The sequence below is a fragment of the Vicugna pacos genome, chromosome 29, assembly GCF_048564905.1.
Source record: "Vicugna pacos chromosome 29, VicPac4, whole genome shotgun sequence".
Taxonomy (NCBI): Eukaryota; Metazoa; Chordata; class Mammalia; order Artiodactyla; family Camelidae; genus Vicugna; species Vicugna pacos.
In genome coordinates, this window is record NC_133015.1 from 662,918 (window position 1) to 807,096 (window position 144,179).

Below are 144,179 nucleotides of genomic sequence, written 5' to 3' on the forward strand. Positions count from 1 at the left end.
AGAAAACCAATCAAAATTTTTAAAAAATCTTGTCACTTTACATGGATGCACTCATGTAATGTGAATATATGGCTATGTAACATTCAGAGAACCCAAAGTTGCAAATGGCTTGGGGAGAAGAATCAAAGATGCCCTTGTATTACTGGAGGTATCAAGAACAAAAGCAACCCCAATTTAGACACAATTAGATTAGTCTTGGGTTACTATTTAAAACAGTAACATTAGTGGAAGTAGGGAAAAGTGATAGAATATAGTCTTACTCTTTTTGCCTTTTATTGTGAGGGAAAACCTTTATCTTCTTTTTTTGTGGTGTTGGATCCAGGGCTAGATATTTTATCTACTTCATGTTTCTTTGTTTTTCATTCTCTGCATGTCATCTTTTAAACTTAATGCTACCAACTGCTCCCTTTTCTGCTCCTTGGCATTCTTTTCTTTGACTTCCTTTGTGTGAAAAATACAGTTACCAATTCTGAATTGATCATACTTGGCATTCGTATGATAGAAACTAAGCAATGTCCTAGGTGCTTATTTAAGGGGAATATGAGTCAGTTCAACATATAAGGGGAAAAAAATTGCTTACCAACCTCATACAGTTTATGACATTAAATAATTGCATATAAAATCCCTAGCACATGGTACAGGACAATATGAAGGTACCGCACATTCAGCACATGTTAACTTAGTGGGATGTAGTCATTTGATTATAATTTAGATGTTGTGTATTAATAAATATGAGAGTAGGTAGGTTTTTCTCCTTTTTGAATCAAGGCACAAATTAGAATTTCTTCCTTTGTTGTTAGTATTGGAATTTGTATTTTAGTATTTGATTTTTTTTGTTACAACTTACAGTATGCTTTATTTGTATTGATGGAAATGACTGTGACTGATACTATTCCCTGTTTGAATGCCTACATCTATTAGCCCTTACCGTAAAAAGAGTTACTATGGATGCTTTAAGTACTGTGTACTCCAGAGCTGCCCATGAAAATTCATGTTATACATGTTTGTTAAAATCAAATTCTAAGCAGTTTGCTTACCCCTCTTGAAAAATAATAGAAAGACATAGTGGTAGGTATGTGATATTATATAATGTAATAAATATTTGTTATATTTTAATAAACTTTATTTCAAAGATTTTCAAAATTCCTTTGTTTTGTTACAGTACAACACTTGTAATTATTATTTGAAGTATTACTAAGTTTGTAGGGAGCTAAGATTTTCTTCATTTAAATTAATAAGGATTCCTAAGCATTATTGACTTTTACCTCTGTAAGACTAAATCAAATTTCACAGTTGAAGAAGGGAAAAAATAGCTGATTTTACATACAAAATTTAAGTTCTCCTTCTGTTATAAATATACCGCTTGGTAGGTATAGGTAGTATTTATACTTACTATATATAGCATCACAGAGCAATAAGAAAAAGCTTTTTGAGAATGATAAAAAATCAGATCTTAGATTAAGGGTTTTCCGTTGCATAATTCATACCTTCTAGGATTTTTTCTAGGATTTTATTGAAACTAGAGATTTTAGTAAAACTGTTCTAATTATTTATCTAGAACTGAGATCCAAAGAGACTGTGATGTATGTTTGTTTCTAAACTTAGACAAAATGACCAGAAAAGGAATTTGGCTGTTAATACTCTGTGAAAGGCCATTGGTACTTTTAACTGCTTCAGAAATTTAGGGAAATTACTGTTCCTATAAACCAAGGAATTTGCTTTTATATATATCTTAAAAGCTGGGCTATCATTTGGTGAATTTACAAGTAAATTGTTTTTCCTACTAAATGTTAAGTATGTTTTAATAGTTCCACACTATTGTACTCATGGCTAATAGGCAATTAAAAATACATTTACAGCTCTATCTTAAAGGAACCAACCACAGAAAGCCTTCAAACCCTGTGTGCTTTAGGATTGGCAATGCAGGATGCTACACTGTCCAAAGCTGCACTTAATGAGTTACTGAAGCACGTCAAACAGAAAGACAATGATTATCAGAGGTGCCTTCTTACTTCAGCATTTTATGCACTGCAAGGCCGCAGTGTGGCAGTGCAGAGACAGGCATCGAAGGCTGTTCACAGGTAAATTCTGTACTTGTGCACTCAGGGTCTGATTATGCTTAACGAGTTTGTCTTTGAGATTTGGACCTTATTAAGACTATACAGTGAGGTAGGTGTATATATTTGGAAACCACATTTTGGTTTTATGAAATTGTACATAGGACCAGGTAACCGTACACAGTTATTTCACCTATAATGATTTAAATTAAAAATTCGGTTCATGAAGACAAGAGAACAGAAATTTTTCCTTTATTCAGATTAAGGCCCAAACCTTGTTTTAGTATGAAAGCCCTTACAAATTCTCAAGTGTGTGATATTGTCAGCTTCTTATCTGATACTTTCCAAGTTTGATGGTTTTAGGAATTTTTTGGTCACTCAAACATCCATTAATATATGCAAAATTTAGAAAGCTGTCATCATTAGCAGTAGTGGTTATTTATTTGTTTTATTTTCAGCAGCAAAGTGTTATGTCTGCAGTTGATTTTCCTTCCACCATTCTCATCTCTGTGTGTTTTCTTTGAATATAACATATTAAATTTCCTTAACCTTTCTTGATTAGATATCATGGCTTTGTAATCATCACATTGCCGATTTTTCTTTCTTATTTTAATAAAGACTATAGGTGTATATATGAGATAAAAGTATGTTTTCTAAAAATTCAGACAGTTTCAACCACACATGGACTAATTGTGTCCATACAGTTACATTGCATTACATGTGAACTTGTTTTACATTATGAATTAAGATTATCTAAAAGATTTTAAAGTTAGGTATTAAATAAAATGTTGATTTTTTGATTTTTTGTTATTAAAGTAACATCTCTAAGCCCTCTATTTTTTTTTATCATCTTTATAGTAACCCAGCTGACCCTGCTCTTTGGTCTCTGTTGTCCCGAGTGGTTGCCCAGCATGCTCAACGAAATGCAAAAGTGAGTATCTTTCTGTCCTGAATTCTGACAGAAAGATAAAATAACTTGTGATGGGGTAAATAATATAATTTTAAAGTATTAGCATTAGCATTCTGGAAAATAATTAACTAATATAGCAAGGGAATTCTATTCCTTAACGAAGTTTTCTATCACTGAGTTTCTTCCATGTGCTATCGTACTGCTCTGGGTGTTACAGAAAATGGAGAGAAGGAGGTGGACTTTTTTGAACATGTTAATGGCTATGTGATAATATTATGCTTGTAATGTTGCCATTTAGTAAGCATTAGCTGTTGTGTCTCTGAATCCCAAAAGATAATTTTACTTAAAAGCTTCTTGAAGGTAAGAAAATAAGCACTGGAACACTGCGAATTATCTGAAAATGTGAGTCTAAACATGAAGTCACTGATGTTCTATAAAAGGGATTTTCACTGTATTTTAGTTCATAACAGCCAGATATTTTCAGGAGTCTATAAAGTATTTTGTTAACCTCTTTCTGTGTGTAATATGTCCATTCGTAGTTTACATAAGTAGTCGGTAAACATTATGGTCGTAGCTAATATGTTTTGAACACTTATTACGTCTAATAATTCCAGTGCCTTAAGTCTGTGTGCATCTTTTTTTGTTTATTATTTCTACTGGTTTTCATACTAGCTTTGTTTCTTGGTTTGCCTGACTGGGTGAGCTTGTAGATTTTTTTTTGTGGTAATAATTTGAGGCCTAGAATTGAGGTATATTTCTACAGAAAGAAATTGTACTTTTTTCTACCAGGTGTTTGTGAGCTTCACCAATCAGGAACCACCTTAAAAAAGATATATAGCTTGAGGTTTCTGGACCAAGCAGGTTGCTGTGTGCCTGGGTTTCAAGGTCATTTGAATCCTGGTTTACTTTTGATTCACTTTTAATCTGAGTGTATAGCGCCTTGATTGGGGGGTCAAGTATCTTAGCTTATTTTGATATGAATTTCCTATATACTCCTTCCTTGTGTGAGCCCTGCCTGGGCTCTGATTTCTGTCCCACTAGCCCGCAAGTCCTTCAGCCTGAAAATTAAAATTTGTTAGGATCTGCAAATGCAGAACTGCCTCCCTTCACTTACCTCTGTGAATTCCAGTTTTCCTTTTTAGTTTTGGCTCCTTAATATCTTGTCAGCTTTCTAGTGCTTTTAAGAATACATGCTTTTTATATTTTATCCCAGTGCTTAAACTTAAATGTGCAAATGAAATCACCTGATAATTTTGTTAAAATGCAGATTCTAATTCAGGTCAGGGGTGGGGCCTGATATTCTGCATTGCTAACAACCTCCTGGAGAATGTCAGTTGTGCTGGTGTACAGGTCACACTTTGAGTAGCATAGTTTTTTCCTACATTTTTAGTTCTTTTCAGTGAATGAGTTTGTTCACAGAAAAGACCATGATTATCAGACACTGGAATAAAGTACTTATTATGTATTATGTTAGGTATTTTTATATATTTTGTCATTTAATATGAAGTAGATGCAATTCATGTCCATAGAGGAGGACACTTGAGACACAGAGATTAAATAACTTGAGCAAAATCACAGTTAGTAGATGTGGTGATGGTTTATCTCAGATCTAACTCTTGAATCCTCCTGCTCTGCTGTGTTGTCTTTCTTCTTTTTAATCCATCTTCTATTCGCTTTATATTGACATTTAAAAATTTTTTATTTTTAGCATTCTTTATATGCTAAATATGGTTTTGAAAACATTTCTGATACACTTATGAGATAAAGAATATAGGATACTTCTAATTTACAATGAAATAATTCTTATAATTCACTTTTCTAGGTAAAATGTCTAGTGGAATTTTTAAAAATTAAGGATTTCAAATCAAATTTATGAAAACCACAATGCTGTATATATTTTCCTTATTTTTAATATTGAGTTGATTATTAAAGCAGTGACAAGCTTCATGATGCTCTGAACTTTAGTTATTCATTTTACTAGGGACTGTGGACATTTTAAAAATACTGTTTTTCATGGATTGAAGCCATATTTTTCTTACAATAAGTTTTGTGGTTTCTGTTTTTTTTTTTATTCAGTCTTTGTTTCACACTCTTGTATATTGTTAGAAAATTATATATTTGTTACCACTGTAAAATCATGTAACTTTTGGATCTTTAATGAATAATTTAAAAGAACAGAGTTGAAATGATCATAGTAGAAAATGGTTTTTCTTTTTTAAAAATATTAACCTTTTTTTTAAAGCAGTAATAAGTTGGTACTTAAGAAGTTAGGGATTATGAATGTGATAAAAGCAAACCTTTCAAATGATTTAATGTAAAGATTTATCAGTCTGTTTTCACTTTCTGTGAAAGTTTATGCATTTATCTAAATAATCATTTGTTTACTATTATAGGGAGGTGCAGTAGCAGGAATCGTGGCTCATATCCTGGACTCAAATCATGGAAAGTTTAGTTTGCCCCTGTTCAAACGAAGTGTTCTTCTCGTTAAATAGTATTATTGATGAAAGAGTAATTTTTCTTCCTAGGCTTAGGGTCACATCATATCCAATATAGTCCTACTTTTAAAGTCACTTTGAAAGTCAGGAAACTATAGAGAGAATTGGTTAACATCCTTCCTTTCTCTTATGTAGAAGGCGTTACTGTACACTACAGGCAATCAGTTAGCTATGGGAAACAATTCAGCAGAAAATGAAAAAAATACTGCACTAAAGACCATTCAAAAGGCAGCTCTCCTTTCTCCAGGTGAATATAATATAATCTATTTCATTATTTAGGACTCTGTCAATCTTGCATTTGTGACTTATAGAGGCAAAGTTTGTATTTTTATGAAATAAAGGGATTTTAAAATATTTTAAGATTTTGCATATGATTTGATTATCTCCATTCAGATAATTTTTATTTTACATCTAGTATCTAATATCAGATAGTAATTCTCATAATTAAGAGATAATAAGCTATTGAAGTAGGCTCAAAGGGTTATCTGTTTAGAAATACTTTATTACCCATTATTGAAAATCTGAATTATACATTTTCAAGAAGTAGTTTTATTTGTTTTCTTTCAGTCTTGTTTAATGAGATTTATCTATAGCTACTAAGTTATTTAATAAACATAATTTAGTTATTTTTACGTGTGATTAGCTCCTTGAAGAGTGAAGCAATGTCTTCTGTGGTAACTGCTAGAACTGCCGAGGTGCTGGTCTCACTGGACTAGCCTGTCTTTAATTGCAACCAGATGAGTCGCTTGTATACCATTGGTCACAAAAGGTACCGAGGAACTTCATTTGGACTGCATCAGCGTGCTTCCATCACCACCACTGGAGGAGTACTTTAGAAGACTGGAATATTTAGCAAAGTAGGATTACGGGATGTATTTTTACATAATTTTGTTTTTAATGTGATATATAACTATAAACAATATATTCCACCAGAGCACTTCAGACTTTAGTTAAATCAGAATATTATTGCTTTTGGCCACCGACTGGGGAAACACATTGTACAAAGAACAGGTAAATGCTACCTTTACAATAAATGGTAAAGATCTGAACTACACTTCAGAGATTATTCTATAAAACAAGTAAACAGACCATTGTCTTGCTGTTTATTCTCTCTTTCATTTTTGAAATAGAACAAAAAGAAACCCTAAACATTTGGTTTTGTCTGTGCTATATATTGGGTGGATTTCTGATTTTTAAAGGTGTTCTTAAGCAAGTATTAGGTATAGAATCACTCTTAAGAATTTTTACTGTGGATCTAGAATGACAGAAGATCTGTTAACTTTTGATTGTGTAAGTGGCATATACTTTAGAGAGGTGAGATTGCCCAGATGAGATCTTCTTTAATCATCTTCTCTGATTTTCCCATATTTGGAAAAATTCATACACAAAGAAACAGAGTCATCATATAAGAAACTTAAAGCAGGAACTGATTAATGAAGATGAGTGCTTGTTTGAGACTTGTTTTTGGAATCCAGTGAAAGAGAATGTAATTGTAGTTATGTGTAGTAGCTGTACACCTAGCCTTTGTAGACCTTTAGTTAAACAAAGTACAGTTGTTTCAGAAGTTTAAATATAATTCCAATAATTTAAAACTGATGGAAAGAAATCCAGTTTCTGTTAGATTAGTGCTTCTGTTTTATTAAAAGGTATTTTTTAAGAAACTATATTAAAAATTTGGGGTTTCTACTTTATGCATGTGTATATGTATATGTGTGTGTATATATATATATATAAATAATATTTACATTATCACTTTCTTTCATAGAGAATTTGAGTTACTAATCATCTATAGGAGAGTTAACGAAAATAGAAATTCTTTTGAATTATAGCAAGAAATTGCTGCAGCTAATGTCAGTCCCCTCTCCCAAAATCTAAGCTATAGAATACCCTAAGATCCTTAAATGAATTGTTCACTTAATCTTAGAAATAGGTCAATATTCAGAAGTTGAGTCTAATTCAGTTGCAATTATAGGATTTTAGACCTGGGGGCACCTGAGCCATCATTTAATTCAGATGCCTTATTTTATAGAAATATGAGTCCCAATGGAAAAGCTACTGCACAGTTTTTTAGTGGCATTGTTAGACCTAAAACCCTAATCTAAGACTCAGTCATATGCCTTTCATGATATAGTAATCAGATCTCATCATAAATTCTAGGAAATGGTCCTTTTTCTGGATTTGATTATATCTTACGTTATTTAAACTAAGGTAGTCATCATCTGGGCAGAAATTCTTTTGTAATATGAAGGTATATATTTAATTTTTTATAAAATTTTTCATCTGCATAAGATTTCTAATGATTTTTGTACAATTAGCAGTAATACTGACCATCTATAAATGAAACAGATATATATTTTAAACATCTGATAGGAGATATATATTGGATGGGACAGTTAGATAAGAAAAAAAAATAAAACTAGAGCAAAAACCTATGTTTAAGTGACTGTATTGTTAATCAGCACCCCTTGTGGGATTTAAAAATTACCCATTTTTTAAGGAAGCAGCACTAAAATATTAACCACGTAAATATTAACCTGCAAAATATGATTTATGAAATAAAAGATCAAACAAATAAGAAAAAGCACCTAAGTTCCAAATCCCAATCCCCTTCTTCTTTTCACAACTAACTTTGATGAAAGGAGGAGTCTATACTCATGATCTCTGTTATTACCTCCTCAACCCACTGATACCAGGCTTTCCCTTTTCTCCTGAAGCTACTATCAAGATGTGAAGGAAGGAGGAAAAGAGCAAATGAATGAAGAGATATATACTCATTTAATTGCTTCACTTGCAATGATAAAGTGACTTTCATGCTTGACTCTTAGAACATAAGTAAAATGGAGTTGTCTTGAGCTTTTCCTTTGACTCAAACTTTTCTTAAGAACTGAGAAATTGTGTTACCTTGCTTTTCCTATGACTGAGCCTTTTAATACAGGGACTAAATGATGAACGCAGATGTCTCTTTGAGAGTAGCCCTTAGTGTTCAGTGAAAGTGAATATAATTGACCTTCTCACAGTAGCACACTAGTCAAGGCAAGTGAGGTAACCAGTGATGGAAGAAGAGCTTAATAGGGTATTTCTCATTTTCTGATGTGTTTGGAAAAAAATGACAAATCTTGAAGGGTGAATATAGTAATGTGGCTTCTGGGAAAAGTATGAATTAGTTTTTCTTTAGAAAATGAAATTTTTCTGGAGGGACTCTTTAATTTAATTAATTAATTAATTTGATATTTATAAAGTCTTACTTTCATTTTTGGTAGTTTTATAGCAAGGTATTGATATTAACAAGCCTTCAAACTATATTTCCTGTGTTTAGGTGATCCTGCTGTTTGGGCCGGGCTAATGGCAGCCTGTTATGCTGATAATAAACTGGCTCTAGTGAGCAACACTCAGCCAAAGAGGATGGACTTATACTTAGCACTGTTTTCTGCTATTTCTGCCTCCAGTAAGTTTAAAAGAGCATTTAATACATGGTAAATTGAGGGTAGAGTACTCAGAAGGATATTGCCAAAAGGTAGCAGGCATAATTAGCCCTATGCTAAAAGCTGTTACATGCTCTTCTAACAAAGCTTAAGAACAAGCCTTGAAAAGATCAAATCATTTTGAAAAAGCTTACCTGCATACCAAATAAAGTTCAAGAACATTATAGGAATACAGAAATATCCAGCATTCAACAAGGTGACATTCACGATGTCCAGTATCCAGCTAAAACTTAATATACATACAGACAAGCAGAAAAATAACACCCACAATGAAGAGAAGAATCAACCAATAGAAACAGAACCATAAATGACACATGATAGAAATCTCTTTAAAAAGTAATTGACTTGGGGGAAGGTACAGCTCAGTGGCAGGGTTTGTGCTTAGCATGCACAAGTTCCTGGGTTCGATCCCTAGTACCATTACATAAATAAATAGATAAAAATAAACTTAATATCACCCCCCCAAGAAAATGTAATTGACTATTTAAAGCACATATGACAGTAATAGCATAAAGACCGAGAGGGGGAAATGGAAGTATTTTGTTGTAAAGTTTTTATACTATAAGTGAAGTGGTTTAATATTATAGTCATTCCTTGTTATCTGTGGGGGATGGGTTCCATGACCCCCTCAGATGCCAAAATCTGCAGATGTGCAAGTCCCTTAAATAAAATGATATAATACAGTTGGCTCTCAGTATCCACGGGTTTCACATACGTATATACAGAGGGCTGAGTATACTTAAAAGTAGACTGTGACAGGGTAAAGATGAATACTCTAAACTTTAAAGCAGACACTAAAAAAAGTTATCACTTAATAAGTCACCAAAATAGAAAAAAAATGGGATATAAAAAATAATCCCAAAAAGGAGGAAAAGGGAACAAAGAATATATAAAGAGAAAACAAAACAGTAGAGTTAATTAAACCCAACCATATCAATAATCAAGTTAAATACATAGAATACAGGGATCAAGTTAAATAAACAGATACAGAAATTTATAACCAAATTTTAGCAATTCAAATCTAATAACATGTCAAAAAAGATAATATATCATAATCAAGTGGGGATTATCCTAGGAATGCAAGTTTGCTTTAATATTTGAAAATGAATGTAACTTACCATATTAACTGCTATGAAAGATACCAATGAGTTTATACTTTATAATTCCATTTATATGAAATTTTAGAATGTAAACTGATCTATTGTGACTGAAAACAATTAGTAGATTCCTGGGGACAGAGGGAAAGAGGAGAGGTGGGATGGGGGACAGAAGTGATTATAAAGGGATTGGAGGAAACTTTTCATGATGATGAGTATGTTCATTATCTTGATAGTAGTGATGGTTCATGAATGTATACTTATGTCAGAAGTCATCAGATTTACTGTTTGAATATGTGTGAATGTGCGTTTTATCATATATCCATTATATTGCAATGACTCTTTAATTTTTTTCAATGAATTGTTTTCAGTTTTACTGAAGATCGCAGTGATACTTTATGTTAGTCACAAGTGTATAAAGTCTTAAGTTATTCAGCCACAAATATCCATACTATGAAACTTTTCAGAAACCTGTCTCATGTCAGGATAGTCTATGGTATTCCCGTGATATGTGTAGGTTTTAAGAACTATATATGTATGATAAGTTTAATTATAATACCCCTTAGTAACTAATTACTCCTCTCAGAACACGTTATAAATTGCAGAAGAAAGTAACATTGACATTTCTTGTTTACAGTTAAAGATAAAGAATTCCTTGAAAATTACAACCAATCTCTTGAAAAGTGGTCTCTCTCCCAAGCTGTCACTGGCCTAATAGACACAGGAAGAATATCTGAAGCCGAAGCCCTCTGCACAAAGGTCTTGTTATGAAATTGAGATTCATGGATTCCTACCCTACTTGGAAAATAACTTCAAAAATAGAGTACACCTTATTTAAAAAGCTTTTGGTGGTGGTGGTAGTGGTGATGATGATGGTGTACCCAGTATTTACTGAGTGCTTACGTATAAGCCAGTCGATACAGCTAACAGTTTGTATTTGAACTTCACAATCCTATGACATAGGTGTTTATCCCCATTTTTCCAAATAAGAAAACTAAGGCTTAAAGAGGGTAGGTGATTTGTACAAGAGTTCACAGGTAGAAATTGATAAGAGTTGCTGTTTGAGCTCTCATTTGTCTGACTTTTAAGACTTAAGGTTTTAACTTTTTTGGTTTTTTTGTACCATGTAGAAGCAGTATTTTCTTTTGATTTCTGGTTACTTTCTTCAGAATGTAATGGTTTCCAGCATCCTTGCATTTTTCGAAAATTCTGAACCACATAGAATGATTATGTTGATTGTTAACTGGGTGAATGGAATTATTGAGCAGTTAATTTTACCTACCTGGATTGTAGGCTCTGTGAGTAAATTCTTATACCTTGCCTAACACATAGTATTTACTATATTTATTGAATAAGCAAATCAGCCTCATAAATCTACTCAAAAATAATTTCATGGATAAAGAGTTTTAAATACCACTTTTCCTGAAATCATCTTTTCTCATAAATGCTTACCAGGGAGATTGCATTGTCTTTCTAGAATTTTTTTTTTCTGGAAAAATCAATATAAATTTTACAGAGAAAGAAGAATGGATCTTTGAAGATCTCTTTGGTCCTTGAATTCTCTGAAAAGCAGAGTAATACATTTTCTCTTTTATTTATTTAAGAAATTCCATCTAAGTTCAGGATAGGTTAGTATAATACAGGGAGTGTTTAGTAAGCTTAAATTGACAATTGCTTCATGCTCTCTCTAACAGAATAAGGGATAATTTTATGAACCTTTCCTCATTACTTTAATGTTCCAGTCTCTTACTTAAAAGAAAGCAATCACAAACATTTCAGAAATATATACATTTAGGACTATGACCTAATAATAGAAAGTAGCTAAGTGTGTTATTGAGAGACAAGCAATAACTAAAGAATTGTTTAAAACAATAGTGGAAGGACTTCACCTTCTTCTTGTATGTGTATTTGTATGTATATATACACATATACACACACACACATATACACGTGTACAACATACATACATAATATATTTCTACACATATAATACATTTATGTGTGTGTATATTTATGTTTTAAAGTATAAATAAATGGCTTAGGGAAATGTACAAATGGATCAATTGTCTTACTCGCAGTATGTAAGAAGTCTGCGCCTGGAGGAAGGACATATAATGAGTCTCTTTGTTAAAAAGGTTGAGAAAGGAAAAGATTTATAGCTCTTTCCTTCTTACATATTATACTTTCTTCCAATATAGAATAATATTAGCCTTCACTGTTAATTTTGTATTTTCTTAGTTCAGCTGTTTACATTTGGAATCTAATTTTTTTAGGATGTCACCTAAGAATAAACCAAGTCAAAGGGACGTGCTAAATCTAAGATTAATGACTCATACACTACAGTAATAGCATTATTCATTTTAGAGTTTATTTAAATGTAGAGTTTGATATTCCCAAGATGTTCTATTTGTTTTACATTGGCTGTTGTTTATGTTTTTAATAAGGAAAGGTTAAATTCAGGTGTTTTTGTTTTTAGTATAGAGAATAGCTTAATTGCCTTTTACATTTAACATTTAAGAACCTATCTGATGTATTTCTGTTTGGTATTTAATTTTTAGAATTTAAAAAGTAACCCTGATCAGCCAGCTGTTATCTTACTTTTGAGACAAGTTCAATGTAAACCACTCCTGGAGTCACAAAAACCTCTCCCAGATGCTGTCCTTGAAGAGCTGCAGAAAACAGTCATGTCCAACTCAACCTCTGTTCCAGCTTGGCAGGTAAATTCCCTCTTTTTTAATGTAATTCCTTAATTAAAATGCTTCTTGGTATCAAATGAGGTCAGGGTATGCTCCATTTTCTTTGTCTTGCCCTTATACTCACCATATATTTCTCATTTTCAAGATTTAAAGGGTATTGTGATTAGAGAAACTAAAGAAGTTGAATACTTATTTAGGACCTACTGCTACACTGCTTCAAAGATTTTAAAATGGTTGATTATAAATTTCCTCCATTTAAAACAGTGTTGAAAATACTGTCTTTTACAGGAGGTTTAATGTAAGAGAGCTAAGTGTTAAGATTTTATAATAAGGTTACCATAATGGTGTTTAACTCTACCTTTAGGTGCAGTGTGTGTAGTTTTTTTTAAGTCACTTTATAGGTAACGTATATCCAAGATTTTAATGGGTTTTTAATGCCTTTAGAAATATTTTCAGGATTGATTCCTGAGTCAATAGACTGTCTGCCCTTTCAGCTGACTCTGGTTATCCACAATGACAAATACATAATGATCACTGTGTACTTTATTCTTACTGATACTAAAATACAAAAAGTATGTAATTATTTTATTCAATTAGTCATAGTTCTTTCTGTCTTCCAGAGACAGTATGAAAGGGGCTTTTTGATATAGATTTTACAGAAGCTTATTTTACAACACTTTTTTCTTCATTTACCTCTTTTGTTATTTCAACATTTTGATTGCTGCTAAAAAAGGTTATGTAATGGTATAAAATAGTTGGATTATGCAAGCTAAGCCTCCTTTTTACTTTAATTCTTGAAGAAAGATGTTGCTTTTTTCCCTCAGAATAAATCTGCCATATGAGGGTTAAGATACTTTAATTCTGAGGTCAACTGGATATTGATGATCTCGTATTCTTTATCAAGAGGAGAAACATCTTGTCAAACTAAAAGGGAAAATTGAAAGGATAAATTATACAGTGAGTAAAGTCTTAAGAGATAGGGTGTAAGTTTTCTTTTATACTATGATATAATTCACAATGAATAGAGTGTAAAAATCTTAAAAGTACCACTCATTACATATGTATGTACCTTTTTAACCACTACCTTTATATCAGAATATTTCCCACAGCTTAGCTGTCTCCTCTGTGCCACTGCCTTTGTAATCTCTCCCACCTCAAAAAAATAAAAAAAAAGGGAACCACTATTCTGACTTCTATCACTTCTATCTAATTTTGCCTGTTTTTGAACTTGATATAAATGGAGTATCCTGTTGTATCTGATTAGTTTCATTCAGCATCACCTCTGTGAAATTCATTTAGTTGTTTTATATAGCCATAGGTTTTTTCATTTATTTTTATGACTATACTGTAAAATATCTCTTTTACTGTTGATGGACATTTGGATTCCACTTGGCCCTTGAACGTCACACGTTTGAACTGCACAGGTCCACCTGCACATGGATATTTTTCGACAGTAAATACTGTAGTACTGTACGGTCTATGATTGGTTGAAGCCTTGGAACTATAGATACAGTATCTGTGTTGTTCAAGAGTTCACTGTGTTTCCAGGTTTTGGCTATTATGATTAATGCTGCTGAGTCCATCCTGGAATATGTCTTCTGGTGGGAGATAGAGTATGTGTACATTTACTTTTATTGGTCCCGTCGCATGGTTTTTTAAAGTGATTGTCCAACTGAAGTTCCCACCAGCAAATTATGAGCAGCTGAATTGCTGGTATTCCTAGATGGTGGTTATTGTTCTCCCTTTTCAGTGAATGTGTGGGTAGCAGTATCTCGTGGTGGTTTTAACTTGAATTTACCTGATGACAAATGCTGTTGAGCCTCTATTCGTATACTTCTTGAACCTTTGGATATCCTCTTTTTAGAGTACTTTTTCCTTAGTGCAGTTTTTCATGGGTTGTTTTCTTACTGAATTGTTGGAATTTGTTATATTTTCTGGGTACAGCACAGTTTTGGATGTCTCTGTTGCAGGCATTTTCTCACATCTGTGCCTTGGCTTAACACTTTCTTAATACTACTTTTTGATAAGTAGTTCTTAATGAAATCTAGTTTATCATTTTTACATGGATAATGCTTTCTTGAGGCATTCTATTTAAGAACCCTGCTTAACTTCAAGTTCATGAAGATACTGTTCTGTTTTTCTTTAGAAACAATAGTTTTACCTTTCACATGTAAATCTATAGTTCATCCTGGATTAATTTTTGTGAATGTTACAGGGTCAGGGTTCATTTTTTTTTTCGTGTGAACATGTAATTGTCCTAGCACCATCCTTTGAAAAGAGCGTTATGTCTCCACTGGATTGTAGTGATGCTTTTGTCATACAAATCAGGTGATTGTGTATGTGTGGGTCACTTAGGGCTCCCTGTTCTTTTACTTCTTTTTCACGGATCTGTTTGTTTATTCTTGCTAACAGCTTTATAATTAGTTTCGATGTGTGGAGGTAATATTAAGAGCTCCAGGTTTTTGGTTTCCTTCAAGTTTGTCTCAGTCATTTCAGGTCTTGCATTTACATATAAATTGTCAATTACCCTCCCCTCTCCAACAAAGCAAAAGCCCTATTGGGATCTTGATTGGAATTGCATGAATCTATAGTTTAATTTGGAGAGAATTGACAAAGTATTGCTATTGAGTTTCTCTATCCAGAAATGTTTTATAGTCCTCATTATTTAAGTTTTAAGTTTCTCTAAGCAGTGTTTTACAGTTTTTCATATAGAGGTCTTTTACATTTTTGTGTTACATTTATTTCTAACTCGATTTTTTTTGCTCTATTACAAGTAGTATTTTTTTCTGTATGTTAGTGTCAAACATGTAGAAATACAGTTGGTTTTTATATATTAACCTTCCAGGAACCTTGCTAAATAAATTCACTTATTCTTTTGAAATGGTTTTGTGTTTTCTATATACACAATTATGTGCTTTGGGATAATGAAGTTTCGCTTTTTCTTTCCAAAATTTTTATGCTAATTTTTTCTTGCCATATTGCACTGTATAAAGCCTTGAATACAATATTGAGCAGAAGTACTGATAAGGGAGCATTCTTCTTTTATTCTCTACCTCAGGTAGAAAGCATTTACAATTTCATGATTAAGTATAAAATTTGCTTTAGGTTTTTGTAGATTTGTCTATCAGATTTTTACATGGCTTTCCAGTTTGTATTTCAGATTAAGGAAGTTCTTTTCTATTCTGAGTTTATCGAGAAAGATTTGTTTTTCATTATGAATGAGTGGGTTTTGCAGGAAGCATCTATGAAAATGGTTCCTTTTCTTTATTCTGTTAATGTGGTAGATTGCATTGATTTTCAAACGTTAAATCAACATTTCATTCTTAGAAGAAACCCTACTTGGTCATGACATATTATATATTGCTAGAGTCAATTTGTTAATTTCTTTGTTTAGAATTTTTGTACCTATTTTCATGAGAGAGATTGGGCTGTAATTTTTCTTTCTCTTGAGGTTCTTGTTAGGTTTTGGTATCTGTGTTATTCCTTTTTTCTCTATTTTCTGAAAGAGTTTGTATAAGAGTAACATTTATTTCTTTGATGTTTGGAAGAATTAATAATTGAAGCCATTCAGGCCAAGAATTTCCTTTATAGAAAAGTTTGTGTCTTTTTAAATTTGAGATTAAATTTTTTAAATAGACATAGAACTCTGAAGATTTCCTGTTTCTTTAACATTAGTGACTTGCAAAGAATTTATTCAGCACAACTCTATTTCAAATTTATTAGCATAAAGTTGTTCAACATACCCTCCTTTTTTTGTAAAATCTGTAATAATTATCCCTTCTGCATTCTTATACTGGTAATTTTGTGTTGTCTTGATAACAAGCAATTTTATTAACGTTTCAAAGAACCAGCTTTTCGTTTTGATTTTATTATACTTTCTTTACATGTTATTTATTTCTTTGTTACTTATTTAACTTTCTTTGGATTTAGTCCCCCCAACCCCCAGCTTCTTGACATAGAAACTTACAAATTTTTCATCTTTCTGCAATATATGCACCGCTTAAGATTTTATGTAAAGCTTTCATTATCATTCATTTGAAATGTTTTCTCATTTCTAGTTTAATTCCACTTAATCAGAATGCACTTTGTGTGATTTTAATTATTTGAAATGTGTTCAGACTTGTTTTATGACCCATTGTAAGGTCAGATTTGATAAATGCTGCATACACATTTGCAAAGAATGTATTTTGCAGTTATTGAGTGTAGTCTTCTAAATATGTCATTTAAGGCAAGCTGATTATGTTTAAATCTTCTGTATCTTTACTCTTTTGTCTGTTTCTTTCATCATTGCTGAGTTAGGCATGTTAAAATCTCTAACTTTGTTTCTGGATCTGTCTCCTTCATTTCTATCAACCTTTGTTTCATAAATCCCCCAGGTTCGCCGGATTTAAGGCTTTGAAGTCAACGTGCTCCTAGGAGCGGGCGTGCTGAGGTCATTGGAAGAGGTCAGCAGCAAAGGCGGAGGCGGCACAGCAGCAAACGGGGATGCCATGGCGAGTTGGTCATTTTCCTCCCATCTCCCCCTCTCCTGGCCTCGGGGCGGCCTCTGCTACCCCAGGTTTGCGGGATTTAATTCTCCTTGTCTGCAAGGTCCTGGGATGGTGGTGAGGTGTGTTCAGGTGACAGGGATGTCGCTTGGAGCGGACTGCCTTTGGTGATCCTATCAGTTTGCTCCCATCTCCACAAGGGCATTGTCTGGGGGCGGCCTCTCCTGCCCTGGTTTCATAGTATGCATGTTTCTAGGTTAGGCTGTGCCCCTGAGGCGGGTGCAGTGCGGTCAGGTGCTGCAATGACGAGGCATGGCTGATCCATAGAGCAGGTGTATTTGCTCCAACCTCCTCTTTGGCTGGTACTGGGGTCGGTCTCTGCTATCCTAGGTACACCAAGTGTACATCTGTGTGTTTTCTGGCTCCAGGGAGGCGGGCGCGGGTTGGTCAGGGGGCGGTGCGAGGGCGCGGAGGGGGGCGGGGGACCCCTCTGCAGCAGGTAGAATGCAAGACAGGCATCACCAGCACTCCTCCCTTCGGGCTGAGGTCGCCATGGCCGCGCTGATGCACGGGCTGCCGCCGCGACTTTCCCGTGGGCACATCGCGGGAAAGGATGGGGTCAGGTGCGAGTGGACTGGGCGGCGGGAGAGGCGCTCATCCGCGCGCTAGAAGCCCGGTTAGTGACACCGGCCAGTGAGCCCCTTCGGACCGGACCCACTCGGCGGCGCGGACTGAGAAGGTCAGTTGGTGTCCGGTGTCATAATTTCTATCTAGAAAGGCGCGTGGCAGGCCGGGCCGCCGCGGGGAGGGCCGCGGCTGGAGGAGGGCGGCCCGGCGCGGGGCGCCCGTCGCGGAGGGGCGGACCTGAGGCAGGGCGGCCGCCGCCGCAATGGGCTGGAGCCGCGCTGCGGAAGGCGGGCGGTGGTGCATGGCCCCGACGGGAGGTGCGCGGCCCGCACCCGGAGCCCCGCGCGCCGCCTGAGCGCGGCGGCCGGACCGCCTCGGCGCTGCGCGTCCTTGGAGGTCTGGCCGCCGCCCGTGGACAGGACCGCGTAGCCTCCTCTTGGGCTGGGACTTGCTTGAAGGTCTTCTTCCTGGAAGCGATATCCCCCCCAACAGGAGACGCTGGAGGTGGGGTGGGCAGCCGGGGCGCTCCTCTTCCCTGACAGGAGTGTCTCGGATCGCGGGCGGCCCCAGCACGAAGGTGAGGACGCCTAGCGGGACCCCGCGGCCGCCGCCGCCGCCGCCGCCGCCGCCGCGGCCCCATGGCCGGCGCGCGCCTTCTGCGTCCGCCGCTGCCGTCGCAGGGTTTAACGTTCGAAGCTCGCGTTCGGAGCCGTTTGTTCCAGACCATTCCCGCCTTATCAGCCTTCACGCCTGCGGCGCCCCCAGCACCTGCTGGTCTCACTCGCTCCACAGAGGACCCCGCGGCAGCCCATCCGCCGCGGCCCTCGCCCCCGCCTCCGGCGGGGGCGAGGGCCGAGAGCTGGGCAATGCCTTTCCCCGTCCCCTCCTGGTGCCGGCTCTTGGCGCCCCGCCCGAAGTCCCCCGGACCCTCACCGCTTCTCGACCGGGTCAGCTCCGAGGTCGTCCAGGCCGGCGGCGTGTTCCCGGGCGCGGCTATCGCGCCGAGTAAGGTAGGCGGCCGCGCTGCGGCGCCCGCGGGGCTCAACCTCTCACCTGGACCCCGCGGCGCGGCCGCTCCGCGCGATTTGCGGGGGTCAGGGAGGGGGTGCGCGCCCCGCACTGCGCTCCCGGAAGGACTCCGCGTCTCCCAGGCGGTGAGCAGCCTCGTAGGTGTGCTGGGGATGCTAAGGGTCAGCGCCACGGAAGGGCCTGGGAACGGGCTGGGTGGGGCCGGTGGGCTGCAGCGGGGGGTCGTGAGGGCTGTGGTGGAGGGCCTTGGCCCTGCGCTTGGTCCCGGCCCGCGGGGTTCGGCGGGGCTGGAGAGGGCCAGGTGTCAGTGTGGGCGTGCGGACGGCGCGCTTGACCTCTGTCAAAGCTGGGAGGGACGCGGGCCACAACTTGTAGCGTACCATGCCGATAAACACAGCCGCCGTGCGGGGTGCCCATTCGGATCGGGTCGGGTTTCCTTGGAACCCTTCCCTCCGCAAGTGCACGTGGCCGCAAGCGGCTGGTCTCTGCCGCTTGGGTGTCTCTCCGATTGATTGATTTGAGTGTTTCTAGCTTTGCCTGCTCTCGCTCCTCCCCTCCCCCAAGACCTTCTGATATTTGGCCATTTTTGCTCTGTGTCCTGTTGGTGCCCTTCCAGCTTCTGTGGAACCAAATTGGGATTCGAGGGATAACCTAACTCTTTCTTAAGAAATGTCTTGAGGCATTGTATTTATATCGTTGGGGCCCTAAGGGATCGCGGAGGCTCCCTGATGTCAGAATCTTACAGCCTTTCATGACTCCTCCGACCAGGATCCGGGTGGGCTCCAGGTCAGTGGAAGAGCGGCGAGATCCATGCGTCCGTGCGCCGAGTTCAGAAGTGTATGAGCTCCCAAGGACCATGACCATGTCACCAAGCCATCTAGGTGTTGGTGAACTCGATGTATCGCTGTAGTGCCGGCTCAGCCTTTGATGTATTGAGGCTGAGGTTTGTCCTTGTTGCTTGTCCCCTTCAGAGATGCAGGGATGGGGGGAGAGGGACTCACTAGGTTAGAGCTATATTTGGGAAGGTAATTGAATGTTCAGTAATTAGCATTTTTAGAGCATTTTTATTCCTGTAAACTTAAGAAATTGGGAAAAATGAAATTATTCGTGAACAGATCTCTTCCTTTTTTACTAACGGTAGTTAGGCATACTGGTGAAGGGAGAGCGCGTTAGAGGAGCTTGCTCATGTATCAAGTAGTACTTGTCCAATAAATGATGGGTTGCTTTATATCTTAAGCCATTGTCCTAAAATGCTGTCCTTCATTATAAAACATAATGGGTTGTCTCGTTACCAATCCAATCTATTCCTTTTCCTTTTTAAAAAAAGTAAATGGATGTTGCCAGTCTGGTCTTTTGACAGCATTTTACTGCCTATAGAGCAGGAGCAAAGTTGAAGAACTGTTTCATTTTGCTTTTAACATTTTTTTTCCAAAAATACAGTCTCAAGTGTGAGTCCACTAGATGAGGTAGGCATACTCCACATTGGACTCCTCACACATCTAACAATTTTGTAACTAAGAAAACCGTCTAATCCCTATGTATATATGCACAAATGGTCCTCTGCACTAGGTCTCCATGGAAGCTCCTATCTTAAAAGCACCTTTACAGAAGAAAATTTGTCACCCTTTGATTTATCCATTCTCATGCTTAACAACCATCACTCTCAGAAAGTTTTCCTTATAGCAGAAGGTTTCAATTTGGGGATCCACGGATCCCTGAAGAATCCATGTTAGGGGTTTCTGAGGCCCTTGAAGTTAACGTGCATAATTTAGTTCACAGTTTGTGTGAACTTCTCTGAGAACCACTACCGAAGGTCAACCTGGATTCTCAGTCTACAGTTTGGCCACATTTCTTTTTGCCTTATTTTCTTTGAAAGATACTTTCTATCCTCTGTATTATAACTCTGCATTAATTTGTATATTATTACTGTTTCTAAATGAACAATTTCAGACCATTTTAACTTCTCTCATTTGAAATCATTTTGATGGTAATCTTTTGAACCTTTTCCAAATTCTTTATAAACCTGAAAGTCAAGGAGCTCAGAATTAGAGATCATGTATTAATGAAGACCTAGTTTAGGAGCTTGGATCTGCTGACAGTGTCAGAGGGTTAGAGCAGCAGAAGTAAGACTACTGAGATAGGCCTGGGATTGTGGCCTGTGCTCAGGTAGCTAGGCAGACCCTCATGATCAGAACAGACAGAGGGCAGGGGACCCAGGGCAAGCTTAAAGGATCGGGCGCATTTCAAAGTTCAAAGCATGATAAATAGATCCTGAATAAAGGGAGTCAGGATAAGGAGCAGGAATCAAACCCAGACCTGAAGGTGGAACAGAATCCTGCAGAAAAATCTGCATATGAATGAACTGCCACCTGTTTTAGTAAAATCAAAACTGATCTTCCTAAGTTGAGACTCTTTATGTGGAGACAGGCTGCTGGACCTTGCAGTACAAATACTAGTCTCCCATATTTCCCTAGATCCTGCAGCCTCTGCACCCAGAGTGGCCACAGAGTATTAGATCCCTGAGAGGTACATTCCCTAGAGATGTGACTAATGGAAGTAGTGCAGTGGGGCTTATAGGCTTATAAGCTGTAACATATAAAACAGTCTATCAGAATCACTGGGCTTGAGAGGGATTACAGATTCTTCTGGGAATCTGATGAAAACTTCAGGCTTTCCCTTCAGAAGGGAGGCACCAAATATGTATCATGTGAAAAAAAAATTTATGCAATCTAACCTGCCCTGAAACGAATTCATGGTTAATAAATCCTGATTGAGTATGGTGTTCTGCCTTTCTCACCCATTTGTTTCCTGCCCATTATTAATGTTTTATATAATTGTTTCAGTTGCTATCTGAGCTGTATGAAGAAGGTTTGGGCATTTAGTTTCTACACATGAGCCAAAAGATGAAATGGGGAAAGAGTAACACTGAGGCCATGGCACTGGTGACAACAGTAACTTGTGTGAGATCCCCGGGGCACGGTAAATCTGGAGGCAATGAAATGGGCCAAGGAAGTCCAGTATCCCCTTCTCACCGGATGGTTCTTCCTCTCTTCCTTAGGATCTAGGTTTTATTTTACTAGCTAGGAAGCAGTTCCCTTATAAATTACATAAGGAGATACTGCTACTGAGCTAGTTGGTCTTGTGTGTGTGTGTGTTTTAAGAGCAGTATCCAGTCCCAGGCATGGCTGGCCTAGGCCCTCAGGTGGTGGGTGGGTGAGACCTCTGGCCAGGATAAGGAGAGAGGGTGGAGCAGGAAGAATGCTTCCATGACCCAGCCTGAACTTCACTCATGGCTGTTTGTGACTATATTGTAAGTTTTACACATCCAACTCCAGTGGCAGGCCCTCAGACTCTGTCTAGAGGTGTCAGATATGTAACATTGAAAATTTTGGGAGTAATTATCTGGATAATTCAAGTTGAATAAAACCCCATTTATCACAAATTTTAGGTCCTCTGAAGCACAGAGTATCTGAATTATCCAATTAATCCTGTACTTATATACCACTTAGAAAAGAAAGAAAAAGTTACTTTTTTAAAGTTACAGGTAAATATCTATTTGGAAGAATAAATTCCCAAATGTGTAAACATTTAAATTTAAAAGTCTTTGAAGTGTATACAGACCTAGTCTCCATCTTTTGCTTTAAGTACATTCTTTCTCCCTTTCCTTGATCTCTTCAAATTCTGTTTTCCCTTGAAGCCCACTTTGGGGCCCACCCTGCCTGTGAAACAGAGCTAGCAGAATCACTCTGATAAGATTTCGGAGAGGAAATGAGACAGTCCGGTCCTGTCCTCAGCGTAGGGCCATGAGCAGTGAAGCCGCAGTTGACCCTAATGGTCGGGATGCTCTTTCCCAAATTCACTGGTCAACATTTAAGCTTCTTATTCTCTGACCATGAAAAAGACTTACTGCTTGTACCACTTTTTGACACTTAGCTGTCCTGGTTTAGATGTTATTATTTTATGTCCGTGATAAGATTGCGAACTGGTATTGAAAACTGGCATTTACTTGCTTTATAGCCTCGTGGTCTTCACTGTGATTTTTTCCCCCTCAACAGAAAATGAAAACACTAGCAGAAAGGAGGAGGAGTGCCCCGTCCCTCGTCCTGGATAAAGCCCTGCAGAAACGGCCGAGGACCAAGTAAGTGCAGAGCTCTGTGCTACACATTTGGCATGTGCTGCATTGTTTTTTTAAATGTGTGAGGTTTGTTTTTAATCAAGACCAGAATTCTCTGTTAACCTACAGAAAATAGGACTTTTGTTCTGAGGTTATTTAATAAGGCCTATTCTTTATGTGAAACATAAACATAATGAAATACATAATTACTTTCATTTTCCTTTATTAACTATTAGGATTTTTTTTCTATTTTTTATAATTGAGGTATAGTCAGTTTACAATGTTGTGTCAGTTTCTGGTGTACAGCACAATGCTTCAGTCATCCATGAATATACAAATATTTATACACTTTTGAAATTCTGTTAAATAGCTGTGAATTTTGTCTCAGGATAGAAAAGGAGGAATTGGAATGAATGGATAAGCATAGACGTGTATATAACAAAGGGACATTGGGTCTAATAGGGTTGAAAATGACTGAGAGAGGTGAAGTGCCAGGTTAGGGAAAAAGCCAACACGTGACTTACTGGGGTGGTTTTGAGTTAAGAGAACCAATATGACAATATTGCAACTATGACCCTCTGCCTTCCGGCCTCCCCATCACCTCTGCAATAATCGGTGCTCACATTGGAGCCGGTTCCCCAAATTCCTGCCTCACAAATAGTGAAATATGATGGGTTTTGTGTCAAAATAACCACAGGAAATAAAGTTTATGTTGAAATTGTGTATGTTTTAATCTTCAGCTTGTTTCCTATGAGTGTCTCTAGGTCAGTAAGATGAGTACTTAGTGCCAGAGAACAGGACTTTCACTTACAGGAATAACGCCTTTACTGTGTGCAGTATCGGGTGGTTAATACGTGTCCAAAAAAAAAAAAGCTATTTTGGGTGTTAAAGGTGCACAAAATATTTGCAAGTAGCATAATCTGGTAGGATTGGTGAAGACCTTAAAGGTCATCTAGTCTGGAGGTTTCCAGACCTTTCTAAGTCCGTACTCTGCAGTGAGACCCAGACACCTGCATATTTGTTTAAAAACCCTTCACAGTGAATTGTAATACACTCTGGGCAGAGAACCACTCCCACAAGCTACAGAAGAATCCTTTCTTTAAAGAATGCTCTCAAAAAAAACTCAAACAGAATTTTAAGAAAATATAGAATTATAATATTTATTTCTTGTAAAACAAACTGTGTGGATGTTATAAAACAAAAAAGTAAAAGTCTATACTCTCTGTCCCCAGGGGTGACCAATATTAATCATTTGTATGTCCTTCTTACACCTTTGTTTATGCAAATGTGATTAGGATTTTTATAAGGTGTTATTTAGTAATTAAAGGCTTGTAGGTACCTGGTATTCAGTTATTATTTGTCGGATGAATTAGTGAATGAGCATGTGACTCCATTTCCAAATCAAAATAGGAATTTAGTAAGTTAGCACAGTAGTTTCTGACTTTTCTGCCCTCCTTTGAGTAGCCAGTACATAAGAGACTTTCCTTGTTTGTTGGTATTATTTGTGCAATTCTGGCTAGGGAAAAATGCAGATCCGTTTTAGCAAAATGATTCTGAGTTATTGTTAGGAAGTTATTTCATGCAGCAAAATACCACAGGAACGCATGTATGTGGTCTAGGAATGACACACATATTGGCATTCTTGTCGTACTTCACTGTGTACTTAGGAACAAACTCATGTCACACAAACTTTTCTTTCAGAAAGTCACCTGTTTTGATATTTCAGCCCACCTTGTAAAAGTTACACCAAAATGTACCCGGTTTGGTTTTACGTTACAGTCTGTTTGCACTTTGATGTTGGCATTCGCCTATCTCCATCCTCACCATCCAAATTAATTTACTGTGTGTGTGTTGTTTGCAAGACTTCATAATAAGTACTTTATATACATTACCTTTCACCTCTGCTTTCTGCTGCTGCGAGGAGAGAAAGGCAGTGCCAAGGAAGCACTGTGGTGCAGTAGAAAGGGCTTGGGCTTCGGCTGCATCCAAATGCTGGCTCTCCATCCTGATTTTCTGTGTCACTTTGGGTAAATTACCTAATCTCTGAGTCTCAATGTTTTCCTCTGTAAAATATGAATCTGATGCTTGTGTCATAGAATATGAAATGAGAAAATAAGTGAAAATGCTTAGAAGATTTACATAGTTATTATTAGTTGCCGCTTTCCTTCCCTTGGGTATATTTCATTTGTAAGGTTTAAATCTCTTGAATTCTCCAGCAAAGTCAAGTTTGTTAAGGAAAAGCCACTACTTTATCATCACAGTATCGTATGACTAGAAACAAATCGAGCCTGGCTCAGGATGTAGTGGAAGCTGAGTTGTGTCTTGAGGATGACTTGCCCTGGGTCACACAGTTGGTTATAGCATTAGAGACGGGAATGAAAACCCAGATCTCTGATTTTGATGGAATATTCTTTGCATTGGATAAAGACAAGGAGAATGATACAATGTCTAAGAGAATGGATTCTGGAGCCAAATGGCCAGGTTTTGAATCCCAGTACTGTCCCTTACCAGTTGTGTGATCTTGGGCACATTTTTAAACCAGGGGTAATAAACCTACTTCATAAGGTTGTAAGAAAGACTGAATGGCTCTTCTGTATGTAAAGCTTTTAACTTAGCTTCTAGCACGTAATCAGTGCTGGAATGAAGTGCCAGTCTGAAGGTTGTTAGTGGTAGTAGTCATAGTAGCAGCAGCACTGAAGCACACATTATCCTGGAATAGAGACACTTTCAGGACCATGGTAGATGCAAAATTTAAAAAGATGAAATATGCAGTCTGGAAGCCAGCTTTACTCTAACATTAAATTCATTTTAGCAAGGCAGTTATATTTCTAAGGTCATACCTGAAGTGCGATTAGTTCAGAATATTTGAAATTTATTCTCGGTAGACCCTAACAATTCTTAAGGTCTCCCTAGGCAGAAGTTGAAAGTGTGCCTGGAATAATTCTGGGAAATTAGGGCTTGAGACATGGAGGATTGACCTGGTTTGCTTGGCCACTTGAGATGAGCAGACACCAGGGCACTCATATGTGCCAGAGCTGTGAGTCAGGGCTATCAGACTGGCTGGTTTGGAGTAAGGATGCTTGGATGAGAGGACCACAGCAGAAGGCATTGAGGAAGGAGGAAAGCAGCCGTTTGCTAACTGACTTCTTCCTCCTGGTCAGTTCACTCCTCTTGTGCGTGACTACACACACTGGCTAACGTTGTCCTACTCAGGCTGTCCCACATTGTGTTCTGCAAATTCTTCCTTAGTCCATTTCCTGTTTCTCTGTCTAGCATCTAACATCTAATTAGTCTCAAGTGGATGATGACTTAACCATACTTTCAAATGCTAGAAGTACACTTATACTCTCAAATAGTCTACTGAGGATTGTGGTCAGACCTGCTTTCACAGCAGAGTGAAACACTGTTTCTACCTGCAATAGATTAAGTGTGAACCTGGCAGATACCACCCCTGAAATGAGCTGAATGACCTCACAAAGGCCCCTTTCATGATGAGTCTCTGGAGCCATTCTTTCTGGGTTTGAATCTGGCCCTGCTTCTTACCAGGCGTGAGAATTTTGGCAAGTTTCATAACCTCACAGGGTATTAAAGATTTAGAATTATAATATATCTGGCACATAGTAAATATTATATAAGTTTTTTTATTGTGTAAAGGTATTAAAAATATGTAAATTCCTGTGTGCCCTCTCACGTGATGTAATTTTCTTAGTGTTCCAGGTGTAGGTTTTCTTCAGCTTGAATATCTGCTTTTGGAATGAAGGAACTGTGTTTTCTGCTCTTTAAATGCACATGTTCAGTGCTAGGTGTAATACAGATATTCTGTAAATACTAGCTGAGCTGAGTGAGAGATTGCTTCCTTCCCCTGGCTAAGAAGGTCAGCTGTCTGTTGGAGCAGAAAGAGGGGTAAGAGTCCACTGCTACCTAAGAAAGTAACACAGCAAGTGTCAAAAGCCACATAAAGAAATGCCCATTCCAGAGTGACCAGCAGTTTAATGTTTGCTGATTTAATGCTCACATGTTTACCGTGTCTGTATTATGAGTCACGGCCACTGAGGCTCTGATGTGTAGCTCCTGGTGCGATGGATTCTAAATCCTGCTCTGTCACTAATGGTCCTGGTAGAGTCACCTTGCCTTTCTTCAGCTAGGACTCTCCCTACCTGTCAATGGTGGGAGGAAGGGGAGAGTGAAGTTGACTAAATCTTTCGTGTCCTTTGTCCACCAGCCCCTAACTCTATGATTTTGTGTTTCTTTATCCTAACCATAACTCAGGTGCAAGAAGAATGGAAAATGGTTGAGTGGTTCTTGAAAAGACTTGTTTTTTAAGTGTGGGTTTTTTTCTTATTATGTGTAACATAGACAAAATTTTTGTCAATAAATTTTTAAGGAGTTTCTGTTCTGCTGTTCTGATGATTCCTTCCACTGCCCATCACCTTAGTTCTCCAGTGTGTGAGTCCTGATCTCTAAGATAGCCTTTCAAAAAGAACTTCTGCTTAATCCACAGTTGTCGTGTTAGTCAGGCCACAGTTCTTGTAGTTGGGCTTCTTTGCTCTCCAGTGGACCATGGACACACTTCCCAAATTCCCCACCTGTAATCTTTGAGATCCAATTTCCTCAAGCACTTTACTTTAGGACCATATTTAGGGTCAGAGGAGATTGATCTGCCTGGTTCTGAATTTTAAATACCCTTTAAATATGCATTAAGTTCAAATCTTACTCACTTCTGAGCTGTCACACCCAGCTAACGGCACTGATCATTGGGACATGCCAATACCCGAAATAAAAACGTCTGACTGCTAGGCTTTTCACAGTTTATTTAGCAGCTCTGTCTTGTAGTTCTTTTCTGCAGATCTGACATGTAGTTCCGCGGGGAAAGGAAATCTATGGAAAGGAAAGTTACTCTCTGAAGCGTTTCCAACACTGTAGGTCTACAGAAAAAGCCCCACTGGGATAGACCTCAATCTTGCAAAACCCTTTTATCACAGCTCTTAAAACTCTCCAAGGGTGCTTCTGTCACAGAACTGAGGATTGTGTATCCCCCTTACCCACTTGGAGTGTAAAGGTCAAGCATTTGCTCCTATGGGATCTTTGGTCTGTTTATTGTCATAATGTTGTTTTAGTAGCCAGTCTCTGCAGTAGCCCCAATGATTCTCAATGCTTGGAATTCACACTCCTGTCCAGTCCCCTCCAACAATGTATCAGAACTGATCCATGTAACCAATACCATGTGGCAAAAATGACAATGTGTCACTTCCAAGGTCAGGTTATAGAAGCCTGAGCCTCTGTCTCAATTGCCCTCATGCTCTCTCCAACTCACTTATCACTTGCTCTCGGGGAAGACATGTCCTGAGCAGCCCTATGAAGAGGACTGCTGTGGGAGGAACTGAAGCCTCCAACCAGCAGGCATGTGAAGGAGCTTGCAAGTGAATTTTCCAACAGCCAGATCTTCAGAGACCGTAGCCCTTGTTTTTTAAGTGTAGGGTATTTTTATTTTATTATTGCTTCACTGCAACCTCACAAGAGACCTGAACCAGCCCCACCCAGCTAAGCTGCTCCCTGGTTCCTGACCCTTAGAAACTGTATGAGATGATAAATGTGTGTTGTTTTAACTGCTGTGTTTTGGGGTAATTTGTTATGCAGCAATGGGTAACTAGTACAGGCATCTTCAAGTTATGAAACTAGCTTTCTAGAATGCTCTCCTATGTACCTTTTATGTATTCTTATAGCTAGAGGTAGAAAGATGGAAACATACTGTTCCCATTTATAAATGAAAATGCTCACTCCCCGGATAATGTCATTAAAGGGGCCAGATAACATTCTTTCTTTCTTTAAACAGCCTTATTGAGATACAGTTTATGCCATCTTATTCACTCATTTAAAGTGTACAGTTCAGTGGTTGTTAGGATATTCGCAAAGTTGTGAAGCCATCACCACAACCTTAGAGCATTTTCATCCCTCCTAAAGGAAACCTCGTAGCCATTAGCTGTCATTCCTCATTCTCTCCTGTGTCCCTTCTTCCCCTGTCTCTACCTCTAAGCAGCCATTGATTTCTTTCCTGCCTCTGTGGCTTTGCCTTTTCTGGACATCTCATATAAATGCAGTCCTGCACTATGTAGTCTCTTGTCACTGGCTTCTTTCAGTTTTCATAATGTTTCCAGGGTTCATCCATTGATATGAGTTCATCAAGCTTGTATCGATTACTTTTCATTGTCAGATACTATTTCATTATATGGGTAAATATAGCAGTTTTGTTTATTTGCTCCTCAGTGGATGGACATTTGGGTTATTTTCACCTTTTGGCCGTTATGAATAATGCTGCTGTGAGCATTCATGTACCAGCTTTTATGTGGACATAGATTTCATTTCTCTTGCATATATCTAGGAGTGGAATTGTTGGGTCATATGGGAATTCTGTTTGGCTTTCTGAGGAAGTGCCAAATTCTTCCCAAGGCACCTGCACCATTCTGCATTCCCATCAGCAATATATGAGGGTTCTAACTTCCCCACGTCCTTACCAACCCTTGTTATTTTCTACATTAGTGGGTGTAAAGAGGTATGTCTCGTGTGTGTCTATGTTTTTATTTGCCTTTCCCTTATGATGTTGAGCATCTATTCATGACACAATGTACTCGGTTCAGCTTGGTTCAGCTTGTGTATTCCTTTCCTCAGATCTGGATTCAGGTCTAATCTAGGCACTGCTATTAGGTTGGTTATCATTTCTAGGTCACTGAAAGTCATAAGGAGAATTTATCTTATTTAGAGACAAAATATGTCATAAATGCATGTAAATTTATTTCTAATTCAGATTCAGGACTATAGATGTGTTCATCACCCTAGCCTATGTTGGTATCTGTGTTTTCTGTCTTTCATGCTGAGAATACTACATTCAGTGACTCTGGGAATGTGTGAATTGAAATAATTACGTTATTTTACAATATACAGTTTCAGAATAACATCATCAACACTACTACCATCTATATGATTACTGAAAATAGCTTGATTTTTTTAAGCAACTATTTGTATCTTTATGGCATGTCCCATTAGTGATAAACAGGAATACTGTTTTTTTTAAAGTCACTTGGATTAGTTTTTCTCTTTGTGGTTATTTTGGCTAATTTGTTTTAATTTTACTTTTATACTTTTATAGTTTACAAGTTTTATAGTTTGTGCTTTATAATTTTATAGTTTTTACTTTTGTATAAAACTAAAAATTTCTATGGTTTCATAAAATTTTATAATTAAGTAAATATTTACATAGTACCAGTTGAATCTCTTAAAACAAGGTATATTCAAAGATGTTTAGTTTCTGTCTCCTCAACCTTGTTTTTTTCCCTCCTTTGTCATTGCCAACTTTCAAAACATTCAGTTTTTTATATAAGTAGATGTGAATTCTCTTTCTTAAATAATGATATATACTTTCCACCCCGTTTTTTTTTTTTTTTAACATAACACTATCTCTACGGCCACTTCATACTAGTATATAGAGATACTTTTCTTCCCTTTCTACAGCTTACTGGTAATCCATAGCTCACATATGCAGTGGTTCTTTCATTCAGTCTGATGAAAGTATGATCACTTTTTTCCACTCTTCTGCTATAAGTGATACTCTAGTGATAAGCTTGAACTTATCAGAAGTGGAATTGCTGTCTATCATTTTGCTAGATATTGACACATTTTCCATTTTTAAAGGTTGTGCCATTTACATTCTCACCACTGATGTAGAAAGAGGTCCTGTCTCTGCCACAGCCTCACTTGCAGATTATGTTGATATGATGTATCCAGGGTGGTTTTCATTTAAATTTCTATTAGTATGAAGTAAAATATATTTTAAATTATATTTATGTAAACAAATGTAAAGTAAATTTTAAAATATTTACTCTGCTATGAAAACATAATCAGAAATGCAGGGCAAAAAAACAAACTCATCAGAGCAATGTAGAAATATAAACTGTTCTTTACATAAAAATAAATGCTGAATTATTATTTCTGCTGTCATTTTTTACATATAATTTGGAGTGTTAATTATGAGAAGGTCACTGGATTTTTCTTAAACTGAGAACTTATATCCAGATAATATTTCCATATCAGTACTACAGTAAGAAGTAAAATTTTACTAAACTTGTAAGTTGACTCACTGGATTTAAAGGACTTTTTTTCAACTAACTTCTGGATGTGAATTCCTTGTCCTCCTGCTGTTCTTTTCTCCCCCGGTGTGTCTCTCCCCCATGTTCTGGATAAACACGTAAGTTCTTAGTTACACAAAAATGAGCTTATGGTTATGTTTGTGCACCTGGATAACAAAGTGGACTAATTCCTCTTGGACTTAGTAATTGTCTGCTTTTTATGAAAAAAGAAAATAAGATGAAAACAGGAAAAACAGACAAAGGAATCAGTATCAACTTTTTATTTTTTAACCTCCCACAAGCATTGAATAAGTAGGATAACTTGTCAGTGGAACTACTGGTCTAACAATGGTCTCTGACACGTTTGTTTTGGAACTGTACAAGCTTCTGAACTGAGTACCAGCAATCTGTAGTGTAGAAATTTTGGACTCAGTTTTCATTGGGCTGAAATTTTTTTTTAATCTAATGACAGTCAGAGATAGCTCTAATCTGGTGGAGGCAACATTAAACTGTTTCCTTACCTTTTAATTAGGAAAAAATTTTAACATGAAATTTACAGAACAGCACTCATATACTCAGTACCTGTATTTTCTGTATAATTGTTGACATTTGCCCTATTCATTTCCTCTGTATTTATCTGGGTATCTCCATATCTATACTTTCTCCTGAGCCATTTGAAATTAAATTATACACGTAGTACTTTCACCAAAATACTTTAGCATAGTCCTCAATCTAGCCTCAATTTTTCTCTCATATCCGACCTTTAAGGTAAGAGAGTGGGTGAAAAATGGGCCAACATAATCAAACACTGGACATTCGTAAAGAGAGTAGCAGGCATGCTGCTGGTTTTCCAAGGCACTGAAAATAAGTGCCTTGAAATGTGGGTGACCGCTTTTTTAGTTCTGAGGGGGAAAGACCAGGGTATTGTCCTTGGAGACTGTGTTCCTGAAAGTATCTGCTCTCCGTTGGTGGAGGACGTGGAGGGGAGCTACTGTGGATGGGTGTGGGTAGCTGGCCCTCTACTCCCAGGATCTAGTAAAAAAAAAAAAAAAGGCTGACTTGCCAGCACTCTCCACTTGCCCCCAAGTTAAGCCTTGGGACTCCACCCCTTTTAAAAACTGATGGAAGAACAATTCATCACTCTGTCTCTTCATCTATTCCCATGCCCTGTCATTATTTATTCACTTTTCTTTCTCACAGTTCTTTCTATAAGCCAGTGACAGCCGTCTCTTCTAACACACACCTCAGATACCTAGAAGATGTACCAGTCTATGCAAACAAAATCTTCTGAGGTCAGTGGTCCAGAGTGTGGTCCTGAGAATCACCTGGGAAAATGTTAGAAATACTGATTATAGCACCCTACCCCATGCTGAATCAAAGCCTGCAGGACTAGAGCCCAGCATTCTGTGTATGTTTTAATCAGCCCTACACATGACTCAGATATAGGTCAAATCTGAGGCCATTCGCTGGGTGAAGTCTCATTCTCAGAAGTGATTAAGCCATAGTCAGGTAGCATAGTATAGGCCAAGGAGTGAAAGTCAGGTAATAAGGCTAATCCTTTGCAACACCAGAGGGCAATTTCCAGGCCTCTTCAGGATTTCTGAATGTCTGCAGATGGCTGATGCAGGCTCTGGTAGCACAAGACAAAAGCGAACGATGAATAGCAGCAGCCCGAGTCCAGGATGTTATAGATGTGGGCCAACCCCAAGTCCTCTGTGCACTGGTGTCACTGGCGTCACTAGTGAACGGTGTACCGTTTTTCACTCTATTTGCATTTTGTAAACCCGAGTTTAACTTTGCCCTGTAAATAAGAGTGTTTTTTCAGCACACTTTTTTTTTTTAAAAAAATCTGCTTTCCCTCCCATGTAGGCACAGTGAATGAGATAAAACGAGTCGTCTTCCTCCTTGCCAGGCATAAATTGTTACTGTTTGCCGTAGGGGGGACTCTCTCCTTGAGCTACTTTTAAATCTGTGTTGTAGTCTTTGTGCCAAGGAGGAGATGGGAACTGTGATATCTTAAGGAAGAAGAGGATTATACAAAGGCTACAGGAAGGCATTTTTTTTTCCTAAGGCAAGTGACCCTTTAGGCTTCTTAAGGTTTCTAGGAAAGTCCCGAATGGGTTTCTCCTTCGCCTGTAGGGCACAGGCCAGTATCCACAGCTTCTGGACCATTTACCCATGTGGGAAAGGCAGAAAAACCTCTTGGTCTCAGGATTCTGCACCAATACAAACCAGAGGTCTGCCGCCATTGAAGGTGAAGCTAGAAACTTTTTTTGTGTGTGTGTGCCACAGAGCTATCACAAATTCAAGGCAGAATTAGACTGCCATGGGGATTGAGGAAGGGCAGGACTATGAGAAGACCCTACCTTAGAGGCCCAGGTGTGTAGACTCTGCCTAAAATTGAGACAGGTCAGGAGGACTGAGAACCCCACTTGTTCCCACAAAAAGCCTAATGCTGAGTAGCATGCAGTAGGAACCTCCTGCTAGGACAAGAGCAAGAACCACCCTTCCATGAAGCACAGGTGTTCAGGGGCTGGCAAAAGATGAAAGTGGAGCAGGAACACTGAGAAGAACTCTGTAGCGTTCCAGGCCTCACACTAAGCACAGGCGGTAGTGGTCCATCATGGGGAGAATCCAAAGCCTGTGGCTCACTGATGTTAAAGACAGCAACAACAAAACCCAAACCCAGCTCAGCGACTGACTAAAGCGACTCAGCCTCCCGTGCTAATGATAATGACCTGACAGAAGAGGCGTGCCCATTTCCATGAGTAAATAGCAGCCTCTATTGTTCTTCTATCACAATGTCTAGTATTCAGTCAAAAGTTTTGTGACATAATAAATGGCTAGAAAAAGACCTATGGTTGAAACCTAAAGCAGCCAGCCAGACTTAGAGATGATCTGGATGTTGGAACTATCACACGGGGATGTTAAAACAACTATGATTGTTATGTTAAGGCTCTAGTGGAAAAGGTGGGCAGCAACCATGAACAGATGGGGAATTTTAGCAGGGAGATGGAAACTCAAAAAGAGCCAAATGGAAACGTAGGAGATAAACATGTGCTATCAAAGGTGAGGAATTCTTCAGTAGTTTTATCTGCAGACTTGACGTAGCTGAAGAAAGAATCAGTAAACCTGAAGATGGGTTAATAAGAAGTTTTCCAACACTGAACACAAATTAAAAACATGTGACATATCCAGGAGCTGTGGAATAATGTCAGACGGCCTGCCATACATGTAAGTGGTCCCAGAAGAACAGAGAGGAAAATGGGGCAGAAAAAAATATTTGAAGATACAAATGGCCAAGAATTTTACAAAATTAAGGAAGAAGCTCAGAAGCTCTCAAGCTGAATAAATAAACCAAATTTTGTGTATTGGTAATGGAGGGAGGACATCCTGGCAGGGAGGGATGGCTGGAACCCTAAGCTCATTGTCTTGTCCCTTTACGTCCATGTACCACTGAGGATCTTGCTCTACTTATCACTGCTGTCATCACACTGATAATTTAAGACTTTAACCCTAGTGTACATATAGCGCCAGTGTCCCAGCAAGGGCAGACTGTGTGGGATTACCTAAGCGAGACACAGGAGTGCATTTCTCCATGTGTGTTCAGTGTGAACGGGCAGCATTGCTGCTGTCAGATGTTCAGTTGAGGGGACGGAGGGTTCTCCACCAGCTTTCACTGTATGTATAGCAGAGTAAAGGCTGTGGGAAATAGGGAAGTAAAGAAACCTCTTCAATCTCATGTTCCCCTCAGGTTCCTTTTCCCTGATCTTCACAAAAGATAAACTCTAGAAGGAACAGGCATTTTGTTTGTCTCATTCACCTCTTAGAACAGTGCCTGGCAATTGTTAATTTATTCAGTAAGTATTTAAATGCCAACTATTTGTCAGGCACTTTTCTAGGCATTTGGGTATACTATTATGTGGTCCTTGCTTTCATGGAGTTTACATTCCAGTGGGGGGATGTGGATAGGAAAATACAAAACAAATGAGAGTATTAAAAAGTAGCACCTTGTATGAGAGAACAAAACAGGGCCATAGGAGAGAGAGTGGCTAGTCTAGGTAGGATGGCAAGGCAGGTGCCCCTGAGCTGGACGCCTTTCTCGTGGTCCTCTGAGTGCCAGTCCCAAGGAGCTCCACATTCTTATGTGACACCAAGTCCAAAAGTGAGAAGCCAGAGTCGGGCACTCTTACCCACTTCAGAGACCTGCCTCTTCCCGTGTCACTAGCCCTGACAGTATCTGCCAGCTTCAGAGCAGACCCACGACTGCCTGTGAGGAGCTTTATAAGATGATAGCAAGATAGACGTCATCATCGTAATTCATTCAGCAAACCTTCACTGACTTTCCGGTGGCCAGACACGGCTAGGAGCACAGCAGTGAATACAACGGACAAAGCCCCTTGCCCTCATGGGGGGGCGGGGACCCTGATTTTGTCCTGCTGATACTTTGGCCACATGAAGCTCTGGCTCTAAAGAGAAGATGACTTGCTTCCCACCTCCCCATTTGTTTCCTTCTCTTTCCAAAGTCTGTCTGCTTAGCTCCCTGGTTTGGAAAAGGAGACTGGGGTACAGACAGTGGAAAGGTGGTTAATGTGGCTGTATTTCTGTGGATTACTCGTACTCCCCATAGGTCTCTAGAGTGAGGTCGCTGGAGAAGCTTTTTCTGAAGAATGAGAAACATGAAACTTGCATTGCAATTTGTATTCTGCTTAGCCTTCTCCAAACCCCTGCGTTCAGAAACCTCTGGAATTTATTTCCAATGTAATTTTATTGGGAATGATAGAAACAGTAGAGCATTTTCCCACTAACCTCCCTTTCCAGGGAGGCCTCTAAGATGGAGGATATTGCTTTAGCCCTTTGCTGAATGGTCAGAGAGCGCCGTTAGCAGCACACTAATGTCTTCACAGTCTGGGAATAAATCAGGCCACATGTGTGTTTGTTCAGCTCCCAACACAGATGCAGTGCGTGCTTTCTGCTCTGTTAAGGCAATGATGTCATTCTAGCTGTGTGAAAAATGACTTTAAAAGGTGGTTGGGTTTTAGTGGTGCTGTCAATTTTTACTTTGGCCTTTAATATGTACATTTCACACTTGAACATGCGCTGGCAGTGATTTTTAAGTATTCCATTTATTGCTAACAATTTTAAGGACTTTCAATAAAATAGAAATTAATACACTTGTTAATTAGCATTTGTTTATGATAATTGTGATTAATCTCTTGATGATTTGAACATGAGAAAAAAAATTTTGAGAATGATGAAAGGATTTTTTAATATGATGATTTTAATATGATGGTTCCTCGTGATGAATGTCCAGTTGGTGAGAACTTCATGTTTCTCATTTTTTATTTTTTTTTAGTTTGGTTCTGATTTCAGTTCAGCACACATTTGTTGAATATATGCTAGGCTTTGTGTTTTATAAGGAGCAAAATTTAAAGATCTGCCCTTGTATGGGAGGTTAGAATTCCAAAATCACACTGGGCAACTTAGCACATGCTTTTGGAAATGTGCACACAGCCTAAGTCTTTGAGAGGGGTGAGTCTGAGCTAGAGTCTGTTAACTTAAGCAAGAGAAACAGTTTTTTGAGTTTTTTTTCCCCCTAATATCTTTTAGCTTTTTCTCAGTTTTGGAATGTTTTGATCACTTGAAGCCACTATGAATGAAATTGTGTGAAGTCAGATACTCATCTTTCTGGAATTCTCCCGTCCTCTTTTATTTTTATTTAGCAGCATTGATGGAAAGGAATTCCAGAAATAGAGTGACGTGGATGTATAAGTGGGACTACAATCATGAAGTAGACGGGGAGCTGGAGCAAATAAGCAAATGCATCTGCCTCCTCCAGAGAGTTACTTCTTTACACTGTGTTCTACTGGGTTACCATGATAATCATGTCAAACGAGAGAACTGCTCTTTCTCACTCCTCTCCTAGTCCAGCCAAAGAGTATTAATACCAACATTAGATTCAGAGCAAAGTGGCTTTGAGGTTTGGTTTTGGTTTCTGAATGATCCAGGTAAATTGAGTGATTTCCCTAGTTTACTTTTGTAGGTGGAGAAGACACTGTTTTGTTTAGTTATTAATCCTGCAAACATTTTAGTCCTCTGTGCCAGGCACAGTTCTAGAAACAGAGGATCAGAAATAAGACATGGACTCTACCTTACTGCACAGTGTAAAGTGCTCACTGGGAGCTCCATTCAGTTGGGGAAGCAAGGCTCACAGATACAAGACACATAAAAAACATGAAAGAGAATATGCAATTAAGTGCTACATAGCACATTTGCAGTACATTCAGTCCACAAGTAACACCTGTTATGAGTCAGATAAAGCTACTCTATCAAAATACAGACTTTAAAGAAATGTATTTATATAGTTTCTGTTTAGAGAAGAGAAAGATTGCTAAGCAATGTAGGTAATTGAGACATACAGTGAAAATATTCCTGTTCTCCGAGTCTTTGTAGCAACAGTGTTTGTATTGTGACCAATTTCAACCAGAAAAATGGGAAAATAGCCAAAGATCATTTACTGTGAGGAAAAACTAGGTGAAAAGGACTGCCAAAGCTGCTGCTTCTGCCCCAAATTGAACGCATAATCCAAAGCCTGCTTGCTTCCAGTCACCAGAAAACCATTGCTCTAGGTCTGACTTTGCAATAAGCAGTCTGGTGACTTTCACAAATCACTTGATCTTTTTGTGCTAAAGTTTTTCTTTTGTCCAAAACCTAACTCTCTTGAGAGACTCAGATCCAATGCTGACTCCTCTGTGAAGCTTTTTCTGATCTCCTGTCTTCCTCCATGCCCCCCCGCTTCATCCCCTTTCACCACCTAATTGTCTCAAAGGATGCTTTCTGACTCCTAAATTCCCTTCATCTTTGAGTTGTACCTCTTTTCTATGGTACTTACCACTTTGACCTTATATCGTATCATTTTTTACATCAAGTTACACTATTTTCTATACGTCTAGATGCCAATCAATGGTCCTGGTCAATTTAAAGGATTTTTTGTGTGTGTTTGGTTTTGCATCTTGCTTTGGTGACAGATGCCGAAGTTTTACAGGGTAAAAAGAGTGATTTAAAATGCCAGGCCTTTTAAGTACTATGTCATATCATATTTCACTCATACTTGCACAAGTGGTGACAGCCCCAGGTGAAAAGGATTCATAACTGGAGTTTTTTATACAGTAGTAAATATAAAAATTGCTTCTCTTAGCAACTTAAAAATCTTTTAGCTCAACATTTGTTGACAGTATACATTGTATATATTCCATAGAAAGCTTTTATTTTAAGGATTAGACTCACTTTTGTTTGAAATTGGAAAGTGTACTAGATTTTAATGCTTTCAGGAATTAATGTCAAGATTAGAATTCCCAACATAGGCTCGCTTGAAGCACTTGAAATAATATTAAGTTAGCCCTGTCTGAAATTACAGCATCTTTTTAGTATGTTATTTCTGTTTACCTACAATAAGTGAGTTTTAGTACAGTAAAATAAACAACTTTTTGGTTCTGTTTACTGACAGCCAACTCATTCTGCTTTACTAGTTTTCCCTTCTTCCTCAGCTTGTAAGTGTCGGGGCACCCAGGGCTCAGTACTTGACCCTGTTCTCCATCTATGCTAACTTGCTCCATGACCCAATCTCTGCCGTAGCTTTATCTCCCTTTTTCTAATTGTTATTTCAAATTTACATGCCTAGGACCAAATTCCTTATCCCCATCCCTACCCAAGTTCCCCCCCAAATCAATCTGTCATCAAATCCTATTAAGTTCTACCTTGAAATGTATCTAGAATAGAACTCTTTCTTACCACCTCCACAGCTACCAAACCACCATCATTTCTATACTGAGTTACTGCATTTCAAAAAGCCTCTAATGAGCTTTTACTAAGGAACTTTAACTCATTCTTTCATAATGAAGTAGAGCTGTCCTTTCTGAAGAGATGTCATTTGCACCAGAGTATGTGAAGTTCTAAAACTTGGGTTTTTCTCAACTTGGGTTACATCATTGATATAATTTGCATGTATTTTTTTAAGTTCTCAGAGACAATGCTCATAAGATCCTGCTCTCTCCCGTAATGCCTTGACCTTATAATTCTTCCTATCATGCCCTGATGAGTGCTTTGTACTAAGTGAGTTCCCAGCAGATACTGTTGAGCAACTTCTGTGTCTGGGCTGTGAATAAGTCATATGGTTTACTCCACTCTTAGGAGATAATATCTCTTTGTGTATGTATCTTGCTCTGTTAGGGTGACTGTTTATTAGTGTCCTTCTCTGTCCTTTAGTCTCTCTCCTCCCATATTGCTTCTGCCTTTACTTATTTAATGTTTGTGTTTTCCTTGCTCTTTAAATATTAGCGTCACTAATAAGATTGTTGTTCTCATTCTGTCACTTATAATGCCGGTTGCAATCAGTATTTTGATGATAATTTCAAAGTTGTCCTTTGTATACTTGCTCACTCTGTTTATCTAACCATTTGTGCATGTATCCTTCAAGCCCTTATCCTACCTTAGTACATTTTGAACCTGTATTATCATTATCACTAGGCTCTGTTCTGTAATATCAAGTCAGAATTCAGACTATGTAGTATGAGCTATGTGATGCATCAGTTAATCATCAATGTTAATTTGGAAATGAAAATAATGGTACATATTGCATACAACCACGTTATGGTATAATCTCTACATACACTTTTCTTTGGTGATTTGAATGGGATTTGAATGTGATTTTTATCTAGATGATGCCTATTGAAATGTAACAGTAACTTTTTATATTTTATACCATTAATAAGACAGATAATTCCTTTAGACTAGATTTCCTAAAAATGTGCTTTTTTTTAAATGTTTGAAATGTTTGAGATAGTCATGAATATCTAAGGGACAGATTTGTATTGTTGAATAAGATAGAATTTTGATTTGATAATAGTTTTTGTGGCTTCATTTCAGTAGTCATCTCTTTGTTCTAAATTATTTCTGGGCTAATTTATTCCCTAAGATTTACTAGGGTTAGCTTTGCTCAGGCAATATAGAGATTTGTAACATGACATATCATCGTAACCAGGTAGGGTAAAATAGATGCCAAAATTTGAATGCAAGGTTAAATGAGTTGGGCATACTCTTTAGACAGTGTACATGCCATGCATTGACAATATACGTCAAGAAGACTAATATGATAGAAGCAAGAAGTGAATAGTATGGATTGAAAAAGTAAGAGCAAGGAAGTAGAGAGTCCAATTAGGAGTTTATTACAAATCTAGACTCAGGAGATTTTATTTTTTAATTAGAATGTCATTAAACATAAGATGTGATTACATATGGGGGACAAAAGAGAGAAGAATAAAAAGTAGAAGAAGGGCCCTCATTCATTGCTCGTGGGATTGTACAATGGTTACAACCACTGTGAAAAGCAGTTTGGTGGTTCCTCAGTGACTTAAACATAGAATTACCATATTATACAGCAGTTCCACTCCTGGGTCTACTCAGAAGATAAAAGCAGGTGTTCAAACAAGTGTGCACACATTTTTTATAGCAGCACTATTCACAATAGCCATGAAACAGCCCAAATGTCCATCACCTAATGAATGGATATCCATACAATGGAATATTATTCACTAATAAAAAGGAATGAAGTACTGATTCATGCTACAATATGGATGAACCCTGAAAGCATTATGCAAAATGAAAGAAACCAGACATATAAGGCCACATATTTTATGGGCTGAAATATCCAGAGTAGGCAAATTCATAGAGACAGAAAGAGGTTAGTAGTTGCCAGAGACTGGGCAGAGTGGGGAGTGGGGAGTGATTGTTTAATAGGTTCAGGTTTTCCTTTGGGGATGATGAAAATATTAAGGAACTCTGGGTAGCAGTGATAGTTGCACAACATTGTGAACATACTGAGTGCCACTGAATTTTAAAATGGTTAAAATGATAAATTTTATTTCATGTATGTTTTGCCATAATTTTTAAAAATAACTTAAAATTAAGCTAGTTTTTTTTTTTAAGTGATGCCAGAGTAAGAATCATGGACTTAAATGCTTTCAGGTCCCTGGGAGTTGTAGGATACAGAGGTTGCAAGTGAGGGAATGTGGCGAACCAGGCAATCAGAATGCAGGCCAAATAAAACATGACTGTGGGCTGTGGTTCTCAACCTCTGTTACAGAGTGAACTGAGCAGCAATGATGTGATGTCAAGTAGATTCTTTATGGTAGAATCAGACTCAGCTGTTGTGTAAGAGTAGAGGGTAATTCTAACTTGTTTACCCCATGTGTTCACCATTCAGCATGGTGCCTAGCCAACACACACAAATGCTCAGAAGGCATTTGTTGGATGAAAAATAAATTAAAAATAAGTAAATAAATAAAGACTGGGCAGTAAGTCTATTGTATTCCTTTTCTCAGCCAAGTCGATCTCCATTTACCCTACCCCCAATTAATCAGTTTGCAAATTTTAATGATCTGTATTTTTAATATCTCTTGAATATGTTTTTTCTCCTATATCCTCTATCCTTTTCTCACTGCCAACTCAGGCCCATGACATTTCTTGCCTGAGATTACTGCAACAAATTCCTAAAGGTCTCCCTTCCTCTAAGCTTGCCCTCATTTATTCTCTTCAACATATGGTAAACCACAGCGTCCTGCTTAAAATCCTGCAGTGCTTTCAGATGGAGTCTGAAGGTGGTGGGGAAAACACCTGTAATGTATTGCCCCTTCCTCGTCTGCTGCTCCTCATCTCAGACCTCTGTCATGCCAGCCGCTGGGAACTTCCCAGGGTTACTGATGCATGCCCTCCTGTCTTTGACACGCTCTTCTTTTTCCATAGAATGCCCTTCAGCCTTTGTTGTCCTTCCATCCTTTAAGACTCTGATTCCTCCAAGAAACTTTCCTAACCAGTTCAGTCTCAGAGAGGGCCTCCTATTTTGGCTTTTATCTGTGCCCACAGCACCCTGCATTTCTTTTATGTCACTTACCTCACTGGTGTATCGTGATGTTTACTTGTCTGATTCCCTTGTCACATTGCTAACTCCCTGAGGCTAGAAACCACATCTATCTCCAGTGCCTGGCACATGGCAGCCACCCAGCAAAGGCAACCCTGATCACTATTACAAACAACTAACTTATTATATGGTGATCACATACTCAGTGTATTTTAAATGAGAATGCTTTAAGAGGTTCAAGGTAGGATATAAGTGTTAGATATGTAAGAAATGCCAATCAAGAATTCAAATGAGAGAAATTTTTCATGAAAGAGATGGCGTTTGGCATGAGCAGGGACCACGTGTTAGGCTTTGAGGCCATCAGGACCCTACCTAGTACTGGGGACTGGTACTACCCAGCCATCAGTAGCCGTTAGTTGATTCCCCCTTATAAACAGGCATTTCCAAGAAGTATTCTGAATTTTAGTCTATTTTCTTTTGTGATTTAAGATGAAGCAACACTACCTCTAAAACTGTACCTGACAGTGGACTCACTGTTACAGTGAGCTTCAGAAATAAATATCGAGGCACTAGTGTGGCCCAGCTTCGTGAAAGCTGTCATCTAGTTTTAGTGAAAAATGATTAAGGTCCTAAAACTGCTTTTTGCCTTTCAGAAATGGCTTCACACATGTATTTGAAAATGGAATGTTAATACATAAGAAGCAGGCAGCAGGTTGACTCTTAGACTCCCCTTGTACTTGTTAGTTCATTTTAGGGCGCTCTTAAGTATAAGTTGTAAATCGTAATCAGGCTATATTAAGAGGCTAAATAGAAGGTTATAATCTTACCCTCCTCCCCATTTCCATACTCCAAGAGACTAAAATAAAACACATCTATCTGCATTGCACTCAATAAAAATGCACACTTTAGAGTCACATAATTGAGAAATACATTCTTAAGTAGGAAATGCTGATTAAGATTGTCATTTTAGAAAACACAAAGGTTATTTGTGTTTTTGTTTCCTTCTGTAAAAGACGTTTTTCTTTTTAAATTATGTGAGAGCTGAGATGTTTATTTTTACTGTGGACTGCTAAGTGTTGGGGTTTTTTTTTAATCAATACTTAGATTGCTAAAATCGTGAGGCATCTCTTGCCATGCTTATTACACATAGATCTTTAAAAATGACAGACTGTAAGACATGTACATTGATAAATCCACACTGGAAAAAGAAAGATTTTTATTTCATTGTGGATTCTCCCCTAGAACTACCATCAAATCTACTTATTTAAAACTATTATTGTAAGATGGGAAAAGAGTTATTATGTATTAAAATCCTTTGGGATTGCTTTTAAATGCAGAAATTTTTTTTTCCGGGTGACATTATTTTTATTGATGGTAAGTGCAAGCAGGTGTGAGTGGCTGTTCCTCTTTCAGAGGGTGCTGAGCTGAAGAAGCTGGGAAGGGAGGGCCAGAGCTGGGCTGTGGATGCAGGATTCACTCCTTACTTGGGTGGGAATGCTGCATTCGCAGAGGAAGATTTACTGCGGGACCAGGCAGAGCACGGGGGAGGCCGGCGGCACCAGCCATCAGGCCGCACTTTCTATCTGAAGAAGAGCCGCGTCGGCAGCCTCAGGTCTCCGGGGGTCTTCCTCGGTGCCTCGTGGAGGTTCTGGCTCTGGCTTGGCCTCCAGCGCAGGCCGGGCTTCGGGCTGGCCCTCAGCACTCCGGCCGGGCCCAAGGCGAGGTGGCTTAACAGGCGTGGGTGCCGGCGCAGCAGGGCCTTTACGGCCCTAGAAGGCCCCTCGCAGGCGCTGGACCTTCTGCACCCGGTGCGCCGCAGCCGCCGCGCCCTGGTCTCCGCGGGCTCCTCGTCGGAGCGCTCCTCGGCTTCGGCCTCGGGCTGCTCTGGGCCAGCTTCGGCCTGTTCCGCCGGGCCTGAGGGCTCCGACGCCTTCCGGAAGGCTCTGGCTGGGAGTTCTGCCTCTTCCTGGAAGAGCAGAACGCGGAGCTTCCCGCGCGCCACCAGCAGCCCGCGGTCGGCCTCCCGCCGCGGCCCCGGGCCGGCGCGGCGCCCGGCGCTCCTGGGCAGCACCCGCGCGCGCGCCCACGCGCTCCGCCCCGGCCCGCAGCCGCGCCGGCGTGCTGCTCGCGGTGTGGTGGCTGCGACTCAGCGCGCCCGGGCCACTCTGGATGCGGCTCACGGGGCCGGCCAGGCCCCCCTGCCGCTCGCGCGGCGCCTCCAGCATGGTGGCCAGCTTCCCAGCAGGGTCACCGCGGCGACCGTGTGCACCGGGCCCTCGGGCCCAGGCCCTGGCTCCAGCGCACTCTCCCCGATGACACCCGACCGTCCCGCTTGCTCTCCGCGCAGCCGCCGGCTGCGCTCTGGGCTGGGGCTGCCTTTCCCGGCTCCTCCCCAGCTCCGGCCCTGAAGAACATTTTTTAAGCAACTTAATTAACCTTTGGTCTATGCTAACCACAGCAAAAAGAAGTTTGCAAGGTTGTGAAGCAACTAAAATTCTCTGACAGTCTTGTTGAATATATAAATTGATACAACCACTCTAGAAAATTATCTGGTAGTTTTTTATAAGATTAAACCTACACCTACTTTGTGACCCAACAATTTTGCCGTGAGGTGTTTATCCAAGAAAAATGAAAACGTAGGTCATAAAAAGACTAGTACAAAGCTGTGATTTTTGTAGAAATTTGTAGAACGTCTACATTTGGTCACCTGACCAAAGGTCTGTGGCGTTTGACCTGCTGCAGGGAAAGCCCGTCTGCTAGTGCTGACACACGTGCGTTTCTGTCATCGGTCGTGTGCTCCAGTAGGACCCTGCTACTTGATGGCCGGGTAGAACTCAGAAGAGGCCTGCAGAGTCAGGAGCATCTTTTCCTATTCAATGACCTGTTCGTTGTGGCCACAATCAAGTGAGTATGCTCTATACACTCTCCCCTGGTTGTCATTATAAAATTGCATTTCCACTGACAAAGGCAACCTTTCTGTTCTTTGCTTACTATGAGACTATCTGGACTCTGTTACTATAGCTAATATCTGAAGTGAGTTTTATGTTTGGTTTGGTTTGGTTTTGAAAAGAGTGTTTCAGTTACTTATTCATTCAATAGGTGTTCATTTAGACCCCACTCTGTGCCATGTTCTCTGTAAATACAGGGGATGCAAAGAAGACTGTGATGGACATGATCCCTGCTTTTGTATTTTTTATGTGTAGACATTATCTTCATTGTTACTTTTAGCAGTTTATTCTTTAAACACTTTTTAGAATCCTAAACGTTACAGTTTGGACTCCAGACATTTTCTCCCAAGACACTGAGGTAAGCCTCAATTGCCCAAATGTCCTTTCCCTTTCCTTTTATACACTGTGGGCCTCTGAATTCTTATACATCAACAAGGACTCCTTTCTCTGAGTTGTTGTGCAGAGGTAGAAATGAATACTGTGCTTAGGACACGTGATGTTGTAGAACTCAGCCTGATTGGCCAACCGTTTTACATCACACCAGTCATTGTTACTCCATAATCAAGATGCTGTTCAATTGGTTTGTAAAACATTCACTCCGCCTAATTCCAGTCACCCAGCACTCTGGACTGAGTGTGTAGTGTCAGCGTGGTAGCCTGGGTCAGGTCCAGCACACTTTGCTGCGATAACACAGAACAGTGAGAGCCGACTGGCCAGCATCCTGTTTACTGGAGGCCTAGTCCACAGCTCTGCAGGTCTGCATGGCAAGAGGAATCAGCTGCCCACTATCTGAAGTGATTTCTTGGGGTCAGTAGAGTCTCTCTCTCAGTCTCTGCTTCCTTGATGCTTTCATTCTAATGTGTGGGGGCAGACATTACAAATTGTACTTAGTGTTGAGAAGAAAATAGAGTGCTGGTTGAAGTGAAATATGGGATATATGTTAGGTAGGTGTAGTCAAGGGGGAAAAAAATCAATGAAGATATTCAGATATTAGGAAGATGGGCAGAGGAGACAGCAGGTACAAAGGTGGTGGGGAAAGCTTTGACCTTTGGAGGAGTTAAAAGAAAGCCTGTCACTGGAGCATGATAAGTAGGGGAAGTAGGCAAGGATCAGCTTATCAGGACCTTTGGGGGCTGCTTTAATTGTCTGTTGTCATACAACAAATTATCCCAAAACACAACAGCTTATGAGTATGAATGTCTTTGTACATTTTCTCTGAGCCAAGAATCTGAAAGTGGCTTAGCTGGTCGTTCTGGCTCAGAGGCTCTCATGAGGTTGCAGTCAAACTGTTGACCATGGTGACAGTCATGTCAGAGCTTAAATGGAGCTAGAGAATCCCCTTCCCATCTCACTCAGGGGGGCTGGCAGGCCTCAGGTCCTCAGCGGCTGTTGGCCCAGGGCTGTAGGTCTTCTCCAGGTAGGTCTCCTCAAAGTGAAAGATCCAAGAACGTGAGGAAGAGAGTACATAAGGGAAAGACCACCCAAAACAGAAGCTGCAGTCTTATAACCTGTTTTGGCAGTGGCATACCATCATTTCCAGTGTCTGCTGCTGGCCACAGAGACCAACCTTGGTGCAGTTGGGAGGGAACTAAACAAGGGTATGAATATCAGAAAACAGGCATCATTGGGGACCATTTTGGAGGCCGGGTACCACAAAGGCTATGATGGGAGTTTGGATTTTATTCCAAAGGGTTTTAATTAGTTCATATTTTAAAAATATTGTTCCAGCTATGACAGATAATGGATTAGAGGGTTGGCAAGAGTAGAAGCAGGGAGACTCAACAGGAGGTTATTGTCCTAGACCTGATAAGAGATAGTGAGGGCCTTAACTGGGGAAATGGCAGTTACATGAAGGATACCGACATATTTGGAATATACTGTAGAGATAACCAAAAGAATTCACTTTTCACACAACACTAAATGCCAATGCAGTTAACATCCAGCCTAGAAAACAGTGGTTGCAACTTGCTCCATCCCCCATTCTTATTGTTTATGAAACATCCTAAAAGGTAAGAGTCGTTTAACAAATCCAGTCTCATCAAAGAGACTGTTAGTCACTAGAGAATAGTAAACACTTTTTTCTACTATCCACATCCTCACACCTAAGTTACACAATGTCATAGATAAGACATGGTTGGGGAGGAGATCCAGACAGTGGAGTGGGAGGACGGTGAGCTCACCTACCCCCAGGAACATATCAAAAGTACAGCTACATGTGGAGCAATTCTCACTGAAAAGCTGGAGACTGGCAGAAAGACTTTTCTACAACCAAGGCTGCAAAGAAAGATCTGTAAGAAGTCAGGTAGAAAGGCAGGAGAAGCAATCAGGTCGGGGCCCCCACCCCTAGGAGGGGACACAGAAGATGGGGGTATCATGGGCTTGCAAATCTTACCTGGGGAACGAGTGATTTGAAACATATATTGGGCATCCTAGCCAATACCAAGAAGACAAGTCCCTTTGAAAACCAGTAGGAGGGCTGTAAGAAACCGAGAGTCCACTCATGAAGAATGTGCACACACTCTTGCTTACTCCTCAAACCAAGTGGAGGAAGCAGATTAAAACTGCCCAGGGCTCTGACCCAGTGCACACCCCGGCATCGTCTCTGACTAGCTCAACTCCCAACCAGGGTGTTGCCAAGAAGAGTGTGCACTTGGAGGACACAGAACCAGCTTAGACACAGCACTGCAATTGAATGAGCCAAGGACATTTATCACTGGCACTCATGTAGGTGACAGATTGGGAGCTGTCTGGAGCTCTGACTGGTATACTGGGGACTGCCCCAGTGTGCACCCCAGCTGCACCAGGTAGCCATGCCAAATTCCTCTTCATCACTGCTCCCCTCTGTGGCAAAGGTGCCACTGCTGGGAGAAGGAAGAGTACACATTTAGAGGGAACAGAACTAGCTCAGACCTGACCCTCAGGGTTTCTGTTCCAACACCTTTGGACCTGACCCTGGCCCCAGTAGGGTGGTGATGGCCACTGAGCATAGGAGAAGCTCCAGCTCACACCTGGCTCAGGGTGTAGCCACTCCATCTCCAGCCCTACCTCTCACCAAGGTGATAGGTGGCAGCGTATCCTGGGAGAAGACATGACCCACACTCAGTTAAGATCCAGCTCTCCCACCAAAGCCACTCAGAATGTGCAGACTTGCATAGGTATGCTCCCATACAAGGACACCCTTTTAATGAGATAAGTAAGTGTTTCACCTAATTTCATAGAGACAGAGAAAGTTAGACAAAATAAAAAGACATAGGAGTTTGTTTCAAACAAAAAGCAAACAAAAAACCCTAAAAAACAACAAATGAAACAGATAAAGAACATACCAGATAAAGAGTTCAAAGCATTAGTAGTCAAAATGCTGCCTGAACTTGGGAAAAGAATAGATAAAAACAGTGAGAATTTTGACAAAGAACTAGAAAATACAAAAAGCACCAGTCAGAGCTTGAGAATACAGTAACGGAAATGAAAAACATACTAGAAGGAGCTAATAGCCAGGTAGGTGATACAGATGACTGTATAAGTGATCTTGAAGACAGGATAATGGAAATCACCCAATGAAAAAAGAAAAACAAATTAAAAAATAAAGACAGTTAGAGGGGACTATAGGACAACATGAAGAGTACTAATACTCATATTATAGGATCCTAGAAGGAGAAGGGAGAGAGAAAGGGGCCAAAAATGTATTTGAGGAAATTATGGCTGAAAACTTCTCAAACTGAAGAAGGAGACAGATAACCAGGTACAAGAAGCACATGGGATACTTCCAAAACAAAATGATACCAAAGAGACCCACATCGAGACATGTCACATTAAAATGGCAAAAGTTAAAGAGAGCATTCTAAAGGCAGCAAGAGAAAAACAGAGTCACATTAAGGGAACCCCCTTAAGGCTATCAGCTGATTTTTCTGGAGAAACTTTGCAGACCACAATAGAGTGACATGATATATTTAAAGTGCTGAGAGATAAAAACCTACAATCTAGGACACTCTACCAGCAAAGTTGCCACTCAGAATTAAAGGAGAGATAAAGAACTTCTCAGACAAGCAAACTTAGAGTTCATCAAAACTAACAACCCTAAAACTTGTTAGAGAGTCTTCTCTAAGTAGAAAAGACAAGGCTACAACAAGAAGTAACAAGTTAGTGGAATGTATGTGTGTATATGCATGACTGGGACATTGTGCTGTACACCAGAAATTGACACATTGTAACTGACTGTACTTCAATTTTTAAAAGGAAGTAACAAGTTACAGAACAGTAAAAATCATACTTGTAAAGGAAAATACATAGTAAAGGCTGTGGATAATGACTTAAGTAAGATAGTATGAAGATTAAAAGATAAAAATTGTAAAAATCAACTACAACTAAAACAAACAGTTAAGGGATAAACATGAAGTTGTAAAATATGACATCAAAAAAAGAAAATGTGGGGGAAGGAAGAAAAAAATGTAGATCTTTAGAATGTGTTTGAATTTAAATGACTATCAGTTTAAAATAAGTAGATACAGATCAACATATATAAACCCCATGGTAACCACAAATCAAAAGCCTACAACAGATACACAAAAGCTAAGAAAAAAAGGAACACAAGCATTCTGCTAAAGAAAATCATTAAACCACAAAAAAAGAGACAGAAGAACTACAAAAACAACCAGAAAGCAAGCAACAAAAATGGCAGTAAGAGTGCATACCTATCAATCACTCTTTAAATGTCAATGGAAAAAATGCTGACATCAAAAAATAGAGGGTGGCTGATTTGGATTAAAAAACAAGACCCTTCTATATGCTGCCCACAAGAGACTCACTCCAGAGCTAAAGACACAGACAGCCTTAAAGTGGGGAGGAGGGTGTGGAAAAAGATACTTCATGCAAATAGAAAAGACAAAGCTAGAGTAGCAATACTCATATCAGACAAAGTAGATTTTAAAACAAAAGCTGAACAAAGATGAAGAAGGGAATTAACGATAAGGGAGTTAGTATAAGAAGAGGATATTACACTCATTAACATATGTGTACCCAATACAGAAGCACCTAAGTATATAAAGTAGACATTAGCAGACATAAAGGGAGAAACTGACAGTAGGTGACTTTAAGACCACATTTACAATGGGCAGATCATCCAGACAGAAAATCAGTGCAGGTGCTTTATAAGAATGGCAATAACCAGGGCTTTTTATAGATACACAATGGTTATGAGCATAATAAATAAGCTTGAGTCCACTCTGCTCAAGTTCAGATTCTATCTCTGCTAGTTAAGCGGTTTGACTTTTGACAGATTACTTTAACTCCCTATGACATTTCCTTATCTATAAAGTGTTTGAAGATTAAACCAAATAATATGTGTTAAGTGTTTACAACAATGAATGGCAAATGGTAAGTTCAATAGATGCTGACCATTAGAATGGAAGTCATTCTTAATGCTTTCAGACAGCACCTTGTTATTTGTATAAGGAAATGGATACTTTTGGCACTTTATTGATCTAGGGAAGGATTTTTTCCAGATCAATAGACACATAAAGTGCCCACATGGTATCTGAATTATCTAATATAAAGAGAGGTCTGCATCAAAAGACACAAAATGTATGAAAACAGATATGGAAACACACTTTTCCTTCCAAAAGTTTCATAGTGTCAGTTTTATGTTACCTAAATAGCTGCCATCAAGAAATAAATTTTTAAAAGAAAAAAAAATCTTCAGTCTGTTTCATTTAAAAAAATCTAATGATTCATAGCGATAAAAAATATTGAAATGAAATATAGAATGAAGCCATTGTGCCACGAAGCACTTTACTGTTACACTTCAGTGGTGTGCCCTACAGGAAGCGTAGATGAGGCTTTGAATCTAGACTGTCCTTCGTGTATATAGTTCCTGCAAAATCCCCTTTCATTTTATAAATCCTGCAGAAGAGTTTTAGTTTTAAATATCCCATGTGTAATTTTCAGGATACTTTCCTGTAAAGTATCTTGGATTTCGTTTTAGCTTCTGGTGTTTCCACAAATGGCTCTGAATGATAGGAAATACACAGGTTTCCAGAATATTCTCTTAATCCTTCCCTGTGCCTTCCATTTAAGTCTCGGGTTCATTATGAGCATTAAATCTGTGAACTAGGCTGAGATACAATGGTTTCAATACCAAGGTTCTAAGGAGGTTTAGGTAGAAATTGTCAAAAAGCAATTTCATTGCCATCTTAAAGAAGATCAACTTCTGGGTCTCCAGGGATAAATATTAATTGTATCAATTGCTTCTTAGTATTTTTTTTTTCAGTTTAGTGTAGAGTCTATTTTTAGGCTACAGTTTTTCAATTTTAGTCAAAATATATGGGGAAATGGTATGGACAAAATCTTAAGAAAGAAAATTTAAAATAATCTTTGCTTCTAAAGATTAGAAAATCTTATAACTGCCCAGTTGGAAATGCATTATAAATTTCTGTAATTAATTCCAGGTTATATATTTTAGTGTATCTATTGCTCTTAAGATGAAAATTTTATAAGTATTTTTTTAAATAATTTTTTTTTTACTCTTTTGTTCAACCACTAAAATATTTTTGGAAGTAAGCAAGTTATAAATAGTAAATGAATCAGTTTTTTGTAACAGCAGCAAGTTTAAAATAAGGGGTTTTGATCCAAATGCAATGCTCAGTATAGAATAATAAAGTCACAAGGTTATAATTATTTCCTGTCACAAATGCAGACATTAGGACTAATACACCAAACGGCTCAAAGGCCTTTTTGGGCCAAGGTAGCCAACCGTGTTACCGTTCATCGTGCTAGGCACCGAAGATAAAAATAGTGAGTAACAGATTCTTTGCCCGTGATTAGTGAGAACTGTCCTCTTATCACAAGTGCAGAAGTTGTCATAAAATTTAACAAGCCGAATTACAAGAAGCCCCTGACTGGTTTTTATCTTTCTAGATACAACAACCTTAAGATAAAAAATAAAATAAAGTTAAGTGACATGTGGACGGCAAGCTGCGTGGATGAAGTGGAAGAAGGCAACACCAGCACCGCAAGATCCTTTGTCCTGGGCTGGCCCACCGTGAGCTTTGCAGCCACTTTCAGGTGAGAGCCGCGGCTGGTCCATGGGCTGGCTGCTGCGAAATCCCATCAGCTATGGAATGACTAGGGTGGAAGAAAAAAAATTAATCAGATTTTGTTCCAGTTTTGTTCTTCCGATTTTTTAAAGGAAATACTTTCTTCTGATTGATCTGTTCTGAAGCCAGTAACTCGTCTTTTGACACACCCCACTGGAGGCTCCCGTATGCCTTATATTTTTTCCCAAAGAGCTTTTTATTAAAATATGTGAAATATATTGGTAAATACTGAGAACTCTTGAAATCATTATCTTGGTTTGAGCAGTGATTGCTAAAGGGGCTACCAAAACATCTCAAGCACTGTGGAAGAGGAGGGGGTGGTCAGAGCTCTAGGACCCCCTCTCCAACATCCCCTTCCCTCGTGGTCAGGTATTGTTTTATACGCTGAGCTTTCAACTTGACTTTTCAAACCACTGAAGCAGACCTTTACTGAAACAAATTTTATAATATTCTCCAATTAATTTTGAATAACTGGTTTATACTCCCAAATTTTCTAAAAAAAAATTAATTATAGAAATGAATTTAATGTCATGAAATAATGTGGTTCCTGAATTGTGTATCATGTTCTGATTTAGCGTCTATAGAGATGTGACAGTCAAGAGCAAATATATGATACAAGGAGTGAAAGTCAGTTTCCTAAGACTCACTCCTTGGTGGGGATGGAGTTGGAGAATGTATGAATAGAGAATGTTTGTGCTCTCATCCTGAACATGCTCAGTTGGCACTTTTCACATCAAGGTGAGCCGACCAGGACTCTAACTTGTGATTTTGAACAACTGCATCCTCAAGTCCAGTGTAATGTTGAAAGAGCTTGAAAGAGCTGGTTTTCATCACATGCACACAATGTTTTTCTTTCTGCTTCTTCTCTCCTCACTACCATCAAACTCCTCAGGCATCATCTTAAAGCTAGAGAACTAAAAATTTTTAAGCTACTAATTATCTGATGAAGGAAGAGCATGCCATGAAGTTCTGTTATGCACCACTGGCTTACCAAAAGATTTCAAGAACTTATTTGGAAGAAAGCATGTGTTTATATCATTCTCAGCATATCTTCTTTTCCATGACAGGTTTCTCTAGATATTATCATTTCCTATTGTTTAATCTCCTTGGAGTTTACAGCTGAAAGGAAGCGATTTCAAGTGAGGGCTGGGACTACATGACATCTTTAGTTGAGTAGTTTTTTCATGAAACTTTTTTTAAGAAGAAGAGAAAATGTAGAAACAAGTTCTACAATACATTATAATTCCTGGAAAAGTACAGCACTTTAACCAAATGGTTAAGTTAACATTACTAGTGATGTTGTGTGAATATCTGCCCCTTGAAGAGCAATTCACTCCTGCAGCACCTCTCCCCAAAACCATAACCTCAGTCTAATCATAAGAACAGAATCAAAGAAGCTCAAATTGAGGGATGCTCTGTAGGATTACCTAACCAGTAAGCCTCAAAACTGTCAAGGTCAAAAAAAAAAAAAATAGGAAAAGACATAGAAATAGTTACTAAGGAGACATGATAACTAAATGCAATGTGGTATCTTGGATGGATCCTAGAACAGAAAAAAGGACATTAATGGGAAAACTGGTGAAATCTGAACAGTCACGATTCCCATAGAGGAATCGAAAGCTAGGAGTGAGGTATATAGACTTTCTGTACTATCTTTGCAGTGTTTCTGAAGATTTTAAATTATTTCCAAATTAAAAGATTACTTTTGTTTAAAAAAAAAAGTAGTGTTGAAGAGTTCAGACTCTAGTTTGGCAGAGTGAGGTCTCAACAAACAGACTGACCACTCTACAGATAACAATTGTAAACCCAAAGTAAAATACAAACAGCAACAAACTACCTGAAGATCCTGAAAAGTAAGCAAAAATTAGCATATTTTGGAGAAGAAATGAACCTTGGAATGAGGCAGCAACTCTAGGTGAGTTTCCTGTTTTTAAGGCATTGGCTTGAGGGCAGGCTGCAGGCACATTGTGGTGCAGGAAAACCAAGCCGACAAAAAGCCGCAGTCTTTCTGGGCTCAAGAACCAAAGTACAGAGTCTGGGTCAGCCACCACCACAGGAACGTGAGGGGGAAATCTCAAAAAGGAGAGTATCAGAGAAGAGAAGCTCTAGAATTTTTGTTTAGACTGTGCCCCAGCCTCTGGCTGAAGGCTGAACCGCACATGCATGGCACAGACTTAAAGCAGTCTGGAACTAAGGCTGAAAAAATTGAACAGAGGTGCTGCTCAACACAGGTGAGAGAAAGTTTTCAGCTTGAGTCTAATAAAGTTAGTTGTTAAAACAAAAACATCAACAGTGTTTAGCAAATATAACAAAGCTCAGAGTCTCCAAAACAAAGCATTCCTAATGTCCAGAATGCAATCTAAAATTTCTTAACATATGAAAAACCTAGAGAGGAAAAGATAATAAATAAAAGCCAGCCCTCAGATAATTCATATGTTGGAATTACCATAAAAGAACTTTAGGCGGCCCCGCCCCCAGCGCGGGCATCCCCCCCACCCCCCCCCCCCCGCCGGCCGGGAGGCTGGCGAGCAGCCAGTCGCTGCGCGCTCGGCGCTTTCTCGGCGCGCCTCGCACGGGCTCAGCCGATGGACAGTCTTGGGCAGCAGCTGCGAAGGCTAGAGCCCAGGGAAGAGTGTGCCTAGGGGAGGTTCCCAGCTGCTTTCCCTCCGCCAAGTCGCCCTGCTTTTGCTTCTCAAGCCGCTCTCCAGGCCTCTGCTGTCTCCTACTCACAGCTGACCTGCCCGCTTTGAGCCGTTTTCTCCCAGTGGCAGAGATGGGCCCCTCGCCAGTCCTGTCAAAGGACAGTGACCAGCTTGGCCTCAGCCTGCTCTGACCCAGGCCTGCCGCTCTGGCTGTGCAATCCTGGGCAAGTTGCCACTTCGCTCTGAGCTGCTTGCTGGGCGCAGGGCATCCCTACCCGAGGTGGTGGAGAGGACCCCGCTAAATGGTGCCTAGAATAAGCTTGAGCAGGGTACGTGCTCAGTGAACGTAAAAACGCCACTCAGTGCTTGGTTTTGAAGTCCTGTAGCCAAATGAAGGATCAGTCTCAAGCGAAACTTATGCGAGCCCCGCGGGCCTCCCTCTGACCTGTTGCTGAAGCACGCCCCTTGCCCCAGGCCCAGCATGCGCTTGTCGGTGCGGAGGGCACTGCTGGCAGCTGGCTTCGCCCTGGCCCCGGTGCTGGCGGTCCAGCTTGGGCAGCAGGTGCTGGAGTGCCGGGCGGTGCTGGGGGGCCCGCTGGGCCCCCGACGGACCATGCAGCCGGAGCAGGAGGACCTGGTGATGGTGGGCGCGGACCACGTGGAGTACCGCTACGGCGAGGCCGTGCTGCTTATCTTCGTGGGGGGCGTGCCCCGGAGCGGCACCACGCTGACGCGCGCCATGCTGGACTCCCACCCCGAGGTGCGCTGCGGCAAGGAGACCCGCATCATTCCCCGCGTGCTGGCCATGCGCCAGGCCTGGTCCAAGTCCGGCCGGGAGAAGCTGCGGCTGGACGAGGCGGGCGTGACGGACGAGGTGCTGGATGACGCCATGCAGGCCTTCATCCTGGAGGTGATCGCCAAGCACGGTGAGCCGGCCCGCGTCCTCTGCAACAAGGACCCCTTCACGCTCAAGTCATCCGTCTACTTGTCGCTCCTGTTCCCCAACTCCAAATTCCTGCTGATGGTGCGGGACAGTCAGGCCTCCGTGCACTCCATGATCACCTCAGCAGCTACCGCGACTGCCTCACCAAGAGGAACAAGGCCATCGAGGTGATGTAAGCCCAGTGCATGGAGGTGGGCAAGGACAAGTGCCTGCCCGTGTACTACGAGCGGCTGGGGCTGTACCCCCGGCGCTCCCTCAAGCGCATCCTCGACTTCCTCGGCATCGCCTGGAGTGACAGCGTCCTGCACCACGAGAACCTCATCGGCAAGCCCGGGGGCGTCTCCCTGTCCAAGACTGAGCGGTCCACAGACCAGGTCATCAAACCCGTGAGCCTGGAAGCTCTCTCCAAGTGGACCGGCCACATCCCCAGGGATGTGATTAGGGACATGGCCCAGGTCGCCCCCATGCTGGCTCGGCCCGGCTACGACCCCTATGCAAACCCACCCAGCTACGGCAGTCCCGACCCCATTGTCGTCAACAACACACACAGGGTCTTGAAAGGGGACTGTAAAACACCAGCCAATCTGAAGGGCTATTTTCAGGTGAACCAGAACAGTACCTCCTCCCACATAGGAAACTCACGATTTCCGGATCTCTGCAAATGGCTTTGTTGCCGGAAGAGAAGAAACTGCATTCGAGTGGAAATCGGACCTCTAATCCAAGCATATTGCTTGCTGTTAATCGCCAAATCAGGACTGCTCGTGAGAAATGTATTTGCATATATTTGCAAAAAGCTGAACATTGAAAACTTAACCTTAAAACACTCTATCTTAGGACACTCCGGGGTAGAGAAGCAACAGTGTGGAAGAGTTTGGCTTTTGAAACTTAAATATTTTATATGTTTCCCCCTAGAGAACTTTTTCTTTTGAAGAAAGGGGTTTGCCATCCTCCTTAATTTGCAGGACCACCGTGGTGACTTTGTTTGCCAGGACAAGGCCCGCCACCTGTGCCTCTCCCGTTAACTCTTAACTTTTGAATTCAGAGAATCTATTTAAGAATTTAATATATGAGGCTTTCTTTGATTCCTCCTCAGTTCTACTCAGTTTCACAGAGGAAAAAAATATATATTATTTGAATCAAAAGAAAAAAAAAAGAACTTTAAAGCAGCTCTTATGACTATGCTCAGTGGGTAAAGGGAGAAGCCAATTAAAATGAATGAAAAGATGGGAAAGCTAAGCAGAGAAATAGAAAATATTTGTAAAAGCCAAATGAAAAATCTAGATCTAAAGTTGTAATATCTTAAATTTTTAAAAATCCCCCCTGTAGCCTTAGTTGCAGAATGGAAATGAAAGAGAAATGAGTCAGTGAATTTGAAGGTACATTGATAGAAATTGTCCAATCTGAGGAATAGAGAAAACAACGATTTTTTTAATGCCTTGGTGCCTAGGAAGAAGCCTCTGCACCTGCTCCTTATAACCATTTCCTCCAGGGTCTTCTGTTTCCTTAGGCACCTCAACTGAATGGCACATAGTTCCCAGCTAACTCTCTGGAATGGTACTCTTAATCACCTCCCAAATTTGAAGGGATCTTCCCAGACTATTTTCTCCTTTTTCTTTCTCTAAGATACACTGCTTGCTTCTCTCCTGGCTCTTGTCTTAGACGTTTATGAAACGCTGAAATAACCTTGATTTGGGAGTATTTCTGGTTTTAGTTCTACAAAAATGCCTGAGATTAGGAATTACTAGGGAAGGAGAATTCTTGCATAGAGCAAGAGCTAGGGGAAAATGCAAGAAGATTACCAAAGTAATCTCAGTGAATTAATTTGTTTGTTCATAATTTGCTTATTTTAAAGTAAAGTATGCTATATATTCAAACAATGGAACACGAAGCAGCACTGAGGATGAATGAGCTAAAACCACATGCAGTAAAATGGATACGTCTCACAAACACAATGTTAAACAAAAGAAGTCGGGTATGAAACTTTGCGTGCTATATGGTTATATTTATATAAAATGCCCAAATACACAAAACTGTTGTGTTGTATTAGAAGTCAGGATAGTAGGAACTTGTGCCTGAAAAGGAACACAAGGAAACCTTCCAAGGTGGTTTTCTGTTTCTTACTCTGGGAGCCTGTCAAACGGGGTGTGTTCAATTTGTGAAAATTCTTCAAGCTGGACAATTAAGCATTGTACAAGTTCTCTCTGTGTATCTTATATGTCAATAACAAGTTCAAGGTTTACAATACTGACTGTTTAAAGGGACAGTTTTATTTAATTGCTTTGAAAAAGGTACAAGTCTAAAGAAAAACCTAATTTTTTCAAAATAGATTTTTTTTTTGCCAAATAAATGCAGTATTTGACATAAATGAACTTAGAAAATCTTCTGTTCGGAAAAGGAGAAGGCATCAAAGGTTGTAAGGGACTAAGAAAGATGAAAATTTGTCAGTGGCAAAGAGATATAATGAACTTTCTGATGACCAATCCTGGGAGATTGCTCATGGAGAAAATTGTTAAACAACAGAGTTAGGAACAAGTTACAAATATTGTTAAGTGTATTTTTTCTGGAGCAAGAAAGTAATTGAGGTTTCCAACTTCTTGAAGATTAGAAATATGATTTTAAAAGCTACTGAGTAACAAGACTATGTAGAAATAAACTTTAAATTATTTTTAACTTTAAGAATTAAATACAGCAGTGACTTCAGAAAAATTATTAATCAATAGTAATTTAGTTGTAAATAAGTTGATGTTAATCAGAAGATTACAGTAATTAAGAATAAGTTTTCTATGAACTAAATTACTGAATTATAGTTCTGCCATATGTATAGAGAAATAAATGTTTCCTTTACTGACAGCAAACTGGTTTCTGAGCCAAGATATTTCCATCAGTATGCCAAATTTCTCCTTAATCTCTTTAATCTCAAATTAAGCATATTTTCTGTTTGCATGACACTTAAAGCTACAAAAACACTCTTGAGATAATTAGCCCAGTTTTACAGATGTGGAAACCGAAGCTTAGAGATGTTAAGTGATTTGCCCATGATAATACGTCTTGCATATATTTTTGAAGCCAGGTGTTGGAATTCCAAATCAAGTACTTTTTCCACTATAAGGATATTACTTGTAACAGAGCCATAAAGTAAGAAAGTGGATCTTTCTTGGATCCTTCCAAGAGGTTTTAGTTAAAAACTAAAACCTGACTGTGTAGTTTTTCCTAACGGGGATTTTCAGTTCTGGGTTCTCCAGAACACAGTTTTGCCCAGGGTTGCAGCAGTACCGTGCACCCCCGTCAGCAACAATGGGCTGCTGATATTTTGTCTGGATTGATGCTCTTAATTTGTTAGGATAAGTGTTCTATGCGGTTTAATTGTTCTCTCCCATTTTCTTTCATTGCAGTTCTCCAGAACAAAAGGGCAAATGGCTCTCTCTCCTTCAGAGGTATTTTTTCAGTATACATATTTTTAATCTTTCAGGTGTAGTTAAACGATTAAATTCTTCTCTGCAGGGATGTGCCCCAAACTATTCCTCTTTCCCTTAGTGGAAATTGTTCGTTTGTCCTCAGAATAATCTGAGGTTTAGACTGTATGCCAAACTATGTGCTGTAAATAATGTTCTCTCATTACATGTACTTCTTACTTTCTAGGAAGGAGAACATTGAGGTCTGGATCATGTTAGACAGAATTTAGTTAATAATCTCTCCCATCACTTTCTTTGTCTCCAACATGTCACTTGCAGCTCACAGTTTCCTCAAAGCGTGTATTAAGTTTCCACACATGGAGGGTTTTCTGCTGAGCACCTCCGAATTCAATTATTATCCCTACCTCTGAGCATACAGACTAAAATGGTCAATTTAGATCCATCTCTGATTCCTGTGGAACTTCCCCCTTCCTCCCTGCTGCCCCTTTCCAAGCAGTGGAGATAACCAAGATGCACACTCCCCTGGAGAGCTCAGTGAGAAGGGAAAGGCCACTGCTTTGGTTTGATCTAATAAAGTGTTATAAATGCTTCTGTGCCGATGAGCTAGGTTCTGGGTGTGCCCAGGGAAGGCAGGGAAGCTGCCTTAACATCACCCAGAGGTGCCTTAACCTGACCCTCGCTTGGAATGGACCTTCTCTGTTCTTTTTTGTGCACATGCCTAATGTCCTGAGAATTTTTAAAGTGATCTTCCAACCCATAATGTAATCTGACTTTGCTGAGTTTTTCCATCTGTCTTTTAAAAAACAGCATATAAGTATATTGAAAAATATTAGCAAAAATAGATTGATTTCAAAATAAGCCGTTAGCAAAATCCATCTGACTCCGTGTTGTTTTGGGTTGTTGTTGCATTTGATTAGATACATCAATCTAGAGAAAGAGAAGGACTACCCGAAGAGCATTCCGCTCCGAGTCGTCGCCCAGGATGTTGGGAATTGCACCTGTGTAAGTGTTTCTAAGCCAGAAAAAATTAAGTTCCAGGTCCCTACATAAGGCAGAGTGCCATGGATAAAAGAGAGACAGGCAGGTAGACAGAAAGACAGACAGACTGTGTACAGTCTACGGAAGGTAGGCATTTAGAAATACCATGTGGGGAAGTGCATTTTCCTGGGTGTATGTATATCTTTGTATGAGTGACAAGTAACCCTAGAGAAAATGAAACAAGAGAAATTCTTGTTAACTACAGTGTTGAACATTGATGCTTGGAAGGATATTGCCTGTCAGGTGTCTCTTGCCTTCCTCTGGCATCCGTGCTTCTCTGGGTCCATCCAAAAGCCGCTGCAGAGGCTTGATGTAAAGCCATTTCCATAAGGAGATATTTCCTATTAGTATTAAGGAACTTTTTTCCAATTTGTCACTACTTAAGTAGAGATAAGGAGAGAGTGGTTTCTGAAAGTTCTCCATTCTTTGAGTTTTTAGGGATTGAATCCCTCAGGTTATTAATAAATGGATGAGCTGGGAGAGATGGTATTTTTAATGGATCAGCATGTTTCTTCCTCATAGTTATTATCATGCTGGTCAAGAAAAAAATTCAGTCTATTTAGCCCTAGTCATTATGTGGAATGTGATGACTGAAATACAGCAAAGTGCCGCGATGTTATCAACGATGAGCAAAACGGAAACATGAATATTTCTGTGATACTGTGGATTGTCACACGTCACAGGAGCTCCAGACCACACAGAGTAGTTCTGTGTGTGGACAGATATGTAGTACGAAACAGTTATATTTTGGGCAAAAGTTATGCAAAGTTCTGATACGAGTGCCAGATGTCACTGCTTCAGGGAAATACTCAAATTTTTCTCTTCTTTCACTTCTCTTCTAAAACCAGTTTTTTCTCAAGGACACACTTTCCATACACTGCAGCTGTTTAAAAAAATTTCAAGGTGTTTTTCCATGAAAATCCTGAGTGTAACCAGCTGCCATAACCCCTGAACGAAGGCCAGCAGGAAAATGGCGGTGTTTTTTCTGCCCCTTGCTTTGCTACAGAAGGTCTGTGCAGCCTCACACCATAAAAACTTGAGTGGTTGAGTTACCAGTGGATTTCACTTAGCTTTATATTTTATCATATTGTTTGTGGTCGGGTTGGGTGCTCTGTCCTATCACTAGACCCTGGTGAAGTCCACGATGGTGTGACACACTGTCCTTTGCTCTCTGAAGTTGTTTCAGGGCAACACTCTCCTTTTGGGCAGCCCTGCTGCCAGAAAGAGTGATTCCCCCAAGCAGGAGTGCATGTCCGAGAGTGTTCTTTCTCCTTGGCCTTCAGTTATGTGCCACCTGCTAGTGACTTCTGCTATATGGAAAAAACAGCCACATTTTCAGTTTTGCCTCTTTATTTTATGTACTAGCCAAAGAAAACTTATCTGCTAAAATTCATTTGTTTTGTCTACCAGAGAGGCATGCAGGGAAAAATACACATCCTATAATTACTGTTTTGAGCAGATGTCTCTAATATTAAGACAAATCTTCGTCTTAGAAACCAGATAGATTGCGAGTGATTATTAGTATTACAGGATAGATGCTTCACTTTACAAAAGGTTTTATATTGAGTGTTTCTTTATATGAAATGGAGAGGTTTTTCAGACTTTAAAGGAAAAAAGCAGAAGCCTTTCATGATAGTTATCTCAAGTTTGCAAAAACATCTCTGCCATTCTGGTAGAAGGTGAACACTGAGCCCTCCCTGCTGGGTTCTGAGACACTTCTGCATAAACCTTGGAGCTGCAAGGAACACAATTTGAAATCAGTTAACAAATTTAAGCAATTTGTCATGTCAAGTAATTGGCTCATAGAGAAGAAATGCTCTATAACAGACGGATGAGTGATGAGTTATCAGTGGCTTTCACTTAGCTTCATATTTATACATCATTTTGTTTCCATTTATGCTGCATTATCTGTGCCATTTAAGCCCTGTCGGGGACACAGCCCTAATTACTGATTTATCTGATCATTGTAACATGTAGAACCTACCTATAGTAAATACTTATTTTTTATAGCATAGCATTGTCTTATATTTAAGTAATGTCTTGGAATTCAGTGAACTTTATAGACATTTCAGAATCTTGTTATTCTCTTTGTTGTGAACTGTACTTTTAAATAGTCATTTCTCACTGTGGCTTAGCACAGAGCTGTTACAGATACCCTGTTCAATGGCAAAGCTGGTAACAGGCCTGAGCTTTCTGAAATGTTCAGTCTCTTCACTAGACTCATTGGCTTTAAGGCCTCTCCAGATTTCAGAAATGAAAATCTCAGTAGCCGCAGTGCCTGACATAGAGAAAGTGCTCAATAAACAGTGGGGCTTTTTAATGCTAAACTTGAAATGTCTTTTGTGACCAGTTCTAGTTCTGATTTTACCTAAACTGACTTTTTACCATGCAAAGAAATAAAAACCCACACTGTGAAAACAGTACACAAGAAGAAATAGGAATTAATCAAGCTCAGTCCCCTCTTTACTGACATGTTGCATTATGGAAGTGATCATGGGCTGCATGATCAGCCTCACTGATTTTTTTTCTTTTGGTTGGGAGGGTGATTCATGTAATCTCTCTGAAATATTTTATTCCTTTTCTGTCTGGCTTAAGGTCTTATATTCTTTGAGCCACATATTCTTTATTTTAAGAGAAAGAGATGCTGTATTAAAAGGCATCATATATAATAGAATGAAAATAAATTATAATCAAGGGTTTGTGTTCTCCTTAGGCCATGTGCTTTACTCTATAAACACTTTAAACTAAGATTTGCCTGTAGATAATCATTTGTTCACCTGTTTTAAAATTCTCTATTTATAGCTGTGTTTTTCTATTTCTTTTTTTTCCTACAGTCTAAAACTATAACAGTAACAAATACAGATACTGCAAATGACGTTATCAACGCTTCCCTACCAATGCTAGGAATAACTGTAAGTTACTCTGCTAGACATTCTTAATTAAAAACAAACTTTGATATTTTAGATTCATGTAAATATTATCCCTTCCATCATAAGACAGCTGATTACTAGAGATACTAAAGTTCTGCTTTGTCCCCAAAAATGTAGAAAATAGGGACAGTAGATTTTTTTATTCTTTTTGAGGGTTTTGTTTGTTTGTTGTATAAGATTCTTAATAACCACCTTCCCCATTCCCCACTTGTCATTGTATGACTATTCTTTCCCTGTTTCCTCTCTTAGTTCATCTTTGTTATCTGTTATTCTCTTTATTATCCCAAAATTCAATTCATTCTCGGATGCTGAATTCTGAAGGATTTACTCTATGGAATTTTTACATAAAGAATATATAGCTAGAAACCATATTCACTGGCTACAGTTTCAGAGGATAAGAAGGATGATGCCTCTGATGAACTGGTAAATTAAAACATAAGCTTTGAATTAGATCATGGATTTGAAGACCTTTAGTACACACACCACAATTTGTTAGTGGAGAAGATTGGAATGTTTGAGGATGAGGAAGGGAAAGAGCATTGGGGAGTCCCATCTCCTCCTTACCAGTGTATAAACACCACGCAGTGGGTCCTTGTATTAAAGTGAGTGACTTTCAAAAGGATGGATGCTAGAGGAAACACTTGGACAATACCATTTCTTGCGTGAGATTCTCTATAAATATGAAGACACAGTGTTACTATGACATGACATGACATATATTTAAGATATGTCATAGTTTTAAGTATTTTGATTTGCTTGTACACATTGCTATTGTTAAACCCTTAAGAAAGAACTAAAATTTAGAATAAGATACCTGATATATTTTAGTTCAATTTAGAAATATATTTAAGGTATAATTAAATATATATGCACTGAGTAAAGCAGGCCCCTCTGCATAGATTTCTGAGCCTATAGAATTATACATTGGAAGAGAGTGAGTAGCTTGAGGGAAGGAAGGGAGGTTAATTAATGACATGACTCATTTTCTTATTTATTCTTTTCTTTTGGATAAGTGATCAGTTTCATCACACCAAAAGTATTTCTATTCAGTGTGGAATTAGGAATTGAGTCTCTCTGGTTATACTGCTCTAAGGAATTATTAATGTGTATGCTACCCTACATGAAAAGAAAGGATTTTTACTAGATTGCTCTTCCTGTTTGCAATAAAAATGTTTGACTAGAGGATAGGAAAGAAAGTGACAAAGTAGGGGAGGGGACTTGGCAGGATAGTCTCCTAGCCTGTTCCCTTCATTATAAGGTCAGAGTCATGATTCTTAATCAGAAGATAAAGGCAAGAATATTAAATATTGCCATTCTGTTCTGACTTCATTTTAAACATTTTTGCTTTATCCTCTTCTAGAGGATACAGCAAAGTCCGTATAATTTGGTATTATTTCTTTCAAATGGGATTTTTAGTATTACTGGGTTGTAATTCTGCTAGTGAACAGTTTCATTGTTTCCCATAACTGGGCCTGTTCTCTAGACAGAATTCTTGTCCTTTCTGTCCCCAGGACTGGACTTGCCCAAAATAAAGCCAGCGTACACTGTGCCAACTACCTGTCTCCTCAGAGCCCCTTGGTCAGTCTTTTCTTTCCACTCAGGAGCAGCTGAGTTAATAATCAGCCTCTGAGATTTTACTTTTTCATCACAGACACAGCAGTGTTGTGGTTTTCTGTATAACAAGGTTGTCTTTACAGGGGCACATTGGAGATTAATTCTAGTGCAGAGACCTAACAGAAGTCAGGACTCTAAATAAGATCAATTAACCTTTTAGTAAACCAGGAAGGTTTTTGGTTTTTTGGGTTTTTTTTTTTTTTGTTTTTTACTTTACAAAAGGGCGTGTATGTGATTTCCCATTCTGTGGGCTACCCATAATACTGAGAGCCTGATTCCACTGAAGTTCGTGGATCCCTCATCATCACTAGGGGAAAAGGCCAAGATTTCTGAATCCTCTGTTAGGGGTTAGAGGAGAGATGGGTTGTAGGAATCAGCATTGCCACCTTCAAAAACCATATCACCCCCTTGAACCATGAAAGCATTTATAGTGGCCCTATGTTTTTGCAAAACATAGAAATGACAAAAAATATGTCTTTGTTCAGTTACCAAGTGTGAGAGAATGATTGTTAATTCTTTTATCTCCAAGGGCTCTGAGAAAGAGTACAAGTGTTGGGTAAATTCCGGCAAAGAGGAGGCACCATACCCACTTATTGGTAAGTTTCTGTGAAAATATAAGATGGATTGTGTTTTAATTATAGTTCTAAATGTCTCAGAGAATTGGTAATATGATCCTAAATTTAAATACTATTAAATAATAAATCCCATGTAATATTCATTTAACAAATATATATATCAAGTATGTCTTATGTGCAGATAAATGATAGCTCTTCATTCAAGCAACCAGTGGTGTAGAGGGGAAGAGAAATGTAAATTTTCCTTTCATTTTTTTTTCACTTTACAAATAGACCTATTTTTGTCACACCTTTTAAAAATTTCTTTCTAAGAGAAAGCAAGATGTGCTGGAATTCCATTTTCCCTGTATATTTATTTTTCATATTTAGTTCTTGAATCTCCTTTCCTTTTCCTACTGTTTGCCTCTATAGAAAACCTTCTGTGATCCAGTCATGCCTCTTAATCTATCAGTGAGTATTGAACACCTGCCCTGTACCCAGATCTTTGCTAGGCATCAAAAAAGAAAATGAAACTAAACCATTTAGATTCCTAAAAATCTTTATTGACTTATTTAGCAATAGGTACTACCCTACCAACTAACTACTTTGCTATTTCTCTAGCCAAATTTCCCAGCACCTGTTTTGAGGAATTACTGGAAAATAGGTCACATCTTACCTTATTTAAATCATTTAGCTACAAAAATATTTCTTGATCAGTGAAGTCCTTCAGTATAGTTAATGGAAATAGGGAAATTAAAATAAGGGACAGCATCTAAAGCAAATCTTGAGATGATGACATTGATGATGATGACGATTTCTGTTAATGATTTTTAAATGCTTGCTATCTGCCTACCATTATGCAAAGCATATCACATGAGTTATCTCATGTAATCCTTTCATTTACCTGTGAGATCACTACAGTGTAATTCAGGTTTCAAGTGATCTGAATAATCTAAATCCAAACTTTTCTATGAAATGTATATTCTCAAGCTTTAAAGCAAGCCATCATGCACATAGCTGAGGACAAAAAATTCCCTACATTTCCAGTTTATTTCTTTTCTTTTTTTTAAAATCATTTTTTATTGACTTATAATCATTTTACAATGTTCTTTCAAATTCCAGTGTTCAGCACAATTTTTCAGTCATTCATGGACATACACACACTCATTGTCACATTTTTTTTTCTGTGAGTTATCATAACATTTTGTGTATATTTCCCTGTGCTATACAGTGTAATCTTGTTTATCTATTCTACAATTTTGAAATCCCAGTCTATCCCTTCCCACCCTCCACCCCCCTGGTAACCACAAGTCTGTATTCTCTGTCTGTGAGTCTATTTCTGTCCTGTATTTATGCTTTGTTTTTGTTTGTTTGTTTTTGTTTTTTAGATTCCACATATGAGTGATCTCATATGGTATTTTTCTTTCTCTTTCTGGCTTACTTCACTTAGAATGACATTCTCCAGGAGCATCCATGTTGCTTCAAATGGCATTATGTTGTCATCTTTTATGGCTGAGTAGTATTCCATTGTATAAATATACCACATCTTCTTTATCCAGTCACCTGTTGTTGGACACCAGTTTATTTCTTAATGTTGTTGTTTGTGTAAAAGTCAATGAGCAACAATTAAAGCTGTGATGAAAAGTCAAATAAGTACTTAAAATAGTTGTTTTAATAAAATATATTAATTTAATTAAAACTATGTAGATAATAACTGTCAGGCTTAAAACAACATGAAGCTTCATTTCTAACTCACTAAAAAAAAATAGGATATGGGACATGGTTGTTACTTAGCAGCAGTTCTCCATTGTATATTTTACTGCACCTTGCAAATTTCAGTTGTGGATTAGCTACTGGCTATTTTGGTAAATCAATTTTGTTTTATTGCTGTTGTAGAAGTCTTTTTTTATTTTTCTGCCTTAGTCCCTGAAAATTGCTGTAGTACTTAATATCAATGAAACATTGACACTATATGCCTATGCAAGATGAAAAGGAAAAGTTCACTGAATTAGATTCAGTGATAAGTCTGGAATGGAAGAGACCTTACTCTCTGTACTTAAAAAGTAAACAAATTTACAGCACAATGGTACTTAAGAATTGAGAAAATGAAATTACTCAGCGTACTAAAGATCAAAAACTTATATAGCAGTCAGATGTCCAGGGTTTAGTTTTTCTAGTTTGAAAACTCCTTTTTGAATCTTGTTTTTGTGTCTCTCATACCCCGTAGTCTTCCTTCTAACTGTTGTCTGTGAATAACGGCCTCAGAGTGGCATGGTGGGAGGGAAAGCATAAGTCAGACAAGCCAGCCCTTGAGTAACTCTAATTGTGTCTATAACTAATAAACAGTATAAAATGTCTTCTTTCAGGTAGATATCTTATATTGAATAATAGTAATAATAATGATCTTTGAAATATATGGTTATTTGCCCTTCGTATTTAAATACTATTAACCACTAAATTTTACTTATTTGATCCTTATAATACTGTGTGATGGGTAGGATAAATATTTTAAATCATGAATTTAAGGCTGAGAGAGGTCAAGGATTTGCTGAAGATTTACAGAGATAGGTAGTGTCAAAGGAGAAACTAGAATGCCTTTCAGTATTCTCAGATGTGAACATAGGAAAAGTCAACATGATGCAACTCACAAACTAACCTGTGCATTCCCAAACAAGATATTCTTTAAAGACTTTTTTCTCTTTGTTTCTTCTCTCTACCAACCCCCCCCAAAAAAACTACTTTGGTGGGGCCACCTGCATTACACAGTGGTCTCCAACTGTAAGAGTGTGCATGGTGATCACTCAGTCAACAAAAGGATTCTTTATACCAAAAGTCCCAGGAGCAAATTGCAGGACATTCCAGTCTGTAGCACACATGCTCATACTGACACAGTGTCAGTCAGCCTAAAGTCTTCATTTAGATTTTTCTCTGTGTAGGACATGAATTCCCCTATGGGATTGAAATGAGTCACCTTCGAGACATGGCACTCCTGATGCAGAGGTCAAAGGACTCCCCCACACCTTCCAACCTCCAAGAGCCCTTCCTCATGGAACAGCTGCCCCAAGAGAAGCAGTGCCACTTCATCTTGAATCCCAGCCGGCTGGCTGTGGCCCAACAACTGGGTGGTGAGTTTTCTCTCTCTTTCATGAGAGCCTTTTTTTAGCAAAACTTTTCATTCCTGAAAACAAAGTTTTCAAAGTTCTTTGCCTTTATACAGGCAAAGACCCAAACTTCCAGCCAGATGAGGTTTTTTTTTCTTTTGAGTTTTCTAAGTGTTTTGAAAGGAAAGATGGAGCTTTAGAAGATGGGTTTATAAATCAGCGGTAGGGGTGACTGACGGGTAATCAGCAGCTGGTTGTGATATGGTCTGTTCTTTCTTTCTTCACTGTCCTTCCCCCTTTAGCCTTATGCCCACTGCAGAGTCAAATGCACCAGGCAGGGCAGCAGATTCTTCAATGCCTTCTTTGTACTGTAATGCGTTGCATTGTGTGTTCCCCCTAAATGATCACATTATTAAAAGAAGGCCGTCAGTGATGGGTGTCAGGAGATGCTGGTGCCTTACCTGGATCCTGGTACTGATAATCATGTGAAGATGAAGGTAATTTCCATAGAAATCTCTCCTTAGTCTGCTAAGCTAATCTGAATTCCCTGGGAACATAGCCATCTGTTACCCTCCCCATAATGAAGACTCCAGAGTGATTAAAAAGTGGTGTTCAACGTAGGAGGACCATCATTAATTACCCTAACCCGTGTTTGAGCTTTACACCCTCAGTCTGAAAGTAAGATTGTATAGAAATAAAAGCAAATGTATCATACCAAAAAGTGTGAGGTGGGGGTGGGGGGATAGCCAAAAATCGATGCTGAATTTTTTGAGCTACTTTTGTAAACCTGAACGAACTGGGATACACCATGGACAGTGGCCACTGTTTTATGCTCATCCCCCCACACATGCATGTCCAGCCCTGTCTCTTTCGGTTGATGACCTAGCCTCAAACTTTATACTTTATTGAAATCACTGGTCAGGAATCCTTCATCTTGCCAACACCAGCTATAAAAACTTACCCTGCATTTGCACCAGTCTTCCTCTTTCCCACAGAGTTAAAGTGAGTTTTTGAACTCTAAGGCTGTTTACCCACATCTTTGGGGTGTCATGGAGATATTACAGTTTTCCATCCCCTGAAACATGAGCTCCATGAAGGCAGAGAGTTGAGTCTGTTTTGTTCGCTGCTATGTTTTCAGCACCTGAAACAGTGTCTGCATATATAAATTGAACTCAATAAATATTTGTTGAATGAATTGTTTTATTGACAGATCTGTTGCTGGTACTCATTGAAGACACAAAGGGAATGTCACCTTTATAACTAAGCTGAGGAAAATGGTGTTTTACTCTTCTATCTTTCTACCCATGTTGTTCAAAATGATTTCTCTGGGTCCCTTGTCAGTAAAATAAATTTATTTTAACTGATTTGACCAAAATAATCAGGGGTCAAGAATCCTAAGAATTTTACCCATCTTTGTCAACAGCTTGCTTAATTAAATTGTAGGCATCATCTGTGTGTTAGTCCTCTGTTTCTCTCTGTTGGAAGTAGGATGATATTGGTTGCAGCTGTAAGATGACTCACGCTAAGGGAATGGAGTGACTACAGACCCATGGTGGCAACCTACCTGTGAAAATAAAAATTTAACAAGTGAACCAGTTTTGTATTTTTTTAATATCCAAGATTTTGATGAACAGCTGCTTTGGAAACCACTGACTTAGACCAGGGCTCAATAGACTTTTTCTGTAAAGGGCCAGGTAGTAAAACTTGCAGATCAAGAGACAGAATTGATGGTATTACACAGGTACTTAAATAACAAGAGGAAAAACAAATTTTCACAAGTTTTTTACCGATGACATTCGATATGTAGTAATAGAGTACAATTTTGTGTAGTACAGATCTGCTAATGAGAGGAATTGAATTGTTTTGGAGGAATAATATTTCACTTAATTGAAGTGCAATGTTAGTATTCCAATTATCACCATTGAATGGAAAGTGTTCTGATCTGTAATGAGGTTTTATGTATTTCATCATCTTTGAGAATACCTTTTCACACAAGTAGGTACTGCCAAATACTGACATACCATGCTACAAGCATACAATTTTAATTGAGCATATTTCTCTCTTCAGAGACATTTGTAGAATTTTGTTAGATTCTTCTTTTGATATTTGCCTTTTGGCGTGTCATTTCATTGCAGATTAATCACTTCCAATTGAAAGTTAGGTAGAAGTTAAAGGCTTTTGAAACATGAAATTCCCCTTTGCACAGGTCAATTGCACAGTTAAAGGATTTTCAAATATAGAAGTATCCTTTGCATTTACATTGAGGTAGGTAAATACTGCTAGACATGTAGTTTGAGCTCAAAAAATATATCCACTACAATTTTTTTATGAGAATGGAGATCTTGCTTCTTGTTTTGACTTTAGACAGCAAGAAAAGTGTGAAAGTTGTTTGACATTACTTGTTCACTAAATGTCATTAAATGTCAAAGTAATGTTTTTGTTTTCTTTAGATAAATACCCAGCAGTGGAATTGCTGTGTCATATGGTTGTACTATTTTTACTTTTTGGAGAAACCCCCATGCTGTTTCCCATAGTGGCTGCCCCAAGTTGCGTTCCCACCAATAGTGCGTGAGGGTCCCGTTTCTCCACACCCTCACCAACACTTGTCATTTGTGTCCTGTTGATAATAGCCATTCTCACAGGTGTGAGTTTCTATCTCATTGTGGTTTTGATTTGCATTTCCCTGAGAATTAGTGATGTTGAGCATCTTATTGCATGCCTGGTTGCCAACTTTATATGTTTCTTGGAAAAAGTCTCTTCAAATCCTCTGCCTATTTTTAATTGGGTTGTTTGTTTTTTTGCTGTTGAGTTATATGAGTTCATTATGTATTTTAGATGTTAACCCCTTATCAGATATGTGATTTGCAAATACTTTCTCCCGTCACCTTATTGAAGTAGGTTGATTTTTCATTTTGTTCATGGGTTCCTTTGCTGTGCAGAAGCTTTTTAGTTTGATGTACTCCTTCATTTTTTCTTTTGTTGTTTTCCATTTTTGGTGTCAAATGCAAAAAAAAAAAATCATTGCTAAGATCAGTGTCAAGTAATTTACCCCCATGTTTCCTTCTAGGAGTTTTATGATTTCAGGTCTTATATTCACGTCTGATCCATTTTGAATTAATTTTTGTGTATGGTGTGGTCCAGTTTCATTTTTCACTTACTGCTCTCCAATTTTTCCACTAGAACAAATCGTAATAAAATTTATATGGAATCACAAAAGACCTAGAATTGCCAAATCATTACTGAAGAAAAAGAAGGAGGCTGGAGGAATAACCCTCCCAGGCTTCAGACAATACTACAGAGCTACAGTAATTGAAACAGCATGGTATTTGTACATGAACAGACATCAGGATCAGTGGAACAGAACAGAGAGCCCAGAAATGAACCCATGTCACTTTTGAAGAGACTGTTCTTTCCCCATTGTGTATTCCGGGGGGTATCCCAGCAGCCCTGCCCCTCAGGCCAGTGCCTTAAAATTAGGAAATGAGTCTCTTTAACATGAAGTCAGTGATTTGGAAAGAATTGCTTCTGCTCTGAGCCCTGGGGTGGGTAGTGTGCACACAAGTGCTTTAAGAACTATTCCCCAGTCCACCATGGCCCACAGATCTCCTGGGCATGAGCTCTCTTGGCCTTCAAAGTGAGATGTTTTCGGGGTTTGTCTCACAGGTGCCAGACCTTAAAAGTTGCGGTGACCTATGTGGGGTTCAAACCTTTCACTCCTTCTGGAGAAGGTCCGGGTTTTGAGGAGATTTTAAGTTCCCTCCCAACTGTGGGTTGTTGCACTAGGGGTGGGGTTTTTGGTGAGATTGTCTGAGCCTTTTCTAGCCACTTCCCTCTCATTTTCCCAATGTGACAGTCTCTCTGCCAGTTTTTAGGTTTTTTTCCAGAGAAAACTGTCACATAGGTAGCTGTAGATACGGTGTGTGCATGGGAGGAGGTGAGTTCAGGGTCTTCCTATGTCACCATCTTGCTAAAATCTCTCATTAAAGGGTTTTTTGTTGTGATTATTCTTTAACAATCTATGAGGACAAACTTCTGAGAATTATACTTTTTTAATATTCAGCTCCCTAACTGAAGTGTGGAGAAACACCGGCTTGGACCTTGTCCAGGCTGTCTGGGATGCTAGGCCTTCCTGAACTCCACTGGCCCTGCATTTACATTTCCCTTACAGTTTTTATAGCAATTGCATGTCTTTTCATCAGTCTTTGACATTTGGAAAGTAAGAGCTGTGCATTAAAGTTCTGCAAGAAAGTAAACTTTAATGAGATTCTTTTCTCTCAGTCCCAGAGGGAACATGAGCTCTAAAATTGAATGTTGTACATAGTAAAAGACATGGCTGCAGCTGAAAGTATTCATAATCAAGTTCAGGACTCAGTTTCTGCCTTATCCTCTGTCTGCACGCATAGGATAGCTCAGTATATAACTTTATGATAGAGCATTCTTCCTAAGAAGTGTATGAAAGCTAAAAAAAAAAAATCAAATAAATCTGATAGTTTTAGAAATAATGAAACCAGACTAAATGTGAGGAAACTAGACTGAGTACAACTACTCATCATATGTCAACATATATGCTCAACAAACATTTGCACAGGTTGGCTTTGTTGGCACACAGGAGACCCCTCCTGGATTTAAGAATGGGTTCAGCTACCTTTCCTGTTCTTTAAGATGGTGTGAGTGGGGAATGTCAGGACAGGAAGAAAGTTCTTTAGTTAAGCAGAGTCTGGGATTCCTTCCTGTCCACATACTTCCCGAAGGCTATTAAACAAGTGGAGAATGGATGTGGGGAGGAGGTCCTCTTTCTGGGGAGGAGATTGGTGTCTTGGCAGCTCTGTTTGAGGCTGCTATGGACCTGTGCCCTGGGCAAAGTAATGCTTTTCAAACATTATCCTACTTAATTCTCTCAGTGAGGCTGTGAGCTGTAGGTGGTGTTCTCATTTTAAAGTGAAGAAGCAGGATAAATAACTTGCACAAATAAGTATCTGAAGTGGGAGTCTAGCTGGGCTCCTGACTCCTGAAACAAAGACCTCTACACCTGGGTGTATGAGCATTTATGATGCACTTCCTGTATCCTGAGGAAGCCAGGGGTGGATGATGGTCTAGATGCTGTTCAGTAAAATGTTTCCTATTTGATTATCTTCCCACGACGTGGCATTTTTAGTATTTGGTTTATGTTGGTTATGCTGAGGAAATAAACAGTATGAAACGCTTGAAATGAGCACTGGGCACTGTTGACCGTGCCCCACTGCCCCCCCGGAATTGTCTCCTCAGTGCCCCGCCCCCCAAGATTGTCCCCTTCGTGTCCCTCCACCCCAGGAATCATCTCCTCGGTGCCCCACCCCACCCCCCGGAATCATCTCCTTTGGTGTTCCCCCCCCCCGGAATTGTCTCCTTCATGTCCTCCATGGAATCGTCTCCTCAGTGCCCCCCCGAGATCATCCCCTTCTTGCCCCATGATCAGAGAGAGCTGAGGGGTAAAGCACCATCTCTGGCAGCATGGTTGGGTGTCAGGGTCTCACAGCCAGAACGTGATGACCAGTTTCATGCACTGTCCCTGGTGAAAAATGTAGTCAGACTACGTGGGCACCACCTGGGGGCCTGTTCGCCTCAAGAGCTTTTTCGCATCTGCCCCACGCAATGCAGGCTTCGGGGATCAGCCAGAGGTTTGGGCAGAATTCATGCCCATTATTTGGGTTGGGGCTCCCACTAGTCTGTCTGCTCCTTCCTGGGGTTCCCCCTTCACCCTCCAGCTGCTGTGGTCATCTCCAACTCCATTCTCTATAGTTTTTTCAAACCAACAAGAGGACAGGTCTCTCTCCAAATTTTAGTCACCCCTGCCACCCTGGGTCCTGTGCTCATGGAATAAGCTGTAAAAATGGGAACCTCACCCAGCGCCATGCCATTCCCTTCTTCCAGGTGTCAAACTGTTACCTCCACTCTGTGCCTTCCTTTGGTCACTCTTCAGTGTCTCCAGGTTGGCTCTTACATATTTAAGTGTTGTCTGGAGTTTATAGCTGTTACCTGTGTGTATTTGTTTAGGCCAGCAGGTGTAGGTGGCAGAAAGGTCAAAAAGGACCCTAAACAGCTGTCTTTTTAGGTATCAGATCCTGTGCAGATTCATCCATTTTTGTCTTAAAATTAGATGCAGATGGCATCAGAACTGTTTTAGAACTGTGATCTCACAAAACCATGATTCACTACTGAACTTTCTTCTGCCTGTTTTGTTCCTGCTGTCTTTTATCACCTAAATGTCTGCTCAGTTCAATTACTTTCGAGAATGGTTTATTGAGTACTTACTAGACATGAGGGATGATGCTGGATCCTCTACCTGTTGAAATCGTGTTGATTCAAAATTCACATCCAATGCAGGTGCCTGCAGGACCGCTCCCTCTCTCCCAAAGGGGAGAGAGATGTGCTTCATGGTTTTTCTGAATGCCTCTGGTGCCTTGTTCCTCCCTTAGGACATTTTATTTATTAATATACTTGCTCTCCCCCCACCACCCATCACCAGTCTTGTCCCCCCATAAGATTATAAACTTTACCGTGGCAAGGGCAAGTCTCACTCATGTTTTCATCCATCCATGCTGCCTTGAACATACTTTTTAAAGTCAGGAACCAAAAAGATACATGAAAAGTCTGCAGTTGGAGAGAAAGGGGGGGAATGCAGAGCGTTAGCTTCCTGCCTCTGTGCTCAACAGCAGAGTGGGGCATCAGGTAGCAGAGCGCTCTTGTTCTCAGAGAGCACCTTCATAGCGAAGCCTCCTCCCCTTCCCCCAGGTCTTCTTCCTCTTCTTTTCCTCCTCCTCCTCCTCATCCTTCTCCCCTCCCCCTTCTCCTTCTCTCTCCTTTCCCTCCTCCTTCTTCCTTTCTTTTTGTCATTATTGAGTTGTGGTCTAATTTGATCTTCAGCTTTTTTGTTCACTTAGTCTCCTCTTTAAAATGGCCTGTGTGTTGGTATGAAATGCTTTGTGCTGTAAGTTCAGTAAAGGGGGAGCCCCTTTTTCACCTTTGAAAATTTGGTTCCAGAATTCAAGCACATAGACCAGTGACATCCCCAAAATGGGGGGGAGAATAACCCAAGTGTTTGATGTTTCCTTACCTTATAAAATGCTGAGCCGTGATGCTGAGCATACTATAAAATAGGAACTATAGAAATAAGATTACATGAATTAAATTAGGTTTACTAATAATCTCACTTCTTCCTTAGATTCAGGTCAGAAGACATTTAAAAGAAGATCTGTCATTAACTGGGCCTTCTGGCGGGGCTCAAGCACCCACCTGGACAACCAGCCCGTGTCACCAACATCTCCAAAGCTGGGACAGCTCTTCAGAGTGTCTTTGCCAGATATCTGTGAGAACGACAATCTACCCAAACCTCTCTTGGTAAGTCTCATTTTGGTCTGTAACACTTAACAGGAAAGGAGAGCTCTGGAGGGAAACTCTACCCCAAATGGAAAAATTGTGAACACTCATGGCTTTGGCTGAGAACCTTTATTATTATTTCAAAGAATACAAATCTTGACTAAACTATTGCAGCATCGTAAGGCAGACGTGATGGGGAGAGATGGTCTCGTCTGCTGGTGGCAGGAAAGAGCAGCGTGAACCTGCTCAGATAAACTAGAGTCTGTCTGCTTTGTGGATGGAGAATGCACTTTATCCCACACATTCCTCTCACATCCTTTCTTGAACCCTGTGTTGTTCAGAACATGACTCTTTCAGTCACCTTAGCAGCAGGGACTAAAACTCACACTTCTTATTAGTATTCTAAGTGTTTAGGCATGCAGATACATCCTCTGGCATTTAGTTACCTTTTGTATGTAGAACAGATCAGGTGAAAGCCACTGAGTGTGTATGGTCTTCAGTGAAGATAGTAAATGAACCCTGTCAAGCAGCAGTTATTGAGTGTCCAGTACCCTTCAGGCACCGTCCTGGATGCCTGGCACTTCATGCTCTGCTGTATGTCTGTAAGTACCAGACACAGTCTAGTCACTTTATTGCTGTCCTTCACAACAGAGTTAGAAGGTAGTTATCACCATCGTCACTGTCACCATCACCATCACCATCTCCATCATTCCTACTTTACAAATTAAAGCCCCACTCCCCCCAAAAAACCCTCAAGTTTACTGAAAGTCACACACAGCAAGTCTGAGCTATAACTAGGACTCAGGTCCTGTGGGTTGCACGTCTCCGACACCCACTCTCTTCCTCCTCGGCAAGTGTAGGACATGCAGCTGGAAAGGAAGCAAAATAAAAGATCGGAATGGAATGGGACAGAGAAAGCTTCCGGGAAGTGATAATTTTGGAGGCTGATTTTAAAAGAAGGCAACACAGGAAGTAGGATGAAATGTAAAGTCGCATGAAAAGAAAGACAAGCAAGTGGAGGTTGAGTTTGGCAATAACATTTCCATGTCTGGGGATAAGATTTCGTATTAAGAGAACAGTGGGCAAAGAATAGTGAGACAGGAGGAAGACGAGGTAACAGGTACCTTGAAGTGACTACTGGATCGCTGAAAAAGGACAGTCGCATGAAAGCAAGTGTTGAAATGTAGCAAGAACAAATGGGAGAAAATAGATTTTGAGACACACACACACACACACACAAACTGGCTTTAATCCGCTGGCAGCCCGTCCAGCCCCAGCCCTTCAGTGCCTCCTGCCGGGCCGCCCCGGCCCCTGGCAGCCGGGGAGGGCAGCTGTGTGTTCTCTGGCTCCTTCTGCGTCAAGTGCCATTTTGATTATTGTTTCCTTTGCTTCGCCATAGGATATGCTTTTCTTCCTTAATCAGAAAGGACCCCTCACAAAAGGGATCTTCAGACAGTCGGCCAACATGAAATCCTGCAGAGAGCTGAAAGAGAAACTGAATTCCGCAGTTGAAGTACAGCTAGACTGTGAATCGGCTTTCGTGATAGCCTCTGTCTTAAAGGTGGGAACGCACACCTTTGGTCCCCCCAGTAGTGGAGCTCTGGGGGAAGACAGCTGGTCTCCCTCATTATAACGCTATCCCCATCTGCGAAGAACCATCATAGTTAGATTCTCACAGCCAATTAGCTATGTGGTAAAAGTATTTGTAGCAGAAATACTTGTGGCAAAGATGTCTATGCAAATAGGTTTACTTTTAAATTATTTTAGAGCCTCAGCTATAGTTAGCTGGCCTTCCCTTGTCCCTCACTAACATTTGGCCATAGGATATACAGCGACATTTCAGTAATGACCCCCTGCTACGACTGTGACTGTGCTTGGCATTGAGTGTATGCAGTGAAAGGCGAGGGTCTGGTCTGGTCCTGCCCTGAAGGAGCTCGTAGGTTCATGGAAGACATGCTTACCTCATCAACTGACTGCAGCACCGAGGCCCAAGGCTTCCATGAAGTCACAGAAACACGACATGTACATCACAAGTTGTGTATCACCTTTGGTAAAGCACATATGTAAGGCTGCTATTTGATTTTCCAGAAAGAATTAAAATTACTCCATTGCACACCTGTCTCCATGTTGTAAGCAGGAACTTGCAAGAGGGTGGTCAGCCATGGGTGCAGCGCTTAGACATGGAATTGGGTTTTCTCTGCCTGAAGTTTCCTAAGGTGGAGATCAGACTTCACAAGCTTGGCTTGTTGGGACCATGCCAAAAGCAACAGAGAGTGCTGGCCTAGAAAGGAAAGGAACATAGGACCAGGACCAAAGTGTGTTTACTTTTAAGCTTTTTTGTAAACAAATGTCAAACAACAAACTCCCTTGGTCAGATCCTACTTGTGTCATAGTCTGGTTTCACCACACCCGGCCCCACAAGTGCTCTCAGCAGGAGTCTTGAAGGCCGGGAAGGATAATGTACCAGGGACATGTTATTTAATATACATTATGGATGAGGGTGCTGCCCCAGGCTCCCAGAGCCCAACCATAGCCTGGAATGCCTTCTCCCCTCTGATGAAGAATACAGGGAGAAACTCCAGACACCTCTGGGTGGAATTAGTCACCAATGCCACTGGAATCTAAAGTTCTAAATTACCAGGGACTTTGTTTTATTTACTACCCTGTTCCTGGCACCTCAAGCAGTGCCTGGCACAGATGAGTAAATATGTATAGAATGACTGGATGACTGACTACCACATTGTGAATCTCACAGATACCTTCGTGCATTTCTTTTAACTAGTGATTTGAGAGAGAGAGAGAAAAAAAAGATTAGGATGGTTTGCCACACTCTGCCATGTTACACTAGTTTGCTAAGATATATACAAACAGGAGGTTTCAGTCCAAACAGTTTGTCCTTTATCTTTTCCACTGTAGTCCAGACCCCATCGTCCCTCTGGTTTTTTGTTAGGAAAAAAATTCAAAGCATATTTTTCTGTGTATGCACATCACTGGAGGGCTGGCACAGAGCTCTGTGTGTTCCAAAGAAGGGAGGACTGAACTTTCCAATAAAGTGCCTTCTTTCTAATTTCTCTAATACAAATTAGTAGAATAACAATTTAAAAAAAATTTTCCCTCTATGTAAGGATTTTCTACGATGTATTCCGGGAAGCATCTTTTCATCAGATCTCTATGATCATTGGGTCTGTGTAATGGACGAAGGAAATGATGAGGAGAAAATAAATGCAGTTCAAAGGTAATTACTCCAATTTGGTCATTCCTCAAAAATACTTTAAAAAAACTTATATTTTATAAGCTTGTCTGTTAATGTAATAATAACTGTCAAAGTCATATCCATAGGGGCCAGTTTAAAAATAGATTTATGCTAGCAACTGTCATTGTTATTGGTTTTTTTCCTAATCTTATTAATATGGAATACTCGACCATTGTACACCTTCTGTATATTCTAATCTGATAGGCACTGAAACCCATTAGACTAATAGCTAATACTGTAGACACAATCTACAATTTATGACCTTAATTTTGGTAAATATTTAACTAACCAGGCAATTCCTTATACACTTCATTTAGCAGCTGAATTCATACAGAGAAAATTCCTTCCCCTCAAGGAACTCACAGTCTAGTAGAAATAGACAGATAAAACCCAGAATTCCAGGGCGGTGCAGTCAGTGCTGTGACAGGGGTATGTGGAGAAGGGGACGTGAGGACAGTCCAGAGAGACAGTCAACTCGTTGAAAGTGTCAAGGGAAAAGGGAGTTGCAAAGCCTCAGCCTGATCACAGAGAATGCATTGTCTGTCCTCATGGAAAGGGAAGTTGAGGGCAGAACCCAGCACCCCCATTCCTGAGTATTTCCCACATCATAAGAGAATAGGAAAGAAGTGTCCATTAATGAAAAGCAATACTTGCGTTTCTGTGAAACCCAAGAATCCCAGTATCATTTATTTGCAAATGCTTGTTTAGTGCAATGTTATCTTGAGCAACTTTCTAATGTAAATCATTATCTACACGCAGCTACTGATGGTGTAAGTGTTGAAGACACCAGACTCAGAGCCATGTACAAAATGCTGTCTCTGCTTTCATGACAGCTTGTTGGGAACTGTTCAGAGACAGGGAACCTGAGATTCTGTATTGTTGTTGCTCACTGTCTAAAACTTTATATTCTAGAAGCTATTAAAGGATGATTTTTAAAAGGCCAAAATTATGGCTCTCATATAAATATACACACATGAAAGAAATTTTATTTAAAACATGAATTAATAAAGAGAACTACTAAGACGTTACTGCCGCCGGTTCAGCGAAGATGGTTAACTACCACAAGTTATAATAATTGAATCAGAAATGCTGAAATGATTTTATAAATAGATTTGAAAAAAACTGGCTTTTTCTGCTGGGACATGAGGCAGTGCAAATAAATCATGTGTCTCTTCACCAGAGAGAATTTTCAGGTCTATGGACAAGAATTATGTGTGTTGCTGTCAATGTGCTACAGTTTACAGAGGTGTAAAATAACTCAAAGGCTCAGGGCCCCCACAGAATCTGACACCCCAAAAGAGCACTCTAGGCAAGGCCTCACTGTCCAATGAAAACATTCAGTAATCTTTTGGCCCATTGCAATCTGTCATAATGTGTCCCTAGAAAACCATCCTCATTGTCAGTCTGTGCTGCTGAAGAAGCGCCTCTCTGGTATTTATGCAACAAGAGCCAGATTACCTGATGTTCTTCCCCAGGTTGTGATACAGGAAAACGGGGCGCGAGAGGAGGGCTGTGTCCCAGGTCTCACTTGAGTCCCTGGGATGCGCCTCACCAAGTGAGGGTCGTTGGCTTCATGCAGGAAAGAATTCAAGAGCAAGCCCTAGTTGGGTAAAAGTAGATTTGTTTAGAGAGATGTACACTCTGTAGACAGAGTGCAGGCCGTCTCAGAACGCAGGAGAAGGGCAGAGGGGAGCAGGGTTGGGTGTTTAGTTTAAAGGAGAAGTAGACACACAGTGCATAGACAGAGTGCCGGGCATCTGGGAAGGTGAGGGAGCAAGAGAGTCCACGAGGCACGGTGTTGCGAGTTTTTATACACTAACAAGTGAGAGGATTACTCCAACTGCTTTGAGGAAGGGGCGGGGATCCCCAGGAATTGGGCCACCACCCTCTCCTTGACTTTCATGGTCAGCCTCAGAGCTGTCATGGCACCTGTGGGTGTGCCGTTCATGGTGCTAGTACATTACAATGTGTGTGAGGGAGCTCAGGGTCCACTGGAGGTCAGATCCCCTTCCATCCTGGTCCTCAAGGTCCATCGGAAGTTGACTTTTCCTCCACCTTGGTGCTAACTGCTGTGTCATTCCTTTAATGGCTGTGTCCTGCCCCCTTCCCTCCTGTCTCAGTTGCAGATTCTTGTTGGATAAAAGCAACAAGCATGAATGGTAGTAAAAAAAAAAAAAGTGGTAGTAAATGATGGTGAAGGATAATTTAAAAATCCCTTATCAAGTACAAAATTGGAACAGTAGGAAATATACTGTTATAAGCTTGACTGATGTGTGAAAGTGGTACCACTGAGATAAAGAGACATGGGACAGAATTGACCTTAGAAGCTGGTGGAGCAGAGTGTAAGCTCTCAGGATGAAACTGGGTATCTTTGTGGCTGAGGCTTGAAAGGTTCTCACCCAGAGACAGAATACACAAAATAAATGAATAACACCCCTGAGTCTTACTCTCCCCCTCTGTAAGACAGTCCTCGCTCCGCACGTACCGTATAAGCTGACACTCCTGCATCTCTGAACTGTGTTTCTGTCTGCATAGTTCCCCATGAAAAGTGAAGAAAGGTTGCCCTGTCTACAAGTTTTCCACAAAATGTCTTGATTAAAGAGCACTTTTGTCTGTCTTTAGGCTATTAGACCAGCTCCCAAGAGCCAACGTTATTCTGCTAAAGCATCTTTTTGGGTTATTGCACAAGATTGAACAACACAATTCATCGAATCAGATGAATGCATTTAACTTAGCGGTGTGCATCGCTCCAAGCGTCCTTTGGCCTCCTGCTTCCTCCAGCCCTGAACTAGAAAGTGAATTTACAAAAAAGGTAACGAAGTTTTTCATTTTTCTGCCCTGGGGGACTGAGTCCCCATTTTGAACCTAAAGTCTGGGGTATTAATTCTGAAAGACATGTTCTTAAGTACATCTTCTTATAAGTCTGAGTTCATTGACAGTTCTGTCCTCTCCTGGTAGACTGCAGAAAGGTGATTTCTTAAGTAAAGAAAGTGACAGTAATTGGGTTACTTCTGTTTTCCCTTTAAGGGGGCAAACAGCTATGACTGACTGAAACCATAGAGGAATAAGAGCAGATGATAAGATTTTAAAAAGAAACAAAATACTTTGAAATTAAACAGGTGCAGGTGGAAATCTCAGCCCTCCCCACTTGCCAGATGTACAATCTAGGGCAGAATTAGTTACACTGATCCACAGTTTCCTCACCTAACACAGTGGAGGTGGGGATGGTACCTCGCTCAGTCAGTACTTACTTGAAATCACACTCCTGCAGTACCTGGTGGTTAGTACAGGGACGGGGTACTGATTCCTCTTCCTCCCAACGTTCTGCCTGTTCCTTTGCCTCAGCTATTGGGGCAAGAAGACTATGGAAATGTTCCAGTTTATCTCAGTGGAGGCACAGCTCTCCCCAGTGAGCTCTTCTCCAAGCATCTCCAGTTCTGGCTCCTCAGGGAGGGAAGTGCATGGGAAGAGGCTGGTCAGGCAAAATGTATGCTTTTCTCTCCAGCTGTCTCTCTCCTTCACAGTAAATCCACAGAGGATGCCCACCTCCCACACTTACGACACCTGCCTTTTACATAAGAAACATATTTTATAAGTCTTTATCTAATGATGCTTCATGAATTTTAATAAGAAAGTATATTTCTTCATCCCAAATGCCCTGTACAGAGAATACTTAAAATTACCCTAATTTGAAAGACAGGACCGTTAGTATAAAAATGTTAGCATTAAGCCAAGGCCACAAATAATAACTTTAAGCCACTGGTTAAAATCAATTTCTATACTCAAACCACTCTTGAAAGTATCATGTTTTTTTTAGGGGAAACAGTTCTGTTTAGTTTTCAAGGAGAAAAGAACTTTGAATTTCTCTCAGGATTCTTTCACTTTTTTTTTTTTTTGGTTTGAACCAGGATTCATACAGGAAGTGTGATTTATAGGTGCGCTATGTGAAAAGTAGCCCTTCATTTTTGCTCCTTTTTTGTACAGGTTTCTCTGCTTATACAATTTCTGATTGAAAACTGCTGTAGAATATTTGGAGAAGAAATCACTTCCCTTCTGGAAGAGGTTTCAGTGACATGTGATACAAAAGAGAATGCCTCAGGTACTGTGAATAATGGGGTTGTTTTTGTGTGTGAGAAATAGCCACACACGTGAAGGTCAGCGAGGGCACCGGTTACCCTCAGCCCAGAGCAGCTCGGGCGAAGGGGCCTCTCGCCTGGGTCAGGGGCTTCTGCCCCTTCCTTAGAAGGCCTGCTCGTAGGTCAGGCTGTGTTAACACTGTGGTCGGGTTACCAAGCGTATAAGACAAGGTTCCCAAACTCCAAGACATTGTTAGTGGCAGAATTTTAACTTTTTTTTTAAATAAACCTTACAAGGATATACAGTAGAACAATTAACAGACTTACAATATAATATATTGTTATAACATATTGTTACAATATCTTACAATATAACAGAACTGCTGTGGTTGAAACTGGAGTAGGAGACCCAGAAGCAGGCCTGGTCTGGTTCCTCCTCATCTTCCTCTCCGAAGTCCCTGACACCTCTCAGAAATCCAGCGCCCTGCAAAACACTTGAGAAAACAGCTAGCTTCACGGGGCAGGGCAGGGTGTGTGGGGCTTGAAGACATTCAGCCTTCCAGAATATGAATGCCTGCACCACCAATTCTTGGTTATCTTTGAACAATTATTCTGTGCCACCATAACATTAGTATCTTCTCCTGTAATTGTGGGAAACCATAACATCTAACTGGTATGATTGCCGTAAAGAATAAACAAGGTAATAGATATTAAAGAACTTTGTCAAAGGGAAATTGATACGGTTGGTAAATGATTTCTCTGAGGCTAATAGAGTTAATTAGGTATATCTGCCAGCTAATCCATTTAATAAAAGACAGAGTCTTATTCAGAACCTGGGTGTATCTGCATTAATTTATTCTTTTTTTTTTTTTTACCATTTCTTGGTATTATGACATGTGTTCATTGTTTTGAGGAAATCTTACTTAAAGAAAGCCTATTTCTCCAGGGACTGAGGTAAATCTAGTATACCCCAAAAATTTACTTTTAATTTCTGCACTAACAACTAGAAACATTGTGAAAGATGCTTTCTTTCTTGGGAGTAGGAATTTGAAAAATCTGCATGAAAACAGAATTAAACTAAACATCATAGTTGTTTAGTTGTTTTTTGTTTTGTTTTTTTTAAGGCAGCATGTATTTGAGGCAAGTGCAAATGTTAATCATGGTTTGATTTTTTTGGCAGATATCTCCTGCTTCCAGCTGAATGACTCCTCCTATGACAGCCTGGAAAGTGAGCTGAATGAAGAAGTCGATGCTCCATGCAGTGACTTAGTAAAGAAACTCGGTACAGGCAGCAGAAGCATGGACTCCGTGTTAACCCACATTGACTCTGACCCCGAGCAGCCTGAGGTGGAAGGCGTTTTAACCTTGAGTGAGTTTGACTTAGACCATCCTAAAGATGAAGACGTCCATGTGGAACAGCCCGGTGAGCCCGCGCCAGTGGCCATGGCAGCAGTGCACAGAAAGGCCTCACTGCAGGACCAGGCCAGTGTCCCCTCTGACACAAGCACCCCCAGCTACCTGTCCGCAGCTACAGAAGATGCTCCAAAAACCCCGATGCAACAGCGACACTGCTCGGAGCCCAGCATCGGCTACCTGGGTTCAAAGCTTTCCTTTCTTAGGGCGTTTTATCAGAAAAGGATACGCAGGTCCAGCTATGATGCGATTCTCCTGAAAAAAGATGAGAACCATCTGAGTCAGAATCCACCCCTCCAGGAAGAGGGTAAGACAGGTTTTAAAGTGAGTTTAGTCACAGATACTGATGTCAAAAAAAATGCCACTGATAAAAATCATAAGGAGAAAAGCTTTTGTGATAGCGAAGGAAATCGTGTAAAGCTTTTTCCTAAATCCAAGCCAGGGACCATTTCTTACAGCCACCTGTCCTCACACGATCGCCCCAGGAACCAGCCCTTCACTGCGGACATGGCTGGGTACTCCCCACCACGCACAGCAGAGCCCCTCAAGGGCTCAAGGAGGCAGCGGCGCTGCTCAGAGCCCAGCACTGAAGACCAGCACTGCAAACTGACCTATCTCACGGGACTTTATTCAAAAAAGAAGCAGCACAACGCAAGCTGTGACGCCAGTCTCTCGCACAAAGAGGAGGATTATCTCAAGCGGCACAAGTCTTTGCAGATGGAGGGGCAAAAGCTTATCAATCGGAGCTTGGTCATGGGGATCGAGGTTGGCAAGAGTGGTGCCACAAACCAGATCACTGAGAAGGTCTTCCCCCCAAGGTTAAACATTTGCCCGAGGAGTAGCTGTTCCAGCTTGTCCTCCCCGGACACGTCCCCATCTGGCTCACCAGTGAGCTCCCAAGACAGCGCTTTTCCTCAGATTTCTGAACAGTCGGTGTTTACACCCACTGAAACATCCTCTCCAATAGATTGCACTTTTCAAGCTCAAGGAAAACAGGAAGAGCTTTCTTCTGACTTTAGCAGTTCCAGCCTCATTTCTGGAATTCCCGGTCCCTCATCAGGGCAGGCCAGTAGCCACCAGGCTCATACAAAAAAGGACAGCCTAGAAGGGCATTCACAAATGCGTTCTATAACTCTTCACCCCAGCACATGGTTGAGAAATGGTATAGCCAGTTTGAAAAATTGGTCCCTCAAAAAGAAGGCAAGGGTACCGAGACCAGAAAACAATAAAACAGGTTCTCTAAAAGGACCCATGGAGCCACCTCCATTTGCTTCTGGCATTCCAGAAGCCAGCACACTGCAAGAGAGACAGACAGACATTCCCCAAAGGGCAACTGAAGGACTTGGAGCTGTGCAAACAGCCCAGTGCTGATGCTGAGGACACGCATTCAACCAAAGACATTTAACCACAATCAGAATCTAATATCTGCAAGGACAGAAACCGGGCTAATAACATAAAGATAATAATTATTATGACCCCTGTGTATAGAATAACCAAGACAGGTAGCATCAAGGTTATCACTGCTGATACTTAGGACAAAAAAAGAATCCTCTTTATTGAGATTTATTTGGCAAAAAGTTGAGACTAAAAGATTTTATCACCTGTTTGGGAGGCTTTTCCTTATTAGAGCGTGGATTGATCCTGTCATGCATTTTAAGAGATCCGAGCAGAGGGCTAAAGAAGCATCATCTTCTCTAGAGGAAACATGCCTTAGATGACACTAAGAAGGCAAGGATATCAAAAGTGAAGAATAAAAACCATGGACAGAGTGGGAAGTCTGCAAAGAAACCATCCACATTCCATGAAATGTTTTTAATAAGTAAGCAAGAAAAATACCACCAATCAAAGCATTAAGAAGGAAAGCATGTCAGATGATCAAGGAAATCACATCAGACTTTTCCCTGAAACCAAGCGAGTGGCCAGTTCTGAGACATCTCATAGTCAATCACGTGCCCTCACAGAATCATTCCAGGTACCAGCCCATTAAGGCAGCTAGAGTGGAAAAAACTCGAGGGATTCGAGCCACAAGTACCAAGACATCATAGTTTTTGTTGGTCAATTTGTTTTTCCATGGGTGTTTCACTGCTCTACAGAGGCCCCCGGACATAGCTATGGGGAGAAAGAAGGAAATGGGTGCTCATTTGTGTTCTTTCCGGAGATGCCTGAGCCAGGAACATTCTCCAGAAATGCACTTTTCCCTCCTAGGAGGTGCCCTCCTGACAGCATTCGCTGTCTGGGTGAGGAGGAAGAGTCTGCAACAACAGTCATTCCTGTGTTACATGGTCATCGTTGCCAACAGGTGATCAAAGCAGGACCCCACTTTGCGGAAATGTTTTTCTGCAGCCTTGTCTCTAGGATTAATCAGCCAAAAAAAATTGCTGATAAATTCTCCCTTTCCCGATGACCAATTCACAGCTAAGAGAGCAGTTTACAGAGCTGGCAGGTTATAAAGAGTTACAGAAAAGAAGAGCCACCACAGTGGCACTCAGGCCTTCTTTCAGACAGTCCTCGATACTGGATTTTCTCACCTCCAGAACTTTTTACATCTTTTTCTCCCAAAATGATTCATGGTCTATACCCCACTGGAATAAACCAATGGGGTATACACCACGGTGCGTGCCCCACTGGAACACACCAGTGGGATATACACCACGGTGCGTGCCCCACTGGAACACACCAGTGGGGTATACACCATGGTGCGTGCCCCACTGGAATACACCAAAGTGGTATACACCGAATGGGGTATAAACCATGGTGTATACCACATTGGTTTATTCCAGTGGAGCACACACAGTGGTGTAGACCCCATTGGTTTATTCCAGTGGGGCACACACTGTGGTGTTTACCCCATTGGTGTATTCCAGTGGGGTATAGACCATGAATCATTTTGGGACAAAAAGATGTAAAAACTTCTGGAGGTGAGAAAATCCAGCATCGAATACTGTCTGAAAGAAGGCCTGACAGCCACTGTGGTGGCTCTTCTGTTCTGTGACTCTTTACAACCTGCCAGCCCCTCTCTCTGAAAGGTTACACCTCTCCTGGATTACCTCCATTTATGATTGGGCCTTGCCAGACAGTACCATGTGACAATCAGGGATGGCTGTGCACCTTCCTTCATTTTAAACACTTACTTATTAGTAATTGCTTAGAACCCATTTGACCTCTTTAATTCAAATTCCAATAGCCCTTTCTCCCACAAACTTGTTTATTTCAAATCACCTTTCTTAGCCACCCAGAAACTTTCATGCCATATATGCGTCCCCTGTTGTCCTAAAGATTGTATTTTTTGTTATAAAAAAAATATTTTTTCTGTAAACTAGAAGAAGTCCTTTCAGTATTAGCTATAGGTGCTACCTACCTCTCGGGGACATGGCCCTTTTTGTCCTAAGCAGTATAATAAGCCGTTAGAATTCTGTGTCCAAAGAGCTCCTTTATGACACTGGCCATCCTAGTCACAGATGTGAAGTAGATTTCACCTTATCACCAACCACTCCTATATTGAGACTCCTCCAAGTATCCCTATGCATCTCACGTGATATGATAGATGAGAGCAGCAGGGTTCCCCTCACCTTGTGGGCCCACTACTGTCAGAACTGCAATGTGTGAATGAAGCTCTATTGCTTGGAGCGTCTTTTCCAGAAACAAACTTCTTCTCTACTTAACAAAATAATAGTTCTAGCCATGTTTTTGTTTTTCTTTTGTATTGGCGGGAGAAAATCATACGCCCAGTTTGAAGCAGAGAAAAGAATAGATACGCGAGTTCTTTAATAACCATTTCTACTCTGTGTTCCCTTAGACACTCCTTACATATTTAATGTGAATACTTAATATTGCTTTAAAGTATTATATTGTATGATTTGAAGACAGACTACATGTCATTTTATTACACTCTTGTCAGTCTATAAAATATTAGACTGATGCTTTATGTAAGATGCTTTTGAGTTTGTATAATATATCTTGACAAATTTTACTACCTTATGTTATGTAAGAAATGTGTATTTTTGTACTTGCAGAAACTGCTAACTTTTAAAGTTGTTTGATTTTTCAAGGCACTGATAATAGATATGTATGAAGTCCATGCTATATATTAAATGAAACACCATTCTTCAAAAGTTAACAATCCCACCAGAGTTATTACTCTGCCCTTTGTGTAACTGTTTTAGCTAATAAGCTCAATTTCTGCTTAACGTTGGGAATTTCATAAAATGTAATTAATGCTGAATTGGAACTTTGAACTTCTCGTCATAGGCCATGGTCAGTCTTTCCAGAAAAAGACATTTTTTCTATTCTTATCATTTACCAAACAAGTCATGCTTTAGACACAAAGTCTTCATTTTCTTAAGTATTATATTCTCATGGTGCTCCTAGAATCAGATGCACATATAGTCTACATTCTTATAGCAAAAAAAAATTAACTCGATTTGATTGTATAAGATTTTCTTATCTAAATTTGAACCATTCTGACCAGAGTGTCCAGTTGATTCCAGACACACCCAGGCATCCCAGGATGTCTGGATCCAGATACTACAAGACATCGGTACTTCTAAGATTGTGTAAACTTAAGCAGTATTACTGGTTTCTTGCGACTGCTGCATTTTTGCCCTCTCAAAGTTCACAGAGTTCACTTTGTGTGAGTTCAAGCACCATTTCAAAGAGATTCAAAAATATATATACTACATTAGCCCAGAAAACAATGATTTGCTTTGAGCAGTATAGACCTGCAACCCACTGTCAGAAATGTCACTGATTAAATTTGGGCAATGTTCACATATACTGATGTTAATTTCTCCTTAATGTTAAACAAATAAAGTAATTTTTTGCTTTTAAAGAAGAATCTTATTCTACTGTGAAAACATTGGATTCAATAAATTATCTCACATTGTATTTTTCTGCTTTTCATGGTGTGATATTGAATTGAAAGTGTCTAATGTATCCTTGAACCAGTGGCATATTTTGTCTGTTGAAAGGTAACTGAGACTGTTATATATCTTAGTCTGACTTACAGTAGGAAATGTTTAACTGATCTTTTCCTACCTGGTCATGTTTTAATGACTTGAGAGGAAGTCTTTGGAAAGTGTTTATTTCAATACCAAAAAAACAAAATTGAATAAAGTTGGGTAAAATGTTAACTTTTTAAAAAAAAATCTATTCTGGTTATGAGGATATCTCATAAGCTAACTTTCCTGCTGAAAGGAAGAGTACTCTTGAGTTCTGGGTTTTCTACACCAAGCATGAGTCTCCCTTATTTCTGAGCCATTTCTGGGTATAAATCCTTTGTGTGTGTGTGTGTGTGTGCATGTGTGTGTTTAAGTAAACTCCTTAAGCTTCAGTTCTGCATGATGTCAGTGTGTGATAGAATTTGTAGAAGGCTCTAGGGTGTGATTTGGAAAATTTTGTTTCCGAATCCTCAAAAAATATACACAGGATGGTATTAGATATATATTGTTACTTAATTTGTACAGCATGTGTGCTCATTGTGTAGTGCCAGAGTGCACATACTTACGTAGGAAGATAGTTCAAAGTGCTTCTCTAATATATTTTAATTTGTTAAGGCAAAGTAAATACGTTTTCTGGAGTTTGACCTTATATGACAATGTGAGATGCAGGTTTGGGAGATGTTGAGGTTTAAATGCTAGTTGTTTTATCTAGGTTTGATTTTTAGATTACAGCAACTTGGAATTCAGTTTAGAACTCCTCACAGCCTCTTGATCTGCTGTGAGGAGTGAATAAATTAGCTAAAAACCTATACTTGTGAGGCAGGCCCATTACTTTGAGCAAGTAAAATAGATATTTTAAAGAAATACTCCATCTTTCCCAGGTCACAGAGATGGTGATTATTACAGCTTAAAATTTTTAGAGGGAAAGGAAACATTCTATCTTTGCCCCAAGAATGAGATGACTAAGAAGCAGAGAATCTTCAAAATACATGAACACAGAGAAGCTTACTGCTTGAAGGCACAGCAAATGAATAGAGGGGGAGGAAAGCTAGAGATGAGCTAATTCAAGCAATAAATTGAATCACAAGGAGTTTAGAGAAAATTGAGAAAAGGGAAAGAGTGTAGCCAGAGGGAGATAGAAGTGTTACAAATGATATAAATGCTAGTCAGACAGTGTAATTTTTATTGCCAGGTACTGTTCTAGACCCTAGGATACAAGGTAAAAAAGGATAGCTTGTTTCTGTCCTCAAGGACTTTAAAATAACTTGGGGAAATTAGGCTGCAGAGAAGAAGGGGAGCAGTGAACACCCACTGGGCACTTAACTGTTGCCTCCATGCACTGGTGATCTGCACATTGTTTTATTTCATTTAATGTTCACTATATCCTATGTGGTGGGTACCTTCAGAACCTCACTCTGACTCCAGGCTCTTTTTTTCACCCTTTCATCTTAAAATAGTTTCCATAATAAAGCAGACACAAGGCGTGTACATGAGGACCTATCCAAACCTTACTAATTTATTGTGTCTCAGTTAAATATCTCTAAGAAAATCCCCTCTCCCCTCCAAGTGTCTTCCAACAGGGACACCTGCCGATGCCACACAAGCACTCAGAGCTGTGGCAGTGGACAGAGCAGCAATTGGAACTGTAAGAGGGGGACAAGCAAACAGAGCCCCCCTCAGCTGGGCTGGGTCTGAGGGATGCTCTGACCTATGGCTCTACCTATCCTGGCGTCCAACACAGGCCAGAGGTGATAGACAAAGTCAGAGGAGCTGATTTCAGTCAAGGCAGCTCGCTGCACCCTGTCGCACTAGATCAACCAGTGGTTGGTCTGGTGTCATGTAGACAAAACAACTATTTGATGAGTGAGTCTTTCACTTCCCACAGCTCAAGTCAGCATGAGTCTAGGGTGGTGCCTGCCAAGTATGTGGGCAAATTGTGGCCCCAAACATGTTGCTGTTTGCCATGCTGGAGGCAGCCCCACTTTCCCACTACCCTCAGAGGGGTTTGGTTTGGAGCCGGGGGCAACAGAAGGAAGCTAAGACTGGGAAACTGACAACTAGGATGGGGCTAACCTGAAAAGGTCTCAGGGGTTTCCCAAGTTTAGTTACCCTCTTGTCCAGAGTGGGGTTGGCAGAGACCTTGGCCTCACCCCAGCGTGTGCCTGTGTGTGCCTGACCAGGCTGTAACAAAGGCTTTCTCGGAATCTGAGGTTAAGAAAGAAAGGGGCCGCCTGTCTGTCTGCAATGGGCATATTACATAATAATAGCTTTCTCTGATCTTTCTTCTGCCTGTTCGTGGTTTCTCTACTTCCCTTCAACTTTGTAACGTGACACCCAGCTGCTGGCTTCTTACCTCTGCTACCTGCCCCCACCTCCCAAATCTCAGATTCACACAGAGAACAGAGACCATTCCTGTTTTGAAGCCTGGAGGATCACACCAGTTCCCTTACAATCCCTCTGTTTGCTGGACTCATTGTTTAGTGATGCTGTAGCCAGTTGAGGACCATTCATCCTGCCTCCATGTCTCCCTCTCCCAGTTTAGTCTAAGGTTACTGTGCTGGAAAAATCTGAGCAAAGTCGTAATGTGAGAATGTATCCCTAGTCCCTGAAGTTCAGGTTTTCTGTGGCTTTAAATATCACCTTGGGTTTTTGGGTTTTTTTTTTTAACTAATTTTTCTCCTTTGTATGAACTTTCCTAACACTTAAGTATAGCTAAGGTTAAAAGTATATGATATAATTAAGAAGAAGGTGATTACATCTTATCTGTAAATGAAATATTTTGATGATGACCTACTATTCTATTACATAGGAAGAATTTGTAAAATATATGTATTTTCAAGGAAGAGTTAGCCTTGCTTTTCTAAATTTATGTGTTTTTTTCTGAGATTGGGTTCTGAGAGCCAGCCTTTCAGTTGAATACTTTGATACACATGGTCTAATCTTTTTTTCAAAGATTAGCTTCATGTAGCTTTAATATTTATATAGTTTCTTTGTCTAGAAGTATTACTTTAATTGAACTAAGCTCTGAATACATGAGGAAAAGAAGAGGATCGCAGTGCCAGGAAAGTGCTGCCTGGTTGGGCACTGGACTAGGATTCAGAGAATGACTACTCACCGAGGGGTCCTGAGAAGTCAGTCCCCATGGGCTTTGAAGTGGGTTTAATAATAATACCACATCTGGTTGGGTTGTTGAGAAAACTGAACTGCATGAGGGATGTGAAAGTGCTTGGAAGCCCCAAATCACTGTATATTTCTATTATGTCCTGCTATTTTTGCAGCAGAAAAAAATGGATTATTTGTCTTATTATTGAGTTGAAAGAGTTTATTATGCATCCTGTATACAAAGCCTTTATTAGACATATTATCTGCAGTTGTTCTGTCCCTGACTGTGGCTTGTCTTTTCATTTTTTTAATAATGCTTTTTGAAAAGCATATGCTTTTTTTTTTTAGAAAGTTCAATTTATTGTTTCTTCCTGTTTTGTAGCCTATACTTTTGATGAGTTATTTAGAAATAATTACCAAATCCAAGGTTATGAGGATTTACTCTTATGTCTTCTTTCAAGAGTTCAAGAGTTTCATTTATTGCAGTTAGATATATTATCCATTTTGTTAATTTTTATATATGTTATGAAGTAAGGATCTAAGTCAGAGGTTGGCAGACTTTCTCTGTACGGGGCCATCGGGCTTTGTGGGCTGGACAGCATCTGTCCCAGCTCCTCACCTGTGCTGTTGTAGCATGAAGCAGTCATGGACAGTATGCAAACAGATATGACTGTGTTTCAAAAAAGTTTATTTGCAAAAGGAGGCAGCAGACTGGATTTACTTTATGGGGGTAGTTTGTTGATCTGTGGTCTAAATATTACTTTTTGCAGGTAGATATCCAATTGCCCCAGCTCCATTTGCTGGAAAAGATTATCTTTTCCCTACTGAATTGCCTTAATTTCTTTGTTGAAAATCTATTGACCATAATGAAGCACTATTTCTGGACTCTCTGCTGTGTTCCATTGAGTGGCATGTCTATCCTTTTGCCAGTACTACACTTTCTTGATAACTGTAGCTTTGTAGTAAGTTTTAAAATCAAGAAGTACAAATTTCAGCATTATTTTGACCATTCTAAATTGTCTGCATTTCCATATAGATTTTAGGGTCGATCTATCAATTTCTGCAAAAACAAAACAAAACAAAAAAACAAAACTGATCTAAGATTTTCTCAGAGATTAGTGAATGCCTCCACCCACCTTCAGACCACAGGACGGGCTGGCACTCCAGAGAGACCCCCAAGCTGCAGCCTATCCCTCTGTCTCTGTTAGACTGATCTCCAAATTGTATTTTCATTGTTTAGAGTTTGGGCCTGTGAAATTAGAACTCATAAGTAGGTTCAAGAATTTCTTCCAGGACAAATTTGAGGTCCTCTGAACTTCTGTGCCCCTAAACCTAACCCTAACCCTAAACCTAACTTAGTGAGTCTATAGATCGATTTGAGAGAATTTCCATTTTAACTATGGGTTCTTCCAATTGATAAAATTGGAAACTATATCAATTTATTTAGATCTCCTTTAATTACTTTCTGTTAAGAAAACAATAGCAATAAACCACATTATCACCTCAATAGAAAAACACATTTGACAAATCTAATATTCATTTATGATGAAACCTGTCAAAAACCTTGGAATAGAAGAGAAATTCATTAGCTGGATAAAAGCCCTCTTTAAAAAATCCTGTCTTCTGAAGCAGCATGGAGATTTTTAGAAACAAGGAGCCAGGGGCCCACTCCCTAAAAGAATGAATCAGAGCCTCTGGCCAGGATCCCACCTTGGCTAGTGGTCTCTAGTCAGGAAACATGGACAGCAAAGCGCACAAGGAAGGACTGGGACACCCCGGAAGCAGGGGGGTGTGGGCAAAGTTCCGCAAGGCTCAGTCTTGTTTGGTTACTGCCAGCAGGGACTCTTCCTGCAGGGTCAGGAGCTGTGGGCTCAGTGACTCAGGGGTCCTAGATACATGTCCTTTTGTAACAGGCACAACTGTTCTGCTGTACATTGATTGCTAACATTTTAAAGGCATGGTAGGTAGAGTCCACACATCTGAGGGAGGGGTCACCCCCCCCACTTCTTATTTATGTCCATTTAAGCTCTAAGCATTTTGGCCTACGTTATCACATCCCAATCCTCACAGCTCTTCCAAGTCAGCAGGTCAGGCTGCATTACGTATTTTCAAAAGAGACATCTTTTAATGCTTAGAGAAAGAAAATGTGTTGCCCCTGGGCCCGCAGTCTGGGGGTCATGCTGAGACTGGCCCCAGGCTCTGAGGCAGGGAGGTAAATGGACCTTGCAGTTTCTTCATTCTCAGTTTGTCAGGGGAGGGATGTACAAGGGGATTTAGAGGACAAAGCTTGCCCAAAGTGTGTGCCTTTGCTGGGGCATCCTGGAGAACTGGGGTAACTGGATGAAGTGAGAGCCACAACTGGAAAGCAGATCACCCAGTTCTAGACCCAGCCCTGCTGTGGTCCAGTGTGGTCCTGGGCGAGTCCCTTCCCCTTCTCCCACCCCAGACCTCCTTGTCCTTAATTCAGGAAGAACTGCGTGGCTGACCTCTAAGGTGTAGGCTGGCACCAGGATGCAGATTCTTTCTGTTCATCTTCATTCTGCTTGGTTTCTATGGATTATGCTTTTGGAAAATGAATCAATTTGATTTCTTATTGTAAATACTTCATTTTCCTTTATATAATTGCCAGTGAATATGAAGGACTTTATTTTCCATGCCAAGCCACAGTGCCTGTTACTTGACTCCCCCAAAGTGGCAACTTTAACCTCCCGATGACTGCTGTTAGAGACAAATGCAGAGGGTGGGGGAGGCACCAAGCCAGACAGTATCAGGACATCATCTCAATCCTCACCTAGGCTTTGAATCATCTTTGAATCATCTTTTGAGTGGGTTTCCAATGGTCTAAGTCAGCCCATGGACTCAACACCCCATCATAATAATGTTCATTAAGCATTTATTTTGTGCCAGGCACTATTCTCCGTGCTTTTCATACATTTGTTAATTTAATCCTTATAACAACTCTATTAAGTTATTGTTATTCTCATTTCAAACATGAGGCAAATTAGGCACAGACAGGGTAGGTAACTTGTCCCAGACCACACAGCAAGTGGTAGGAGCCCAGAGCTAGACAAGGCCCATGGTTACCAGTAAGAAACTGGAGAGGAAGCAAAGAGCATTAAGATGCAGATTTCTCCACGGACAGTGCTCCATCCCATGCCTGGTAAAATGGGGGTGACAGAGCCAGGTAGGTTCAGAAAATCTGAGAGCAATGAAGATATGGCAACAACTGAAGTGGAAATGTCTGAGTGGGGTGTGCAGGCAGGCAGGGGTCAGTGAGATCAGCAAGTGCCCATGCCCAGCAGAGCAGGCAGGCACCTGTGTGTGCAAGGGCGGCCCTGAAGGAAACGGTGAGTTATCCAGCCTGAGGAACCCCTTGTACAGGGACAGGAGAAAGTCAGAGGAACCATGAGCTGACTGAGAGTGTTTCCACCAGGCAGGGGAACCAAGACTTAGAGCAAAGGTTAGTTACAAAAAGATCGTTACTTTTTTTTGCACATGGGATTTTGTGGATTGAAATTTGTACCCTTTATTTTAAATAGGATTTTAAAACATGAAATATGGATCCCATTTTCAAGTTACTCCCAATCTAGGCAGGAAACAACTGTACCATAAGGGCCAGAGCCCTGGGTGTGCAAGGTCACAAGGCCTGACCTCAAGACCAGTTCCCCTACTTTCCAAAGTGATCTAAGCTTTGGGGTCCTTCATCTGTAAAATGGACACATGGCAGTAACTCACCAGGTACTGGGTATATTAAGTGAAAGGCATGTGAAGGACAGCAGGAAACTCTGTTTGCATTGGGGCAGGCTCTGACACCTTGTCAGTGGATTTTTCTTTCTCTTTTTAGAAAATTAAATAAAATAATGCCAATAAAGCTCTTGTTGCAAAGTAGAACTTTAATAAATGTTAATTGCCTTCTCTTAAAAAAAAAAAACACAACCTTTTGCCCTTGATAGCAGACACTATAAATGCGCCCACTCAAATCCCCTTCATTGGGTCTGTGAGTCCTCTTCAGTTTCTGTGTGCTTTGCTTTTAAAGGCTTGCATCTGTGATCTTCAGAAGGCTGCTCCGGGCTGCTAGAGCCATTTCCTCTCCAAACTACTCACCGCTGCAAAGCAGGAGGTGCCTGGGAGTTGATGTCCACCACTCTTCACACTCACATATGCACTTGCACACACACAGGCAGCCAGCAGCTAGTGACTGACTTGTGCAGGAGATGCACACTCTGAGATGTAACGTACATGCCAGAGCTACCCCAAAGATCGGACTGAGGTTGGAATCGCTTCAAAACTCACCCTTGCTTGACTCCTTCCCCTCCCCTGTTCTCCTACCCCTCCCACCTCCTGCACTTTTCTCTCCTAATAAGTCACTTGCACACAAACCCCCACCTGAGGCCCGCTTCTAGGGAACCAGACTAAGACACTCAGGGCTATGGACTGAATGTCTGTGTCCCCCCACATATAGGATTTATTTGTTGAAACTGTAACCCCCCAGGGAACTGTATTAGGAGATGAAGCCTTTGGGAAATGCTCAGGTCATGAGGGTGGAGCCCTCATGAGTGGGGTCAGTGCCCCTATAACAGGGATCCCAGAGCACCCCCTCGCCCCTCCCACCGGGTAAGGACACTGCAAGAAGACAGCCATCTGTGAACCAGGAGGCAGATCCTCACCAGACACAGAATCTACCAGTGCCTTGATCTTGAACTTCCCAGCCTCCGGAACTGTGAGAGGTAAATGTTTGTTGTTTACAGTACCCAACCTCTGGTAGGTTGGTTGTCTAAGCTATGCTGCCTGAACATCATGGAAGTCTGCTGAATCCCTCACGGTGCAGCGGAGCTGAGTTCTGCACCCCAGCTGTCGAGTGGCATGGGGGAGGTGGCAGGTGGAGATGCCTACCGCTGGGCAAGACAGAGTAGGGGGAGGAGAGACCAGGACCAAGGAGAAGGTTTGCTGACAGAAATCCCTCCCTCTCTCTCCATGCCTCCTGACACCAAATTTTAAACCCCTTCATGGGAACTGTGGGGGAGCCATTCCTGGTTTTTGTAGAGAGAAGTGATGTGGTTCACCATTTGTATCAGAAAGTTGGCTTTGGGGGTAACATGATGACTCTATTGGAAATACCAGAGGCAAAAGAAAGGAAGGCCTGTTGAAAGACTATTGCAGCAATACTGAAGACAAATGACAAAGGGTAGCCGCAGTAGGGATAAGCAGTACTGAACTGTGATGAGATTAATGAGAAGGGGCAGAATAAACAGAACCTGGAGATCCATCACATGCCTGTAGACCAGGGATAAGCGGGTTGGACCATGCCTGTGCTGCTGGGTATATGAAGGAGGGGAAGAGGATAATGAGCAAGTTTGGGACAGAAGATAATTCATGGATGTGTTGTATTAACTTGATAGTGAGATATCCAGCTGTGTCAGCTACTGCCACAAAAATGCTGTGTAACAAGCCACCCCAGACTCAGTTACTTAAATCAATTGTCATTTCTTCTTCTTCACGTTTGCAGGTTAAATGGCTGTCAGCTGATCTAGACTGAGCTGTTCCATGTTTGTCTTATCCTTGGACCAGTGCTCTATCCAAGGTATATTCTCATGGCAATGACAGAAGCCTATGAGGGCAAGCGGAAATACATAAGCACGTGTCAAGTCTCTGTTTGTCCTACATCTGCTAACAGCCATTAGCAAAAAGAAGTTTCATAGTTGAGCCCAAAATCAAGGGGCAAGAGGAAGGGAGAAAGGAGAAACTAACCACCAAACAATAATCAAATCCAGCCATGAGCAAACTGTAATCTGTAGGTCAAGTCCAGGCTATTGCCTGTTTTTATAAACAAAGTTTTATTGCAATGCAGTCATGCCCATTTGTTTCTGTTGCCTCTGGGTGCTTTCACGCTACAGGGGCAGAGCTGAGTAGTGCAACAGAGAGACTTGGGTTGTTCTAGAAGTGTACATAAACGGAATCATACTGTCTGGATTCTTTCATTCAGCATGATTGTTTTGCGGTCATCCATGTTGTATTAGTGGTTTTTCCTCTTTAATTGTTGGGTAGCATTCTATTGTATGGTTATAGTATAATTTGTTCATCCATTCACCTGTTAATGGACATTGGGACTGCTTCCACTTTTTGGCTATCACAAGTAAAGCTCTGTGAGCATGCAGACAGAACACTTGGTGTGGACATGCGCTTTCATGTCTCTCAAAGTAGAATGACTGGATCATATTTTATTACATTTTTCTCCTTCATCCCTAATCTTTACTCTTGCTCTCCCTTAAGCACCCACTCTGATACATTCCTTTAACCATGAACATATCCTCTTAAAATGCTCAGAGCTGGTATGTGTGTGTGTGTGTGTTTGTGTGTGTGTGGTGGTGGCAGGGATGGTTAACTTACGTACACAGTACTAGGCTGTAAATCTAGTTCTGTTTCTTACTTGTTTCACTTGACCTTACTCTTTGAGCTCCATCCACTCTGCATCCTCTGCAATTAAAAGCCTTGTTGCTTCTAACTGCTGTGCAGCATTCATGGTGTGTCCCCACCACTTTACTTATCCCTCCCTTTGCTGGCCTGACTGCTTCCTCACTGCCTGACCAACCAGTTACCTGCCTGGGCTCCACCAGTGCTCCAGCCCCCACCTCCCCACATCCTGGCCCACACTGGGTACCTACCCAATTTGCAAATCTTTGCCATTCTGATGGGTGTCAAGTAATACCGTGTTTCAGTGTATGTTTATCTTATTACTAATGAGACTGAGTATCTTTTCAAATACCCATTGGCTCTTAGGACCTCTCTTTCTGGGAATTACCATTTAATATTCTTTGCTTGTCAAACTTTGTTGTTCCTGGCTTGTCCTTACTGATAGGCAGGAGCTCTTTTTTCTGGTTTGTTTGAATCGAGACATAACTTTCATAAAGTGAAGTGCACAGATCTTTAGTGTGGAACGTGACTAGTTCTTACATATGTTTACATCAGTGTAACCACTGCCCAGATCAAGACTTAGAGCAGTCCTAGCCTTCACAAAGGCTCCCTGTGGTCCCCTGGTCAAGTATCTCTTAAGGTAGCAGCTATTCTGACCTCTATCACCTTAGGTCAGTTTTCCTGTCCCAAAATTTCATATCAATGGAATTAAACAATATGTACTTTTTTCTCTGAATAGTGTCTGTAAGACCCGTCTATGTTGTTTGCAGCATTAAGTCAGTCTTCTTTATTGCTGCATGATATTCCACCGTGTGCCTACGCCACAATTATTCACCCTTTTGCTTGATGATGGACATTGGGTTGTTTCCAGTTTGGGGTTATTATATATGAATAAAGCTTCTATAAACATTCTTGAACATGCCTTATGTTGGGTATAAGCACTCAGTGCAGTTGAGGGTGGAATTGTTGCATCATGGGGATTTTTGCAGGTTTAGCTTTAATGGACACTTGCAAACATTTTCTAAAGTGTTCATACCAATTTACACTCCTACCAGTAGTGTGGGAAAATTCCAGTTGCTCCTCATCCCTGACAATACTTGATATTTTCAGTTTTTTTTTAATTGTAGCCATTCTGGTGGGTTTTGTAAGAGATCTATGTATTCTAAGAGATTCACTTCTCTAGGATTTTTTATACTGTATTGTAAAGGTAATTTCACCCACCTGTTATCTTAGTCTATCGTGTACGTATCTGTCTCCACACCTGTAAGTGGGAATAACACTATGTACCTTCAAAACCTGGCAAAAAATGGGTGCTCAGTTCATGTCACTGTACATTTCTGTCTCCACCATCAGATTGGTGCTCTCCCAGGGCAGGGACTGAATCTTAACTTGTGTAGCAACCAGGGCCCAGCTCTGTGCCAGCAAGGAGAGGTTTTTCAATACAGTTTGTTGACTTAGTAAATGACAGCGCCTCCCAGACGCAATCTCCAGGCTGCAATTCAAGGATCTGAGGGAGGGAACGAGGGGCTGAGGCAGTGAAGCGGGAGAAAGCACTTCCCTGCGGGGGGCCAGCAGGGTCCGGTGGTGGGGGAGAGCCTCCTCCCCCAGGCCTCTGGCGCGGGACCTCGGGAGTGGGGATGCGGGTAGGTGGGCCCGGGCCAGGAGGCGGTAGCTTTTCCTCCTGAGCACTCGCTGCCCTGGTGGGCCGTGCGGAGCTGGCCAGCTGCTTTCTGTCCCTCTGCCACTCCCTTTATCCCCCCAAACGCTCTGCCCAGAGGAGGAGCAGATGGAGCAGCAGGAGGAGCAGGCCGAGCCGGAGAAGGAGGTCGCTAGCGTCGCGCCCGCGCGGCCGCCCGAGCCTCCCTTGGGCTCCCACTGCCCTGGTTCGGCCCGACCGGACCCGGCCTCGCCGGCGCCGGCAGCCGGACGGGGGCGCCGCGGCCCCTCGCCGCCCGGGCGCTCGGCCACGCGGCTGCCGCGGCCGCCGCCCCTTCTGCCCGCAGAGCGGCCGCAGCCAGGCTGGGCAGCCCCGGGGCGCCCCGCCCGGGCATCGCCCTCCCCGGGCAAACAGCCCTTCTCAGCCAGGGGTTCGCCACGCCCCCACGGAGCACTTCCAGGCTCGCAATTAGGGTCTAGTCCACCCCTCCGTTTACGCACTAGGGCAGAAGGGGAAGCAACTGGTCAAAGTGGCGTGGTGGACTAGGGACAGAGTCAGCCCTAGGCTCTAACCCCAAACCCCGGTCCTCCCTTGCCTCTGCCCTGTGTCCAACACAGGCATTTCACTCAATTATGCCTCCCAAGTCCCTCTGGACTCCCCAGGCTCCCCTGGCTCTGCATGCTCTGAGTCAAAGACAGGTCCTGTGTACCACTGGGGCTGGCAGCCCGCATCATAGGCCTCCTGCCTTCCCTCTTGTCCCCCTAACATCCCATCCCCCAGCCAGCAGCCAAAGTGATCTCTTAGAACATGAATCTGACCACCACAATGCCCTGTTTAAAAGTGACATCTTCCAGCACACTGGGAACACAGGTGAGAGCCAGGCCCACAGCCCCAGGCCCCTGCCTTTACTCCTCTCCTCCCACAAAGCTCAGCCCCTGGTCTGGGCTCCAACCTGCCAAGTTCATTTCCACCCCAGAGTCTTTGCACTTGCTGTTCCCTCTTCCCCAAACACTTTTTCCCTAGGGGTTCTTAACCAGCAGGTCCATAGGATGAGGTGGATTTCCATTTCACTGAATTTAATTAATTTTCCTATGAAACACTTTGCATATTATTTTATGCATCATCTAGGGAAGGCGTCCTGAGGCTTTGCCACACTGTCCCAGCACCTGTGCCACAGAAGAGGGTAGGATTCCCCCGACCTTTGCGTGTCTGGCTCTTCCTTGTCCTTCAGGTCCCAGCTCAATGTCACCTCCTAAGGGAGGTCTTCCTTGGCCATGCCAGCTACAGGTTCCCCCTTCCTCATCAGGTCATTGGTTAGTACAGTGGTTCTCAAAGCATGGTTCCTGGACTTGCAGCATCGGCATCACTCAGGAATTTGTTCAAAATGCATGTTCTTAGGACCCATCACAGACCTACTGAGTCAGAAACTCTGGGGATGGGGCCTGGCACTCTGTTTTAACAATCCATCCAAGGTGGTCTGGATATTGGATTCTCAAGTGTGGACACCACTGTCCCAGCCTGTTATCCCTGTGCCCGCACAGTCTTCATCATCCAGCCAAGGAAAGTTGGAACCTGGGGGCCTGAAAAGAGAAAGGCCAATGCAGCCAAAGGTGGAAGGGGAGCTGGCTGAGTAATAAGGTGGAACTGCATTAGACCTGTAGCCCACAGAGGGTCAAGCCGTCTTGAGGAAGGGGCACAGTTTGATTTCAGCTGGAGTAAGGCTTGGGGAGTCTGGTTTCTGTGTCCTGTTGGCTGGCCCAGGTCAGCATCAAGCTGGAGACAAGAAGAGGTCCACATTCCTGTGTCTTGCACATGACAGGAGAAGAGTTTGCACTCCCTTGGGCACTCATCCCTCTGCCCTGCTCTGAACATTAATCAGTGTCCCTGAAGTCCCATTTGGAACCAGCCACAGTCACTCCCAACTGATAACACTCTGGTCTCCTGGCCTCTGCCCCATTGGCCACAGGAGTTCCAGGGCAGCCCAGGGCCCTCCCGTCCTGAGCTGTTTCCTGTGTGTTTTCTACGAGGACCAGATGCTTCTGCAGCCTGAATCTGAGCCTGTTCTTCAGACTAGAGAGCTGGTCTCTCTTTGCCAGTCACTGGGAACTGCCTGTTGCTTCCAATAGACCCACTAGGTGCAGCCTGCAGCCTCTGGCTTTGATGTTGTAAAGGGGGACTTACGGCCCTGTTCCTCTTGGCCCCTGGTCCCTGGCCTCTGTGCAGTTCCCAGGCCCTCAGGGGAAACCAGACACTTTTAATTGACTTCCCCAATCTGATGATAGAGTATCAGCTATCAATAGACCGCAGGCAAGCCACTTTCATCCATGATTTCAGACAGCAGCAGAAGCCCAGGCTGCCACCACAGTCCTGCCACGCCATCTCGGGGGATGAGCTCACCCCTATCTGCTGGCACAGCGGCATTTGCTATGGCCAGGCCGTCTGATTCAGGACCGCCCAGGGAAGGGTCTAGGAAGCAGGGGTGTAAGTGATTACAGCAGCCTGCTGGAGGCCAGCCTGGAGTCAGGGGACCTGGGCATTCTCCCAGCTCAGCCTCTTCCTAGCTGAGGACATCAGGCAGATGACTCGTCCAATCTATGCCTCAATTTCCCTGCCTGCCAAGACGTAGGTGACAGTGCTGGCTCTAGAATTCTACAGTGAAGCCCGAGTGTTTACTTCTACCCTGTCTTAATTGGAGTCTTGAGCCTTGCTAGCTGCCACCATGATAAGAATCACCAGCTTGGTAACATTCAGGGGCCCAGGGTATGGTTCCAGCTTCCCCACTTGCATGACCTTCCTGAACTTTGGCCAACACTCTGGGGACAGGACTGGAGAGGACTTCTCCCAGGTGTTCAGGGCACCTCACAGGCATACGCCTGCACGCCAGGTCCAGTGTGAGCAAGCGCAGATTGAGGAGACTGCGAAGTAGCCAGGATGCTGCGGGCACTTGTCCTGCCAGCCCCCGCCAGACCGCTGCACTGGGTCTTTCACTCAGCACTGCCCTGTCTGGGCTGCACGCCGCCCCTCCCCCACCAGCCTGTGAGTTTGGAGGCAGGAAGCGGATCCCATCACCTCTGTGTCTGTAGGACCTAGTGGGAGCTTAATGAACAGTCATGGAACAAATGAATGGATGGGTGGGTGGATGGGTGGATGAATGAAAGAAGGCAACTCATGAGAGGCAGGCTTCCCTGATATCCTGTGTGCATGTGCATGTCATTGCTCAGTGGGGGAGAAGACAGGATTAGTCACAGCCAGCTAGGAGGGGACTTGATGGCTCTGTGTGGAAGCCTTCCCCCTCAGTCATGGTCTGCAGACTCAAGAACAGGGAGAAGATTTCCTCTATGAGAAAAACCACAGACTCATGGGATGTTGGCTCCAAGCGATAACCTCAGGTCACTTGATCCGCAGCCCTCCAGTGGGGAAGCAGAAAGCCCCGACAGGTTCGGTTCCTGCCTGCGCACTGCGCTCATCATGGGAACTGCTGTTTTTTCCATGAAAAATGAGCCAAGGGGCAGGGGAGAAGGGGCACAGGGAAGAGTCAGTATTAAAAAGACAACTGTTATTACAGAGAAAGCCTGTGCCTTCCTAGGGGACTGACCAGCCAGGGCAGGGGGCTCACAAAGCAAAGGGGGCTTGCCAAGCTCCAGGGGTGCCAGCTCGCCTGGGCTGGATCATAGACATTATGTAACAAGTCAGAGGCTCCAAGAAACACCGAAACTGGCCTGGCGTTCATTCTGGAACGTGGTTTCTTGCTATTTCCTTATTATAGAGGGACATTTTGCTGAGCATAGGGTTTTCTGCAGTTTCCATTCAATTGCTATTAAAGAGAAGCAGGAGACAAAATATAAAATCCTTCCCTGAGGTTGCCAGAATTCTTCCAGTTTTGAAGAAGGAAGGGCTTAAGCTCGATCCCATGGCCCCTAGAGGCCTGATGCACCTGAGACAGTGGGAGCTGATCCCAAGGTGAGATCTGCTGCTCAGACGGGCTGCCCCACTAGGGCCTGGCGGGGATCGGGGTGCTGAGCCCTTCTGCTGTGGCTGCGGCAGCCGTCTGGGCTTGCACAGCTCCAAGAGGAGGGACAGTGAGAGGACAGGCAGAGCAGCGCAGGAGCCTTAGAGGCCTGGAGGAAGGAGCTCCAAGTAGAAGGTTTAAGTCAGCTTTGGAGAGGTTGATACAGGCCCTGACAAAGTTCATCATTGAAATTCTCCTATCTGTCTTAATGCCTTGTCTCCAGAAAGCCCCGCTTAGGGAAGAAGGACAGATGCCTTTAATGCATCCCTCTGGGGTGAGCACCTTGGGAAGCAAAGAATCCCTGACAGGGGTGGAGGGTAGGTCAGAGAAGTTCTAGACCACAGGGCCTCCATAGGAGGGCAAGCCTGGGGGACATCAGTTCTCAGGGTCCCAGGAGAAGTGAGGGATGGATGCCAAGGGCCTGTCTGGACCTCAGCCTAAGGACGGGAGCAGAAAGACCTCACGGGAATACGCGCACACTCTGGGTCCAGAGTGAGTGTAGGGTGTTCTCACATCTGCCCCTTCCAAGCCCATCCTCGGGCCACCAGGCCCCTCCCCTGCATGTGTGGGAGGCAGCACAGACCGTGTGATGATCAAGAGTCAACCCCTGCCATCAAGGTCAGCGCTGCCCCTGGTAACCTGTGTGACTTCTCTCTGCCTCTGTCAGTGCACCTGTGAAATGGAAACAACACGGGCACCTCCAAGCCTGGGCTGATGTGAGAACTGAGACAAAGCAGCAAAGCGAGCAACACCCATGTCCAGGCCCGGGCCCATGTCCAGGGCTCGATAAATGTGAGCCAGTAGGATGCTAACCAGCACTTCTGGGGCTGAATGAGGACAAGCATGGCCCATTGAGCTGACATCTCTAGAGCTGCTTCATCTGCCAGCAGCGTGTCAGGCACAGCATGCGGGTGAGGCAGGGCACTGCGGGGTGAGTGAGAAAAGAGCCGTGCCTCTCAGGGTTTACTGCAAAGAATGGGCCTCATGGAAGGACAGCTGTGCTAACAGAGGCAGGAGGTGGAGTTCAGGGAATGCTGCCTAGAATGGGCGCTGGTGTCTCAGGGGGACTTGGTTCAGCGACCACAGGAAGCAGGGTCATGACAGCCAGCATCATCCCAGGCCACGTGCAGGACCCCATGGAGACGAGCAGCCCCAGCTCTGTCAACCCCTGGTCCTTGCAAGGGCTGCTGAGATTCAGTTGCCACATGGATGAATCTCAGGGACTCTGGTTGATGGGAGGAACTGGTTCCAATGTCCTCGTTCTCTTCTGGGTGACTCCTCTGAAGCTTTGTGTGAGATCCCAAACCCCTGTGCTCCGCAAGTGCCTCATCTTTAAGCTTCTACACACTTCACATCATAGTCACTGGGCACTGAGTTTTGGTGCCCCCACCGGCCTGAGTTCCCTGACAGCAGGGATTCTGTTGTCCACGAGCCCAGCTTAGTCTCTTGGTGCACCAGCTCAGTAAGGGCACCCACCCAAGAATTTTTTGAAAAAAGTTGGAATTTTGAAATTTCTTTAAAAAACATCCGAGTCAGAAGTGGAACACCTTCCTCTGTGTGGCAGTGCAGGGCGAGGGCAAGTTCAGCAGCTCCGGACCAAGTTGATTCGAGCTTGAAACCCATTTCCACCACTGATCAGCTGTGTGACCTTGGGCAAGTCATGTGACCTTGGGCACCTCGAATGACCTCTGCAAGCCTTGATTCCTCCTCTCTAATGTGGGAATAATAATGATTATTCGCCAAGACCCAGGCACTGTTCTGACTGCTCTGCAAACATCACCTCACTTCATCCTTGCCAGAACCCTATGAGTTGGTTCTTTTGTTACCCTCTTTTACAGGTGAGGAAACTGAGGCACAGAGAGATAAGAAGCTTCCTTGGTGGGGCCAGGATTTCAATTTTCATCCAACTGACCCCAGAGCTCCCCCATCCCTCCCTGTAGTGCCACCCAGAAGGGGTGCATAACACACACACCCCGGGCTCAGAGCCTGACACCTGGCGCTGCCCCTGCCGTCCTCAGTTCCCTCCCTGTGAGCAGCTGGAGGGAAGAGTGGCAGTCTGGGCCCAGGGGCCATTTGGCTCTTGTTTGCACTTTAGAAGTTCTTCCTGCCCAGGCAGAGAGCAACCACCATGGGCCCCACTTTGCAGCCGGCCTGGGTTTCACGTTCTGTGCCTCCTGCGGCCCCTTCTCCCCTACCCCCAACCCACCCCACACACCCCCTGCAAAAAAAAAAAAAAATCCAGCCTCTGCTACTTGGTAGCATCAAAATAATAAAATTTTAAACATCTGTATTTGGCGCAAGCTCAGCCCTCTAAGAGGGACCTGGCTAAACCGAGCTCCAGAAAGAAAAAAATTAAAAAACCTTAGAGTAGGTTGTTTGTTTTAACATTTTTTATTGATTTATAGTCATTTTACAATGTTGTGTCAAATTCCAGTGTTCAGCACAATTTTTCAGTCATTCATGGACATAATGAACAGACTCAGAGACTAAAATAGCTGGGGGTGGGCGAGGGGGTGATTTGGGGCCAACGGGGTAGTAGAGCCACTCTGCAGAGAGAATCCCAGGGGGGCCGTGGGGACAGTCAGGGATAAGCCCATCCGTGCTTCGTCCAGGGTGCGGGTCTTTCAGTGGAGCCCTGGGCGCCTCCGCGTGAACGTGGGGCGAGGCGGGCCCGGTCCCCGGCGGCGGCTCTGCGGTGCATCTGCCCGCGCAGCCACGGCCGGCCGGACGGCGGGCGGCCCCCGCGCTCGTGCTCGCTCCGCCGCTCTCCTTAAACAGACTCCAGAAGCAACGCTCACCCTGGGAGTGGGGCTGGCGCAGGAGTGGGCGGAGCCCAGGCTGTGGCCCAGGACTTCCCAGGGCCCCCCGACAAGGACCGCCCTCCTGGGCCCCCTCTGCAGGGCTCAGAGCGGCTGCGGTGGGACCCGAGATAAGCCTGGGCCCCTCGGTCCCTCGCTTCCCTGCCCTGAAGGGACTCGCTTTGCTCCTTGCCCCCTGACTCAGCGCACTTTCCGCTGCAGGGACGCAGAGCCCGCCGCAGAAGGTCGTGAGAGCTCAGCCCTGGCAGCCAGGGGACAGGCGAGTGTCAGTTTGCTCAGCCTTTTCTCCACCGGCTCAGCCCCCCACGCGCCCGGCTCCCGCTGCGTGCTGGGCACCGCCTCCGTAACCACGAGCACAAGAGCTGAATCTACTGGGTGTTTACTGCGCGCCTGGCCCCGTGCTGAGCACCCACGCACTTCCTCTCTTTAATCCTCACAACAGCTCTGAGTGTATTTTCCTTACTTTATGATTCCCATTTTACAGGTGAGAAAACTGAGTCTGGGAGGACAAGTTCCTGCAGTCAGCCAAGAGCAGGCTGGGACTCCAACCCAGGCGTGTCCGATCTTAAAGCCCATGCGCTTCACCACTAAGCCCCCCGACTCCGTGGTGCACTAAACACCAAACAGTGGGCCACAAAGACCTTAGGAGGGGTGAACTCTGAGTTCAGTCTTGTTTTTCAAAAAGGTAAAAGTTAGCCAGATGGTGGAAGCATGTCTGCCCCCTGACTGAGCTGAGCGAGTCTTCAGGGTGGGAAGAGATGGGCGAGAGGGAGAGGGAGAGAGAGAGAGAGAGAGAGAGAGAGTGTGTGTGTGTGTGTGTGTGTTCAGTCTGCTGGTTTAGGGAACAGGCTTGGCACTAGAGACTTCAGCAGGTATCAGGGCCACACTACTGGTGTTTTCAGCTACTGCCCTTGATAATTTAATCGCTCCCCAAATCTAACTGAGAACCTACATTAGTGATGTCTCACATGTCACTGTAGGCTTTTGGGTGTCAAACGTCATTTGGTCTCCACCGTGATGTGACCCAGACGAATTCAGTTTTTCAGATGGGGAAACTGAGGCTAAGGAGATTAAGACGCTTGCCACCATGCATGTCACTAACTCGATTCCTTGGACTTACAGACTCTCAGGATGGGACAGGCCTCCGAAGAGCGTCTACTGCAGCCATCCGTCCAGTCTGCGACTCCCCCACCCCACAACATCCTTCCAAAGCGGCTGCCATACCTTTTGTGTGAACATATTTAATGGAAGAATGCGCATTATCTTCCAAAACACATCATCCGTCCTCAGAAAGATCTCTCAATCGCTGAGAAGTTCCTCCCTATTTTAAGGGTAACTCTGTCTCCAGGTCCTTAAACTCCATCACTCCAGCTCCCTTTGGGGGCCCTGCAGGGCAGCATCCCTGTCTTCCAGGGGCCAGCCCTTCAAAAAGCCAGAAACGACCCTCCAGTCTCAGCCAGGAGGCCTCGGCCATACCATGAAGTTGCTCGTGAAGACCTCTGTCCCGCTGCCCTGCCCCTCTGGGCCTGTCCCTCGTGTCTGTCCTGGCATCAGGCCAACACAAGTCTGCTTTCAAAACTCAAGGGGGGCTCTGTTTGCAGAGAGCTTCTGCCTAGTGGCCCGGCCCCAGGCACATTTGCCCAACCCGGTCTGCAGACACTCCAGCCCGTGTGGTCCTCCCCCTTGTGCCAACTTTGCAGCCAGTCTGCTCTCCTCCGCCTCTCCCTCTGCTGCTGAGAGAGGGTTAGGGATGAAGCAGCAGCAAAATGCCCTACTGCTCAGGCCTGCAGCCCACCGACGTGAGTCCCTCCCGGGCCGTGTGGCCCCCTGACTCACTGGGGCCCATCTTGGGTAAATGTCCCGTGCTGGGAGACCACGGGCTGTCCTTTCAGAGTGTACATTTCCATGAGGCCCAGGCTGGTTCCCAGAACATCAGTAAAGGAAGGACCCACACATTCCCTCAGCCCCCCTTGCTCAGCCAGTGTTGACAGAAGGGCCACGTGACACCGAGTGAGGGAGGCGGGGGGCTGGAAAGAGTGGGAGTGGGAGAAGGAGCAGAGGACATGGTCCTTTACTGGCCATCACCTGGGGCAACACCAGGCACTGTCCACATACCCCTTCCTCTGCTGCCCACTGTGGGACCATGAGTTCCCAACCGAAGCTTGAGCTGTCGGGCTGAAACCAGCTCAGCCCCGCAGCCAGTAAGGGCCTGTCCCGGGGAAAATGTCTCCGGCTTGGGCTCAGGAGGTGGCAGGTAAAGACACCCTGCCTGGCACCTTCCTCTGCCTCGTTCATCTGCCCAGCCCCTTGGTCAGACCACAGTGGTGGAGGGAGGCCTCTACACCTGGAACCCCCCAGCCCTCCTGTTCCCTTGGCTGGCTGTGTTTGTCTTGGTGGCCTTCACCTGGGCTTTTTAAAACAGATTCTCTTTCCTTTCCCTCGGCAGCTGGCCTCTGCAGCGCGGCACACAGAGAAAGTCTTGTTTGCAAGGAGCCACAGAACCCTGCTCTACCCGGCAGCCCACCTGTGTCACCCACTTCTCTCTGGGGCCACAGAGAGAAGTCATGGACAGAGATGTGTGAGGGTCAAGATCTGGGGCCAGAGAGCCAGGCTGGGGGACAGGGGGGCTGAAGTTAGTCAGGGCAGGAAGAGACGGGCCAGCACAGAGCTGGCACTCAGCACCCTTACACTGAGATGTGTCGGAGGAAAATGGGGATCATATGGAGAAATTCAAGTCCCCAAACCACATGGGGGAATCCAAACTAGTCTAGAGGGAGACCCTAGGAAGAGGGGACCTACCTTCAAGTCACCCCTTGTTATCTGTAAGGGCCCCCGGGTCCTGCTCCTAATCTGTGATGTAGGCAAGATAGTACTTTACTCGCTCCAAGGTAAGCAACTGGGCTTCTTGAGGTATTTTCCAGTTTGCACTCCCTGCATCTAAGCTGGGTCACCATCTCTCATCTCCCACTGCATCTCTGTGGGGCCCGGGCACTTCTCTGTGTGGCCCCCAGTCCTTGCTGAGCCCTCTGGCTGAAAGTGCCGACACCCCAGTCATCCTCCTCGCATCCCGGCTGCCAGCCCTAGTTCAGCCCAGAGAACCCTGGCTCCCTGCCACTTCCCACTGTGCTTCCTCCATCCTCTTCATGCCACACTGCCCCTCTCTTCTCTTGGTCAGTTCTAACAGACTTTGTCTATTTCTTGCCACTTGCCCAATCTACAGTAAATTCTCATTATCTGAGGTAGTTACATTCTGTTAAAGTCACCACTTACACTGAGTTAGTGAACATGGAACCACTGCTCCTATGGGGGGATATGGGCTTAGGCTCTTGCCAGCCTCTGATCACAACATTTTTATCGACCATCAATACATAACCTTGTTGTATGTGGGTTTCTGTTTAAGTGCACCTAGTTTAATAGATATGGTTGACTCATTAATGTGTTGGATTCAGTCAACAGCACTAGGACTCAGGCCTGATCTAAGTGGCCCACACGGCATTCTTGCTCTCAGGAACTCCACACAGCCCTTCAGCGTGATGCTTGGGGGTCATTCTGAACAGCCCAGTCACTCACACAAAGCACAGATAAGTATAAAATGAGACACTAACTAGACTGGAAAAGGACACGTATTTACAGCATGAGAGCTGAGACAAGAGGGCAGGGTATCGCCTTGTCCAACCTCAGAGTTCAAAGCCTCCACTGATCTGTGCATGTCCGTGAGTGACTGGGCCACAGAGCTGATTTTGAATTACACGTGAATTTTAACAAGTAGTAAATTTGAAAAAAAATATCATCCATAAATAACGAGGGTCACTGTATCCCCGCTTCTGCTCTTCCCACCCCCTTCCTTCACCAAATCCTCCTGGATCCTCTCTGCCACATCCTCCCCTAGTCTGTCCTGTCCTTGTTCACACAGCAAACACTTATCAAGCATCAAGTATGTATCAGGCACCGTGTCCCCCTGGGCTCAACACTGTCTGCTCCCTGAGTGTCACCCATCTGTGCCTGCCTCTGCTGGAAACCCTCCCCTCCCCTCAGGGCAGGGAGCATGACGCCCCTGCTCCCTGCTATGTCAGGTCTAGCACACCAGGGGCTAGCTATTTATTTGCTAGATAGACAAATAAATACATCAGTGTCCTATATTTATGACTGCACAGGACCCAACTATTGAGCCCAGCGCAATTTTAAAATATTTCAAGTGTTTACTTACTGGGTAATAAAATAAGACTGATTGAATGCTGCTATGATCTGTGGAAGGCAGAGTGAGACTTTGTTTACCACCAGGTGGTATAAGCAGGGATGTGGTTTTTCAAAGGAAGAAAAAGCCAAAATTCTATCTCTGGGAGCCCCATCACATAGAGATTAGAATGTTCAAGGAATAAAAGTTGAAATATATCAATAGACAGCTTAGGATATAAAAACAGTACCGTGCATGTTATGAATAGGGAAAAATACTTCACCAAAAACATGAAATGTTTTTTTTTCATTGTCTGCACACAGACAAGTTTCTACAGGCAGGTTTTCAGCCGTGATCTATAAAGTTCACCAGTTTGGACTGACTGGAAACACTGCCATCAGGAGGCGGGTAATGATTAAGAAGAGGTAGAAAGTGATTACGATACAGACGTTACCCAAAGGGTTTTCCAGCTGTTTGGGGAGAATGTAGCCACTGCCAGAGGTCAAAGGGGAAAAGAATGGGCCCGATCTTGTCCTCTGAGTTTCAACCAGGGCTTCCCATTGGCTGGGTCCAAACAGAAGGGAGCAAGACCTGTTCGACCAAAAAACAATGGAGAGAAGGTCAGAAGATGGATGTTAAAGGGCAAAGGGGCAAATGGCATTGCAGGAGGAGGAATACATTGCCTGTGTTCTTAGGAAGGTCAGAGAAGCTGTCTGAGACACAGCGCCCTGCAAGGACAAGATGCTGGAATACGGGCTGTGAACGTGTCCTTAAACAGCCAGCCAGCACGCTGTATCACTCCCCCCGTGGCCAGAGAGCTCGAGCACTTGCTTCCAATCCCAGCAGCTTCGGGCTCAGTGGGCTCGGGGGACGGTATTGTGGGTCACAAAGCTGACCTGTGCTGGGCTGGGTAAGGACTGTGCTTTCCAGCCCTGCTTATATCAAGCTTGATCGTGTGACTTACTTTGGCTGATGACATGTGATCAGAACTGGTTCCCAGTTAAATTAGCGGGAGGCACAAATAGGAAGACAAAAAGCAGGAAGAGGGACAGATTCCTTCCTGCTTTAAAACTGCGTCTCTAGCAGCAGCCGCCTCTCTCCATGACGGCAGTCCCCTCTGAGTGGTCCATTCTCCACGGTTCTAGCTCTCCTTGGGGTCCAAGAACACTATTTCCTCCCTGTGACTCTTCAGACCTGGAAATGATATCAGCTTCCAATAGCCATTAGCCCTTGCGGGCTTTAATATGCCCTGCTGGTCCCCTTACCCCAGCTGTACTTCTGTAAGTACCCCTGTTTATTCAAATCTCCTTCTTTGAGTTCCTTGTTAAGGTTCCTCTCATCATTGGCTCCTCATGCTAGCAAACCCTTCATATAAAATGAAGGTTCTTCTAATGTAGGACTGTAAACACTCATTTATGAGTCTGGCTGGGGGTAAAGGCTATTTTCCCTGACACTGAAGAGTTGGACACTTACACGGCTTTTTTGCCTGGAGATAAAAACTGAACCTAGTATCTCGGGTTGAAATCCTTAATCTTCTTCAATAGCAATTTTCTGAGCTTTATATTACTCTTCTAATTATGTTCATGTTCTCAAAATTTTCCCAGTGAAGACAAAGTTACTTTCTTAAATAACAATTCTGTGGGCTTGGGGGAAATAGATTACCTGGCAGCTGGCTGACATTTGAGGCATTATTTTATTGTTTGACTCCTGACCCTTCATAATGTCATTATCCTGCCAAAATGCCACCCAAACTAGAAGCAAAACCCACATTTAAAATATGATTTGTAAATTTGTGTGTTTTAATCAATTAACCAGTAATTCAATGGATTTTTTGTGTCAATGGCATTCCTAGGATTTTCCTGGTGATGGGGGTAAGACGAGGACGGGGTCCTAGCTGGGAGGCACTGACAGTCACACTGGACAAGGCCACTACACTTGAACAATCAGTGAATAGACAGGAAAGTATGTGAAGCATTCTCAGTGGGGCCATGCGGGCATTTGGGGGCCAGAGAAGAGCAGGAAACAGAGCATCGCATGTCCCAGGAAGGCTTTAACTTGCTGGAACACGCCGTTTCTGTCCTGGAGTGGACGGTTTTAAGGCTGTTTATCCCGAGGCACTGGTGGTGTTCCTCTAAGAATATGCCACTCCCAGGATGGAAGAGGCAGTAACACACAGGGCCTACCAGCCATCCATTTCACATCATACACAAGTCCACACGAGTGGAATTTGTGGAGTTTCGCAAGTGCCACTCATGTGAGCGAACGCACCACAGTCACAGAAAAAAATCACTAGATGAGAAATCAGGAGACCCTTCCCCTTCGTGTCCTTCTAGACACACAATAAGAACAAGTGGTAGTGACCTTCCTTCTCCTTAATACAATTGTATTTACTTATTACATTTTTTTTAATTGAAGTAAAGTCAATTGCATGGTGTCAATTTCCGGTGAACAGCACAATGTCCCAGCCCTGTGAATACACACATAGACCCGCTTTCCCATTTTTTTTCCATTAAAGATTATTACAAGATATTAAGCATAGTTCCCTGGGCTATACAAAAGAAACATTTTTTTAAAATCTATTTTTATATACAGTGGTTAACATCTGCAAATATCAAACTCCCAAATTTATCCCCTCCCATCCCCTTTCCCTGGTAACCATAAGATTGTTTACTAAGTCTGAGAGTCTGTTTCTGTTTTGCAAAATTTTAATACAGATTTCATCACACCAGCATCCTGGCAAGGCACTCATTAGAACACCTCTAAAATCTGTGTGGAGGGCTTAATGGCTAAACCTAGTGATTGGAATTAGCCAAGCATTCTAAACTCACCAGGAATCTTTTTTTCCAGATTTAGGTAAACTTTCTAAAGGTTTTCTTTCTGGCACACAATAGGCTACCATTCAGGCTTATAAACACGGCATGTCTTGTCAGCATTGATAACTTCCAAAACACGGATCTGCTAGACACCGAATAATTATTTCTTTATGATGAAGACAATACAGAGAAAGCAATTCAGATTGAAATTCAGTAGCAAAAGTTATAAAACTTGTATTAGATAAGGATTATTAAATTTCTGGATGGTAGTGTTAAACTAAAATTCTTTTCTCCCCTCTTTCAGTTCTTCATTGGGAAGTACTGACCCTCTTTCAAATAATTAGGTCTCTCTGTCTCTGTCTCTGTCTCTTTGTCTCTCTGTCTTTCTCTCTATACATACATATATGTTGAGCAACTATTCTAAGCACTCTGCTAGGTCCTATTTCTGTTTCAATCAGGGGTTTTAGAATCACTATAATTGCATCATTCTTTGATAATGGTGCAACCATTGGTTCATTCTGGGCGTCATAGCTATCCTTTGGTCACTCTCAGATTGCCAGTGGGTGGTGATACAGAATGGGTAACATCTGAAGGGGAACATTCACGTGGAGAGGTGTTCTAGGTGAGGGGGGCGTTGAGATGACAATGCACTGTCCTTCCCAGGTGCGGAGGGATCTGTGAATAGAGCCCCCACTGCCAGGAGGGGACAGGGCCCTTGTCTGCTTTCGTGCACAGGGCAGATTGTGTCGGAGTCCAGTGTCCTGCTCTCCCAGAGATGCAACGAGCGGGAGGTTACTATACTTGGTGAGAGGAGGCGCTGTGACAGCAGGCAGTGTGCATTTCAGGTAATAACACACCTATGTTGTCTCAGGAAGGTAAGGCATTGCTTTCCAAAAATCTGGTGCAGATAACAGTCTGAACAAGTAACAGCCAAAGCCTACAGCCAGGGGAGTGTGTTTAACAAAACAAAATTTAAGTCCCTGGTGACATTTCTTTCTTTGTAATTTGTCCCTTCTTATCCTAAAATTGAACTATTAGGGGAAAAGAATCTAATTGTGTTTCCTGGTACATTATGATCACTGTTGATTTAAGGTTGCTGGGGAGTGCCTCAGTGAGAAGGAAGCAGAATACTGGGCTCCCCAACTACACTCTCTGAGGTCCTGTTGAGCAGAAGGGGGCCTTAGACCAAGGCCAAGAGAGAGGACAACTGACCATACACCCTCTCCCCGCCCCCCAAACCCCCACGTAAATCCCGTTTCACCTGTAACGTTACCTTGAGTCATGAAACCTGAGGGGATGGAATTAAACACCCTAAAACAGACTTTTTCCTTACTTGTTTCAACTGTTTTAAATTGTTCTACATCTGAGAAAAGACATTTTAATCAAATCGCAAAAGAATCTGGGGGTGGAGAGATGTATTCTGAAATGTAAAAATACGGACTTCCTTTGGAGACTGCCACGAGACGTATTAAAACTACTGCTGTAAAGAGGAGATGATTGCAGTGACTGGTTCGCTGTACTTGGGTTTCAGAGGATTTCCCATCAGATCGGCTGTGCGTTTCTTCATACATATGTGCACACACGAATAAATATGCATATGTTACATATTTGTGCATATGTGATATGGTATGATTTAAGTGGTTATATACAAAATTTATACACATATACACATGGGCATATATACATATAAACACATACAACTCAGATAGTTAAACACAAAATAATACAATACTGAGGCCATTAATGCTCATAGAAATGATCTGTTACACCTCTTGTTTTGAAAATGAGCAAGAAAAACCCCAGAGCACTTGACTCTTGCAAGTCACCTGGATTCGCAGTCACACCCTTTATCTAATATCCATGTTGCTCTTTGTAATTCTGAATGATGGCAGCATGCCATTTCTTTTCTCACCTTTTCTAGGATTTTATAGAGTTCATATATAGCAACCATATTATTAGTGTCATTAGGGCTTTTTTGGACCAAGTAAACGTAAATGCTTCATCCTCTTTATTTGTCCACAATTTCTTCAGTCACCACCAGTGCCTTTTGGCGGCCAGTGATTGCTTTGGACAGTCTTCTGGTAGTGATGCTTGAGGGACAGACAGTGGCTATGTGAGGATATTTCTGTTCTTCCTTTGCACAAGCTTAATGGGGTGTGTGTCCTCTTCACATTAGTTTGCTGGTGAGGACATACAGCTGCCCCGGTAAGGCTGTCACCACTCTGATCGTTTGGTCATTCTTATTGTGGGATTACCTTGACGGCCACTCCAGAATCCACCCAGGAAAACATGAGCCCAATTGTTTCTCCACTTCTTCTCTTCCTTCTGACTGCCGTTGCTTTACAATCACATCTCGACTTAATCAAGCCTCCTGTTATATGATGTTACATCAACTAATTTTCATTAATTTAAATGTATTCCCTAAATATCTCAAACTATCTCCCTTTATAAGGAGCCACATCTCAATATTATGAAACCATTTCTCATTATAACTGCTAACAGATTAGTGATGTTTACTTTCAAAAATATTTCAGTGCTTCTAAATATAATTGATTGGTGAGCTCAGACATTTGTTTCTTTGGTACCAGTTTATGGCTAATGATTATATACTGGAAGTTGTGGGTTCACAGAAAGTTACCAACCCAGATTTTCCATAATATTCTTTAGATGGCAGATAATTTGATTATTATAAGAAATTGTTTTATCAGCTGTGCCTTAGTCCCTAAGTTATTTTTGCTGAGGAATGAGAAGTAGGTAGACCCAGCAGAGAAAACCGAGAACTTGTCATCAGTTTGGTTCGGCTGAGCTAAATCTCCTTAGTGGACACTGAATGTATACAATCTTCTCTATACGTTCATCCTCCCAGGCTGTCAGGTCACATATATTGAAACTGGGACAGCAGAGCATCAGCCCCTGCATCTCCTGATACTGGGACATCGAAGAAGGATCTTCTGAGTGTAGATTGTTGGGTGGGAACAAATTCACGCAATTATTTTGAAAACACACAAAGGAACTTTTGAAACCAGAACAGGAAGGCATTTACTCATGAGTTAATAGTCCAAAATGAACTCTGAATAAAATGATTAAATGTAATTAGAAGCTGGTATTTCAGAGCGAAGGAAATGGAATAATTAAAAGGAGGATCTGGAGACAAGCATTTAGATGGAAAATCCTGGCCCAGCAAGGGTCTTAGAGTCATTTCTGTGCAATGCAAGAGCTGAAGACCAGAGACACACCTGGGTTATTGCAATAACAAACCCAGCTTGGCCACGTGTCCGTTTGTATTGACGTCAGTTAGAAAGCAACCCCCCATCCCGTGCTCCTGCCGCCACGATGCAAATCATCTCCCCCATGCTACTGCGCAAAGCCTCGGGTGCTCATCTGCATCGCCCCGAAGGAGTAAGAAGAGGTGAATCAAGAGAAGGCCTTCCCAGGATATCACGCCACCTCGTCCATTTGTCTGTCTCGCCTTTAGAATTCTACTTCTCGGCGCAGGAGACCTCAGCCAGAGAGGCTGTCCGCAAACATAAACACTGCATCCGTCCGGCTGCCTGATGGGGGACTCTGCTAATTGGAGAAGTCTGCCTTGGTCCCCTGCCACCAGTTGGCAGACAGAACCGTCTGGGCCGGAGCTGATTCCCAGAGGCAGGAGTTCATTCATCTCAGTGATAACAGGGTACGTGCAGAGGAAAGGCGCAAAGACAGCAGAGGGCAGCTGCGGTCGAGGTGGGGACAGTGCTGATGCCCCCGCATCAAGGACATGCTGCGTGAAGGGCCTTGGCAGTTTATTCCTCTCTCCAAAGTTTAATTAGTCACTCATTATAAACAAGTCTCTTTTATTATGGATGCATTTGGCCAGTGCTGTGATTTTTTTTTAAGAAACATGTTCTCATCTCAAGCAAGTTCCAAATGCTAACGTATCAATGTCAGAAACTGCAGTCGAGCACAACCTGTCCCCAAACCCCAGCCCCTTGAAGCACAATGGCTCATTAATAACTTAAAAAGGACGATGACACCGGTGCTATTTATAAGCCCTTGCTAGGCAGGTCTGCCAGCATTAAAGAAATTAACATGGAGAAATTGTCAACTGGAAAACATTAGTGTTTATCAACAGATCAATCAACCTTCAACAACTGTAAACTGTGCTTTTAGCTAAATGGAACCTACTGACAATGACAGCCACTTACCCACCTTCGCGAGGGGCCCTGCATCCCCGTGCCGGCCCCCGACCAGGCAGACTGTCCCCCTGCCCCTGTGGCCGTGACCCCGCTGCTGCCTCTGTCCCACATCCAGGAGCGAGCTGGAATGACTGGGTGGTGGTCTCGGTGGTGCATTCATCAGTTCCGGCTGCCGGTTTCTAAAGATTAAATGCAATACCAAGGTTAGTGGCTCCAGGAGCCAAAATCTAGATTTACGGACACTTCATGAAAGGAGGATTCTGATTTAAGGAGTTTTTCTTGGTTCTCACATCCTTTAAAGCAGTGCTTGACTCTCATTGTTGTATATTTAGACAGAGTTCTATTTTCATTTCTGGGCCACATCGGCGATGATGCCATGGCTTCGGAACCTGGACAAAGCTGGAGAGCTCTGATTGGCTGCTGGTGATGTCATGTCTGTGCCTCCAAGGCCCGGGAAAAGCACCAGGGACTGACTGTTTTCCGGACTTTTCTTTCCTTTCTTCCCTTCTCTTTCTTTCTTCCATTTATTTATTTTTTTTTTCCTTTCACACTATCTCACTTTCACACTAACAGTGCGTTTGGAGTTTCAGATCCTAGTGACGGTGTCACTGAAGTAGCCGGTGACCGCTCCACTCAGGCCGACACTGTTTGGCTTGATGCACAGTTTTCTCAGCTCTCAGGGAGAGGGTTTTGAGCTGCCTCACACTGCGTATTGCTGCTCCGTGACTTCCTGTCATTACAGCACACCCTCTCCTGGGCTCCCTCTCCGTAACCCAGATGATCAGCACCTGTCAAATCTGACTGCTCACACAGATCCTAACCAAAGAGCCTGACAGTGCACAGGGCTTGAACACCAAAGAAGAGAAAGTATGGCCAGGGACCTGGCTTCAAAATGACTATAGCCCCAACTCATCTCATGTGATTCTTCTTACGTATCATAAAGCCTCACTGGCTGCCACCTTTTGTTCTTCCTAAAACTGCAGGATGGTTGAAACGGTGTCTTCCCTGGAGCTGGGATGGAAAGACGTGGGGGCACCAGGAATGAGATAAAAAGAGCTTTCTTCATCCCTATTTAGAGGGAGGGGTTTATTGTTGTGTTCAACACATAACAAATTTTATATTCTTTTAAAACAAAACCCCAGTCCTGCAGTTTTCATTCTGACATCCTAGGTAACACCCCAAGTTCTCACCAATTAAGTGAGACAAAGATACACACCTGTCTGAAAAGTCTTTGCGCCCCTGAATTCAACTCACGACTGTGTCGGGAGCCCCCTTGCCGGATACCAGCAACACTAAAATCCACTCCTGCCAATCAGATCCCACGCTTTGTGATGCAAGCAAATAAAGATGCCCGGAAAGGTAAAAATGCAAACAAACAGGAAAAAAAGGAAACTTGAAGATATTTTCTACAGCCTTCCAAGGAATCTTACTCCGTTCTCACTTCCAGAGTCCTTCCCCTTCCTGGGTCACCATGGCTGGTCTTCGCCCAGGAGTAAAATCTATAAGGTAGACTTTGAGGGAAACTGGAGGGATGTAGACATTAAACTGAAAAACCAAAGTTCAAAATTCAAGTATGTCTCTGTCTGGACCAAAAGAAGTTTGGAGAGTTTGAAACAAAATCCTCCCTGTAGGATTTTTGTGCAGGAAATTTAGCAGGTCCAGGAGGATCCAAAAAAGAAAAAGGGAAAAAGAAAGGAGGAAAAAGAAAGAAAAAAAAGGAACATAGCAGCTGTAAATGGATGCTCACAAAACACTGCACTGAGTTCTGTGAAAATTACAAGGCAAATACCAGCCATGGACGTTGGCATCAAGACTTAGAATCCAACTTTGTGAAAAGTAAGTGAAAATAATAGTTCAAACGCAAATGTGAGTTGGAGATAGCAATAGAAGACATATCAAAAGGCAGCGTGTGATTAAATGTCAATTGCACTGTACAAATAATTACTTTATAGGAATTCAAAGGAGAAGGACTTTACCTCCAAATGAAATGGTCAGGAAAGGTTTGATAAAAGGATATGGGGTATCCTCTGGGCCACTGAGGACGGGTTTGCTTTGAATAAACAATTGGAAGAGAGGAAAGATGTCTATTCAAGACAAGAAAGAAGTGCGAGTGAGAACAGAGAGGTACTGCCTTCAGGAGGTGGCAGAAGAACATGACTGGTGTGAAGGCGTGGTGGGAAATAGGACTGGAAAGCTCCGAGGGTTCCAGTTAGAGACAGCTGGCCCTAGAATGCAGATCTTTGGGTGGTGCATTAAAGGTGGAAGAAAGGCAAGCATTTGCCACTTGGATTGTGGATCTGAAATATCCCATCTGAACAGTGCGCACACTGATTCCTTGCTTTCTGCCCTCTCCCACATCTTTGACACTGTACATCCTTACCCATCTCCTTCCAGAAAGCAAGGTTTGGCCTGGAGTCCAGTAAAAACTCATCCATTAGTCATATTTTAACTCTTTGGCTTTGAACATTTTCAATAATTACTAATTCTCATATCCACGGATTGGTGTAATTTCTTCAAAATGAAAGATGTTGTCCTTGTGGATTTATTTCAGTATCCCATATCATTCTGATGTGGAAAAATGTTATTTTAAATATGGAAAAGTTTGTTCAATGTATTAACTAGTTGATGTGTGTGTAGAATGCTGAAATAAAGAAAGTGTTTTTAATCAACTGGATTAGCAACTTCAGCATCATAATTCCTTTCGTCCTGTACTCTCTTACATTCTTTTTCTACTTAAATTTTATTCAGGACTTCACTCCTACTGTCAGCTCACCTTTCCCATTAGCACAAAATAGAATGGCCACGTTACGCAGGTTGCCGAAAGCCTGCAGTGCAGCCCAGAGAATGATGGGAAACATTGGTGACCGGAGTGGTTTTGCACAGAGCACAAAGATGAACAGCTTCCTGCCTTGTTTAATTTTGAAATTTTCTGACTCATTCTGAAGTCTTCGCTGTTTGGACCAGTTCTAAGTTTTATTCTTTGTTGCTTTTTATTTTCATATTTTAGTCTTATTTGATTCATAATCTCTCATTATCCAGTTAGAGCGATGGGGCATTTAAATTTTAAAATATTTTGGCTACATACATGAACAAGACACACCCTACTAGAAGCAGCTACCCCAAGCTGCAGACTTAGCTTCCGTCTCGAGGGAGCAATGGCCAATCCCCCAAATATGTGCCCAGCCAGGTAAATTCTGTTTTAAAAGATCGTTCCTGTCACATAGACAGGTGGTTTTGAATCAATATCTTCATTTCAGAATTAAGTAAACATAATATATGCACTGACACCCAAATGTTTTCAAGCAGAAATTTTCATGCTCGTTAGAGAAGAAATGAAATGATCTTGGGGACAGAGGGTCTGTTCAAGCGACCTTTGCTTTCTCCATGTCACAAGCAGATTGTCACTGGCTTGACAAACAAAGAACATATGGTAAAGTACCTTCAAATCACAAAAGCTACTTTTTCTGCAAAGAAAGCCATCGGTATGGATGAACGAGCCCTTCCTAGTTTATCAAGACAATTTACCTACTCTTCTCAAGCCCTCCTTCAAAAGCAGCCATTACACTAGTTATGAGGGTTTATCAGCCCTTCATTGTTTTTAATTTCTTCCTTCAATGCATATTTACTGAGGGGCTCAAATGCAGCAGGCACTGCTGGACACTGGGTGAGAGCTCAGAGAATCAACAAATGTATGCTCTGCCCTCCTGTGTTGTGTTGCAAAAGCAGGGCAGGCACAGAGACAGAGAGAAGCACCGGGAGGAACCCGGTGGTACCCAGGGGTCAGAGGCCGTCTCTGGAAAGAGATGGCATTGCATTTACACATGAAGACAGAGAAGGAGCCACTCCTGAGAAGAGCAGGGGAGCAGGACGTGCAGAAACCCTGAACTGGAAAAGAATGTCTCACGTGTGTTCAAAGGAAGTCCGGGAGGCTATCGCCCCCGAGTGAATGAGGGGAACGGAGGCATGAGATGGGGTTGGAAAGGGAGGCAGGGGCTTTGTGAGCCGCTGTTTGTTGTGAAATGCGATTCACAATGAAAGAGATGATGTCAACGGATGCTAAGTGGAGATGCAAAATGATCATGCAGCTATTCAAAAACATGACTCCGATGGTGGTACAGGGAATGGGTTGAGGGGGCTAAGAATATAAATAGGAGAAGAGTTAAGAAACTTGCAGTGGTCTGGGCGAGAGGCAATGGCAGCGGCGTGGAGCTGGTCAGAGCAGGGGAGACGGGGAGAAATGTATTTGTCTGAAACACACATAACCATATACACACCAGGACATGCGCGTGAATAGAGTTGGATGATGAGAGAAAGGTAGCAAGCTGAGCAGATGGCTGAATGGTGGCAGCCTTTTGGGATAAGGTTTGTGATCAAGAATGAAGAAAAGGGAAGACTGAGAATGCCTTTCGGGTCCTCTTCATTTTGAGATGCCTGTGAGTCATCCAAAGCGTGGCATCAGGTAAGCAGTTGCCATGTAAATCAGGAGCTCAGAGAAGAGGCTAGGTTTGGCTTGAACTGTGGGAGCCATCAGCATATTGAATTTTTTTTCCTTCTACTTTCCAAAAGTCTCCAGCTGGGACTCTCTAAATTTGACTGACAAGAGACAGATTAATGAGAAAATTGCAGACCTATTTATTTAAGGTTTTATTTCTTTTTTCTGATATTAGGGACCTTCATAAGGAAATGAAGCCTCCTCCTGGCAAAATGATTAAACCTGAGGGTTTTTATACCAGGTCTGATGAAGAATGAAAGGTCACGCAAACACGTGATAGGAAAAAAGCTTATGAGCTAAGGGTAGTAACCTGGAGGAAGATGAGCAAGTCCTGTTTGTTCCAATTCTTCTCGGCCTCCCTCCACTTGCTGAAAGGATGCTCCTTTGATCGGGGTTTACGGAGGACCCCTTACATTCTTAGCTTCTCCAATCTATTCACTGTATCACATCCAGAGCAATATTTTTAAATAGTTGCATGATCATTTTGCATCTCCACTTAAACTTCTTCGACATTATCTCTTTGTTTTGAATTATATTTCACATCTCTTGGCTCACAAGCTGCCGTTTCAGGGAAGATGGGGGAGGCCAGAGAATCCTTCTTTCACCTGCCATTTCTCAGATTCCTTTAGCTTAAAATACCCGGTATGCTTAGGTGCCATATTTTTGGGTAGCTTGTCCTGAACTCCGTCAGTGCCATTTGATAGCATGGTAATATCAGATCACCTAGGTGGGAGTTGCAGATGTGAAGTGCCCAGAACTAACACTGTGAGGATTCTAATATTTAGATGGGGGGGGGGGGAGCAGGGACAGAAAGAGGCTGAGCAAAAATGTCCAAAGAAGTGGAAAGGAAGTTAGGCATATGCAGTATACTAAAAGCCAAAAAAAAAAAAAAAAAGAAATGTTTTGAGAAAGAAAGCAGTCAGTTCGGGAGAATGTCCTGTGCAGTGACATGAGGTTTAAAAAAAAAATCTGATGGGCATGGTTCACTCCTGGTGTAAGGCACGAGCCAGCCCCGCGGTGACTGAGGTCTACAGGTGATAACGATGTCTTGGGATCATCTTAGTTTCAAAATCAAACTAAAAAAATGCCCCCGAACATATGTCATTACTCTACATGTGGTTGTGTAATGCCCCACACAATTAACACAATTAGTTAATTTTGTGACAAAAATCCAAACTGGCTGCTTAATTGAACTTTGCAGTCATTCCTATCTGATCATTTGTCTGTCTAAATATATTCTCAGACACAGACTGGGGCTGACATACTCAGCAAACAAACAAACAGAAACTATTCATTGAAGAGGAACAAAACATCCTGTTCCTGAAAGGGAGAGAACGATTTGTATTTCTTTCTTTTATTTTTTTTTCATTATTCAGCTTTTTGAACTTTGTTGCTCAAATTCAGCAGTTAATTGTTTAAGTCTTCACAAGAGTAACTCTGTGGAATCTCAGTGTGAAGCTGGCTGTGCTCAAATGTGCAAAAGTAGAACTCCCAAAGAAATTTCATCCCCTCACAGCATCAGACTTAAAACATTCCAAATGACTAGAGATTTACCTTTGTCTTTTGAACTTCTTGGTGAATCTCCCACCTCAACAAAACACCCAGGATTCTGAAAGTTGAAATATACACGGACCACAGAAGTTTGGAACATTTGAAACAGAAAAGCAATTAAACGACCTCCTCCAAACACACACAGACATACAGCCCATCATCCCCTACGATGAGCCATCCAACTTCTAATAAAAAACGTGGCCAACAAGCAAGCTACGAAAACCAGGCACACTGTCTGCATAAAAGGCTTCTTTTGATGAGAAAATGACTATTAATGAGAACGTGTGCATTTCTGGCATCGGGCTTGAAGAGACACAGGTCGTATATCTCTTTGATCCTCTTGCTGAAGTAGAATCAAGCAAAGAAGCAAGTTCATTCATTTAAAAAAAAAGATGCTTTTGATTGAAATGATTCCATTTCGTTGCAAGCAATTCATCGTGTGTTTCCTTCCCTTCCCAGGTTGAGCTTGGTTTACATTCGTTCACAGTTCAGTCTTGGCTAAGGCTCCAGTGAGATGTTACTTTAGGGTTTCTTATTTGATGGGGGTCAGACAAAACTTCCAAGAGAAACGCATGTGAGGGGGCATAGTTTGGGAGGATGAGACAAACAACAATAAGAATCCATAAATTTTGAACAGAAAAATGTCTCTCACAGCTCAGCCTGTAAGCCTCCAAGACGCGGATTAGATGTTACAACACTGCCCTCTCTTGCTTATTCACAGCCGACGTTGAAGTCTTGGTTTCAGTGCAAAGCCTTACAAATCCGCTTGCTTCCCGCTACTCCCTGAAAATCACTGTCAAAAACAGAATGCAGAGTCCCTGTAAGATTCTTTTCCAGTTGAACTGATTCACTTTTTTATTAAATGCATTTTCCCCCCACATTTCTGTTCCTTGCCTCGCAGGATACCTGCTCGTGCCTTCATTCAAAGCATCTTGGAGAAGCAAGGCGCTCACTAGCAAAGCCCCCTTGGAGATGTAGCTCAAGCGGTCCTGGCAGGAGAACCAGCATCTCTCCTTCCTGTTAGAAGGCCTAATTCTATTTCCAGCCCCCTCTGAGGGTGCATTTACTGGCATTTACGGATTACCGTTTTGGATGCAAGGTGAAAATAAGGGGTCTTTATCGATCATCTCAACCAAACTTCCTTGTTCTGCCAGCCTTTCACTGCATGCTCGTTTGCCAAACACTCATCTTTAGTTTTCAACAAACAGAATTGGAAGAGAACTTTTTACTCTCAATCTCTGAAAAATTCAGAAAAAAAATGAGAGGTACTAAGGCTCGAGTCACTGACGGACACAGCCATCCCTCTTTCTCCACTGCTTAGCCTTTTGGATCACATGTGTTAGAATCACAGAACACAAGACGTAATGCTTATCTGAGTGACAGATTCTTAGTTTTTTGCACACGAGATGTGGAACTCTCCCACTCATGGATTGTAAGGTTTTCCTTTAGTGCTTCTGAAACCTACTACTCTGAGATAGACTAGCATGAGGCTCAGAGAAGCAGAGAGGAGCTTACAACACCTTCTGCCTTCTAGGTCAAATATGTGACTTGATTTGGGTGGGAAAGGGGTTATGGAGAGTCTCCTGGCTGCCCCAACATAGGATATTTGGACGAACGAGGATGTTAAATAATTCTCGTCTCTCTTGCTTCTTCTGATTAATTATTGGCAGCTGTCTAAAACAGTGGACAGAGATGGATTCTGATACTGTCACTGAGCTCAGCAGGGAAAAGAAGTTCTGGGATCTATTGATGGTGTGTGGCATCAGAGCAAAAATAAGGCCGGTCAGTATCCACGATGGGGATCGGCCATGGTAGGTTTAGATTTGGCATTTCTTTCTAGGATGTCAGCACGTGTCCCGGAAGACTGTCTGTGCTTTGTATGTCCTGTTTAGTGAACTGGCTCATTTGTTGAGCAGCGTGCAAAGGAGGGCTTTGAGGCGGTGAGAGACAGGTAACTTCAAGACGGATGGCAGTGGGGCCAAATTTAACTCATTTACCTGAAGAGAGAGAAACAGATCTCTAGGTTCCACAACAGCCAAGAAGCAGCAAGACGGTACCCAAAAGCATCACTAAATGAGAAATGCCTGCAGAAAGGAGTAGAGGAGGGTGAGGCACGTGTTCACTGGATTAGAATGTAAAATTGAGAAGTATGTTTTCAGTATTTCAGTTCCCATTTACTATCAACATGCCTTTTTTTTTTTTTTCTTCTATCATTCTCAAATTTCAGTATCCAGTGGTTCTCTGCTTTCTCTCCTTCTCCGGTATCCAAATCTACTCTAGGGGAAACCTCTCACATTGGCCATCCAGCTGAGATATTTTGCTTCTGTCATTGTCAAAATATACCTGTTTTGCCTCTAGGCATTTGGAAATGGCAAGGGAAGAGAAAAGCAATTTTGTCAAATGCCTATGGTATTTTCTGCTTGACTCCATAGCATGGACTTTCAGAACCAGAAACGGCCGACAGTGTAGCTGAATAGACACGATCAGCTTCTGTTTGCTTGTTGTGATGGAAGTCAGAAGGTGTATATTCAAATCCGGTGATTCTGTTGCATACCATCTGGGCGACCTTGACCAAGTCACTTAACCTCTCTGAGGCTAGTTTCCTGTTCTACAAAATGAGGGTAATAATTTCTGCCTTGCCAGCTTCACAATGTTGCTGTGAAGATCAAATGAGATGTTGGATGTGAAAGTTCTTTGAAACACTACAAAACACTACCCAGATGCAAGCTATTGTCACAAAGCTGAACCCTGGTGAGTCCCCGTAGTTTGTCAGCCATCCATGCTCATGCTGGGTCTCGTCCATCATTATTTCTAAATATGGCTGGTCTGTTGGCTTCTGAAGTTTCCACATGAAATATAGTCTGGGTATTTGCTTGAAGCCTCTGCTCTGTGTCCTCAAATAATTGGCCATTAAGTGTTACATTCCAAACCAGCAGAACCAGCATTCCTGACCTTGTACCTGTGACCTGCAGAAGTACCATTGTGTCTCCGAGATAAACGTACCAGCGCTGCAAGGTGCTTAAAAGATATATTTAGTGCATAGGCATTTCATTTGTCACTGAGCAATTTTACAGTGTCTGATATAAGCTGGAGATTTTATGATCTATAATCAAAGGGTTTGCAGACACCTCTCCTTAATTTGGATTTGTGACAGTATTAAAAAATGAAACTCTCATCTTTAGAGCCATTTCAGTTACTTGGATGAAACAAACATGTATGCTTTTAGGTGCAAGTCACTTAAAATTTCAGGCTGTCCTTAGTAACACAGGAAATCTTGACACAAACTTGTGCTATTGACTTAAGGGGAAAATATTCTATTTTCTGCCCCTTTTGATCACCCTGGAACCATCCATGTACCTGGCTGTTTTGCCTCAGTGTGCTAAGGATCTCATGAGCAAAGGTGGAGGGGAGCATTTCTCTTGTAATTGTGTACAGAGGTTCAAAAGCTAAAAGATATGCAGCATGATGGAGACAGAATCTCAGAATCTTGGAACCAGTCAAGAATTTTCAGAGTATTTTTTGGGGGGAGGGGGGAGGTCCCATTTTACTTATGTAAAAGCTGAGTCTCAAATAGATTTAAAGGAATTCCAAAAAGCACTTTTCCGCAATTGGAAAAATAAGCATTATAACCAATACGTGGTAAAGTATCGTCCCATAGTCCAAGAGACACCCTTTCTATTATAGTTATCCCTACAGATAGCTAGAGCTGTGGAATCGTACTGTATGGCATACATCACCTTTTCTTGCCCTACAGGAAATGTCAGCAAATAATGAAGAAGCGTCCTTCCTTCCACAGAGCTATTTGAAGAAGTTAACTCTACATAAGACCCCTACCGTGTATTTATCACCCATTATGTGACTAGATGGCATACAGACACAAACTAAGTAAAATCAACTGACCTCAATCAGAGCATTTCTTCCCTTTCTCCCACATTTTATTCCTTTTGTTGAGCTAAAATGTAAAATCGTGTAATGTAATTAATTTTGTGTCCGTCTCCCGGCTTTCTGGGACTCTGCTGCATGTTCTGAACCTCGGACAGGGCTAGAAATGTTCTTTCCACTTGGCCCCAGTGAATACATCACCCCTCCTCTCCATCATTTCATTTCTCAGAGTTATTTGGGAAGGTGAGTTGCTTAGACGATATTTTCTCCCTGATTTTCCTTAGGTCCAAGATCATTTGCAAAAACATCAGAATAAAATAATTAAAAGAAGAGTGGTCGAGCTGCCTGCCAGGCAACGTAATTCAACTGGCTTCATGTGGGTGAAGTCCTGCAGTGGATCAGCCTTCAGGGCTGGATGGATTCAGACCTGGCTCACTTCTACCTTCCTACTTGCTTTGATTGTGCCAACCTCATCCTATGACTAGATTCCTCACTTAGGACATATTTATTGCTGTATTTTCAGGCTTCATATCTGCATAGCAATGGCCATTCTCATAAAGAGGGAAAGAATTTTTTTCCCCCAAGCATCCCTAGTTACAGTCCTAAAATTATCCTCATTAGATTGCTTAAAACAGAGGCTTAATGAAGTACAAGTGTGCAGACATTTAAGTTCAAGGCTACATATTTTTTTATTATTTGAAATAAGAATTAAAAATACAAAACAAAACAGGATGCACCCTAATTTCATTCATTCAACAGACATCATTGATTGCCTACAATGTGCCAAGTACTTCTTGAGTCTGGAACAGCAGCAGTTAACAATAGAATTACAATCCCTGCCTTCATGGAGTTTATATTCTAGTGAGCTCCGGGTCAATGATTTAATGCATAATGAAATAGATTTGCAGGCACTGACTTAGACGGACATCTATCATATTGATAATAGGCAAATTGAAAAAAATCTAATATGCTAATTTTGGTATTTAAATAAATGATGATATGTGTCTAAAAATGTCTTTGAAATATGCACCAAACTGCCAACTGATGGCTGTTCGACAATAATGAGAAGGGGGTGAGCATTCCTTTTCTTTACACATTCTACTTTGGTTGACATTTTTTCCAATAGGTATGCATAAATTTTGTAATTTTAAAGTCTCTAAAAGAAGATAAAATATTCCACAAATCCTATTTGTACTGACTTTGGTATGGAGAATATCAAAGTAAGAAGTAGAAGAAACGTGGTGGAGGGAGGCGGGAAGAGAGAAAGCTAAGAGAAGAAAGGATAAAAATGGAGAATGATCAGACCATATTTAAAAATAGAGCTTTGACCCATACTTGCAGCAATCTGCACAGGAAACCAACCCTCTCATTGACGACAAACAAGCCTGGAAGCCAGACTGTTATGTCAGACTTGCAGGAAGCCTGATTGCTATCTCTGTTGACAATCCGGGAAGCTAAACATTCATTTCTGTGATAATTGACCCCAAAATGGACAGGACCTCGTTATTAACTTGCAGCTTCCTTAATTTTTGTCCCTGCTCCCAACTTAGGGACAACTAGAGGAAGCCTAATGTACTTTGCTAACCAGTCACACAGATGCCCCATTTCTAGTTTGCCAAGTGCAGCTTTCCCAGGCTCGGTCCTGAAACCACCCCTCTTTCCACTCTGAAGTTTCCCCTCTCCTCTGTCTGCCTTTGAGTCTCTGCCCAAATGCAAGTGAGACGCCTGAGTCCCTGGCTCTAGCGGTTCACATAGCCTTTGCTTTACTCATTTGCTGGTCTTCATTTATTTTCACGAAAATAAGAAGACAACGTCAAAGGAAGAGAGGAAGATGAGGAGGAAGAGAAGGAGGAAGAAGCCACAAAACTTGATTTCACATAATCTGTAAACTGAGAGGACAAACCCATCACGCTTTGAAACAATGGGGAAAATAGCAGAGAACAGACTCAAAGACTAAATTAACAGTTACGTGGCACAGACTGTGACTTGTTTGAAATTCAGGAGAAAGCTCTGTAGATTGGAACAACCATAGACCAAGACAGACTTTTATCTATAAACGAAAACAAAAATAGTGCCTTCTCCTTGGGCTAAGGGGACGCTTCTGTTTTGCAGGTTCTATTGGAAAGAGATCCCATAATCAAGACTTGATAGTCAACTCATTACCTATCAAAGGAAAACAAGTAAAATGTGACACACTGTGGGGAAACCTGTGGGGTTTTGGGGTACAAAGAGCTCACGGCTCCCTAGTCAAGAGACCCCACTGCCCAGCTCCAGGCAAGGAGTTTCCTCACAAGAACACTTGTTGGTCCAGACGAGGTGCCTCCTGGATCCTGCACTGTCATACCCAGAGCATAGGTCACCAAACTGACCATGCCTCATCTTTATGCACTTACAGAAGAGTGAAATTTTGAGTCGAATCTTCACTTCCATTTACTAGCTGTAACCTTGGGAAAGATATTTCACTTTTTTTAGACTCAATTTCATGATCTGTAAGACAAACTTAAGAGCACTCGACTCAGGATTGTTGACAGGCTTAAGTGAGAAGGAAAACAGTCAATAGCATATTAAATATTGCCCCCTTTTCTCCTTGAGGAAGAGGTTGCTTTGTACCATCTACTTCCATTTTTCAAAGAGAACAGGAAATAGATTTAAATCGCTGAATTTGCACGTGAGAAGCTCTTGCCATCAGGACAGCAAACCAATGATGTGCTATTGAAAGTTATAACATTTATAAAAGGAGAAGAAAATGTATGAAGAAAATGTTCAGTTTTCAACTTGGAAAAAGCCTTCAGCACTGGCAAGGATGGGAGCACTTCCCAGACTCTTATGCTGCATAAAGCGAGTGGCCATTTCTTATGCTAAAACTAGTACAAAAATAATTAATGCTGGAGAAATATATACTCTAAGAGTATTTACCACCTGCCTCCTCTATTCTCCAAAACTGGAGGAGCATGTCTACAGAAATCTGATGTTTTGTTTTGTTTTGTTTTGTTTTGTTTTGTTTTGTTTTCTGTGAGCAAAGAGTTGGCAGCTAAGTGACTTGGAATTACCATCTTGCTGTGACACTTCCTCATGATGTCCCTTTGGGCAAGGATAAGGGAAAAGACAAAGAAATCTAATGTTTACATTTCAGTCTTTCCTCATAATTTTATATAGGAAACATTCTTCCATTTTTGGAGGAGGATCTTGAAGCTTAGTGAAGCGGCTGCCCAAGGCCACACAGCAGACAAGGCAAGTAAGGTTTGACCCCGGGTCTGTCTGATGTAAACACCATTCTCACCAACTTTGATTTTCAGCTACATCATGTGGCTTCCTGAACTTGACTTCTATGGCTCTTTTCCCCTAATCTGTTTAATAAAATTCTATAATTGAATATATGCTATAATTCTATTTTCCCTGAGAAAGAAAATATTTTTCACTTGAGAAGCCATACATTTGGGCACATTTCATCTGATATAAACACTAATCGTATTTGGGTTAACTGAACTCAGTGATTAACCCAACTAGGAGACGATATCATAAAGAATTTAAAAATAAGAATATGCCTGAGATTCATTTATTTACCCATTCATTCACCTATTGGCAAATGTTTATCGAGTGTCCATTATTTGCCAACCAATATTCTAAGCAGTGACATGAGGAGACTTGCTACAAGTGTGAGCTGTGGACCAACAGCCCTGGAACCTTCTGGGAACGTATTAGATGGGCAGAAACCAAGACCCTGCCCAAATCAGAAAGTGCATGTTTAACAAGATCTCTAGTTGATTCATATGCACATTAAAGTTGGAAAAGGACTGTATAATAATACAAGAGAGTCACTCGTCTTTAACTAAGAAAAAAGAAAATTAAGGAAGAAATACTATAGTGTTTTTTGTATACAAAAATATTTACTTGTATATTTCTTAATGTGTTATTATACTAAAATATAATTATATAACATGCATATTATAATATATTATTATATAATGTATAATACAATATTATAATTAATGTGCATTTATAATTGGACTAATTCTCAACACTGGATTATCCACTGGGGGAAAATGGAGCTGTTGATTTCCTTAACAAAAACATACAAAATTCCTTCATTTATTCTATTTATCTTCCAATATATTTAATTACTTCTTGCTCACAAGATAGTTAAACATTGGGAGAAAATGATCCTGGGTAGTATGTAGAGCATGTTAGAAACCATGACTAACTTAACCAGAAAGACTTTGTTGGGAAGCATTGCAAAGCTGTCAAAAGTCCCAGCTAGTATGGTGCCCAGAAAAGGTATCTACCATTTCTTATTTGTAAAACATTTTCTTCTGGCTTATACAGGTATCCCCCACTTTCCAAATATATACTTTATGCCACTTTACTTTTATAAGACCTACATTTGAACCTGTTTTTGCTAACCAAAAGAGATCCAAAAAGGATTTTGCTTTTACAAAGAAACAAGGTAAGTGAAAACAGCGTTCAGTGTTTGTCTGGCAGGGAGCCATCGCAGAGGCAGGGCACATCCCAAAGCAGCCAGGGTGTCCCCAGCAAGCCCCTTCCCGGGAGCTACACTCATCATCTCAGCATCAGGCCACTCGCGCTCTGAGCTGTGTCCGTGAGCATCTGTGCTTCACCTCGATTTATTTTGTGCATCCATTAGCAAGATGTGTCCTAAGGTACCTGCTTCTCTGCTTTACGTCATCCCAGTTTACAAAAGGTTTCAAAGGCGTGCTCTGCTTTGGGAGAGTGGGGGAACCCTACAAGTGTTGAGACAAAGCAGCCTCTCCCATTTCTTCATAATGAGGCTTCGGCTAGTTGCAGATTCTGGAATACAGCTGGTTAAATGAAATATTTATTTTATCTTTCAAAATACAGCCTGGAAAAGTACCAAGAGCCCACTGGGAAGGATCAAAGAAGATAAATTATTGGGAAAAGCAGATTTTGCCTTCTTCGTTTCTCTGGTCTCTACGCTTTCCAAATCCAAGCCCTCTTTTCCTTTTTCTTCTCCTTTGGGAACATTTTAAGTAGATAAATACAGATTTATCATTTTTAGCCCAAATGAATGTTTTTCAAAATAAGTCGTGGTTCTGTCTGCCGGCAGTAGACACCCCTGCGTTCACTAGGAAAATTCTTCCAAACTCTCAGTCCTCATGGGCACCTTGGCACTCTAACTGCCAAAAAGTCAAGGGAAAAAGGGAAAAAAAGGCTCACATCCAGCATATGGCTACCAAGGGGTAGAAAAGCAAAGTATATGCACATGAGCAGTAACGTTTTTCAAAGAAGAAACGATTTCCTGGAGTAATGATAGGAGAATGGATTTTTCTACAGACATTCTCTCTAAACTTTAGCCATTAATAACCTGACTGCCCTGGGTAGAAACTTTCACACATGGGACCTTAAAATGGTCCTGATGGTGACATCCATATAGCCATCTTAAGGTCAGCAGAGACCTTGAGGAAGTGTGACCTTGCAGGTTGAGTGCCACCCAGCCCTGTCCACTTGGACCCTGATACAAACAGTGCCCCCAGATTATGCGTCATGACCACCAGGAATCCAAGGTCAGCAGTTGTCTTGTCTTTAATCAGAAAATAACCAGCACTCAGTCTGAACAACCACCTCCTGCCACCCTCCTATCCTCACACCAGGTAGCTCTAAATTAGGTGAAATGTTACAAAATTCATGTATAACTCTTTTCCACCCATTTCTTCTTTTGGTCAAAGCCACCTAGAATGCACTTCTAATTGTTTACTTAGCCATCTCACTTACAGGACATTCAAAAAGAAGCAATACTTACAGACTTCAGGTTTTTTTTTTAATCCGGTAAAAATGATGGAATGACCCATGAATAAAAAGATGCATTGAGTAAATAATGTGAGTGACCCGGGCTCGCTGCAAATCTCAGACTGATGGAATACATTTGCAAACAAGACTGTCCTGCCAGTCATAAATTTCATACGGAGCTTCCTGTAGAGTTTGGAGGACTCTGCTGATAGCTGCCAAAGACAGAACTGTTCATCAAAGTTTTTTTTTTTTCTTTCCTACCCTGATTAGAGGATACATAGATTCAATACTGTAAATGTATTCTTTTAATTTTGATATAGATTACATTGCTTTAAATATCTCATTAATGTGGGTGTCGTCACTCCACTTTCAATAAGCAATGAGAATAGCTACTTAGTAATGTTTGATGAGCAAATAATCAACTGAACAATGGAGTAAATGAGGCAGTGAAGCAGGAGTTTATGGAAGGAAAATTTAAGACCAAGTCTTCATCACCGAGGAGTGCAACATTCAAATGAGGTTCCAGTGCCATGTCCAGTTAAATTAAGATCCACGTTTATGCCAAGATCGGATAACAAACAGATAATAAAGTAAAGAGTAGTCATAATGATGCTGTAAGACTTCAAGTTGGAGGTGCAGGAGTCAAGGGGAACTGACTGATCAGGAAATAAATTTCGAGCTATTTTTCCATTAGTGTGTAAATTTGCTGTAAACCTGGTAATTTAGCCACACCCACTTATAAAGATGGGTGGTCTTGATTCTTAATGACTGAGGGACGTTTCTTCATAAAAGGGCCAAGAGACCCAGGATTTTCACATGTCACCATGATGTTTACCAACAGTATTTTACAATTCTAAGACTTGAGAAGACACCGTCTCTTAAGGGTGAAGCAACTCTCTGAAATCACAAGTCTTTAGTTCACTGAAGGCAGATTGTACTTTTACCATCCACCCTTGCTTTCATTTGGGACACAGGATAGAAAGTTTGGTGGAAACTGGTGCTAAATGCAACTTCCAGGCAACTTTCAAGTAGCACGTGTAATCCAGTTAGCAGAGAAGAACCTTAGCCTTGGTGATGTCAGGACTCAAAGAAGATGAGAGTGTTTCCTGATTAGAATTCTTAATATTGGTGCAGCAAATAGACACATGTATAGCATTCTTCCTAGAACTAATTTAATCCTTAGACACATTCATAGTGGTCACATTAGCATCATTAAGTGTAGCATCAGTATAAAATGAACGCACTTCATTCTGATCTCCCTCTACTCAACCCATTTTAAACCTGACCTTGATCCAGACAATGGACATTGTTTGGTTTCCAAACAATGATCAGATTGGAGAAAAACAAATTAGAAAAAAAAATTTATTTGAGTGTATTGATGTCTCTAAAATAGTAGCTTTGAAGGTTCTATGTGTTGCCCAGACAATATATAAAATATCTAAACACTCTGAGTTCTGGTAAAATAAAACTGCACAGTAGTGTGTGTGTGTCTTTGGTAAAGCCTGCCTCTTTAACCACAGTGCTTCTGTACGGTTCAATGATGGGTTCTGACGGTTAGGGGCTGTCTTTCTTCCTTAACAGGATGAATAAAGCAAGAAGGCAACTGTGATAAGCTGGCTTTTCCATCTCCAGACAACAAGGGCCATTTGGATGTCCCATTGCTCAGAAAACATCGTCTATATTTTCCTTATGTTTTATTTATTTGTCTGAGTGTTTCATTTTACTTTTTTTTTTTTCAATTTTCTTGACTTTTGAGGATATGGCCCACCTCTTTCTTAAGAACATAAAGGAAGAGAACACAGATTGAAAAAAATAGTCATAATTCAACATTAGGCCCTTCACTTCCTCTCAGTCTTGGGTGAAAAGTTAGTAGCATTTGAAACCTGCTTCTGTCCTTAAAGCCAGGAGGGGGTTAGTAACTTAAGCTTTTATGTCCCCACCCCTTAGGAATTCTTTCTTTTTTAAGGGTAGATTAGCCAAGAATGGGACAGAACAGTTTTATTCCAGCTCAAACACAGCCCTGAGAGTGCTCTGGAAGAACTCTGCTCTCAAGGGCCCTGGTCCTCAGCCTGGTTTTGGTCGGGAGGTGTGAGCGAGCAGTTAGATCCAGCGGGTCTATTCCTGCAGCCCCAAGGCTCAGCAGAATTCACCAAGTGTCCCTGTGCCTTGGTGACCTTCCCTCTCCCCGTCTCTCATCCCTTGCTCTCTGGGATTTGAATTCTGTGCTCATAATTCTTCTCCAGGATCTCTGACGTGACAGACCAGCAGAGCTGCTCTCCTCACAGACTAACCCACTGGGGGTGCATTTTTTGTTTTTGTTTTCAATATTTTATTTACTTTTTATTTTTGTGTTGGGAGTGAGGTAATTAGATTTATTTATTTCCTTATGTATTTTCATGAAGGTGCTGGGGATTGAACCCAGGACCTCGTGCATGCTAAGCACGTGCTCTATCCCTGAGCTATACAGTCCCCCAGAGTTAAAATTTTTTTTTTCAATCAGGAGGCCGCTTTGATCTCACGCCTCTGAGCCTCAGTTTCATCGTGTGTCAAATCGAGGTAACAACATTCGCTTTGTGTGGCTGCTGAGATGAGTCTATGAGATTTAAATGCCCAGGAGATGGAAGATGTATAATTTCTCCCCCGTTTCATAGACCCTCAAAGGCTTTAGTTTCTTTCCCTTCCTCAGGCCTCGCTGCATTTTCACCATAATACTAGCCATGGACATCCACATACATTTGGGAAGTTCTTTGGAATTAATGGAAAATGTTACTATTTCTCACATGTGACTAATGATACCCTTTCAACCAAAGCTGAATTCTAAAGTCCTCTTGGAGCTCTCCCCTTCCTTGTCCATTATTACAGCAGCTCATATCAGAGCATCTGTCAAAAACTGCAGCGGGACGCATTTGGCAGTCACTTTACCCCTCATTCATTTAATGTTATCAATTAAGGGGCAACCATAATCAAAGAAGTGATGGCGTAAATGAAGGTACCGAGCCAAGTGGAGTTTAAATTTCTTTTTTAAAAAGTAAAGTATTTTCGAACTGTTTCGATCACTGTCCAATGCCTGTGAGATATAACTCTTGCCATCCCAGGATGCACTTGAACCTGTGTCTGTCCTTTTGTATCTTATCTGTATCTATTTGTTCAGTGTATCTATCGTGGGTCCCTGAAATGCGATTTTATTACTAGGAATGCAGAGAGAACCGTTCAGTACCATGGGACTAACTGTAACTAGGTCATAAGGCACGGACTTCAAGGCTAGTTTTGCAAATGCAGATGTGCAAATGGATTTCTCTGCTCACGGAGGATTAGATCCGTCTTGTCTGTAAGACTTCAGCAAGCCTGCCATTTTGTCGGGAAAAGGGTTTGCAGAACATCCATGTTCTCCGGTCTCTAAAACAACTTCTCCTTTGTGAGTGGACCCGCTCTTCCAGAGGATGGAGCCACTAAGGGCCACGGCCTAAAAGGCACGGCCACCTGAGGCATGTGGGTACATTCTCAGCTACTGAGAGGGAGAAGCAGTCACAGTAGATTCATTTCACACCAGCTGAATTTCACAGCATAGCCAGTAGCAGCAAAGTGAGGAGAAGGCGGCCCCTCCTGAAACGTCGGAGCTGCCTGGGGTACCGCTTAGCATCGGCCGCCCGAGCCGGCCGCAGGCAGCAGCCCGCCGTGCCCACCTCTCCCTCCGAGGCCGTGCTCCTCGCGCTCACGGCACCGCTCAGCACTAACGCAGGGGGAAGCGTCGCCCTGGCTCTGCCCGGCGTGATCGCGGAGCAGCAGGAGCGTGGCACCAAGAGGCCCGGGCACGAGGAGGTAATAAATTTGTTTCGCGATGACAGGTTCAAGGAGCCTGAGCCTGCACGGCGGAGTCGAAGGCAGACAGCTCCAGATGGCAGGGGCTGTGCAGGAGACGTCTTGGAGACCAGCAGCGTCTGAAAGGAAAGAAAGGAACACAGGCCAGGTCTGGATCAGAGGAAAAGCCCCAGAGACAGGTGATGAGATGCGCCTTTTGAGACAGCTGGGAGAGAATAAGAAATAAGGAAGGGACTGAGCCGGTTCAAGTATCCTCGGAGTGGGATGAGGTTGCTTTCTTTCTGTATCTGAAATCAGCTCCCTTTCAAGGCGTTTCATTTTCCTCCACTTTGCTGCAGCCCCTGCTTCCCAAGTCCCGTTTCACGGCGCACCAAAGCCGCACCAATAAAACCACTTTGGAAATTCCTTCCTCAGTCATCCTGGGGGCACGCATGATAGGCAATGTTGGTATAGCTCAGCCTTTTGTATGTTTTTAACTACCTGACATAAACCCACATTTAAATGCCACCAGAAGCAAAGCTAAGAATACATTCACAAGCATGCTTGCATTCAAGCCAGTAGTACAAGCAGATGCACACTCACACAGACATACACAGACACACACACACACACAGCAGTATTGAAAACAAACTTGCCAATTTGCACATGGGACATCAGAATTTGTTAGGACAAAGGTGGCCCTGTGGTTTAAAAGAGTAGATAATTGGATTTTGTCCGATGTCATGTTTTAATTAAAGATAGCAATGCAATCTACAATATATCTGGAAATTATTCAAACCCCCCCTTTTTTTTTATTCCAGAAGCAAAAAGGATCAATACCTTTTTGTCTCTGTGGCATTAAACATCTCAGGTTACTTTGTCCCTGTTTATTCCAGTAACTGGGGGTTGAAAGCAAACATTAAAATGATGAGGGGGAAAGTCATACATTGACAATAAATAAGGACACTTTGAAATCAGCTAAATTGTGGGCTTCAAGAGCTCTCGAAAGGTCAGTCTGAAGGCCTTTGCTTCAGGGAGAGAGACAAAGGAAGAAGGAAAGGATTCAAGGGAAGAGAACAAGCAAAACTACGAGACAAAATTCGGAGCTAAAAGTCTATGGAAATGGATAGAAATAAACTCATTCCATCTCTGAGAGGAGCTAGGAAAAGTCAGCGAGCTCTGGGCCTCTTTCTCTCCATAAAACGGGTTTTCAAAATTTGCTGCTGCTGCTCAGGATGATGACAGCAAAATACCAAGTTAGGATCCTGAAAAATAAGTGCTGTTCGTGTGGGAAATTATTGCAAGAGGTCGCCGAATGCACAAGCAGGAGCCGCTTTCCAGCTGCCAAAACGAGCATTTGTCCAGGCTTTCCCCCATCTAAATGTAACCACCCCGAAAACATTTCAGTGAGCTACCCAGAAAAGGGAACCTGGAGAGAATAGACTGACCCTCCCATCATTATGCACAGGACATTATGCTGATAAACGGTGGTCTTAATGGCCCAAGTGAATTTCAACCCTTTCTCCCTGCAGTTATTTTGACAATACTGAAATCTACTAAAGTGTATGGAATTAACAATTAGAGGGGGTTAAGCAGACACTTAATACTTGTTCTATTTTGCACAATTTGGCAGTAATGCATCTGCGGTAATCAGGATTTTTATTTCTCTTTGGGAGAAAGAAAAAAAAGGAATGTTTATGTTTGGGAAGCAAAGCCTCCAGGATCTGCTGCTCCTCGCATGCCTGTGTTTGCATCTTGTGCCGGAGGCCCCGCAGGCACAGCTGGCCTGCCTGGCTCTCTCCTTTTGCAACAGCTCCACCTTTGGGCTTCTAAAGGGAAAGGTTTTTTTTTTTTTTCTAAAGGATGGGAAAACCGACAACAACTGGAAACAGGCACTCCCTCCCCAACCTTTTTGTTCAGTGAAACTAAAGAAAATTAAGTTATTTTTTCTCATCAGAAAGACAGAAAGAAGAAAGCGAAGAGGGAAGAGAGAAAAGGAGGGTCACAAGGGATGTAAGAGAGGGAAGGAGGAAGGAGGGAAAGAGAAGAGAGCCAGAGCAGGAAGGAAAAAAAGAGAGCTTCCTTTTTTGACCAGAGCAAGACTCAGCAGCTCATCGAATTGTCCCCTGTTGGGTGGGTCACAGGCCCCCGACTGACCCTGGTTCCAGGATTTCTGTTTCAGACTTCCTCATCTCTGCCATTGCTGGTTTATAAACTATAGCACGAGGTTAACAGATGAGACGTTAAGCAAGGATTTGGATTTCTGTTAAGCCTGTTCTTTTTTTAAAAATAAGAATTAAATACAATGTGTGAACTTTGCTAAGGTTCTTACCATTTCTTTCTGAATGCCTAACAGCCTTGGAGTCTTTCCAGACAGATGAAGCCTCGCTCCCAGGAAGCATGACCTCGGCTGACCAGGGATGGGGGAATGAACACAGAGAAACTTCTTCAATTCCACTGTCAACTAAATCCCAATCTTTAGATGTGTGAGGTTCAGTTGCAGAAGTACCCCGGGAATAGACAATCCATAGCTCAGCCGGCAGAGCTGAAGATCTAAGCAGATCTTTTTCTAGGGGAATCGGTGTGGGTCTTTGAGTACGAAAAGATCAGAAAAGTGTGTGCCCAAAATGCTGTGCCCTGTAAGAATGTAGATTTTCATTATCAAATTTATGAGGTTATGAGAAAAAAAATGTACTGTAAGTCGGATGGAAAAGACATTTCGATGCTTCAGGTTAACTCCAGGATCCAAGCATCCAAGCATCCAAGCAAACCCACGCACTCCGCTTTGGAGTCTTTAACTCTGACCTTTGTTGCTCCAGATCTGGGTTCGTTATCATCCTCACTACTTGCTATCGCTTCTCTGAAAATTACCTTGCATAGTTCACCCAGACCCGAAATCTGAAAGTGCCTTTCGGTAAATAACTTCCTGCTCAAGATCCTTTACGTTCTCATCATTCATAGGTTAAAATTCGTATTTCTTAGTCCTAATACCAAGGTTTTTGAGGATCTGCTCCTGAGCCCTTCTCCCAGTAATCCCATTTAGGGACCGTCCTTTCCAGGCAAGGTAGGCATTCGATGCCTCGTTCCCAGGACCACTCTGATACGCTCCATGATAGTCCACCTACAACCCACCTGCCTTGTAGACGGCACCCCTGACAAATGCTTTCATTGACGCACTCACTCCCTTTCATAAAGCCGTAGTGCTGTTTGTGTAAACCCTCAGCGAGGGTGCACACTTTCGAGAGGATGATACCGGCTTATCTCGGTATTATGTATGTATGTGGGTCTCCCATTTTCAGCTCAGCTGGGTCATAAGCAATTTGAGGACACATCTGATGCCTATTTGAGTCTCCTTGTGACAGGATAATGTTTTGTATACGTGAGGTGTTGAACTTTAAAAAAAAATTATTGATCGGTCGCATTGACAAAAAAAAATGAGTGTTCCCGTTTCTGTGCACCCAAATGCTCCTATCTGGCAGCTGTCTTGATAGTTTAAGGAGCCAGTAATTGAGTAAGTCTGACTTGCAGCAAAGCAGGCATTTTCCCTTGTAAATCAACCACTGAATATTTAGCCAGTCCCTTTGGAAAAATAAGTAACTTTTTATATTATCTCTTATCCTACCCAGCTATATTTACATGATTTTTACATTTATTTTAAGTATCTATAAATCTTACAGAAGCTGAAGCCAGGAAATAGAAGTCTTCTTGTTCTGGTGCTCAATTTTTCATATACCCTATTTTACTGGGAGCAAACTTAGGTCCAAAAACTCTTCTAACTCTTGAAAATCACTTAGGCTGGAATGTATCCAATATATTCCTATCTCCCTATTATGCGTAGCTACATCTAATTTTTTTTTAATTTGGCTAAAGAATAATGGGTCCTCAAAAATCATTGTTTGTATGGTTTCTATTTAGAAGTCATTCTATAGTTCCTTTATGGTCTAAGGAAATGTTCTTTCCTTAGCTACTGAATAGTGAATTATTTCTTAAAAAGGCCCTTACGTTTGGCCCCAGACCTGATCACGATGGTCAGCAGAAGCGCTGGCGTGGAGACAGATGATACCCCGAGGGCATTTCATGGCACGGGTCGTGAGAGAAGGCTCTTCATCGCTCCAAGGGGTCTTTTCATCAGCTCTGAGGAAGCTGGGCTTTGAATGTGTGTGTTATGAAAGGAAAACCATGTTCATCAGGCAAGTGGTATTTATTCTGCTCATTTTGTACAGAACATTGTGGTGACTGCAGAAGAAATGTTGGTCATAGCCTCTGCCCCTAAATTCTGAGCCAGGCTACAGGGTCTTAAGACAGAGCAGCTATTAGCTTGTAAGAATTATGTGTAAAAGGCCACCCCCACTTAGGGACATAGAGGAGAACCTCTTCCAGACCTGGGGTTCGAAGGCACAGGCCAGACCCGTAGAGGACTGCCAGTATCCTCTTTGCTGGGACTGGGCTTAAAGGAAAATGGCTTTTTCCCTGCATGTCGTATGCTTTCTTTTTTTAAAAATATAAATTCTAGAAGGGTCCTGGGTTCATGAACACACATCTCCCCATTCTCTCATCTTAGTATTTTATTTGTAACCCAGTCTATCTCCTGTTCCAGCCTGAATCACTCACTCACTCTTTCTGGGCTCCTCGCATATACTTCTATTTTATAGAAATATACTTCTGTTTATTTTATGTGTCTCTCCCTCAGTAGGTATTTATCAAGAGCAAGGAATGGGCCATTTATATCTATGTATCCCCTTTACCTAGGACGCAACCTGCCATATAAGGGTGACCGATAAATGTTCCAGTGAATTATGAGCTGCTTTGAGAGGGGGAATTGTATCCTGGTCACATTTATATCCTTAACATACTTAAAGCAAGACTTAGTAAATGGATGGAACTCAATGATTATTTATTATTTTAAAGTAAGGAGGACGTAGCGTGAGCTAAACTCTGATGCTAAATTAGGGCAGGGCAGGCCTGCTGTCCGGGATCGGGGCTCAGATTCAGAACCAAGGCCCTTAGTAGACATGAGAAATATATCAGACAGCATGCGTTTATCTTCCCCTTCATCAGGGGAGTGCATCTCAAAAAACGTCCTTTAAAGAAAGAAGCTGTCATTTATTATTGCAGTATTTCATGTGTGCTTTCGAGTTCTGTTTCTCAGCATCAGAGTCAGCGTGGCACAGTGTCTCCGGTAACCTGTGCCACTTTAGGAAGTGCTGACTTGCCTGACGATCAGGCAGTTTAAACGTGCCTGAGGAATCATCGCACCTGACCTCTCACCTTAATGCCTTCAAAATGATCTCAGCTTTGTTTCTGAGGGTGACTAAGACAGTTCGGTATCGTAAAAGGATGAATAAATCCACAAGGCAAACGCATTTTAAGTCAGAAATGGGCTGGCCCCCTGCTGGTCCCATTAGAAATTCATCCTGTGGGTCTCAAAGAGAAAAACAATTGTTTCTTGGTGCGGTTCTATCCAGCCCTCTCCCCCCCACCGCCCAGGCTATTTACTTTATGACCTCTCAGAACATGTAAATAAATATGCCATCATCCTTTTTATTTTCAGAGTAACAGCAGTAAAGGAAGAATTGCAGCAGACAACAGGACATAGGTCTGGATACTGTGGGTCTTTGGCACCTGGAAATGCAGAAAATTCCACTCTCCTCATGATCCGTGGGAACTTGGGTGAACAACCAACATTACAGACTAGCTGTATGAGTTAGAATTCTCAGAAATAGAATCAATGGAACCTATAGAGAGAAAGAGATTTATTATAAGGAATTGGCTTATGCAGTTAGGAGGCCAAGAAGTCCCCATATCTGCAGTCAGCAAACTGGAGACCCAGGAGAGTTAATGATGTAGCTCCATTTTGAAAGCCAGCAGGCTTAAAGCCCAAGACGAGTTGATTTTCCAGTTAAATTCTGAAGGCAGGAAATGACTGATGTCCCAACTTATGCAGTTAGGAAAGAGGAGTTCGCTATTTTTCAGCCTTTTGGTTTTATTCGAGTCTTCAACTGATTGGACAAGGCCCACCCACATTCAAGACGGCAACCTGCTTTACTCAGTCTGCTGATTCAAATCTTAACCTCACTGAGAAACACCCACACAGACAAACTGAGAATAATGATGCTCGACTAGTTTACACACAAAATTAACCAACACACTTGTTAGAATTAGCTTTTGAATGTAGGTTTACATATATTTACATAG

At 41.9% G+C, this 144,179-nt stretch overlaps 1 protein-coding gene, 2 long non-coding RNA genes and 3 pseudogenes across 3 annotated transcripts; 3 read left to right on the forward strand and 3 right to left on the reverse strand.

The window, feature by feature from the left end:
• The first annotated feature begins 16,553 nt into the window (after window positions 1-16,553).
• LOC116277890 (rho GTPase-activating protein 20-like) lies at window positions 16,554-86,429 on the forward strand. The gene is made up of 15 exons (XM_072951694.1): window positions 16,554-17,295; window positions 22,936-23,018; window positions 44,772-44,933; window positions 51,887-52,033; window positions 59,043-59,084; window positions 59,981-60,065; window positions 62,936-63,013; window positions 65,175-65,241; window positions 68,136-68,324; window positions 75,502-75,677; window positions 77,056-77,217; window positions 78,782-78,891; window positions 81,532-81,721; window positions 82,894-83,008; window positions 84,166-86,429. Exons 2-15 carry the CDS (start codon window positions 22,939-22,941, stop codon window positions 85,767-85,769), a joined length of 3,207 nt encoding a protein of 1,068 aa, XP_072807795.1. The 5' UTR covers window positions 16,554-17,295; window positions 22,936-22,938; the 3' UTR covers window positions 85,770-86,429.
• On the reverse strand, window positions 27,791-28,419 carry LOC140690166 (uncharacterized). The gene is made up of 2 exons (XR_012065340.1): window positions 28,309-28,419; window positions 27,791-27,872 (listed from the first exon to the last, which is right to left on the reverse strand). It is a non-coding gene; the product is annotated as an uncharacterized lncRNA (long non-coding RNA).
• Window positions 27,815-27,953, reverse strand: LOC116279798 (small nucleolar RNA SNORA18; annotated as a pseudogene).
• LOC140690219 (caveolae-associated protein 3 pseudogene) lies at window positions 43,292-44,674 on the reverse strand (annotated as a pseudogene).
• Window positions 55,177-56,579, forward strand: LOC140690152 (protein-tyrosine sulfotransferase 2 pseudogene; annotated as a pseudogene).
• A 21,392-nt stretch (window positions 86,430-107,821) lies between the features above and the next one.
• On the forward strand, window positions 107,822-110,026 carry LOC140690147 (uncharacterized). The gene is made up of 3 exons (XR_012065332.1): window positions 107,822-108,018; window positions 108,456-108,665; window positions 109,780-110,026. It is a non-coding gene; the product is annotated as an uncharacterized lncRNA (long non-coding RNA).
• Window positions 110,027-144,179: the final 34,153 nt, after the last annotated feature.

Excerpts from the sequence above, each read along its gene's own strand:
- LOC116277890 (XM_072951694.1), top strand. The coding sequence starts at position 22,939 with ATGAAAACACTAGCAGAAAGGAGGAGGAGTGCCCCGTCCCTCGTCCTG. Across the intron at positions 23,019-44,771 it reads CAGAAACGGCCGAGGACCAA|GGAAAGCCCGTCTGCTAGTG; the intron begins GTAAGTGCAGAG and ends GACCTGCTGCAG. Across the intron at positions 52,034-59,042 it reads AGCTTTGCAGCCACTTTCAG|TTCTCCAGAACAAAAGGGCA; the intron begins GTGAGAGCCGCG and ends CTTTCATTGCAG.